The following is a 142,813-nucleotide window of genomic DNA, read 5'->3' as shown; positions in this document are numbered from 1 at the left end:
AACTGGGGAAGGGGTTAGGAAATTCACAGTAAACTGAAGGAAGGGTTTTATACCTCTTAGCCACTTTGTTTCGAAGCAGATGCACAAGACATGCAAAACCAGAAAAGCCCTGTCATGCCAACATTAACGCTTCAGCTTCCCTGCAAAAAAAATGAACTGTACCTCATGCAAACAGGCTGCTCTCCCTGGATTACCAAATTTGCTGTGCCACATCTCCAGCAGGCGTAAAGCATAAGTCAGTTTAGTTTGGTAGCTTTGCCAATTTACGCAACTTACTGACCAAACATGGTGGGGTGACCATTTTCATCAGGGAAAGGTTCTATAAAGCTGACCTTCATCTACTGCTATGAACAGGGGAAGGAAGCAAACAAAACCTTAAGAAAGGCAGTTTTGGACCCTTGGAGGACTGCAGAATATATCCATCCGCCATGATGGAACTATACTGTGAACTATACCTACCTAATTGGGATTTAAAATCTAAGAGTGAAATAAGGCTTTGATTTTCTTTTTTACCAATACAGTGATTTGTAATTTATTTAGCAGAGTCAAATAAAACACTAAGGGACATGGCATAAATCAAGATATGCTGCTGATTCTCTGCAAGGGACTTTGAACACACTGATTACATTACAGCATGCTTAAGAATTTGTCTTGAGATGTTTTGATAGATTATATTTTTTCCCTGCACTTGTCATAAGACTGAGATGCACCTCCCTGAGGACAGCACTTTGCTTTTCTTAGATTAACTCTGTTATCATTTCTGCTCTGTACTTTCTGAACTCCATGAAGAAATTCCCAATGGATTCAGTGGTTCAGCATTTGGGTCTGAGAGGCTAGTGCCGTGCTGCTTACAGATAGCACCTAAGGTCACTGTATGTGTATTTGCTTTGTGGACGTAACAGCACTTTGTGTTCAGCCAGCCTCTCCTCTTTTCCCTTCCCTCTACTGATTTCACCAGTTTTTCATGTCTGGAAGAGACCTTTGTAGCCATCCACACCAGCAGAGGGAAGCCATCGAAAGGAGTGAAAAGGGATGTTATGTATACCCTTCATGAGAAAATATTTGAAGGGTATTCAAGAAGAAATTGATTTTCCTTAGACAAAGATTTTAGGGGCAGGTTCTTAATTCCTGTGCCTGAGGCTGGGTAGAGTTGTGACACTGTGCCACAGGTTCCCCACGTGTCTGTGCATGAGGCAAAAGAAAGAGAAGATAGGAAATAGTGTGGTAGTAAGCAGTTTGATGAAGGAAAAACATAACTCATTTGTATACTACAGATTTCATTTACAGTAACAAGAGTGCAACTGAATCCCTAGGGAACAGTCTATCTGAGTTGTCGTTAATGCAGACGGAAATGGCACCATAAATTGTGTATGCAAATTGCATTTATGCTAGAATTTGGCTTTTATATCCCTTAAAATACATCAGTTAGCAGAGGCACAGCTAAAGGGACAATTCTTTAAGTTAAAGAACAAGGGCTTAATTACTTAATCTAAAAATATTTTCCCAATGTCTTCATTACATTCCTATCACCCCCAAGTAAAGCTCAATGGAAAAATTCCCAATAAATGTGAAATAGATGCAGAGAGCAATTTCTGTTGGCTCCAACAGATTACATTAGTGCATTTCAAATTGCTAAGCACACAAATTGTATGATTAGTTACAGTATTTGGAGTTGCAGATACTTTTGGATCAATTTCGAACTCTAGTATGTCTGAAGTAAAGAATTCTATTTTCTTTTATTTATTTAAGTGTAGAGATAGAACAAAGGGTTTTCTGTACGTTCTTATCTTAAATATAGGGGATTAGTGTCAACTTAATCATGAAAATCCTCCAGCTGCTCCAGTGGGACAAGCCTCTGTAATTAAGGGTAGCAGGTTCAGTCCCATAAATTTTTTGTTGGCAACTAATTTTTTCATTTTTCTAAAGCTGTTTCTTAGAAAAAAATAACAGATTGTGTGAGTCAGTCAGTTCTAAAACACTGTTTTTGCTTCCCAAACAGGGCACACTACTGGACCAAGCTTAAATAATGACAAGCTATATAAATTTGCTTACTCCACTGAAGTGTATGTTGATCGTGTGAAAGCATCACTGCAGAAAAGTGCAGGATACCGTCTTTCTTCTGGTGTGGATGTCAATCTGTTATGGAGAAACCCTGAGAATGATGATGACCAGTTGGTCAAAGTTACGGTAATGAATGCCATCAGACAACTTAAAGCATGCCCATTTATCTAACTGCAAATCTAATCTCGAAGAACTCATTATCAGAAGATGAGCTAAACATTTTATTCTTCTTATCACCTACAACCAGTTTCTTCGATAAGCTGATTCATATAGAATAAGACTCACAAGAAAATATCTAACATCATAAGCCAGAACTTCAGAATATCTCCTGTATTTTGAAGTGGCTTCATACAGCTTCTACAGTTTCAAACAACTGACGTGCAAGCACCTACTGAGGGACAATAGGTTATCTGAAATTCTCAGTTCTAGCTGAAAATCATGACATTTGCTAAATACAAACTGGGTTTGGTACTTAGTTTTATGGTGAATTTTTCTGCCACTAATTTGTCCAGTGGTGAGTGCTGGTTTCTTTTGAAAACATAGACATAGTAATCATGCAAGGTTAATGATCAGAACCAGAAATGAAAAATAAAAAAGATGTATTAGGTGATTTAGCTTACCCCAGGCCAATGCTAGACTGCTCTCTACACGTATTTTCTCTGCTTTTACTTTGCTAGATAAAAGATGTTCAAGTTGAAAATGCGAATGAACGTCCAGCTGCTAAAAACATCTTCAAAGGAAAAAACACAGAGCAGATCATTGGGAAAGAATATCTACAAGCTTTACAGAGGCCTATGGTTCTTGAGCTAGTCCGTGGAAAAGTAAGACCCTGTCTTTTAAAATTCAATCCCTAAGGAAATATGAGACAAATCTTTTCTTACAGGCTTGGAGAATTCACTATCCTTTCATTGTTCTTAATATGCCATAGTGTCTTATTGTTCTATGTAGAATGTTTACGGTTGGAAGGGACCTTAAAGCTCATCTAGTTCCAACCTGCCAGGGGCAGGGGCACCTCCCACTAGACCAGGTTGCTCAAAGCCCCCTCCAGCCTGGCCTTGAACACTTCCAAGAATGGGGCATTCACAAACTTCTCTGGGCAACCTGTTCCAGTATCTCACCACTCTCATAGCAAATGAAACACTATAGTTTAGAATAGACTGTAATTCACCCGTACAAGGGGCCCTTCCAGCCCAAGCCTCTTGTGCGTTGAGAACACCATACATTATGGAAGTAAACAGCCACAAATATGTGGGTATACATGTCGATATATGTACAGTTGCTATGTAAGATACGTGCTGTTGACTCCAGTGAGGCCAGGATTTTATCCAAGGTGTGAAGGCAGAAAAGGAGATACAGTTTGGGATGAGGGAGGTTATACTGAGTCTGTGAGGAACAGTTGTTAATCACTTTAAACCCTTATCAAATATAGCATGATAGCTTTTCCCACATCTCTGGCTTGATTATTTACTTCAGTGTCATCTGCAGTTTCAACAGTCCTGAGTTAATGAGCTTGATGCTAAAAGAATGATGACTTTTCATGTTGTTCCTCTACTGGGAAACTGTCTGCAAAATTCAGAAGAGAAGGGACACTGAGGAGGTGTGTTTCAGTGAGTGCCTGGGTTTTGCAGCCTGCCCTTTGTCAGCACTGAAGCACTGACCCACTGCCGGATTCCCCACATTCAGTTGCAGCTCACAGAGTCCCAGTTTCACTCAGAAGTAAATATATCTCTCCCTCTTTTTCCCTGTGGAGCTGCTGACTTGTCCCCTTGCACTTAGCCTCCTGCTCTGGCTAGGCAGTGGGAAGACTTGAGCCATGGCTGCTCCTGCCTCCTCTCTATGCTCCTTCCCCCTCCCATCGCTTCTTGTGTTAGGCCAACAGCCGTGCTTTCCCATCTGCAGCCCAAGCAATTCTCAGCAGGTGGGATGTGGGTAGAGGAGCAGAGAGAAAAGGAGGAAGGTTGAAGGTCACACTCCCTCTTCTCTTCTGCAGAGCAGAGTGAGGGCTGTGACATCCTATCCTGCAGGGTCTTTACCTCCTGCTGTAAATAGGCACTGAGCACATACCCTGGCCGCCAGCTCAGCCTACTGAATTGCAGCTGCTATCAGGCCTGCTCAGTAACTTTCAGACTCAACCTTGTCATCAGTTTTACACAACATAAAAAGAAACAGGACAGCACTGGCTCCCAACTGTACTCATCCCTAAATGAGAACAGAGGTATCAGAACACCACAGTCAAAATACATCTGCTCCTAATACACTGAGCAATTTGCACTAAGCTAAGACTGAGATCCAGTATTAAAAACTTGTGCTTTTTCTCTGGTAAAAGGATCTGTGCACTCCTTTTATGATTTCTCTATGGTATGATACTTTCATCCCTGGCATGGTGATTTCACTTTCCAGGATTGCCCTGAGATAACACACTGATTGTACTTACAGTTCTTGAAAAAAAAAAGAGCACTTTTAAAGCACCTTGAATACGAAGTGGAGGTGCAAAGTCTTCTTACCAGAGGAGAGGCTCAAGCACAACAGGTGACCCATGGAAGTACAAAGGTTGTGATGCATTTGACACGTAATTTAAGCCATTCTAACTGTAATTTACCTGTGATTCATTCTGGGTTTTTGTAATCTGTGACTAAAGTGCAATAGATATTACGCCCCTGTGAGGAGGGATTATCTGAAGAGTACGTAGAAAAAATTTGTCACTTGTGCAATTATGTGAAGTTTCCCATTTCCCTTCTTAATTATCTCTAATTAACAGGAGGAAAGATGCTCACTGTACTGAAACTGTACTTAGGTACAGCTGAAGCCCTAAAAATGTTTGTACTGTTATTGCCAGGCCTTGCAGCCCCTGGAGTTTGTTTAAATAAGGGCAATGGGTCCAAATTCAGCTTCCCAATCAGAAAAAAAACTAAAGGGACTTTTTCTAGAAAGGTTCCTCACTATTACTTTCTCATTTAACCAAATTTGTAATATACTTGGATCTTATTCCTACAGGTCAAAACCTTCTACTCATATGAAAATGAACCTGCTTTTACTCAAAACATTAAGAGAGGTCTGGCAAGCCTTTTCCAGCTGCAGCTGCACTCTGGTCCTGCCCATGAGGTATGGTGCTAAATCTGGCAAGATAACCATCATCAGAGAAAAAGGCAGAGCCCAATCTGCTCTGAAAGACAGACCTGTGGCTCCTGCTAACTTCAGAAGGCATGTGACAGAAATCAGCCATTTGATTGCATTTGAGGTTGGGGATGTAAAGACAGTCTTCTGAATATTTGGTGACACAAGTCAAGTTGCTGCACTTAACGTAAAGAATCGGTGAAAATCCATTTTCAATTCTTTTATCAATTTAGCAGAATTTGGTAATAAACCAACTTAAACTAGGTCACTATAGAAGAAATTTTACTGATGTTTAAAGTCAGTTGATTTCCTAAGCTTACTTCAGTGGATTAGGCCATTTTAAATCAGAGCATCCACACAAAGTTAAACAATGGTTTAGGCACATCCATTTAACCTGACTTACACTGTTAAGTTCCTACATCTGTCCAGATGAGCAAAGCTGGAAATTAACCCAAATTCATGAGTATAGTGCCAGCTGCCAGATGTTTCCTAAATTCTTTGTCTGAGCAAACGTTGTTACTTTTCTTCATAGCCATCTAATAAAAAGCACCCTGCCTATCCAAAGCAGGTAGTTAGAAACACTGATACCTTCAAAACTGATAAACTCAAACAGTGCAGCATCCCTGGTACAGGATTCCAACAGTGGAGAAAATTGTTCATCTTTAGAAGGTCCAAAAGGTAAATTCAAGAAATTGTTGTAATATGACTCTTTTTTCTCCAAGGTGGACATATCTGGGAAGTGCAATACTACTTACCATGTGCGGCAAGATCAAGTGACTAAAATAAAAGACCTTGCCTCCTGTGAAATAGAAAAACAAGGATTTACCAGCCACAACAGGGTATGATTTCTTTAACAAAATAAAATCTGTTCTGCCTATTTAAAATATATTTTAGTAGCTGTTACTCATTTTCTCAAGAGTTCTAGTTCAAATTCTACATGTGCATCTAGTAGTACTACTAGAACAAATTTCATAGGTAGTACCAATGGGGAGAACAGGGAATGGATTCTCCTCTCATGAATGGATTCAAGTGTTTTGTGTAAAACACCGTGGCTCAGCTGACATTAAGTACAGCACGCAAATTCAATAATTTGTTTGCTCTCATCTATAACATATTTTAGTTTCTATGCAGATATACGGCACTTTTGTCCTGACTGTACTCAAGTTTTAATTGTTATGAGGCTTCATTTTCTTTGGGGGAAAACACTAGGTACAGTCACAGTCATAGTGAAAAGAGTAATCTTTTTCCCAGCTGCTAAGTCACAGTATTTATTCTACACAATAAATGCCAGGCAAGATGCTGACTCCTGAATGGAGCCCACTCAGGTTTGTCTGGAAGGTCAAAGGCTTCCCTAATTCACAGGTGTAATGTAGATGTGCCACAGAGGTAACTGAAACCTTTCTATGGCCTTAATGGTCCTCCACTACTAGTAAATGCCTTTCTAACCAGTTACTACTGAATGCCAGCTGGACAGGTGCTGAAGGCACTGAGATTCTCTGCATCAGAAACTGACCTTCCTCAGCTCAGAGAAGTACAAAGGTAGCACATGCCCTGTTAATAAACTGCCTTAACACTATGACTGAATTCCTGATCTTCACATTTGCCACAAAGACTTCACCTTGTTTACAAACAGATCAAGCAAGGTGGCTGGCTTTGCTTGCCCCGTGTGAACATGACAATCTTATTTACAAGACATTTCCTTGGAAAAGCTTTTTATCTCATTTAAGATGTTCTTAGTTACAGCCTGCTCCACAGCTTGCTCCCCTTCTCCCTTCCCCCCGTCCCCTCCCAGCACATACTGAATTTGAAACACATAGTGCAGAAGTGAGCGGCTTCTTGTAGATGGAATTCTTGACAACCTGGTATATAGGCTTAGCTTGAGATGTTGTCAACCCACATGCACCTTCCTCATTCGGCTCTATTGAATTTCGAGTTTTGCCCTGATTTGAACTGTGAGCTGTTTTCCTATTCTGTTGTTTACTGATCAGCCCTTTTCCTGGTTTCTTTTCTCATTATTTTCAGATTTTAGATGTCAGTACAAAAGCCACATCTGCCACAATTTATGTGCTGGAAGACAGTTTCTTTAAATCCATTAAAGCAGAAGAAAATTACGCTTTGGTTCTGAATTCTCGACGAAAAACAGGTGCCAAAATAGTGTCAAAGTAAGTTGGGCAATTTGACTGTCACTGATAGTAGCAGGATGTCGTGGTTCTAGTCAGGTTATATATGCAGGTCTCATAGCGTCAAGATCTAAAACTGTAAACTCTCCAAGTAAAGATTTAGGCCTCTTTTGTATCCATATGATACCAGGTTCAACTTTGATTGAGGGCTATACCATACTGCAAATAAGAAATTAAATGAAAACATCTGGAATTGGCCAAAACATTTTAGGCAAGACATTACTTCTGCATGTGCTCTGTTTCTACAACCTCTCATTTCTTAAGAAATACTTCCAATGGATCTCTGTTTCTAGCATGTGAAAGTTCAGAAGTATAGAAAGCAAAATCTGCTGCATAAAAAGGAAACAACAGTGAAACCTAGATCTGTGTTAGGCTCCACACTCCAACACTCTGGAAGTTTGGAGATACTCATGCAAGATAAAAGATTCAGGTATCTTCTTAGTATTATGATATTAAAAAATATACATTCAGACTCCCACTTTCCAGATCTTCTTACGAACAAATACATGAAACATTTCAGAATGCATATGGCTGTTTATGAGGTGCTATAAATCCATGCTTATAAAGTCTGTTGTTTAGGTATTTTATGCCATATACCTCTAGCAGTAATTCTGCAGGTATCAGATACTTCTGCTACCTTAAAAAAGCCATAGACTTGCCACATTCTAACCACTTTAAGATAAAACTTTATTAAATCTATGTTGTATATTTCTGGCCTCTGGAGGTTTTTTTGTTTCCTCTTGCCATGATTTCTGCATTTCTTCTCTAACGGTTAAGTTCTAATGGTGTCTTCACTGTATGGATACACAGGCAGAGACTGGAACTGAAGGCAGTAGAAGCTGGTCCTGGACTGATTGCTGGGAAGCAAGTGGCGGGTGTTATCAAGACCTTGGACTCCAGTTATGTTACTGTGTCATTGGTAGCAGAGCCAGTCAAATCCAAATGCAAAAAGTGTCCTTCAGTAAGTAAATACAAGCTTGTTGGACGTCAAGTTGGTTGGCTGAGCAGAGCAAGTGTGAAGGAACTTTCTGTCCAAACAGCCCACTAGCAGAGGTCTAACAAAGCAACATAAAATACACCCCGAGTGGGGAGCACAGCAGTGATGCAGTAGTCCTCCACCACACAAGGGTGGTTTAAGGTCTACCTCTAAATGTACCAACTTTTTTGTTCTCTTTCAAACATTAAGTGCAGTATTTCTCAAGACCACTAGAAGATACATCACCCTTTTGCTTTATCTCATCTTTGCTGACTTTGAGTTAGCAGGAACTACTTTCCTCTGGCTAATGTAGTGGTAAATTACTTTTAACATAGTTGGCCAGTGTTTAGAAACAATTCTGTCATGGAGGAGCTGAACTGCTCCTAGAAATTAAAGGTAGTTAGGCATTCCTTAGGCAGGCTAATTATTTATTGGTAATATATCTAGTCTCTTCTTACTGCCCAACCCTGAAGAAAGTAATCTATTTAAAAGACTTTATAGGTGTTTTATAAATATAAAATAGGGCTTTAGTACTCTTGGCAAGTCCAATACTGATCTCATTTTTCCCCTGGAGAAAAAACAAACCAACCATAACTTGGGTTTTATATTTAGGACATCTAAAGACTACCAAGGGCTTGGTACTGTAAATGCATCATCTTTTGTTTTACTGATGCTATGCATCATAAATTAATATAAATTGCCACAGTGATTGTTAGCAAATAGTTTTAATGATATTGTGGAATGAATTTAGCAGTGGATGGGAACATCAACTTAAAGATTATTATTCTCTATCGGTTTTTGATAAGCAAGATAAGGCTTCTATTCAGCACACATAATTTTAATCCTCTGGAGATACTCCTTATGAGCACAAATACCTTACCATATTGGAACTTGCACTAGTTATTTGGAAGTAGCATTGCACCCTAATAATTTATGTTGTCTAATGCTTGTTGAGCTGTAGAGAAGATAAAAAACATGTGTTGGGGGAAATGAAATAGAAATGATGCTGCATGCGTGCTGGAACAGTTCTGAGCAGGGAACATCAAGGGGTCTTAAAAGAGCAGGGACAGGTGCTTTGACTCTGTCCATCGGGGTTTGTGCTGACCAATTTGTCACTTGGAACCGAGTTTGTCATAATAGTTATAATTTCCAGACCAAGATAACAAACATAGGGTATAATTCCAGAGCACTGCCTGGGGGCTGAGCTATACCATTATAAACCTAATGGAACGATGAGAATGAAGTCCTGCTTTCTCACTGTATTTTACAGTAGCTGCTATGAAAAGATGGCATCTATAAACAGAACACTGTATCCAAAGCAGCAACATAACATTTGGTACTTATATATCATAGTATACATTAATGCCATGCTGACATGGTATGCTCAAGAGTTTTATGTTTTCAAAACCCTTTTTAAATCATAAGAGGTCTTATCTCTATGAGTTTGAATTTAGTAAAATAACCATTACTGTTCCCACTTCACAGATGGCAGCATTAGCTTATGTGATGTTATGGTCAGCATTTACATTTAAATTTAGGCTTAGATTTCTGTGTTTAGACATCAGAAAGTGTGCTCTTTTCAGACAAGCTCATGGTTCTTACATTTTTTTATGCTCCTGGTTCCTACAAGAACGGATGCTTGCCCCAAAATAAGGTGGGTTTGTTCTGTCTTGTGCAGGCAGCCTTTGTAGGTTTGTAAAGCAGCTGTCAGGTACTGATATTCAAAACCAACTCCTGCTTATTTGAGGATCTCTTGGTTTGTCTTGAATTTTCCTAGAGTGTCCACAAAACCTCTGGTCTGACCCCTCTGTTCCTGACAGAGATTTTTGGCTGAGCTCAGCTGAGTTCCCCTGTGGAAGTGCATGCATCTGTCCCTGAATCCTTGGGGTATTCAATCCACACTGCCTGACATTCACATCAGCAGAATGAGACTCCTTGCAAAAGTCAGTTATGAATGCTGGTTTTCTAAGTCATGGTCACTGCAGGAGATGGCTGTTGCTCCTTGTGGCAGATGAATGGCTACAGCACCCCTCCCAAAGAGAAAGACTTGACCTTCACTCTCTTGCTTTAGATGGCTTCAACTCACATCTCCCACCTTGGTGTCTCTAGGGTACGGGCTAAGCTGACTAAGAGCAGCCCACACAGCTGGGCTCTGCACAGGAGGAAATACAGAATCAGTGAGGTTACAGATTTTTTGCTGGGCTATGGTGCAACTTCAACAGGGGGAATAGAAAGTGCCCCCCCCCCCATGTTTATCCAATTTCAGCTTATAATAGCCACACTGACCTTGGTGCTAAGTACTAATCACCAGTTGAGGTTAACAGACCCATCTGTGCCCCAGAACATGAGCTCCTCCCAGCTGGTCATTAATCCTCAGGAAATATCTTATGTCTCAATCATTGTTGCCTAATTATTGTTTGTTACAGTTGATGGAAGTTGCACTCTGTACTGCTGAATGATACTTCTATTTGTGGGCAGGTTCAAGTGCCATTGCCTAATACAAAACCCTTGAAGAGAGGAAGTATTTTAGTAAAGGTCAAATGGGTGTTAGTGTTATTTCCCGCTTGGGAAAACTGCAGTAAAAACTGCTGCAAAGAACAGCTGAGTTTTCACCACGGAATGTTCTTGATAATTTGAGATAACAGAGGCAAAGGCAAGTGAGAGAGGAAAGGTCAAAATACCTGCACTGGTTTCTTATAGGAGTGTGTCTGGAAGGACAGATATAGGTGCTTTGGTACCATGTTGGCTCCTTCAGGTCAAAAATGTGGTGCATGGAATAAATACAGCAGCAACATATGATGAGGCCAATACCTGTTCTAATGCCATCTTACCTATCATTTTGTAAAATAATCACAAAACTCTCCCCATCTTATGCAGGTTTATGAATGAAAAATGGGAAGTACTTATGGGACATTTACTCCTGTTCCATAGTAACCACTTAAAAATTACCATCGTCTAAGAAAATATGATTACTTGTGAATTGGGAATTGTGCATCTCCCAATCTAAAAAACATTCTGTAGGAGAAAATGGAAATGCAAGGCAAACACTGTATTCACCAGAAAACAGTAAATTTTCAAGAGAAGATAATTCACCTTATTGTAGTTGCAGTATAAATAATCAGGTTTTGTTCCAAAGTAGGTTGCATTTCAGGCAATGCATGTTATCAGGAAAATACTAAAGTGTTGGAAGAGTGAAAGCTATAGAAAGGTTTCAAAAATATTTGTGCTGAGATACCATAAATAATACTTAGCTAAAGGATGAGCAAGCTATTGAATTTCAGCTAATTTGAGCAATAGCTGGCCCACATATCTGCGTTTAGTAATTCTGATTTTGAGGACTGAAACCACAGTCTAAGAAACTTGACATAATGTGAATTATTTTGCAGCTTTCTGAACACTGGAAGAGCATCAGAGAACAAATGTATCCTGAAAAACTCTCCAAAGCTGAAGCAGCAAAAAGCTTTTTGTCCTTCATTCAGAACATCAGAAAAGCTACGAAAGAGGAGATACTGCAGGTTATTAGAAGTGAAAAGAAAGAACTTCTGTAAGTCATTATGAGCAAGCTTTCAAAAAGTTTAAGTTACTGAAAACTGCAGAAGGACAAATTGCATGCAAAGAGATTCAATTATACTGGTGATGTCCTAGCAACGCAAACCCAGTGTTCAGTATTGTCTACAGGAACAGGATTTTTTTCTTAAGCTGTGCTTGTTCCTGTGGTATATTAACAGGGTGCTGCAAATATCTACTGATACAATATTTCTGTCCGTAGATTGTATCTACAATACATGGCAAACACGCTTTGTTGTTTACCCAAAGGTTCTCATCCTGACTGCTTGTTCTGAAACACTCTATAACTTGGTCTTGACTTGCCCATTTGTTTCCTTCAAATGGAAATACAGCCAACCAGTTCATGCCTGGTTATTGTCCTAATATAAGAGTTTGGGTGTGAACAGCACATGCACCTAGGCTCGGGGGTTGGAAAGCATTTCCGAGTATCCCACCATACAGTCAGTATCTTTCAAACAAATTACAGCAGTTGTTAATAACAGAGATAAACCTCAGAGTAACTCAGATAGTGTAGAAGCCTGCTCTCTAATTGTCACTGTGTATGTAGAAATAAAACACTTTTTCCATTCACAACCTTGTTCTGTAAACTTTTAAGACACCCTGAATAGTTCTGGGGTTTTTAATACTTTCTTTGTCCCATATTTGCATACATTCAAATATTATTATCCATGGATATGAATAATTTCTGGAGTACATTTACCATTTTGAGGAGGAAGAATTCAGGGACACAGTTTTTTTTTCAACAAGAGTAAAAATTCTGTCTCTTACCTGCACTAAAGAGATCTTTCAAGCACATTAGCTTCTTTCTTTCTATACGAAGCAGTCTTTTCGGTATTGTCTAGCTCATTACAATGATATCTTCATTTCCACTTCTGTGTAGCCCACAGATAGTGGATGCCGTAACCTCAGCTCAGACCCCAGAATCGCTGGAAGCCATACTGGAGTTTCTTGACTTTAAGGATGAAAGCACTTCTCTCCTGCAGGAGCGATTCCTGTATGCTTGTGGATTTGCTTCTCACCCCACTGAAACGCTCCTGAAATCTTTAACTGTAAGTCAAAGCATAAAACAAATACAATGCAGTTAATACTCTTGAGCCTTATCTCTGTCAAAGGGGATAGGAAGAAGAAATGACTGTTCCTGTTTCCAGTTTTCCTTTCCTTATGCTTTCCAGAGTTACCTTCAAGTATGCCAGTAGCATAAAGCCTGGAAATAACAAAAATCCATAAGTCCAGACTGAAAGTCAATTTACTCTGTAAAATGTTATCAATATCTATTACTTGGAAAACAAACATGATTCTGACTGTTAGCAAAACTATTTGAGGATTGTTTGATTGTTGCCTTCTCAAAGTCTTGTAACCATTTAATACTCTTTATTTTTAAACACAGCTTCAAAATGAATCTATTCTAGATGCTGAATGTAACTCAAGAAGAAAATGGCAGTCAGTTATTATATGTAATGATAGAGCAGTGCTCTGCTTAGCCTGAGCCCAGGCCCTTGTGGTCGTCCCTGCCTTTGCATTGCACTGATGTTCACAGGAAGTGAGGGAGGGTATTCAGCCCACTACAGACTGTGTTTCATCCTATTCAGAGAGACTCACAGCATTGCTTTTGCATAACAGGCTAAGTTCAAGGAGGATATTGCAAATGAAGAAATAAGAGAAACTCTTGTCACTGTCATGGGAGCACTCATCAGGAAGCTGTGTGACAGAGAAGGCTGCAAGCTTCCAGTGAGTATCTGCTGTTCAAAGCTGGCCAAATTCTGCTCTGAAATGCATGTAAATGATCCCTGCTGATGTTACTGGGAGAGCATGAGAGACATGGGAAGCATATTCCCCCCTGATTTAAAATAAGACCATAAAATCCTGTTTGACAGATAAAGGGTTAGGGATTTGTTTATTTGTTTGATTTGAGGTTTGTTTTGATTTGGTTTTTTATAATGACATTGATTTTATCAGCTTTAGGCTTTATTCTGGTGTCTTCCCATTTCTCTCAGTTTGCCCTTGTTTGACAGAACTTTTCGTCACTGCCTACTCTGTCAGCAGAAGCAATACTTTTGCTTCTTTGTCCAAAAGCTTTGCATGTCCTCAGAGAAACACTGGTAAACTCAGGACCTCTTTGATATTTGCAGTCATCTAGTTTTTTTCAGCTCCGTGAAGAAGAAACATTGATTCAAGTACTCAGCTTTACCCCAAACATGCATAGAACAGCCAAGGAGGAAGGCTATAACCTTGACCATGGACTGAGTAGATACTGGTGATCAGACAAGGCACTGCTACCTGCTAGATCTGTGCTGTTTGGGATTGCAGCACACTGCTGGAAAGACATAGAGCACCTGAATGCATCTAAGGAGTCTGTTTTTCCTTCCCCTGTTAATTGCCAAGTGCACTTATGACATTATGTTATGAAGCACTAACGAACACTTTTGTTGATTTTTTTTGCGGGGACATGTTGTCCCCACAAGTAAGATCTGAGTCAGAGGAAGAGCAGGTAGCAAATGATAAACCTATAGATCAGGTGTCACTGTGGCTATAGCCACTTCGTTTATGCTGAAGGAAGCCATCCACATACAGTTTGCAAATTACTCTTTTGCTAACTGTGCAATGGTGCTTTGAACCTAAAACATGCTAGAACCCAGCCCTGCTCCTCCTACTTCTGCAAGGGAAAAAGATAGATAGTTTTATGATCACCATTTAAAGATGCTGTTGGTTTTCTTTAGGCTGTTGTGGAAGCCAAAAGGATGATTCTAAATAGACTGGAGAAGGCTAAGAAAGATGACAATGTGAGGATGTTCCTGCTGGCACTGAAGAATGCACTCCTTCCTGAAGCAATTCCACTGCTTCTGAAGTATGCCGAGTCAGAAGAAGGGCCCATCAGCAATCTTGCTGCCACTGCCTTGCAGAGATATGATCCTTCTTTTCTCACCAAAGAGGTAAGAAAATATACTGCCCAAGAAAAGAAGTGCAAGAGACTGGATTAAAGATAAAGCATAAATTAACAGAGTTCATTTGTCAGTCCCACTCTTTTCAAAGATGCCCCACATGTTTTACTTTTACCTCCAGGAAATTATTTCTTAGTTTAGCTCTAGTTCTAGCCAGAAAACTCTATATATTCCTGGTTGCCAAATCCCAGCTCCCAGTCTGACAGTACTATTAAGCCTTTGGCTCCAGAGCCACACACAGCCATTGAAGGTGGCAGGCAATTTGCAGGGATAACTGTTCTCCTTTCACAAGAGCACTGCCTTCTCTGTGATATACAGGAGACACTAGGAACATTTGGGCACCTGCATATCCAAGCAGAATGCATGAAGTAAGGAGGCTATATCTTACCTTGTAGCCTCCAAGAGTAAGGGAAGAAATAGCGGAACATGAGGACCTGCCTCTGTGGCATTACCCTGCATCCCATTCCATAGCTACTGCTGGCAGCTGTGACTGAGGTTGTCAGGGTGCTGCTATGAAGTGAACATGCTAGAGGCCGTTCTGTCAGTGGGGCTGCCTGGCTTTCCATGGACTTATCTGTACCAAAGATGTGTCACAACTTCTCAGGAACATGCGGCCACCAGAGGCACAATCTAGAAAATTAATATTGCAAGATTTGTCACTTTTTTAAACTACATTGTCCCTTAACAGTCAAAGAAATCTCTCTCTTGATCTTACCACTGCTACAGTATTTTGATATTAGCGCTTCTACTTCTTTACAGCCCTGCTGTGGAAATCATTGTGGAAGGCTGCTCTAGGACTGTGGCTGAGAAAACATAACAAATGCCCCACTTGCCCATGTGGTCACTGAACTACACGGCTCTTACATTCCAAAAGGACTATGAAAAAACAGGGTGCTGAAAAGATATTCTTAAGTATTAGCCTTAGCTATGGAGCTAGCTTAAGCTGATATTATAAATGAGATTCCAGTCTGTACTTTGCTCAGTTGTCTGTGTGAACACTGACTGAATAATCTGTTTCCTGACCAGGTGAAGGAAACAATGAACAGGATATACCACCAGAATCGCAGAGTCCACGAAAAGACAGTGAGAACCACTGCAGCTGCTATCATCTTAAACAGTAACCCGTCCTATATGGAAGTGAAAAACATCCTGCTCTCCCTTGGTGAACTGCCTCTGGAAATGAACAAGTACATGCTCTCCATGATCCAAGATATACTTCACTTCGAAATGCCTTCAAGGTACACTAAGTTCAGTATAAATAAATTCAGGTCATCCTTATTTATGTACAGAAACCCAGAGAACACACAGGTTCTCCTGAATTTCTACTGTAAAATTTAAGGAGAAGATAAAAGGATGCTTCATTCTCGTGTCACTTAAAAGTATTGATATTTCAGAATAAATATCTGCATTTCAATGACATTCATTGAATAGCTATTTGCATTTTCAGAGGTACAAATAAGAATTAGGCATCTAACTTGCATTATGGCAAGAGATGTCATCTGTTGGTCTTAATTCTTTCCGTGGAGCTCAGAAAATTCTAAACATCACAGCACAGGTGAAAATGGTCAAAATACCTCTTCTCAACACCATTGATTTTCAAGCAAGACCTTTGCTTGCCTTTCTATCTATGACTGCAGAGAGTAGCTCAATTGGAAAAGATACTCTGGGTTAGGGCAGATTTTTAGTGTGAAAATGTGAGGGTTTTGAAGACCTTCTTTCCTATTGGGAAATTCAGCCTCTCTCAAATTTGGAATTTCTACAGAACAGTAATACTTTGGTACTACAACATTTTTGTGTCTCTGTGCTTTCATTTGTTTGTTTGTTTTGGAAAACCACAGCAAAACAATTCGGCAAGTTCTGAAGGACATGCGTGCTCATAACTACGATCGCTTTGCCAAGATGGGCTCTTCCTCTGCCTACTCTGGCTATGTTACACGTATGTAACCACAAAACTGCCTTTTAGCCCTGCTCATATTCCCAAATACTTGATTAATCCACTAGTTTAGTCACAGGTACCTTCTTCCTTTTTTAATTAAGGTGGTCCAGATGTATCATCTACATACAGTCTTGACATCCTCTATTCAGGCTCCGGCATTTTAAGGAGAAGTAACATGAATATCCGAATTTTTGATAGAAATGCTGAACTTCATGCTATCCAGGTAACTGCCACACTGTATATGAAAACTCCACCAGTATGTGGGCCTCTTCTTACAGTTTCTAAATCAATTCAACTGATGCTTAAGTTTTCTGCACTTGGCAGAGAACAAGCCAGTAACAGGGGAAAAAGAAACTCGGAACAGCCGATAAGGCACATGTTCACATATACAAAAAGACAGGTGTTTTGTTCTGTATCATGTATCAAGTTCTGTCTCTGGTTAAAGCCTGTACTGTTAACCTGATATAATCAGTAAAAGCTTTGCGAGTTTGTTTGGGTATAACACAGAATAGAAATACAAGGAGTAAATCAAATGCATGAATCAGAGATTTAAATGAGGTTCCTCTATTTTGGACTTTTCTTAATGTTGGCTAGTATCTCCAATATTATAATGCTCCTAAATTTCTGCAGGACAAAAATTGTGCAGTGGAACATCTTTGGGTTTTCCTTCCAGCTGTCTGTGGGAAACAGTCTCACAGAAAAAGGAAAATCTGTTTGAAAGTAGGCTCCAGTTTGTGGTCTGCATTGTGGCCAAATAATTCTGCCTGCATCTAAGGGGAAGAAACATGCCATGAGATTATTCCTTTTTCAATTTTTCTAACTGCTTTACTTAGTTCCTTTAAGTCTTAGCCTCATACTGTTTAATCTACAACTACATAAAGTTGGGTCAGGCTCATAGACATTAAGAAAACATGTAGGGTTGTTAACAGCTTGGGTGAGGAAGAGTTTTTCAGTGATTCTGTATCACTATTGCTTCTTAGGTGGTGATTGAAGCTCAAGGTCTTGAGTCCATAATAGCTGCAACTCCTGATGAAGGCGAGGAAAACCTGGACTCCTATGCTGGCATGTCAGCCATTCTGTTCGATGTCCAACTCAGGCCAGTTACATTTTTCCAAGGGTATGGTGATCTAATGTCTAAAATGTTCTCAGCAACTGGAGATCTCATTAACGTGGTGAAAGGACTTATCCTCCTGATAGACTACTCACAGGTACTGATAACACACTGCTTGCTTCTTTTTCTGTCTCTTAAGCACGGATGCTCCCTCCCCCACACCATTGTTGCGGAACATCTTATTTTCTTTCTTTTTCATGCTAATATACCTGATCAATGTTACATGGGCTTCACTCACTATGAAAGCAATATAAAAGTCACAAGTATTAAAAACCAGAGTGAAATTACACGAAAAGTAATCTAGAGCAAAGGTGAGGACATGTATCATTTTAGAAAACAAAGTAACACTGAATAAAAGTGAATCCACCTGAGTTTCCTGTAGAAGACTCTTATTGCTACCACCTGTGGTAAATTAGTTTCTTGTAATACAGTATTGTCCCATAACCTAAAGTTTTCTCTTCACAAGTGGTCCAGAGACCTTACGCCCAATTAGGCGGTAACTCTCAGGTATGTAATGAATGAGTCACTGGTACTCAAACTTTCCCAAATAACTAACCCTCAAACAGCAATGCTTAAGAGGTCCTTAACCTTATTGCTAGGCAGAACAAGGAATTAAAATGAGGATTACGTAGCTTTTAGACAACTGTTATGCCAAATAGACTGTTAATATTATGCTTAAATACAGACTCATATATTAATATAATCAGCTGCATAATGTATTACTGAAGGACAAAAATCTAGACATCTCTCTGAAAGTGCAGGGCCAGCACTTGGTTTGATATTTTTCCTCTTCCCAAACAGGAATCCTCTTAGAACCTGTGGATTTAACCATGAGCAGCACTCAGCTCATGAAATATCTGCACTTGAACTTTACTTTTTACTTTTCCCCTTTAATTCTTGGCAAAAGAAAATGCCAAAAGCAGATGATGAGAAAATCCACTCTGATCAAATTTACACCGAAATACACCCTGCACATTGCAGCCTTCCCGTTCCTGAACCCAGCTCAGCCCCTCTATAACTATTAAAAGTCTAGAGGGCTTTCCATGTAGCCCTCTAGTCCTGTGTAGTCAGCACATATTGGCTGACTAAAGTTCATTCCAACAATGCTCTATGGTTCACACACAGATTATTGGCAAAAGCTTTATCATGACCTATTCAATAAACAGACTGCAGAGGTGAGAAAGATAATCATGTTCAGTCCTGAGCGTATGAGCATGGTGTTTACAGAACTAAGTATTTCCAACTGCTATGCATGCACTGAGCTCATTAGATACCCTGGCTGAATCAGCTGGCTGGGCACCCTGAAAGCTCTGCCAGCCAGCAGATTCTCCAGTCCTCATCTTTGGAGAACCCTGCAGAAGTCTGGGGCACACCAAGGCTCGGACTGCATCCCATTTTTAACAGCACCTGTGTGTAACATTTTTGGTCAGTCACTGACTCTCTGGAAGCCTGCGCAGCAGTGTGATGAGGTGGGATCCCACCTGCTTTCTCTCTTTGGTTGCCACTATCATACTTGTTGCCAAGCTCTTTGGGACTCAAGTAGTGGACACAACTGAAAGTGTGTGTTCACAACCAAAAAGGCACTTGTTCTTACCTCTACACCCCACAGAGGCAAAAAATATTTGAAGTGCTGTTGAACGTAGCTTCAGGATGAGCTGCATTTTGAACACAGCATATCTTCCTAAGAATGCTCTTACAGATAGGTTCCAGGTTGACAGCAACATCAACATGGTTTGGGCACTTCCACGTAACACAGTTAAGCTTCATTATAAGTGCCCTCACCTGTCAACCTACAGTTGAACTATGATTACAACTGTACCAGAAAACACTGACAGAATGGAAGTGTGAATGGTGTAACACTGGAACTGAGGAAAAACAGTGCAAGAGAGACATAATTAATCTAGCTTCTTGATAGTTAAATACTACCTCCACTTTCCCTGGCCAGTGTGGACATACCTTGCCCATAACATAAGGCCCTTCACAAATTCATAGTGTAGACAATCAAGCCAAACATGGTTTTACCTTCTTTCAAAGAAGAAAACCAGGCATACAAAACACAGCACCCATTCTGATACCAAAACTCAGTGTGCCACAGTTGGCTGCAGTGATTTCAGAACCGGCAAAACCCAACCGTAAGATACAAACAGCACATTTGAGATCAACCTTCAGAAGGATGGCTTGGAAGCCAAGACTGGAACTTCAAAATAGGGGAAGTGAATTGTCAGAAAAAACCCTGTGCAATATTCGTGTTGACATTTTTGCACTGGTGCAGCCTGATGTTGAGAAAAGTTATTTTTAAATACTACAAAAATTCTGCTTCCCTATAAGAATGTTCATATGAATCCTTTTGCACAGAAAGACCAAAACTGAGTAGTACTTAAAGTGCTGTCAAATCTATCAAATAACTTGCTCCCCGCCCCCCCCCCCCATCTTCTCACCCCAGTTATTAACTCTACAACTGCAGTAATCACAGTAGGCACATTTTGGAGAGGTGATTTCCAAGCTAATAATGACGTTTCTAAAGCTTAGGCTCCTGCCCACCATCTGTAACATCTTTTCTCACATAACTCCACAAGCTGAAGTCAGAATGTATTTTGCAGTTCTCACAGAGTTCTCTGAGGGCTAAGAATAACCATCCAGAAGTTAGAATTCCCCCTTTATCATTCCCTATATAAACAGCTCTCATAAAACTGTTTTTGAGACCCCTAAGGCACCTGCATTAAAGTTCAGTAGTGTTAATGTTTCTCCTAGGCAACACACCTGCTAGAAGCACAGAGAAATTAAATACTGTATTAATAGGTCAGAGAATCCGTTTGAAAGCCAGACCCCAGTGGAAGATAGCCAGTTCCCAAAGAAGTGTCTGTTTCAGCTATCTCTGCATTGCATTACAGTAGCACTGTCAGTGCAGTGCATAAAGAAACTTTTCTTATTGAAACATAACACATTTCAGTATTCAGTGACAAACTAATAATTCTGATCTTTCAGATCCCATTTTCCACTGCAAATGACATACAAAGCTTAAAATAGGAAGGGAAAGGAGAATACTGCTCCTGAGGAGGCTGGGTTGCTGTCATTTACACCTCCCATCAGCCTGGATTGAATCTGCACATGAGGCAAAGGACAGGACTGAATTCTAAATAAGGAAATAGATGAGCTGGTAAAACACAGGACAAGTGCTCCTTAGCTTCTCTTCTGGATTCAGTGACAAACCTGGCTTAATTTGTGGTAGCCTTTAAAGCCTTTAACTGTGCAGACACTGCAAACCAAGCCTACTCTAATATTTTTAGGTGCAATTTGACAATGCATCTAAAAATAGCTGCTCCCCTGGTTGTGTGTATGTGTCTCTGCCAGACTGTATACTGTTACCTCCTCGCTCATTAACAGTTACCCACCAATTCAGTTCCAATTAAAAGCAAAGTCAAAGTGAAACAAGCTTTAACTCCACACCTAAAGAGATTGACAAGTAAAGTATTCCTTGGCCTATTGCAGTCCGTACGAAAATTCCCTTTGACTTCAGAAAGGGTCAAGCAACTGAATGCCAGGTTGGTTGTGTGAAGGAGATTGTTCCAGAGATTTATTTACCCTAAAAAGTGAAGTAGCCATATACAGGCATCATAATTACCCAAGTCCTTGATTATGGCAGGAAAACTTTAATGCTCTGAATAAAAACCTCCCTAAATGTTGCTCCTTGCTTTAGGGATTAGAAACCCAGCCTGTCTCTGCTTACTTCTTAAATCTTGGGACAGCATTAGCTGAAACCACTGAGCTACTGACTACTTGAGAAGAGGAACTTTCAAAGTGCCTGGACACGAGAAAGGGGGAGAAAATTGGGTATTCATATGTCCTACAAATGCTTGCAAGATTACAGGTGCTGAGAATACCACAGGCACAGAAACCCAGGAGGAGGGAGGAAACCACCTGGGAGAGAGGAGGATATGCCCTGTCTGTGAGGGATATGATTAAAATAAACTTTTCCCAAATTAATGGTTCTTTTAAAACAGTGAATTAAGCCGCCAGTTCTTAAGGAAGCAGGACAACTGTATAAAGTGAGCTTGATTGCCAAGCTCAGTGAACCTTAAAATCTTGGCTGGGTATCAAAACTTAAAAGTAATGAGCTGCCATGACCCTGAGCTATATTATCACTTCCGAAACAGGCTCCACGTGATGAGTTTCCAGTCCAGCCATAGAACTTTCAGGAAGCCAGGAGTCCACTTGATCATTGGTTTAAAATGCATTAAAAGCAAATCCATAGTGGCAATTAAGGCACATTAGCTAATGGGTTTGACCACCCAGCCACTGCAGACATAATTCCTGCCATACAGTGGATTCAGAGCCACTACACACTGCATGACTGCTTGCAGCACTGTGCATCCTACTGCCAGTATGGGGCTGCCTTCAGGTGTACAGAAGTCACACTGCACTGCACCACTGCTGCAGTGAGTTTAATGACTTAGCTGAACTGCCAGCAGAGCCTCTGTGAGGCTTGTGTGGTAGCTCTTGGAAACAGAGGCCACGATACCCCTTGCAGTGATACTCATAGCAGAAATTACACCAGCTGGCATATAGTGGAGAGGGGAAGGGTGCAAGGCACCTTGCCTTAGCTTCATCTCAATTTCTAGGGAGTGATGTACATCAGAGATGTTTTGTCCACCCTTTCAGAAAAGCCCTCTATTCCTTTTTGTTCCTGCAAAATTATGAGTGCCATACTGGCAGTACAAAAGGGAATAAGGAAACCACTGAGGTCTGCAGTCAGTAATGGGGGTTACCTGTGCTTTCTGATGGCTCTAGGAGATCCAGCTGCAGTCTGGGCCGAGGGCCAGCGCGGAGTTCCTGGGTGGCCTGGCCATTGACATCTCAGGAGGGATGGAGTTCAGCCTGTGGTACAGGGAATCCAAAACCAACATCAAGAACCGGTGAGATACTCCCAACACGCACTATAGCTGTAGAGGCTTCTGAGCCCTGGTAGTCCAAATGAGAAGAATTTAAATATAAAAGACCTTGCATATGAGTTAAATAAGTTATGTGCATGGGAGAACATTTGTACTTCTTTCCCTTTCCGTCTGGGTAATACCGGTTCCCACTGGTCTCATCTGAATTTATATCTCTTTACCTGAAGAACAGGCTCCTTTCTTCAGTTTCCGTGCATGGATGGTAGGACTATTTGCAATTTAACTTACTCTTTCTTAATGTGTTTTGAATTAATTGCAATGCCTGAATCTATTTGCAGGGTAGCCATGTTTATAGCTGGTAACACCGAGGTGGACTCCTTCTTTGTGAAAACTGGCATGGAAACCACTTTTGAAGTAGAAACAACATTAGACTTCATCTCCACAGTGCAGTTTTCGCAGTACCCGTTTTTAGTCTGTATGCAGATGGACAGAGTCGATTCTCCATTCAGGTAAGAACTAAGAGCACACAATTTCTGAGGCTTCCTCCAGCCAGCTGCTGAACCAGAAACTTGTGGTGTTCACAGCCACAAGATATTAACAGAGGCCAAATATCGGCCTAGCACAGTCAGATGCAGTGTAGGCTGTTACAACCTCTCTCCCAATCCATTCTCCCCTGTCTCCAACCCCTGAGATTCAGAAAGTACCTTTCTGAGGATCACAACGTACCCCTCATGTATGATCAGTTCTGATAGTGACCTGAAACTCTGCCAGCAGTAGTTCTCTACTACGTTGTTCAGAGATGGAAGTACACAGCTATAAACTAGCTGAAGTGGAAAGTTTTCTTCATCGTCTGCTATTTACTGGCATCAACAAATATATCTGGTACGTTAAGTTCTTGCAACTGTCACGTTCTATCATATTTTATTAAGGCACCAATTTACTTGAAAGCTAAACAACTGCACAATAAGATAAAAAAGATGCTTTCCAGTAGCCAAAGAGTGGCAATTGTATTGCCATGTGAGAGAGTGGGTTTACTACTTCCTCCTAAACCCTATTTGCTAAGACCTCAAGGCAATAACATTTGTAGAGCCTGTGCCAGATTCCCATTCAGGCTTTTCTGATCCAAAAGGTAGTAAGCCTGAGATGCATTAAAGAACTCTAGCATGTCCAGAAATCCTAAGAAAACAGTATCTGCTTTTTTGCAGATACTACAGCACTTTCTGATCACACCTACACGTGGTGGAAGTGTAATCTGTATGTGAAGTGTTTATCTCTAGCATCATCTACATGGTACAGTTTTTGTATGTATTTGCTAATGCCAGACCAATCATTTTGTGTCCTCACAGGAGTTCTGTGACTAAGTATGAAAGTCTACCTTCGGGCAGACGGTACACTGCAAGGAGGGGGAAGGCAGAACCACTGGCAGGCAATGAATACCCTCTCCATCAAGAGAACTCCAACATGTGCAGGCAGGTCATTGGCGCCAAGTCTGATTCCTCCAGCAACTGGTTTTGAAATGAGCACCTGAGGTTTTGCTTTCCTGCAGCCGTGGCTCCCTCAGTGACTTCAGCTTGTACGTACCGTACTAACTTGGAGCTTGATCTTGCGCCACCGCAGTTAATGGGAATTTTGGATGGGAATTTCAACAGGCCAGAATCAAACTCTCAGTGCGTGCAGTCTGTTTACATGTTAACCTATATTTAAAACTTTTGTAAAAAAAGGATAGCTAAGGGAAGTAAAAACCAATTTGGTAGCATTCCATGCACTCCCTCAAGGGTGCTGCTAGTTCTTTAGCTTTACCTTTTTGTGCCAAAAGAGAAAATAATCCCTTGTTTTATTTTCTTGGGGAACACCAAAGTCCATGGTTTTGACATGCAGTAAGAACAATTATGATGTACAAAGAATGATTATTTATGAATATATTTTAAAGTATTTAGGTGGTTTAAGCCTTTGACCGACCCTCGTTCAAATATGGAAGTACAATTAACATCTAAATGGGACCAAAAATTCCTGCTTACTCAGTATTGCCTGTTTACAAAAAAGCAGGTTTTATTTTACATGATTTTAAAGGATTTCCCCCTTTTTTAAGCAGTCAGAGGTTGATTGTTATTATTATTTATCTTTTGGGGTTTTTTTTATTATCTGCTAGAGTTAAAAACAATTGACTAAAAATGTGGGGTAACACTTCCAGAAGTACTTATGGTTGCCTTAACTCTGCTATAATTTCTGTAGTTGCCACCAGAGGCAGAATTAAGCCAACACTGGCTGCTCTTCAAGGCTATCTCCTGAAGATTTGTGCCCCTGTGTGTAACCAAGGCAGGTGTATCTCAAAAATGAGCATTCACTAAGGCAATTCTGAACTATGATGAAAGAAAGGATCCTGAAGGAAATCCATTTTGAATGCACAGTCTAATGAAGCCTGTGCAGAGCCAGAACATTTTCTTCTAGCTAGGTTCTACTCGTATTTCACTGCAAAAAAGTTACCACTACTCATTCAATTCCCTTGATTAAAATGATTTGTACCTTTTTGCTCATTCAAGCAGTGTCTTCATAGGAACTGTGTAAAAAAGAAATATATTTTACATTTACAACAGCGCTGCAGATTAGGAAAGAATATACCTCATCCCTACTCAGCTGATCTCTGACATGATTCATTTTTATACGACAAGGTGGGTGACTGCTGGTCACATAAAAGTAAAATAAAAAGCCAGGAACAATTGTTTCACGAAATAAACAAAGCCAGGCAGGAAAAACTCATGGATTTCATGGAGAAAAAAAAAGGGGGGGGGGGGGGGGGGAAGTATGGCAAGAATTTAAAAGAAATCCAAATTATTTTGTGCTGTAAAAAACCAAGAGTGCAGAAATCCACAAAATCAGGCTATCAATGGGATGAAGCAGTGTGCTTGTTGTCTTTCCTGAAAATGCTGACACACTTCTAGTCAAAGCATAAATAAACCAGGTAAAAATACAGACTGAAAAAAAATGTTCTGTTTTCAGTCTCAGTTTTTGTCTGTTACCTTCTGGGTTGTGAAAGACACTCCTTGGGAAAGGAATGGTCCTTTTAGGGGCAAAACAACTATTTAAGTCACCATCACCTAGGAACCAATAACGTGAGTTGGACACCCACTTGTCCCAGGCTCCCTTTCTAGTCAAGAGACTGAAGTATCTCCAGAGGGTGATGTGGGCCCTGAGCAGGATGCACCAAGTCCAGAGGTGCCTGCCCCAATCCTCTGCCTAGAGGAAAGATAAGACAGAGATGGCCCTCTTCAGTGTTGCCACTAGAAATAAGCTAAGACCAAAGCGATACCAACACTGCTGGCAGTGACACCACCCTGTAACATAACACAGCCAGCACTGCCAGCAAGCCTGCTCCTCATCCTCAGCTTTAAATGCCCTCTTTCACTCCTCTCCCGAAGGTTTTACATGACACCCCATCCCTGGGCATTCCTCCTCCTCCTAACTCCTCCCTCAATGAGGGGTTGTTTCTCCTTCCTCCCTTCCGAACCTCTCCTCCTTCTCCCCAAACACAGTCCTTTCAGGAAGGCTCTCACAAAGCTGTCTCTTTCCCTCAATATCCATGCTCAGAGTCTGTAAGCTCTATTTTGTTGACACTATTTGGTCCCACCACTACTGTTTTAGAAACTGAAACTGAAGACAAGTTCTTACATTTGTTATTACTACTTGTTATTCATGTCACATCAAACAAAAATAAGAGCAGAGCTAAGTATTCACACACCTAGAAAGAGGCAGTCTCCTCCTGCAGTGATCTGACACCCTAAATATAGAGTGAGGACAATGCATGCCACAAAGAAATAGCTATCATCACTATTTCACTTGTAGAGAATTGAGATACCAACAGATGACAACCTCAACTCCGCATCCTCATTTGCCTCAGCAGTCTGCCAGGCTCATCCATGACTGCACAAGCCAAAGTCAGAGTAAAAAGTTTCTAGATAGCAGAATTTGTAGCTGTTTGACCTGTGTCTGATACTAGCAATCCTGCTGCAAGGCTTACCCTCTCCCAAATTTATCAAACCGAAGACCATTCTGAACATGTGCCTGTAAAACAGGGCCCTCTGGCACGTAAAAATAATGTAACATCCGTGCTCACATTTAAAAAAGCATAGCATAAAATACTGTCTGATTACAGAAGATAATCTGGCTGTGGCCAAGGATCTGACCAACAGCACCAGGTGTGCTTCTTCTTCAAGTGAAATGAACAGGTCTGTTTAACATCAATACATCAAGTCTCCCAGAGATACTGATCCGTGCCTTTGGCTTTGTTATTTACTCATCAAGCCCTGTCACAGCTTGTTGAGGAAACTCATGTGCCCATCTGTCCCTAAATGGGACAACCAGCCTGTGAGGGCAATTCTGGAGCTTCCACAGCTTTGACAACATCCCTCGTAACTAAATCAAACAGAGCCTCTGTTGATCCTTGAGAAGCAATACATGTCCTCATGGATACCCTCTGCTATCACAGCAATACACTTGCTTCTGAAGCCTAACAGCTGGACATAATGGGGATTCCAGAAGGGGTTAGTCCAACAGCTGGGTAATAGAAGGCCATGGCTTCCTTACATAGGCTCCATAGCTACGGAAACAACAAAACTGAAAATCTTCTAAAAATAAGGTGAAATTAATACATTGCTTAAGCCTGCATTTGAAGGGAAAACACACTTAGGGTTACAACCAGGGCAAACAGTATGAGTGTTTATCACATCAGTGGGGATTAATCACAAACACGTAGCATACATCTCTAGTAATGACAGTTATGCATACTTTTAAATAATCAGCAATGGTGGCAATTAAACAATAATTCATACGTGAAGTTTAGAGAAGCAGATGCTCAGTCCTTTCTAATTAGAAACCACAGAAAGAACAGTTCAACGGTATTCCAGCTATGTCCAAAAAGAAACCCAATTGCAAAAGAGATGTTTAAACTTTCCCCTTGGACTTTCAGAGAGTGCTAATTTTAAAAGAGTATTTTCCATATACTTTTCAAAAAAAGTATGGAGAGGGACCTTTTACAAGAGCACATAGTGACAGGACAAGGGGGAATGGCTTTAAACTGAAAGAGGGAAGACTTCAATTAGGTATCAGGAAGAAATTCTTCCCTGTGAGGGTGATGAGGCACTGGCACAGGTTGCACAGAGAAGCTGTGGCTGCCCCATCCCTGGCAGTGTTCAAGGCCAGGTTGGACAGGGCTTTGAGCAACCTGGTCTAGTGGAAGGTGTCCCTGCCCATGGCGGGGGGCTGGAGCTGGATGAGCTTTAAGGTCCCTTCCAACCTAAACCATTCTGTGATTCAAATAAATAAAAATAATTAGAATTCCAGGGTTCGGCTTCACACTTCACTCCTCCCTGGCTACCCATCGTGGAAGGAACTGCAGTCTTTTAAGTATTGATATGGTTTAGGAGTTACAAGCCCATGTGACGCACACTGCAACTGTACCTTAGACAACAGCGACAATCCAAGATGAGAGCAACTATAGAATAGGTGCTTTTACTGCTGGGCTTCTTAGGGAAAGGTTAGAGTTCACATTTCTCAGTGTGCTGATTTTGACCTCCCTTCTGTAGAGGTTTCAGCTTAGCATGTCCACCTACCGTGAGAAACCATAAGTGCTGTGAAGAGCTTGTTACAAAGGTTGAATAAAACCACGCTCCAGGAGCAATTCTTGGAGAAAAGGAGCAGCTCACAAATTTTCCTATTAACAACACCAAGTCCCTTTGCAATTTCAGACTTCTCTAGTTTGAACAAAGTGATCTTTGCTTTACACACCCGCTATTAATTGGGTTCTGGTTTGCTCGTCCTTTGATCTCCTAGTCACTCAGCTTGCTCCTGTTGAGCTAAGCCTGTGTGGCTGTGCTCTTCCCCAGTTCTTTTCCCTATTCTTCCTTTCAATATCTATGCTCATTCCACTCTTAAGTCTTTTGGGTCTACCAATTAATCCGTTTGTGTATCTGTATAGGAATCACTAACTTTACATTGGCACCGATGACACCTGCCCTAAATGCAATGCTAAGGTACAGATTTCAATGAATCCAGAAGGAGAGAGCATGTCACAAACACCAAACCACTGTTTTACCAGTAAACTAGTGCTTCCATCAAAGTAGGAAGACTGTGTTGCCATGTCTTGGAATGATACAGTAAATTCAACTGTGGATGTCTTCACATTGTACTACTTGCAGATAAATGAGGTAGGAATCTCTTTTCCTTTAGGCATCTACAGCATGTGATTAAAAGGAAGATCATTATAATGTGCCCGTTACATACTGAAAACTGAGAAGTGAAAGTGTTCTTCAAAAGTGCAGAACGAATCTTTTAGCATTCAGGTCCATTTTGTGATTTTCATGTGTTTGACTCTTGCTTTTTTAAACATTTGGATTTGACAACATCAGAAAGCTCCTCAATCTGTTAGGGTAGAAGGAAGAAACAAGAGCAGTAAAATGTTTTTCCTAGCAATAATTCAAGCAATATTGCTATCCACTAATAAAGTCATCCTATTTCTGATCACAACACAATATTAGACAATGAAAATAACATAGAGAATGAGCAATCGCTCTCTCTGAACACATTAGATAGAATCACAGAATAGTTAGGGTTAGAAAGGACCTCAAGATCATCTAGTTCCAACCCCCCAGCCATGGGCAGGGACACCTCACACTAAACCATCCCACCCAAGGCTTCATCCAACCTGGCCTTGAACACCGCCAGGGATGGAGCACTCACAAGCTCCCTGGGCAACCGATTCCAGTGCCTCACCACCCTAACAGGAAAGAATTTCCTCCATATATCCAATCTAAACTTCCCCTGTTTAAGTTTTAACCCGCTACCCCTTGTCCTGCCACTACAGTCCCTGATGAAGAGACCCTCCCCAGCATCCCTATAGGCCCCCTTCAGACACTGGAAGGCTGCTATGAGGTCTCCACGCAGCCTTCTCTTCTCCAGGCTGAACAGCCCCAACTTCCTCAGCCTGTCTTCATTTGGGAGGTGCTCCAGTCCCCTGATCATCCTCGTGACGAAGATCATCAGACATCAGACAAAGATGCAGTTACCCGAACCCATTTGCTAGCCAAAGTCCACTGAAAATGGGGAGCTCCTTTTTCATTTAGGCTATATCTGGGAAAAAAATAATCAAAGAGAGTCAAATGAAGCGATGCCTCCAACTTCCCTTTATCTTAAGAGGGCAGAATGAAGATGGAGATCAGGTCAGAAAGAGACTTACAACACTGGGACAAACACAGAGACTCCAAGTGCGGGGTTTTGGATCTTCTCTCCAGTGAAATCTTCTGTTACTGTTCACACGTTGAACCAGGTAACGCCTCTGTTACTCTGCACAACAGCGGAGGTAACTTCACAAACACACAAGCAATCATAGAACTGCAGGCTTACTTGGACTGTGTCTTTTACTGAAAAATACATTTTATTTTATCATAACCTTCAAAAAAACCCCAACATAATACAAATGCTAACTCATTCGGTTACAAACTTTGGTACTCAGCGGTTTTAGAGAGTCCTTCCCGCCTGGTCATGACGTGCTGAAGCGTTCCCGAGGTGCAATGCGCTGCTAGTGCAATTCTCAGAGCGACTCTGCTGTCCTTCCATCCCAGGCTCACGGCATCCTGCAGCGGGATCACTTCAGGCTTCAGCTACGCACTTGCCACAGCGGCATCTACGTTGAGAGCAGCTCAAAGAGTCCATTTGTCTCTTCTTTCGTTTATTCCCCCCCCCCCCGCCCCAGGCAACAATCATCAGCACAATGTGTACACAGCATTTTCCCCTTGGCCTTATAGCTCACCGCTCTCTCATCAGACATACCATCCACATCCTCTTAACAATCATTAGGCTTACTTCACACTTGCACTTTTAAATATCTTTACACTGATAGCCCACCCCCTTAAAAAAGGGAGGAAAAAGAGGAAAAAAAAGAAGAAAAAAAAACAGAAAAAGGAGAAAAAACACAAGCATTTTAAAAGTATGTGTTCTCAGGTAGCCATGAGTTAATGGTAGTTTCTAAGCACAAGGAATGACACTTTGGCCATCAACACTAGAGAGTAAAGGTAGCCTTGAATGCAGACAAAGGGGGAAAAACAAACCCACACAACCCATAAATACATTTTAAATCATTCACCAAGTGATTCACCAAGGATTAAATTTAACTGAGTAAAACCAACCCTGCTGCAAAAGACCAGAACAATATTCATGCATCACTCCAGTTCCGCTCAGACTCTTAGTTGGCATCCTGACATAGAACACATGGAAGTGGCTGGCCGGTGGCCACAGTCCCCAAACCCTGATAGCAGGGCTAGGATGGAACTTGAGTGGTGCACAGGATTTTTCTCTGCTTTGCACATGGGGTGAATTTCAGCTGTAACATGCTATGACTGCACCTTGAAACATATAATACTAGCAGCTTGTGAACCCTGATGGAGAGGGCTTGACTCTAATACAAGATATGTGGTTACACATCACCCCATCGGCTAAAGCAATTCACCATGTATACATGGAGGAGCACCATATTACTGGATATTTTCCGGCAACCTTTTGTGGCATTATCTGCTGGGCCCAGTTAGACTCAAGCCCAGAGCTCTGGTTTTATACACATAAAGTGAAGAACCCGGGACTCAGGTCTGCAAGGCACTCAGTGCTCTGGGCCAAGTTCAGCAAAGCATTGCATTGAATGGTGAAAAGAAAGATTGCGCTTCCACTGAAGTTCCCAGGAATCTGCTTAGATATTTGAAGCTGGAACAGCATGTGAAGGCTTTGCTGGACTGAGCCTGTGAAGCAAAGCTCCTTGCAAAACTGACCCCTTGATGCAAACATGGAGTCTCTTACTAATAGACAGTATTAAGCAGACACTGCTTGACATTAGGACTGACACATTCCACTGAAGAAATCGCCCCTGAGAAAATAAATAGCTGTTGGCACTGCCTCATTTCATTGCTTTTGTCTCCACAGGCACTTCAAAAAATCCCTGCAAAATTTACCCCCTTCAAATACACCTGAAATCCCGGGCACTTGGGTTTTGTGCATTTTTTTCCTTTCAAGTACACTGGGTGAAACTGTAAACCCTGAGTTTGTGTGTGCAAACCTATATCTTGTAAACTGCAATGTGAAACTTCACTCCGAGCACCGATATAGGAAAAGATAGGACAGAAACATTTTTAAACAGAGATGCTAGTGTTAGAATGTATGTACCATACACATGTATGTCACAGGGGATGATCTACTCTGGTACCTGCACTGTCCTGCAGTCCAAAGTACTGTTCTGTTTAATGCTGATGCTCTAGTAATGTCTATGGACTTATCAGTCAGGAAAATGGTGAAGCAGCATTCATTTTCTTTAAGAGACACTCAGCCCGAATCCCAGCAGGAGGTTACAGCTTGTAACTGTAGACCGTAACGCGAAGTGCACAGGGGTTAAGCTTACACACTCTATGCTCTAGCTGGGCATGCCAAGCTCTTTAGGAAGGGTTAGAACAATATTTTTCCATTAGATTTCCACAACGATGAAGATAAATGAGAGGATACATGTTAAATCACTCACTATCTGTATAGCTGCAGTGCATTTCATCCTGAAGGCAATTTCAATTTGTGCCTGTAAACAAATAAACTGCATTTGAAATACAACCTCACACGTACGGTTACAGACAGTTGCAGCTGAGTTTTCTGTGAGTTACTCAGGAAAATGAAAACCTGGGCTTTCTTTAAGAATGGAAAGCCTGGAAACTTCCTTAGCAGCAGGAAACCTTGAGAACAGGCACAGGAAAATCCTGCCTGTGGGCAAATGCTGAAGTACGGGCTTGCGGGCTTTGCATTTAGTTTCTAAATTTTGACCTTGCTACCTCAAGAAAACTTTATGCTAAAGAATTTAGGTTTGACCTTACGTTTATTGGCTTCCCAAAGTGCTTCCCTGAACTGAAAATCTGGGCAGGGAACACTCTACTGTACTTCAGTTTTACTGTCATGATAACAACAGTCTTTTGCTGAGATTAACTGGTTGCTGGCAACAAAAGAATCAGTTTAAGCAGAGTCTGACGTATGGACATAGACATCACTGCATTTTAGTCATCTTATTTTCTATTTTCTTGTTCAAAAGAGAAATATTTTCTTAGCAAATACAGATAGTGTGGATGTAGTCCTCAGATAAATCTGCTAAAGAAACAACTCCTTGGGGCTGTAACATGAACTCCCACAGGGGAATCACTAAGGTTATGTTTTCTGCAATGTTGCAATTTAAGGAAGAAGAGATTGCTGTCTTAAAGAAAAATAAATGCTGTCCTTTCCTTTGGAACCAGGATCTAAAAATAATACATTCCATTTCTGGCTTTCCAGTATTTAAATGCTGTCATAATTAAGGCAACTTGTGATGGTCAGCACAGTACAGAGGAGCAAACAGAAAACAAAAGCAATCAAATGTGTTTTCTGACGTTTACACAATCTGGTTTGAACCATGCCAAAATATAAACCCTAATGGATAACCTTAACACTACAGATCTCTCCAATTGCAATTCCAAGTGCAGAAGTTCAGAGTACAAACTAGACATCTGACCATAAATCATCACGAAACCTATGGGGAAGACCCTCATTTTCTGCAATGGCAGAGAGCTGAGGGCTTTTTTGTCTTATTTTTAAGAGTTGTGGGGCCACACTGGATGATCACAGCACTTCCAGGGACCTGAACAAAGCTGAGCATCTATCCACACAGAAACACTGCTGCATTTACACCCTGTGTTTTACAGACAGCTGTAGTGGCACTACTACTGCTAGGCACCAGCACAGAGGCAATGCCTGAAGCCTGCATATTGTCTTCCATATAAAAACAGCTTTGCAGAAAATAATGCAGTTAACTTAGTGTTGCTCACATAATGAAATATATGCATGCTCCCAAATCGGGGGGTATTTAGGAGAAAACAAGAAACTTACACGCTTGTTTTGTATGATGAAGCAGAAAAAAAAAAAAGAGAGAAAACTGTAGAAGCAGTTTTTAGGATGAATGTTTAGAGTTACCAAGTGTATTTTGGATTAAAGGAGTGTGATTCTTCTTCCTTACCCCTGTAAACAACAAAAACAGACAGAAAAGCATCATTAATAAAAAGTAGATTGTTAAGAGAGCAGCCACAACCATTTGAGCAATCTTTACTACCCTAGAGAAGTGCATGGTGTATCCTTCATTATCACACTACTTCTTGCTACTAATTTCCTAAGCTACTGCCAAGAATCAGACAATAGCACCCGACTTTTTAAACTGAGTCAGTGGTCAGGCAGCCTTAGTTTTTGAGCAGAACTAATCCCCGCAGCTCAAGGTGTGAAATGTATGGTACCTTATGACCCTGTAGTTCCCCATGGGCTGGTCCTGGGCAACCCCACACACATAGATGGAAAGAGCGCAAGTGATCCATCCAGAGTTTAAGCGATCCATACACTTAACTTGGAGACCTGAGCACTTTACTTCCTAACACAGAATCCGCTATGGTGTACATAAGTGAAAGTGAAACAACCCATAAACATGTACCCCAAGATTTGTGGAGTTAAGACTTAAACACTGGCTTGGACAAGAATCCAAAGAGTCATTTGGCACACCATTAACTTCTATTATTTAAGCATTATTAACTACTATTATTAGCTTCTATTATTAACTACTATTAACTTCCGTTATTTAAGCATTATTTAAATGTTTCCTAAGTAGCTGTAGGTTTTAACACAAGCTCATACTTATTTCCCTTTGTAGCTTCACAACATCAAATGCTGAAGCCCTTTAAGTTCTTGGAATACGCCAGTATTTCCCCTTAAAATTGAACAGATGCTTTACTAAACTCCCAGCAAAGGCCTCAGCATAAGTAAATCCTACATACTGCATATTTCATTGTAAGTTGACTTTTCAACTTAGGAGTGTGGACTACACATTCTGCTGAGTAGGGCACAACTAAAACAGAGTTTAAAAATATTGATGTATGAGACTTTTAAAGAATCATTTGTATATGCTATCCGTACTGAATTAGTTTTTAAAGGCAGGCATAGATTGTCAGATGGCAGGTAGGAAGGAACACAACTAATATCTGCATACTTCGGTGAAAGAACTGCTCACATTTGACTTAGCCTGTCATGTACATAAATACTCCATGTATTCCTGTAGCACTAGCTACTAAGAAGGAGAAAAATAACTGCTACTGCTGAACCCAGGACAAACTATAAGGTAGCTTCAGTTTGGGCACATGTTTGAACAGAACAAGAAAAAATACCCTTCTAATATTGGCAGTACAAATTACTACAGTTACTTCCTATTTTGCTACAGGTTATTTTCTCATTTATTTAATTATCATAAAGCAGAAACTCCCCGAAGTGTAAAGTGAGAATAGATACAAAAGTTAAAACACATTTTCAGTCATTCTGGCTGGGAATGAGCTCCCTCCAGGCGGACGTCTCACTACAGGTTGGTGCTGCCTAGGTTTGGATGCAAGCAGGTTGGCAAGATACTAGAACTGAAAATCAGCATCAGGTTTTTTCCCATATGAAGGAAGAGGTGCAGCAGAGAACTATGTTGCTAACAGCTTACCAACTACTGTTGGTAAGCAAAGAGGAGGGAGAAAAGCGACCTCATATCTCTCAGAAACATGCACATATTCTCTAATATTTGTTGTACATACAAAATTTAAGAATTATTCAGAAATAGTATCTTGGATTTTGCCAGAGTCCAAATTGATAGGATCTATTCTATCCCATTGATTACACAGAAAAGAGCATCAGACACAGAAAGAAGTGGTGGAAGAGCAGCAGATGTGCAGAGGATTCAGTGCCAACAGCACCACGGTCATCCTATTGCCACCAAAGCTCAAGTCAGCTCTAACACACTGCTCTCCAAGAGGTGACAGTGACCAAGCTGAAGCAGTCCTTGACACCGTGACACTGTCATCGACATGGTGATACTGTTTGTCAATGAACATGTGAAAAAAAATTAAAGAAAGGATGAAGATACCATGTGCAGTGCAGGAAAGAATACAGGCATGGAGAGGAAAAGCATTCATTCAGCTTATTTTGGCTACTAAAATAGAAGGGACCTGAAAGGACAGCATTTTATTCAAACCCCGTGTTCATGTGATGAAACCTGCCTGGCTTAAAAACCATTTTAGGATCTGCACAGCATTGCTGCAACCAGAAAAAAAAGCAACACCCCGATCTGATGTGAAAGCAATTGGATTGAAAAAATCATTAGCAGTTCACCCTCTAATTCATATGAAATTACACTCCTGTTCTTGTTAGCAAAAGAACACCACCCCAAGCAAACAAATGTGTTTAATTAGGAAGAGAAAGACAAAAGAGATGCAAGAAAATAAGGGAGTGGGGAGTAGATTAAGAGAGAAGAGGAAAAAAATCATCCACAGGAACATGAGCTATGTAGATGAATGAAAATGCTAGGTAGGTACACGGACAGAACAGCATATTGTGACAAAGGCTATGGATGTGATTCCCCTCTGGCATATATCATATACCTTTTCCACTGAGAGCTGTAACCAAAGTCTGATAACAAGCTAAAAGCGTCTTGCAGCATGCAATTAAAACAATTTGTTTTACTGCCTTTCAGAGCAGACTGAGAAAAAAAACCCACAACCACACCACATCCATCACACACCACCAGGATACCTACCTCAACAGGTCTGAGGTTGCTGCGAAGGGGATACCCCTGTCTGTACCACACAACATGCCTCTTGGCATCACTAATGGTAAAAGATGAAAGCCTTCTAACTGCTGAATGACCTGCTGTAATGAGTGTGCAAGAATGTGCATCACCAGTCTCTTGGGGCAGATTTCACACCTGTGTTGCAATGGCAGAGCTCCAATATAACACAAGAATGCAGAGCATTGATGCAGCTACTGACCACCCCAATGAGAAAGAGCGATTCACAGAGAGCATCACCCACCTCAGTGGTATGCCAGGCGCTGTGGGCAAGACATTGTGGGATAATCCCCTGGGAAAGGAGGGGCAAATCACACCCTGAAATATGATGTGTTTCACTTTTAATTAGTGAGATGAGAAGAACTAAAGCTTTTCATTTAAATAGCTGCTATAAAATAGAAACACTTGCACCATACAGCACATTTTTTCAAAGGCAGCAAGTCCCTAAACTGAAATCTAGTAACTTCCCTGCGCTGGCAGTCTGAATTCAGCATACAGACCAGATGGAAAAAATCAAATACCTCCTGCCATTTTATTTAGCTACTCTACCAAGATTTTACTGACAAGATCAACTTGAGTAGCACAGCAGAACTCAGCTTCAATTGCCACCTTGCCTGTCCTGAGTGACACCATAAGGGCCAATGAAAGCAACCAAGACAGAAAAACGTCACTTTCAAAATAAAGTATCTCCAAGCAGAGGTGTATAAATCATTTCAGCAAGGTTTCATTCAACAAATAATTTACTATGCAATAGTAGATGATGCAAACTGAAAGAACTACAGAAGCAAAAAAAAAAAAATGTAACTGAAACACTGGAAGAAATAATTTACCCTTAAGCATGCAACTGAGAAAAACTGAGTGCAAACTGGTGACTAACCCAAACCTCCGACTGTCACTGCTGTTGTGTCTTGATATACACCAAGAACAAACTCCATGAGTCTTCGGTAAGCCACAAAAGACTTTGGGAGCTCTGCCCAGTACCACACTCAATAAAGATGAGCAGTGTGTTTTAAAGCAAGAGGCTATAAGAAATCTGGAGAGGGAATTTTTAAGGGGCATTCAGTGATAGGACAAGGAAGAATGGCTTTAAACTGAAAAAGGAGAGATTCAGGTTAGATATTAGGAAGAAGTTCTTTACTGTGAGGGTGGTGAGGCACTAGAACAGGCTGCCCAGAGAACCTGGTCTAGTGGAAGGTGTACCTGCCAATGGCAGAGGGTTGGACCTGGATGACCTTAAAAGGTTCTTTCCAACCCAAATCAGTCTGTGATTCTATCATTCTATCACTCAGGCTAAAGGAGCAGTGACACCTGAAGGCACTTTCTTAGTATTTCATGTATTTGAAAAAGAAATATTGATATTTTGAAAAGAAATATAGTTATTTTGTGCAAGACATCACACACTTGGTTTCGACATGTGCCGTACTCCCAGTCCCACACCCTATCCCTTGCTCCAGACCAGGCAGTCAATGCCCCACACGCACATCCCCCAGTCTGGAGGCTGGCCCTGTGTTACAGACCTGGGTTTCCAACCCTGGTAACCAGACACTGGCAGTGCTGCATCAGGCCAAGCTTGGAGCAGCTGTATGGAATCCTGATTTGCAGTGCTGGCAGCTGTAGGTGCCCCTGTCCCCAACAGCAGCCCCACAGCACCAGGAGAGCACACCAGGGTCCACCCCACGTACCCCGCTCCCTCATCCCACTAACGAGAAGGATGCAAAATAAGGATTTGGCTCCATCAGACCCATCTCTCACTCTTCCCAAGGACAGGGAGAAACAGAGGCTCAGGACAGAGATGGGTGTTTGCCTCTCCATGGGAAGAAGAGAGGAGTGAGAAAGGGGATGCACTGCCAAGGTGGAGGGGCTGTTTCATGGCTTGAAAGTGGGTCCAGAGGCGGTACCCAACCGCACTCCCCTGCCCAGGAGCAACGGGATGCCACTAAGTTGGGGACCTCAGCCATGAGGCTTCACAAACACAGGCTTCTACTGAAACTGCCTCCAGTATCCTTCTCCAAGGGATGCCCAACTGCACTGACAGGCATGTGCAACCTTTGTGTTTCTATCCTGTGGCTGTATTTTAGTCCTGGTGAGGGCTCCCCTGTGGACCTCAGGCACGTTACTTACACCCCGGGACGAGAAGCTGCGGCACAGCTCCCATTTGGCAGTTAACCTTGTCAACCATCACTGGCACGGCTAATGGCCTGCCCCCACTCACCCGCGCTCTTCACCGGTGCTCCACCACAAAGCGCATGGTGGTGCCGTCGAAGGAGGGCGGTGCGACGATCCGTGGGCCGGTGGCTGGTGCTGTGATGCTGATGACCGGCTTCGCCTCGGCTGCCCCGCGCCGTGGCGGCGGCGGGCCCTTGCCGGTAGCCACGTAGTAGGGGCTCTCGGTGAAAGCGGCCTCTGCCGCTGCCGGGCTGCCGGACTCGGCCGGGGCGCTGGCATCGCTGCCCGAGTGGGAAAGTGGGCGCTGCAGGGCACCGGCAGGCAGCACGGCGGCGGGCAGGAGGCCGGGGTACAGCATGTACGTGGCGCCGTAGGCCCCAGCGTTGAGTGCCAGGGGCGAGAGGGGCAGAGGGACGGGGGCAACGGCCGGCTGCTGGGGCACCGGCACCTCCACGTACTGCCCTGTCTCGGGGTCGAAGAGGCGCCGCTTGAGGGGCTGCTGCACCGGCGTGTCCACCAGGTAGTACTGCCCGGTGCTCACGTCCAGCAGCATCTTGCGCTGCGTCTGCGGGAAAGGCTCTGCCGCCGTGGCCGCGGTGGGCATGGAGGGCGAGAAGCAGAGCAACGGCGGCGGTGCGGCACCGGGTAGGGTGGCGAAGGGCAGCGGCGGGCGGTAGAGGGCGGCGGCCGGACCCTCTGCGGGAGGCGGCGGGGCGGCGGCGGCGGAGCGCTCCTCAGCGGACGGGGGTCCGGGCGGGGGTCCGGGGCTGCCCGAGCGCTTGGCAGTGCCGAAGGGCTGCAGACTGCATAGCGCGGCCGCCGTGGCTGCCGCTGACACCGGGCTGGGGCGGATGCCGCCGTTCGCCCCAGACACCGGCACGGCAGGAGGGGGGGACCCGGGCTCGGCGGCCGCCTTCAGCGGCAGGGCCAGGTAGTTCCCGCAGTCCGGACCGCGCTCTGCATCGCCGCCGCCCGCAGGAAGGCGGGGGGAGCGCGCTGCCGCCTGGCCCCGCAGGCCGCCCTCGGAGGGGGGCTTGCTCGGAGCGGGGGCTCCGGTTCCTCCGGCTCCTCCGGCTCCGCGGAGGGTGAGGAGGGCACGGGGGACGCCGGGGGGCTCAGCGCGGGGGGCCGGCGGGCCGCGCTGCCGCTGCCGGGCCAGGCTCTCGAAGGCGGCCGCCTTGGCCGAGACCTTGTCGGCGTTGGTGTTGAAGGGGCGGCGGGGCAGCCGCTCGCTGACGGGCCCCTGACCCAGCGGCTCCTCCGGCTTATCCGCCGCCGGCGGTGGAGGAGGAGCGGAGGCGGCGGCGGCTGGAGGGGTGGGCCGGGGCCCGGCGTCCCGCTCCTGGCTGGCGATGAGGGAGAGGACGTGGCTGTCGGTAATGGGCAGAGGGTCGCTCTTGCGCTTCCACTCGCGTTTGTTGAAGCTGTAGAGCTCCTCCATGCTCCGCACCGCCGCCGTCAGCTTCTCCAGCGCGTTTTGTACCGGCGCCGCCTTGCTCTCCTCCCGCGGGTCCTCCTCCGGCCCCCGGCCCCTCTCGGTGGGCGGCTGCGGCGGCTGGTGCCGCCAAGGCGCGGCGGATTTGGAGACGATCTTCAGCACGGCCGGCTGCCGGGGGTCGCTCTTGTTGGGGGCGATGGTGGCCACCGGCAGCCTCCCCGAGGTGCGGTGCACGAGGACGGTGCCCTCCGGGGGGCAGGCCGGCGCCCTTCCCGTCGCCTTGGGCCCCGCCTCGGTGGGCTTGGTGCCGGCGTGGCTGACCGCCTGGCAGGTGATGACCACGGGGGAGAGGGACCTGGGGACGCCGGCGATGACCAGCTGCTGCCGGGGCTTCTGCTCCGGGCCGCCCTGGTCTGAGGCGACGCTGCCCTTGTCGCTGCTGTTATCCCCTGAGTCGTAGTTGTAGGAGCTTTTGATGAGCTTCCGCACGTCCCGCACCTGGTGGAGGGGCCCCTGGGCTCTATTCTTGCCGTCCCGCACATCGCGCACCGTGAACTGAGGCACCTTGTCTGAGCCGTCGCCGGGCTTGGGCAGCCTGAGCTGCTGGCTCCGGCCCTCCTCCGGCGGCCGGCCCGCAATCCGCGGCGTTAGCAGCTGGGCGATGCTGAAGCCGGCGTCCCGGGGCTGCTGCAGGCTGCCCAGGCTGATCTTGATCTCGGGAGCTCTGGGCTTGGCGGCGGGGGGCGAGGAGGCGGGGGCAGCGGAGCACTTGGTCGCCTGCTTGCCGGGCTGCTTTTCCCGTGGGGTGTGCTGGATGGCGGGGACGAACAGGCGGGACATCTTGGTGGACTTGCCGGCGGAGATCTCGCCCAGGTCGGCCAGCCAGTCGTGCCTGGAGGAGAGCTTCAGCTTGCCGACGGGCGCCCTCTCCTCTTTCTTTTCCGCCTCCCGCTCCTTCCAGGACCTGAATGCGCTGTTCTGGCTGCGGAGGAAGGTGGCCTTGATGGCCTCGGAGGCGCTGCGCTTCACCTCACACAGCTCCTCCGTCAGCGCCCGGTCCAGGCTGCGGTTCCCCTCCCGGGGCGTCGACGCCTTGGAGGCCGGTGACCGTCCGCCGCCGCCCTCGCCCGTCTCCTCCGCCGTCGCGGCGGTGCAGTCCGAGCCGCCCTCCGAGTGCCGGGAGCTCTGCCGCTGCACACCGCCCTCCCGCTGCCGCTCCCGCCCGCCACCGGCGGGCTCCGGCTCCCGTCCGGCGCCCGGCCCGGTGTAGGAGGTGTCGGTGATCTCGCCCCGCTCCATCTTGAACTCGTGCTCCAGCTGCATCTTCTTGGAGATGACGTTTTTGAGGAGGCTGGAAGCGAACTTGGACTTCTTGATGGGTCCCCCCACGCTGCACTCCGCCGCCGGTGGCTCCCCGCCGCCCACCTCTGGGGTCGGCCCGGCCTCGGAGCCATGGCCGAGGTCCAGCAGGGTCACCACCCGGGAGCCTGCCCGCAGCCGCCGCGGTGACTCGACGTGGGCGATCTCCCCATCGAGCTTGCTGACCACGAACTCGAGGGCTTTGGTCTGTGAACGGCCGGAGCGCAGGAGGCTGGGCTCGGCTCTCTGCCCCAGGCTGCCGCACTTGAGGTCCAGGTAGGTGGACCAGCGGTTGATGCCCAGGGCATTGTCGGGAAGAGAGGCAGAGGAGGCGCGGGAGCTGGGGCGCAGGGTGTCGAAGTAGGGATAAGCCAGGCTGCGGAAAGCCCTGGCCGTCAGGTTTCGCACTTCTTTGTCGGCATCGTCCAGCTCGCTGACGGCGCTGGAGGCGCCGCTGGAGTGCTCCCCGGCCCGGCCGGCCCCGCACCGCGGCAGCAGCCGCGCCGGTACCGCAATGAATTTTTTCGCCGGGTCCCGGGCCGCGTCCTGTTTTAAACTCGCATCGCGATCAGGAGCCGTGGGGACACGGAGGCTCATGTCGCCTTCATGCTTGGCAGCGTAAACAGTGTTTTGCTTTCCGCGCACGTTGCTAGACTCATTTATAGCCCGGGAAGCGGCTTTGATTGATAGGAGAAGCTGGGCGGCCGGGCTCCCGCCGGGGCGGCCGGACTGCTTGGACCGGCTTTCCCCCGGGCTGGCGCGCTTATCCCCGCCGGGGGTGTCGTGTTCGGAGGTAAGGCTGACGATCTCGGTGCTGCTGGTGTTGTCGATGCTGTCCGTCTGGTTGTTGGGCTCGCTGGTGGTCGTGCTGAGGTAGCAGCTATTCTCCTCCTCCTCCGTCGCCGTGTCCCCCGGGGTCTCGTCGCTCCCGAAAGAGGCGTAGTCCACGAAGGAGTAGATCACGTTATTGTCCTCGAAGTCCCAGCGGGCGGCCAGCCCCGCGTCGAAGTCCATGTCGTGGTCCACCTCGCTCAGCTGGATCTCCTGCGTGCTGATATAGTGCGCCTCGTCGCGGCTGCCGCCGCTGCAGCCAGGGGGGATGCTAGGGGGGGCACCGGGGCGGACCGCCTTGCTCCCCGCGTCCTCCTCCTCGCTTTCGTAGCCGAAGGAGGACGAGGAGGTTTTGCCCTCTGTCGAAACTGGTTCGCCCATTGCGCGAAAGTCGCCCGCCTTGGGCACCGGAGAAGGGCAGGAGGACGAGGAGGATTCCGGGCAGCCTCCCGCCTCCGGCGGCCCGCAGCTCCCTGCCTCCCCTCCTGAGGCTGGGTCAGCGCCACAGCCCTCCGCCGTCGCGCCCGGGGAAGGCGGGTGGTTGTGCCCGCGCCCCGAGGATGCTGTCCCCGCGGCCCCCGCCTGCGACCCGCCGCTCTCCGAACCGCCAGCATCCCCTGTCCCGCCGGCTCCGCGTTCCGGTGCGCCGCCGGCCGTGGCCAGGGCGGGGATCTGCCCGCTCTCCTCCGGCCCCCGCGGCGAGCCGCGGATCTCTACATACGCCGCCGCCTCCTCCTTCTCTTCCTCGGTGGCCGCCTTCGGGCTCGGGCCCGGTCCCGCCGCCGAGCCCTCGGGGCCCGCTCGGGGGCCAGCGGGCGACCGGCCGGGCGCGTCCATGCCGGAGCCGTCGGGGCGCGGCAGTGGCCCGAGGGGCGGGCAGGCACGTGCCGGGGGGCGGCGGGCCGCCCGCCCCCTGCCCTGCCCTGCCCACCCCCCGCTCCCGTCCTCTACCGGGCCCGGCTGGGCATCACCGCCGGGTGGCGGAGGGGCCGGGCCGGTCTCGGGCCCCCCTCGCACCCGCGGGACAGCGCAGGCCCGCTTGGCCACCGGGAGGAGGAGGAGGCCTGTCGCCCTGTGGGATCTCGGGACCGGCCCGGGCCGCGCCGGGTTTTTCCGAGATGAGCGCCGCTTGGCCCGTCCCGGTCGCGGACTGTCCGTAGAGCCGGCGTCACTGAACGTCCTGCTTTAAACGTCTGTGTTTGCCGGAATGAATGCGCCCGGGACACCCCTTGGAGGGGAGAGCCGCCCTGCCTGCAGAGATGCTGCTGGCCGTCTCCTGGAAGAGGCAGCTCCCAGGGCACTAGGCTTGCCTACACCAAATGCACCCTCTTCCCACACACAGCAGTCAATAACAACTTTTCCTTCAAACTACCTCCTGCACCTCGTGTCCCAGCTCGCAAGAGGTGTGTTGCAGGGGGGCACCCCGTGGATGCCGCGCTCCAGAGTCCCCGGCTAGGGGATCTAAGATGCCTTTTCCCCGGAAACGCCAGTTTAGATATAACCAGCACCTAAGACCTATTAACAGGAATTTCTATGGCACGCCTGACCTTTGGTGGCTGAGGGCTTTACTGATGGGTGCCAAAGATGACATGCCAAAAATCGCTCCAGAGCCATGGAAGGAAAAGGCAAACTGCTAAACACCGAAGAGGAGAAATGGATAAAAGTGAGCAGCATTGTGGAGCAGCCCTCAGCTGTACAGTGCAGATTACAGCCTAAAGTTACAACTTAAAAAACAAATAAGCACCTGCATGCTTGGGTGAGCAAGCCAGGGCTTGGGCTTTTAACATCAGACATTAGGCAGGGTAGAGCTGTGGGAACCCCCAGACCAAGTACCAGGATCTGTGTCCTTACAGCTGCATGCACTGTCATGAGTGGCATAGCGTGCAGCTCTGCTAGGGATGCTGCAGGGATGCAGGGTCCAAGAGGTGGAGCAGGCACTATCCCAGACCTCTCCGCAGTGTCTTCCACATTAAAACAAGGGCTTCTCAGTGCCCCCAGCTCCTCATGCCACCCCATAGACAGGCTACTTTGCTGCCACCCCTCTTCGTGGGGTTGCAGTGTTCCTGCTGCCTCCAGGAAAAACTGCCTCCCTCCTTTACTGGGCCCAAGTGGTGGGCTGTGAGGGTCCTGCACAAATGGCGGGTTTTGTGTCTTGTTTCAGTAAGGGTCTTTGCTGCCTGGCAGAGAACAAGTGAAGTGGCTTGAGCTCTTAGTACCCTACACAGACACATGGTAGTTTCTTAGGCTGCAGACTGACAGCATGGGAACTATTGCTGAAGCACCAGGTGATATTTTAACAGAAAGACTCAGAGGGTTTGGAGTGAGTCGGGTCATGTGTGGTGAAGCTCTCCCCATGCCACAGGGATAACTGGTTCCCATCCCTGCTGAGGCTCTCCTGCCGCCAGTGTGTTTTTAATCAGAAGCTGGGCACCAGCTCTCAGGAGTGCTAGGCTTACCCAGCCTTAATCTTTCCTCAGCCCAGGTTCACATAATTTCAGTTTCCCTTGTACACACAACAACTGCGTGGTCCTCCACAGAGCTGTGGTAAACGACACCAACATTCCCTAAGCACAACTTCACCAGCTTTGTGTCCCCTCCACACACATTTTAGACTTTCTCCTATGTCCCAGGCAGCCATAATGAAAACATGACTTAACTAGAGAGAGTATTTTAGCATCTTGGTTTTAACTGGCAGTGGGACAGGAGCAGATCCTCAAATACAGTCCTTTCCAAACGCTTGGGATGCAGAGGGATACTAGGTTTTAAACCCCGATCATTCATTGCACTTGGGTGCATGCCCTGCCTCCTGCTCTGCCTCTCTTCTGCTGGATACCTCCTCTCAAACAAGATTGCCACCCCACATTCTCACTGCCCTCACCCTCTGATCCCCCAAACCAGGGTCTTGGGTGTTATTCTCTCCCACCTTACTCTCTTTTCTAGTACTAGGTTTTCCTGCATCAAAAATACACAATAAATCAGATCTTTGCTCCCAAACCCTGTTGTTGTGGGGTTTTTTTTTTTGAAGTTATAGTGGTTTTTCATATATGCCTGCTGAGATTCTCACCAAAATGAGCATCAAAACTTGACTCTTTATTTATCTATTTACACAGTCAAGTTTCCAGCTATGATCCAGAGATGTTTTTACTGCTATTTTCCTTTGGTGATATTTTGAACTGAATCTACTCAGTCTTACAACACCAGGTGATGACTCTCACAACTGAGGCTGAGAGTATAATGGAGCACTCATACATGTATGTTTACAACTTATCTGTGTCTCCACCATATGGAATTTACGCCCTTGATGACAAAAATACATACATAAAAACCACACCTGTTCTTCTCCACTTTCAGTTATAGCTAGCCCTGGAAGCCTGCGTGCCATAGCCACTTGGATTGGTGGATCTCTCATGGCACTAAGAGGTTGATACAGTGTACAGAGCTACCCAAATCCTAATGCCCTTTGAAAAAAGTGAATCTGTAACATCCAGATTAAGTGCCCTAATTGCTGTATGTGTGTTAGAGGAAGGGGAAAAAAAAAAAAGAGAAAGATCACCTCCTCTTTTTTAATCAGAAATGTCTGCACTGATGTGGTGCCAGCCCCCCAGAGATGTTTTGCTGTGAGTCTGGCCTTGAGCAAAGTGTAAAATTCCATGGGTGTTTAGGCTTAATTCCTTCTCCTCAGCCTTTCCTCTCAGCTACCTTAGTGTCAGCTTTTGTAGAGCCTGTTTTTGAGGTGCCTATTAATCGCCATTCATTGTATCCAAACCTTGGGTACATGGATTGAACACAGGGACCACACTCCCAGGACTGCTCCCCTATAGGGCTGCCTTACAAAAGATCAAAGTTATTCAACAGCTTTGCAAAGCTGGGGATAGGTATTTTTGTTTGTTTGCAAGTGTTTCTGTATCTCTTACTTGCCAGAGAAGCCCTACAGCAAGCAAAAGTAAAGCACTAGACCCATTTGCTCCCAGTACATGGGGAAACCGTGGCTCCATCACACCTTCTTACAAACAGCAATTTCTTGCTCTGCACTGGCAAGACATTGCCATTGATTAATAATCAGATCAATTTTTTTTTACTTAATAATACTGGATATCAGTAAATAATGTCATCCTTATGATCCTAGCAATACCCAATTGAGGTGTTCATTAATGCCAATGAGTCTTGCGTGTTTTCCACCTCAAAAACTCTCTCACTAAAGATACCAGTGTCTAAGATATCTGCATCCAAATCTGTCTTGAAGTGTTACTGAAGCTGTCCTGACAACCCACAGAAGATCTCTACAGGTGATGCCTCTCATAATGTAACAGGTGCTCTACTTTTGAGCTCTTACTGTTAAAAATAACCACACATACTGTTTAGCTGCATTCTGCCCTTTGTTAATATACGGTTAGATTAGACAGGTAAAGATGATGGGCTGAATTACCTATGCACCTTAAAATACATCACTCTTGGAACAGCAGGGAGGTGGGATTTAAAAGGGATTTGAGAAGAGGCATTTAAAAGGAGAATAAGGACATTAAGAATGTTAGAGAGACTGTAACTATACTCTGCATAGGAGACCATGCAGAAGAAGGCATAGGGTTTTTTCCTTTAACTGGCACAGGGACAGAAAAGTGAACAGCTGGTGAAGGAATAGCAGGAGGGGAAGCATTTAGCTGAGCTTTCACTGACTGGGGAAAGGGAAAATATTAATCTGTTTAACATAAAGAAACTTTAATACTGTGTTACACAGTTCTTACATCATTGAGTCACATTTTTTAAAAAACTGGAGTAGGAATAAGAATCCCAAAGAAGTTAATAAAATCAGGCCAATACAGAAGGAAGATCAAAACAGTATTTGCAGAGAGAAGACAGACACAGCTCCAGTAACTCAGACGGCCTGCTGGAAATGCAGGTTATGCTTCTTGCATGGGAAGAAATGATGGCTTTTGCAAAAAATACGGAAACAGCGGAAGGATTCTGCTGCATCTGTGCACACAGCAAAAGGCTTTGTTTCGCTGCAGGTTCAGAGAGATGAAGAATGATACAGTTACAGCAGCACCCTTGTTTGCCTTCAGGACTAGTACCCGAAAAGGAGGGAGCAAAAACCTCTTTGGGAAAAGGAGAAGGGGACTTGTGGTTTAACAATGAACAGTGAAGCCTAGCACACATTATAAATCTCTGACTGTTACCAGATATATTGAAATGAAATACAATACCCACACATATGTGTTGGTATGAAAGCTTTCTAACAAACCCAAGTGGAAATAAAATTAGATATTTTTTTGTAGTTTGCACTAAAATGTTATCTCATCTGGGCCTGGGTGACAGAGTGCTAAGTAAAATCCAACACCTGGATTTAAGGGTTGATCCCTTCTTGTACAAAGACTACACCAGCTAAGAGAATCTTTCCTTTTCCACCCTGAGCCTGTTGGAGAGATTGAGGGGCTCAGTCACTCAAATTGAAACCATATGTGGTTCTTTCTTGGCAAACCTCTGCCTTTTAGAAAAAGTCAGACCTTTCAAAGGAAAGAAACTCTGGAGCTGGGTGGATTTCAAGACCCTAACCTGAGTGCTTGAGCTTGAGGATTCAAAGGCCTTGGCAAGGCCTTCCAAATGGGAGGCCACTTTTCCTTCTAGGATGAGATAGGATTGTGTTCTGGATGTTGCCTTATGCTCTGCAGTGAGCTTCCATATAACTGAGTCCCTGTGAGAACTGGTGCCTGAAGTGCTTGTTAAACAGCAAAACCCCCTCTGTGTGGTGCTCTCTGGCCCTGGCTATGAGCAGCTCCCAGTGGATGCCTTACAAGGTCTGCAGAAGATGCATATATTTTTAAAACAGATCCTCCCCTTACTACCCACCCTTCTCTTCCAGAAGAAATCCCCAAAATCTCATGCCAAAACAAACAGGCAGGAACATAATCCCAGAATAAGCTTAGATTTCATTGGTACTTTTCAGTTGCACTGCAAATACAGTCTAAATATCAGTTCATGTATTTATATGGGGAGTCTGCCACTTGGATGAAATAAATACTTGCTGAATTTTGCATATGTCAGGTTAAACAGTGTCTAAAATGTCACTGATACAAGAGAATATTCTGGTGGCTGTTACACATAGACAGCAATAACACATGCAAACTCTGGGAACCTACTGAATAAGAGTATTTATAAACACTTTATTGACTTCATGAACATCCTAACAGGTGCCTGTCCAACCTGTCCAGACAAATTTCTGCTTGCAGAGACTTCAGACCATTTCCCCTTGATTATCCACATACCATCAGAAAGATGATCCTCAGGTCTATCTGACTCATCTTTGCTGTAAAGCCACTATTTCTGCCACAGGTGGAAGAAGAGATGATTCCCACTCTCTGCTGCAGCTTTTTGCATAACTAAGGGTGACCGGTGTGTTTCCTTCTCTCTCCATCTTTTCACTAGGCCTAACAACGCTAATTCACTTAAACCCCACTACCCGTGGGTCATACCTGTGAGCTCTCTCATCACTGCTCTTTGGACTTCAATTTGTACATTTGTATGTGCATTGCAAAGAAGTGGCCACAAGATGCAACGTGGAGCTTCACCTCTGATGAGAAGAGGGGAGGGATGACTTTGTGTCCTGCTCACACAGCCCTGAGTATCATCTGCTATTTTCATCCTCCAGTTACTATTGAAAATACTGAACAAACACAACTGTGTTGACCCCCATAAACTCACTACTAATACAAATGATGCAGTATTTCTAACTGACTGTCAAGCATGATCCAAGCTCAGTCATGACCTATATAATTTCTCAGCTCATAATTTCACCTGCACAGCACTTCCCTAGCTGGTGAAAGAACAGTATTGCACCATACCAAAGCCAAAGGCCATTTCTGCTCTCCCTGCAAAGCCCATTGCTCTATTTTAAAAGGAAGTTAGAAGGACTCATCTAGAACAAGCCCTGTCAAACTCATGTTAGCTGTTATTAATCTGCTTGCTGTCTTTCAAGGGCCAACAGATTGCATGCTTATGCCAGTATTTCTCCAGGAACTGAAATGTCACTGACTGCTCTCAGCTTTGCTGCTCCTTCCCCCATGTCTCCGAGGTCTCTGTTTCACAGGACCACCTCTCTCAGGTCACTGGGTCTGCTCAAGTCTGCCATCACGGGCCTGCCTTTGGAAATGAACTTTCTGCTGTGACCCTATTCTTTGTACAGTATTATCAGGTAACCTGAGAACTACACATGTATCTGATTATTTTAACTGTGGAAATGATTGCCACAAAACCCGAAACCATGACCTTTCCTTGAGGTGTTATCAGCCAAGCTGGTGGGGGGACAAGAGAGCTGATTTATGACCTTTCATTAAAATTACCAAAAACTGATTATTTACAGAGGTAGACTTGAGCTGAAAGATTCATGCTCAAAACCTGTCTTCTTCATAGTTCATGGTGTTTGTGTTTCGACATTGGAAAACAAGGAATGATCTCTCAAAGCAATGTGAATGTAACAGGATTATATTTGATTATGTTTTTATTATATTTTAAATCACATCATATTATTTATAGCTAATATTTCATTCTCTCTCATTCTCATAGCTTACTAGTTTATTATTCGTATTGCTAGATTTTACTAAATCTACTTTTATTACTTTCATCTTTTTTTTTTTTTAATCTATTTTTAACTGGCCAGAGAGCATCACATGAAAATATAAAGTGGTACCAATCACTGTTTTTCACTTACTTTAGAATTAGGACAGGGAACAGCCAGGCTGGATTTTACATTGGATCATACTATCCCTTTATGCAATCAGCAGCTTTGCAGAGGGGTTCTGAATTCTGGCAACAATTTGTTGACATAGAAGAGCTCCAACAGATGAATGTGTGCCCAAGCAGTAAATTGCAAATCTGGTACCGTGAGACTGCAACATGCAATTGCCATGCTTTGGAGAGCAGCCAGAGTCGGACTGGGATTAATTTGCTTGCAGTGTTCAATAAATAATGTTGGGAGGGCCATGTGAAAAGCGATCCTTCTTCGTTATGCACACCTCCCTGCCACGGGGGTCTATCTTTGGTTACCGAGCTGAAGTTCGTGTAGCAAGCGTCTTTGGGGTATTTCTCACCGGGCTTACAGTAAAAGCCAGCTAAAGCGCCTCCCACCACCTGGCAGTGAAAAGGAGGATCAAGCAGCCCTCGGAGCGAAGCCTCTCTTGGGATGGAGTTTCTATATATAGGGGAGCTCAATAAACACCATTATGAACCACATGCTATCTGCCTGCCTGGAATTAAGGTCACATACATACTTCTGTATATGTTTCTCCGCTGGCTTGCTTAGCTTACAAATTAAAGAACCACAGGTGAGAAGCTTGCTGTGTAATGAGGAGTTATAAATCCAACCAGCTCCCATCTGACAAACCCCTTCAGTCAATACACGAGGCAACTGCGGGGGAAAGTAAGAATGAGATTTTTAAGCCCAGGTGTAAAATCTATCGTAAAGGTCAGGTTTATAAGGAGAGCATCCCAAAACGCTAATGACATGACAGTTTTATGAGGCTGGAAAATGATAGCTTGGCTGAAGCTGAGTAATACTAGAGCAAGGGATTTACTTAAATTGGACTACTTTTTTTTTAATTTTGTCCTTGATCCCACCAGATCTCACTGAGATGAGAAATCCTTGCTTGTGTAAGTAGCCCCTCACACTCAGCTGAACAACTGAGGTAAGGAAAGGCTATTTATGTAATGGAGGCATTACTATGTAATCTTATCTTCCAAAAGTTTCACGTAGTTTTCTGCAGTATATAGTTGAAAGGTGTACACATTTTAATGTCTATACTTTGCAAAAAAATATAGAAAACATCAAATATATCAATTATCATAGCCTCAGAAACAGAAATAGTAACAGTGGTTACACAAACTTCAACAGTTTTAACTTAGTGTTTCTCTGTTGTAGTACAGGTAGACAACCTGTCCAGAAGATCTTACAGTCAAATACACAGTTTTAACAGAGGTGCACACAAGCATAGCCTGCACAACCTTAGCTGTGCGCCCTGAGAACAGGCAGTTGTATATCTCACCAGAGCAAAAGTACTTTTTCATTTGCAATGTAAGAATCTCATCTTAATACTTCAAAAAGCAGTGCCAACGCCCAGTCTGACTGGTTTTTTACTTTGTCCTAATGCTTGTGCAATTAGTTAATTCACCCTCTAGAAGACTGTAAGTCCCTGGACACATCCTTCATCAACTAAGCAGTCCCTGTGCTGAAGCATAATGCAATTTTCATTGAACTGCAATTTCCAGCTCTGGCCTCAAAACATACAATATCTATCTATAGCTATGTTAGGTTTTTGCTTATATAGTTCCACATTTCCCACCATTCTTTTAATCAGCAGTGACTTAGGAAAAACAGGATTATTTTAAACGTAAAAACTGCCTATTCTCTTTTCTCCAAGCAGTCCAAGGTTCTCTGACTAGGTCTATTATTTCCCTTTGGCACAGTATTTTGAAAACATGGGTGTGTTTCAGCACCTGAGAGCATGAGGTTTTGTAGGGCTTTCTGCACTGAGCACACAGGCCTGATCCTATGAGGCGCTGAGTGCTCCCCAGGAAGCGATGAGCTCTCTGAAATCCCTGCGATTCAGATCCCTGAGCCAGGCAGACACTGACCGCATCTTCCCCGACACCCTCCTGTGAGACCTCCCATCTCCAGCATACACCAACCTTGTCCTCCAGTGTTGCCTTCATGGAGGTTCTCAATTAGTAAGTTGCACATCCCCATAGTGAGGTAGGGTGAATCTGGGGCAACTACCATCTGCTGTGGAGACCCCTCTGCCAAAATGCTGATGTATTTCATAGAATCACAGAATGGTTTGGGTTGGAAAGGATGTTAAAGCTCATCTAGTTCCAACATCCTGCCATGGGCAGGGACACCTTCCACTAGACCAGGCTGCTCAAAACCCCGTCCAACCTGGCCTTGCACACTGCCAGGGATGGGGCAGCCACAGCTTCTCTGGGCAACCTGTCTCACCACCTTCATAGTGAAGAATTTCTTCCCAATATCTAACCTAAATATTCCCTCTTTCAGTTTAAAGCCACTCCCTCTTCTCCTATGACTACATGCCCTTGTAAAAAGTATTTGTAGTCTTTCTGACCAGAGCACATTCACACGTAGCTCCTCAGCAAAGAGGTCTGGTGTCGAAACCCACTGGGGTGACAGGCTCCCTGTACAGCCCAGCAGGATGGCACAGGGTGTTTCCCTCCTCTCAGCCCCAGAGCCCCTGACAAATCAACCACATGGGGCAATGCTCTTCCTCCAAACAAGCCTATTCTGCTCAGTGGCTTTTGCAGTTGTCAAGCAGTTTCCTATCCCTCCACTTGCACTGGAACACTGTAGCTGGAAATCATGCAGCTGAGCATGGATTATCTTCTGCTTTGGGCAAGTCTTCAAGGTTGAGAGAAATGAGAAGGAAAGACATCCCCTCCTGTCTATGAATGGTTTCCAGGCCTCCATGTGAATCAGGATTGAGAAAATGAAGCAACCCCCACCTCTGTTTCAGAAAACTTAAACACTAACAATACTTTCTTCCCCTCTTTTTCCAAGTTAAACTATTTGCTAAATTCAACTTGAATTAACAAATAGGTCTGAATTGTACAGTAAATAAGTGACCAGCTGGGAATTCTGTTCGACCACACTCAATTGTTTGCTTTCCTGTACTATTAGTACAAGCCTGGCTGACAAAAGGTTGCTAGGCAGTGACACAAGTAACAACTGTATTAGTTTGTGGCTGCAGAGTAGCGCATAGGACAGAGATTCTTGAGCTAACTTTAAGTTGGCTAGCTGGGATGCTGGCCATCTGTTCATCTGCAGAAGCAGGGAGGTTCAGTTGGGATATCTCACCTTTAGGTATCCTTGTGTGAGCATTTTTATCTCATCACCATGTCACAGTCCCCTCTGCAACAGTAAAGACCCTCAAGGGCAAACCCTGAGAACGTGCTCCCTGTCAGAGAGATTTTGGTTTAGCATTTGTGATACGAAAGTGATTAAAAATAATTTAAAAAATAGAGCTTAGAGTTTTTTCACAAAAGTTGTTTCTCACCTTCTGCTTTATGCTTTAGAAGAGTGTAAAACTGGAACTTTATCTGGGCTTTATCTCTTTACAATTACTTTATGTAATTGTTTCCTAACCCTGCCAGAACTAGGCAGAGATGGGAGAAAAATGCTTCTAGAATAAGACTCTTTCCCAAATCTTAAAGAACAGAAAACGAAACCAAACCCAACAGGAACCTCTCCAACCCCCTAAATCCAAATAATCTGATGCACAACAAACAAGCAACATGTCCTAATTTTTAAGGCTGAAAAGACTCCAGACTCCTTCTCTTCAGCGCCTTTCTGGCCAAATGTTGAGGCTCACTACTTTGTAATTCATCCCACTTTGACACAGGAACTTGGTTGAGCTGCTCAGACTAGGAGTGCAGGCTCCTTGCATAGCCAGCAAAGGGAGAATTCAACCCACCCAAAGTCCCAGCTGCTCTGTCATTAGCCTACAGTAATTAGCTTCTCATTTCAGATGAGTTGCTTTGGTGCATAAAGGCATGTAGCACAAACTTCCCTATCTAGCCATAGCTTAACTGCCTTGCTTCCCATTTATGAGGAAAAGCAAATGGGGTTTCCAGAGGGACTGGTGCCCTGCCTCTTTCTTAGGAAGTCAGAGAGGTCTCTGAGAGATGTACTAGAATGGGTTTCAGTATAAAGATCTGCCAGATGGGTAGCTCCATATGAACTGGGATCAGTGGTCTTGCTGAGCCTGTGTGAAATGAAAGCAAATGAAAATCAGCTTGTGCTTTGGGCTGTTTTTGTGTATGGTATCAAACCATTCAAGTGAGTTTGTATGGAAAAAGAGTAGTCACATATGAGCTTAGTGCCTGACACCTCAAACAGCAGTGCAATGATATATTTAGCTTGAATGAACTCATGAGCCCTCATTCAAATGCATTCAACTAGTGCATGTTCATCTCCCTGCTGGAAAAAGATGAGTCCACAAAGGTCTTATTCTGGTACACCAGCAGTCCAAGCCATTTGACTTTCCATGCAGTAAGTCGTATGAAATAAATATAAAGCAGGCAGAGAACACAGAGTAACAAGTTTCTACCACTGGATGATAAAAGGAAGCACAGGATGATCTTTTTGGACAAATCAACCTTCATACCTCCTCTTGGTAATATGTGAAGGCAATATGAGGGTGGGCACTTAACTGGGCTGAAGTCAAGCACCACTTGACAATAAAGCCCAAGTTAACACACATCCTGTTTGGGCTACACAGTTGTTTTCAATGATCAGATACAGCAAAAAGCAGCTGCAGGGGTATGATGGCAACCAGAGAATTGCTGTCCAGCAATGGAGAGAGTATAGCCCACAGACTGAGCGAACAGATCAGTGCCAGTCTCTAATGTATGTGACCAGGCTCTCAAGTTACACTGTTTAGTCCACTGCCTACCAGGAGCGATAGAACTACTCACGTATGTTTAGGGGAAAGGCACGATTTATCAGATCCTAACCCAGAGGTTCATGTTCTCTCTCTTTACCTAGAAGAGATGGTCATCCAAGGTTACGGGAGAAGTGGCTGAGAGATCAGCATGCAAAAACTTTGATGGCAGCTGCCTTTGTCTGTTAGGCAGGCTTTTCCACCCCAGAGCAGATGGCTTTGAAGCGGGCACAAAAGCCAAATGGACAAGATATAGATACACGTACAAAGGCTTTCTCACCCCCATATGCATTAATGCCATCTGAAGACAAGTCACATTGGGCTTTCACAGACAGGTCTCCGGGTACAAGCATGGAGGAAGTTCATTACATTCTCATTTTTAACAAACTAGTTTGGTTCCCAAGCTTTGTTACTCAGGAAATGATTTGGTAGCTGAAAATTCAATATTCTCACAGTAAGCTGCTGCAAGAGATGAAGACATGTTTGTCCTCTATTACATGCTGCACAGCTTTTATTTTCAGATATCATGTTTATTAATTTAAGTACTAGAAGTAGTAAACAGTAAGAACATATTAAAAATGCACCTGTGTTAAAAGAGCATCTCAAAAAGGAAGACAATGAAAACTCAAGAAATAACTATTTCTTTTGTGATTATCAGAGGATAATATAGTATACAACTTAAGTAAAATACTATGGCTTTGTTTTAGGGGGACCCCTCTCCATTAGCAATAAGGTAAGTCAGCAAACCTATTAATATTCCTGATAATGCTTTACAAAGTTTTGTGCAATTGTATAACCTTGCAGCTCTTCCTGTGCAGAGCCTTTCACCGGTTATAAATATCAATACCCCCTAAGAGAATAAGGCTATCATTTCCTGACTGATCAGACGGCCTAACAGAATTTGGATTATCTAATCTTCTTTAATGTAAAGTGTTTTTCAGTATTTTATGGCTGTAACAGCTGGTCAGTGAGGCAGAACCAAAATGCAGACTTGTTAATAAAAATTAACATTTAAAATAACACTTGGTTGTGTAGATAGACGTAAAAGAGAGAGAAGGCAATGTCCTGATAACAAAAAGTTTGACTGATACTTTTATTTGCAAAACTAGATAAATAAAACTAGGTCCTGGGCTCATATTTGGGCACTTCTCATTGATCGGGTGCTTCCAACATCAGCACAAGGCAAACCTTCTCCCATATTGACCAGAGGAGCAGCTGGCCTGTTGGCTTCACAGCATATCTCCAGATTTACACCAGCAAGAAATCTAAAGCTCACTCCACCTGCTGAACAACCTGCAGTGCTGCTCCAGCATTTTCACCAGACACAAGATGGAGATTTCCTCCCAGCTGGACATTATCTGACCTCCCTGAAGCAGAAGAGGGTTCAAAGTTTCTAAACAGAAGAGCACAGCAACATATCAGGGTAGATTTGTATCAATGAGGCAGCATTTTAACAGCTTTATTCAGCCTAATTTTCTGTACAGAACACTATAGTAATTATCCCAATCATCCGCTGTCAGCTGGACAGGACTCACATACGTCTCAGTAGAAGATAGGAAGGTGAAATGAGACATCCAAAATTTTTTGCCTTAGGAACCTGGTATCTTCCACTGATACTTTATTTATCTTTTTGGTAACATTAATGCTGACATAAGCATTAAGATGAGGATGCAATAGTTGCACTGGCTATTTATAGAGGCACTCTATAAAGATCAACAGATGCTTTCAGAACAGCCATGTATGATCGTTACTTGCAAAAATTTCCATTAGAGAAGATGACACGTTAGAAAAACCTTCCGTATTAATGGAAACTCAAAAATAAAAGCCCTGAATTGTTGAGGTTTTCTAGAGGACCCCACAGTCATTAGGCTACTTGCTCTTCTAGTCTAAGTGTTGCAGGCTGCTTTCACCTTTGATCAATAACTATCTAAAACATGGAAATGTGGAAAAAGCAAGCCAAAGGTTGTGATGCTGTCAGTAATTCACAGCAACACCTCAGAGAAGGTGTTGACTAGATTAAAAGTTAATAATATTGCCAATCCAAACATTTAAAATTCAAAATTCACCAGATTTTAAAAAACAGTATAGAGAGCTGTACTGGTCTGGAGTTTCCATTGGTAACTCTCAAATTCTACAATTAAATCACAGGTAAGTTTGCAATATAGGCTGACACTGAGAAATAACCCACATACTAAAACACAACACTGATTCTACTGCTGTCATGGCAAAGTTAAAATGCACCTGTGGGGTTTAGCTAAAATGCACAGTAGTAACTACAAAGTATCCCTTTCAAAATAAAGCACATTTTGGTGCGAGTCTGTCTGCAAAGTACTCCCAAGGCAAGATTCAGCTAAGTCAGTATAAAAGCATAATTATTGGTTTTACCTTTGAAGTTGGGTTTATTTTACCCAGTCCTGTTTCATGCCTGTACAGGTGCTAAATACACCTGCCCTATTTTCAGGGTGAACTGTCTGAGCAGTAAGTTATTTCAGAGTGCTTTAAACTGCAGGAGAAGTATATGCACCATGTTTGCATAAAAGCATATTTAGTGCAGAGTGAGCAGGCATCAGGCATCTATAGGGTCAAAGCTTTCTCATAGTGACTGGGAACAGTGGGTGAAAATTAACATCATTATCACTGCTAATGAAGGATGAAAAAGCTCAAGCTAGCCATGTGGTAGAGCCATCAGGAAGGATGTCAAAAATTGGCTAATATAATCTAGTAAGTGTGAAGTTGATGTGACCTTTCTATATGGAAAGCGAGCTCTCCATAGAGAGCACACTCTCGGAGCTGCCAGATGGGAAGAAATATCTGGTACAACACCTTTCCTGCTCTCAGTTTAGCATGTGGAGCAGAGCCTGTGCTTTCACTAATCTCTCATTACATCTGACAAGCAGCATGGATAACCATCAGGGAGAATATTCTGACCTTCATTAGACATTCACAGAGCCCTGAGCTAGAAGCAGCTAACTTTACCAGCATCCTGATAAAATTCACCTCCTGCACTTGGAGGCAGCCTAGAACAGGATACCTGATTTCAGACTTTCAAGATTTAGCTCAAAACACTTCCTAAGACCCAGATCGCAAGTGGAATCTGAGAAGACTTCTACTGCCAAACTATAGGCACCCAATTAAAGTCCTGGCTCCAAATAGCTCTGAGGGTTTTTTTTGTGATGGGCAAAATGCACACTTGGCACTTTGCAGAACACCAGACAGGATTTTGTCTTCCTTTTTGTCCACACCTATTACAGGTTATTAACCTGAATGGCAGCACATCAAACTCATGTAATGCCTCTGCACATGAGGTGAGCAATTGGCAAGTTAGCAGATCTCCAAAATTAAGCTTAGGTGTTTTAAGCAGAACAGGTGCTCTGATGTAGTTGTCCTTGCCCATACTGTGCTACCTGCCAAAGGCTCTGTTCAGGACAAGGTCCCCAGCTGGGCTAGGTGCTGTAAAATCAGAGTCCATACCTCAGAGAAGAGCTCCAGCAAAAGCTTTGAGGGGCTGAAAGAAACGCAGTAAGGAGAAAAAATGATGAGAGAAAACGTGGCACGCATCCTGCTAGACTGCAGGCATCAAACAGGCAGCTTTGAGGACATTAAATTTTAAATTTGGCTTGAATCTATCTGACCCAGTTTCTCCCTGTGTAATTTTCAATTAAGCCTATAAGAAAAAAGAAACACAGTTTTATTTAAACAACTTGAAGAAAATAAGCCTTTTCTGCTGGCAGCAGACTGCAATAGTGTATGTTATGTTCAAGCAAAATACATTTTCTGAGATTCTGAAGCTTTATGCACATTTCCATGATCAAGAAATTAATCCAGAAAACTCCATCTGCAACTATAAACAGCAGCAGGACCTGTTTACGGTAGCAGGGGAGTTGTCTGTGCACCCCCAGCAGTGGGACAATAAGCACAACTACCCCTCGCTCTGCATGTGGATAAAGACTGTGAGTGTGGCAGGTCTTATTCAGTCACCTGAACATGGCCAGGCTGTGCCCAGGTCCTTTGCGTGGTCTGCTTGTGCAGTGGCACAGAGGAGGGACAGATGAAATGTTCCTAGCTAGGAGGTCCCAGTGTGGCTTCAGTAGCCTTCATCAACCAGCCACTATTCTTCGGCTGTGCTGGTTCTTTGCTCAGTTGCTTTAAAACTTTCCATATGGTACAAAGAGACAGAAGGCACCATTTTCCACTAAGGAATTAGAAGTGACATCCACCCAAAAGGCTGGGTACTTTTGCCTACAATGAAGCAAAGTCAGGCTCCCTTTGCTTTTGCTAGGTAAGAATAGCAACTTGCTTTACTTGAACTTTTTCAAAGTGGTCTGACAGCCCCATGGGAACTCCCAGAGAAATTCAGGTTGCTGCAGATCTCTCCAGCACCTTCTTTTCTCCCAGCCCTAGCTTATGGCTTAAGTTCTGTTCAGGTGTTTGCCTTTTACAGGCAATTTCTTGCAATACTGCATGCTGTAAACACATTTTAAATGAGCTAATGCTTAACTGCAGAGTTTTAGCAGTTCTCTGAGACAGGGCCAGTGTCTGCAGGGACCTTGCAGAGCCCCTTGCTAAATTGCAACAAGGGAGATATGCTTGGGGGCACCTAAGGGGCAGATTGGCACCTGTGGAACAGAAGAGACATCTGTTGTGCCCATATTTCAGCAGCACTAATCCATGTCAGGAAGAGCAGGTTTGAAGCCCTCGGTGTTTAAGTCAATCATACTGAAATGCCGTGCACAAGAGGATCAGCGGCGGTAGACATCTAATCGAGGTCTAGATGGGTCACATTCATTCAAGGCAGAAGTGAGCTAAACCCTTGCCAGCCATGCCCTGCTGCTGTGGGTGGCAAAGGGGAAGAGAGAGGAGTTGCAGCTGTCTTGTCTCAGCAGAGGAGCACAGGGTGCACACACAGCTCTCGAGGCTGTGCTCCAGCTTTGAGCACATTTGAGAGGCTCCAGCTTTGGACATAGGAACAGTGTGCATAATGAGAGGTACGCAAGGACACCCAGAATGTGCCCAGTCTGTGCAAGGCAGTGCAGGATGAGACCCCCCCTCCATCCTTACAGATACCTATGCCTGCCTCACCACCTTGCTGTACAACAGCACAGACCCCAGAGGCAGGGACTGTACTGGACTGTAACCACATGCATCTCAGCTGAGGAAGCTACCTCCAGCACAGTGCTTCAGTGCAGTACCTATATTGCTTCTGACTCCAGAGCTAGCTTATCTGGTGTTAATTTCAGTATCTCAACACCCTGCTCCCTTGCACAGCTGTTCTTCACTCCTAGAAAACCCTGAATTTACTGCCAATGCAAACAGCCACAGACAGGCACACAAAGATGTGTTTATGCAGCTTTTCTCCCTACAGCCTAGAAAACCATGGCACATCATGACTTGCCTTCTGCCACCCTTCCTGAAGAATTCATAACACCAATATATTTCTTAACATGCCCCTAGTTGTTCAACAGGCCAGCCTAGCTGAGCAAACACTGCTATCACTTCTAGTGCTTACTCTACAGTGTTCTTCATATCCAAGGGCATTCAGAAGTATCAAGTTTCTGCAGCTCTGAGGTAGGGCAATTTATGAGCCTTATAGCTCTATGATTGTAAATAATTTTTGAATATGGTGAAATGCATGCAGAAAGATTTAAAGATCGGGTTATGGCTGCAAAGCCACTGGCAGATTGGGGAATAATATAACACATACAAGTCCTCTGAAAGTAACAGGACAGACCAGCTTTCACCATGTTTTTGATCAGAAAAACTTGTGCGTCTGCGAACAGAAATATCTTTTCACTGCTCTTTCAGATCTTGGATGTGATCATGTTTCATTCACTTCCTTTACAGACCACAGGGTGGCAAAGATCGCTTGGTGCTTGGCTTGTGCACAGCAAGATGACAAGCTGGAAACCTGGGTCCTCAGCACAGAGATGGGTAGAGCCACGTGGAGCACCCACTGCCCTTGAGTGAACAGAAACCGCAGCCACAGCAGCATGCACTCCATCGCTTGGATATGCAGATTATATTCCCTTCCCATGGGAGGGATGTAGGGTGAGGAACAAAACCAAGATTCAGATGCTCCAGCAGAAGATGGGCTTCCAGGTGGAGTCCATAAAAGGCCAGGTCTTCGTGCATTCCAGGTCTCCAGAGCCTAACATGGACTGATGGCACTTCAGGGCCCTGCTGATGATTCACACTGCAAATAAACCTCAGAAGGCAGCAGGTGCCGGCACTCATCAGAGGACGAAGCACAATTGTTTTCTAGTGAACAGAGTAATTTGAAAAGTATTTGTGCCATCTTGCCAAAAACACAGACTGTGCCACGTTTATTTTTAGATGCAGATATCCCTCTGGGAAGAAACCACAACTGGTTATGTCACACATAAATCAGAGCTACCTGCTGATACCATCACAGAACTTACTACAGTGCTTTTTTAAATGGCTAGCTACCCAAATCAAAGGCTTTTAATTTACATCTCAAACTACCTATTTTCTCAGGAAGCAAAGTACTCATTGATATACAGGTGTTGGGCAGGCAAGAGAGAATATGGGTGAGCAGGGCTACAGCCCTTTCCTCCTCAGCACATTTCTATTCCACACTTTTGGCTCTCCTGGCAGTAATTTATGCTCCCTGCTAAAGCATTATTCTTATAATTTAATTTAATTTAATGTAATTTAATTTAATTTTATTTTATTTTTAACATTTCCTTTGCTGGGTTAATAGCACTGTGCAGAAGGGAAAGGGATTGATGTGCTGGCCTCAGGGCTATCAAAGCATGTAACACAGGGGCTGTATCAGGGATTTAGGTGCGTGGATATTTGATCCTGCTGCAGCAGTTCTGAGCAGTTGCACAGCAAACAGGTAGGCAAGCTCTCATTAACCTCTGTAGGGGATTAATCACTGGAGGGCCACAAAGGTCTGCACTGGACTTGTCCGAATTACAGCCGGTTGTTGCTCAGGTTTTGTGCAATCTGCTTGCAGCTTTCAGCATGCTGAGCCCTCTTCTGCTCCAGCCACCAGGCTCTGACTCCTCTCTGCACTAATGTCTGCATTTAACCACTCCTGGATCCCACACAGCCCTGCCACTCTACACAAAAAGGCAACATGCTCCTTCAGGTATCAGCATCCTCATCAGATTAATAGGATTCATGATGGACAATGGAGTACAAATCATAAAAAACCCCAAACATTTCCTATATCAGTGACAAAGCTTGCACTAGACAGCAAACACACGAGTCTTAGAAGAGGATGTTTGAATATACGCGTACACAAATAGAGAAGGGTTATGTTGAAAGAAAGCAGTTTCTGCAAGACTTCCTTCACTTGTTCTTGTGTTAAATGTGGCGGATAGCAGTGGTTATCAGTGGTCTCACATTTCCTTTAAAAGGCAGTTTAACCCCCAGTTCTTTCCAAAAATAATCATATTCTTCATGGTGCAAGGTTCTGCAATTACACTTTCACTACTCCCACAAAAAAATAGCATTTTTCCGCATCCTCTGGACTATTTGGAAAATGGGGCTTGCAAATCCAGTGTGAACAAGCACTGTTTAACTCATTAAGGCAGTATGTACTTGAATGCATAACTAATTTTGGATACATAACAAATTTAAAATATGCAAACCTGTGCATATCAGTGGATAACATTAGGGATTCAAAGTTCTGGTTTAACTCAAATGTTACTGGGGATTAAGAGTTAAGAGCTCTGATGTAATTTTGTCTTCTCATTCCTACCAGTTTTTGTCATCATAATCCTTGTTTTTTATAGTACATAATGAGATAATTACAATGCCATTACTGCACTGGCAAAACCTGGTTTGAAAAACTCATATAAAGGCACTTAATAGCTGCATAGATGGTAGGCAACATCCTTATGGATGGAAGTTGGACTAGATAATCTCCAGAGACCCCTTCCAACTTTAATTTCCCTACAAATTTTAACATGTACACTTACATGCCAACACTTAATATTACTCTTCTGTATACCAGTTCATTCAAACAGAAGTACCCTGAGAGGGCAGACAGGCCTCAGAGGCTGACATTCCTCTGCTAGATATCTCCTGTGCCTTGCCAGACCAAGCTCTGAGGAAAGGCCATATGCTGCTCTCTAAATACCACACGAGCCACATCCTTGGGGAGCTCAGCAGTGGTGGCATCTGGGAAGGATGGACGCACAGACCTGGCAGCTATTGGATTGAAATGACCTACAGAGAGAGATGGTTCCTGCAAACACCGAGCCTTGCTTTCTCCTTGCAGGGCAAGTGCCTCGGCTGATGTGCTGTTGTGCATCATCACACTCAACCAGCTGACATTCTCCATCATGAGTGGATGCTTGGAGTAGCAAGTGCCAAGCAGGGTGTCACCAGCTTGCTTTACACCTCTTGTGCTCACCCTCCACCTCCCTGACACCACAGCTGTCAGTGGCCTCCACACCATGCTTCTGACAGAGCCTGAGTACCTCTGGATCCCTCACATTTCTGAAATCCTTTACCCTTTTTCTCCAGCCCATAAAACAACAGAGATAAGCCATTCTGCTTTGGCTATTGAGAAGAGGTAAAAATGTTACCTCCTTTTTTAAAAAGTAAGAGATTTATTCTATTGTAAAACTGCGACTGAGCTGAAGTCTGTCTGATCCCAGCTCTTCCTGTTCTTTCTCTCCAAACACATGCCCCTTTGGGCAGCATGACTCCAGAGAGCTTCAGGAGGAAAAACTGGGCTCTCTCTGTAGATGTCAACCTGTGCAACCTTTACTGTGGAACAAGAGAAAAAGAGAGGCTCCTGTGAGCCCCGCCAAGCGGCTGGAAGCAATGTGGAGAATCCCGCACTGGCACCCGCTCACTGCTCTTTCCTGGACACCCTTTTGAAATGCCTGTCAGGTAGTTTCTCCTAAGAAAATTTATGTGCAAGAGCAAGAGAGTAATGCATTTCCCCCTCCTCAGCAAAGCCGGTGCTTGCACTGGTTTTGATGAATGACTTACGATGGCTGGACTGGAAAGGTACACTTTATCGTGCCTTCAGAGAGAAGGTAGGGACACAGCCTGGTGCAAACAGGGCAGTTCAACCTTCACTGGAAAGGCAAACCAGAAGTCTCTGGCTAATTCCCAAGACACAGAGGTAACCCTCTGAACCTCTCACTCTTTCCACTCACTTCCCACAGCCCAAAGCAAGACAGCTCAGAGGTCTGGATGCAAAGTCAAGAACAGCATCAGACATGTTACATATGTTTGGTTTGCAGTATGCATCCTTTATTTTCTCTGCCTGCTCACAAGAGGCCAGAATGAGGCAAGGATGCTGTGATATGACAACTGCACAATGAGCACAACTGCTAGCTGAAATCCTGTGTTTCTCTCTTCATTAAAACATACAACAAAAAAACCCTAGACTAGGTGATGAGAAAAACTGGGCCACTATAGCTGTCAAAGCCCTGCCAAGAAGGACATTCCCTTTTTCCATTCCTCTGTCTTCAGGGATCATATGCTAAAACCAGCTGCAGAAATTTAAATCTGGTCTTTAAATTTAGGTGACAAGCCATCTATATGGCTCATCTGGACAGCTGCAAAGCTATTCCAAGTAGAAGCGAGGGGAGTTCAGAGCAATTGCTTAGTACATGAGCCTTTATGTAGCACCTCAATGAGTTTCAGGACTCTTTCATACCCTTCACAGAAATTACAAACTGTTATTGCTACCTCTACTTTCTGTCCATTCCATTTAGACTTATTTTATTCCATATAACGACATTAAAATGATATTCAGGATTACTCACAAAATCTGTATATTTGTGCATACAGTATTTGCCTTTTTGATTAATGCCCCCCCAAAGGAACTCAGAGAACAGAAATGAAAATACCATTCTCCAGCTTGCCCCCACAGATGCTTCAGGGCAAAACCAAATGGATGATTTACTCCTGCAGTTTTGCATTTGGCTTCATAATAGAAGAACCAGCAGAAATTTTAGCTTTTTCAACAAATAATCAGCTTTACTAAAAAAAGCCTCTGTTCCTTTCTCAAACTCAGCTAAATTAAGAGAACCAACCAACCAACTCAGTGATGTTGGAGGAGAAAGTGTCAGACTTTTAGTTGATAAAAGAAGAATCAATCTCCTGAATTCTCGTATTTAACAGCTCTGATGTCAAAACTTTTCTCCAGAATAAAACTGGTGTTTTATTCACCTCCCTTGGGGACACTTCTGGAGATGTAAAGCAGAACTGTGTTATTCCTTCTCCTCTTAACTCTGTTATATGTCTTACACATTTTCCTATGTAGAGACTCCTAAAGTAGCACCCCTCCCCCCCCCAAAAAAAAACCAAAACCAACAAACCAAACTATTTTGAAAAAGCTATTCCAAGTACCATACATATATCATAATAGAAAAAGATGCTGGGTTGTTTGGTTTTATTTCTGGAAAGTAAAACAAATTGACAACCTCAGCACACGTGCAATGTCCACCTTACTTGCTTAAACTTTCCTGTGCTTCCAATCTCTCCATACCCTGAACCTGCCAAGTGTGAAAAACAGTGGCCATGCAGCCAAAAGCAAGGTGCCCTCTGCTTATCACCCTGCCCTGCCGATCACCCCTCCAGCAGCCTGTGACGTCCCTCCTGGGTGGACTGCGACTGGTTTCCTTGCTCAACCCCAGGCACGCACTTGCAAGAACAGAGGAAGATGAAGCAGGAGTGCCTCAAGTCTGCATTCTGCACCACCTAGAGGAGAGCCAGTTTTAGCCCCAAAACTAAATAGCTGTGTTAGCATCCCTGTGCTCTCCTGCAATGCAAAGATGCTATAGGAGGAGCAAGCGTCACAGTCTGTGTCTACCATGGCATGGCTCAGCTCAAAATGATGCTGTAACTAAGTTCAGTAATGGAAGAAGTCATGGTGTCAGAACGCAGCCCCAAACCCTCCCTTCCACCACAGAAACCCATTGCTAAATGTATTTGTACCATACTCGGACCTCTCAATGACAAGACTGATATATAGCTGTCTAGCAGTATTTATACCACAGCGACCACTGCAGTATCTGAGGAGCGCAGTATAAATACAGACCAAGCGATGGCCAGGGAAGCCTAAAGAGCGGGCGAGGAGGGCGAGTGGCCAAAGCAGCTGAGGGACGTGCTGATTCAGTGCATCTCTCAGCTGTCCTCAGCAGCGGGTTGCCACTGAGTGGAGGTTGAGAAGGTTAAAAGAACTGATTTTCCTTTTTTATCCCCCCTTTAACAGCCTGTTTCTCATGCTTTGCTTGAGGCTGTGAGGTTCTTCATTTGCGTATCTGACCACAGCACTTTGAGTTATTACATAAAGTATAATAAACACTATGTATTCTAAAGTGACTGGTTGGCTCATGCCTGCCATCCTGCAGCACTCAGCAGATGAGGTTCAAATTATCATCCCTGCCTTCCAGATGAGGAAATCAATGCAAAGGGAAACTGCTTTGCCCCAGCAGACTTGTGGCTGTGCCGGAAGCAGAGGAGAGGTTCATGTTCTCACTCCAAAATCCAGCCACGAGGCTTTTAAGACAGCAGCTTGAAATAAATTCTTGTTTAAATGTGAGGGAAATTGAAATGGTTGCTTAGGAAAAACTCTTGGATTTTCATCTCTCTCAGTCACGTTTAGTTTCCTCCCAATACACATTAAAGGCGAGTATGTTCAGCTGGTTGAAAAGGACCTTTCAGTGGTGATATCAGTGAGAATTTGAAATAAAAGCTTTGCATCTTGAATTCTTTCTTCTCCATAAATATAATTCTCTATTCCCAAATGAACCTGTTAAATTAAATATAAGCAGGGAAGAGACCCTGATACAAACAGGGCATTTGCAACAGGGTTTAGCAAGCATGTAGCTGGCTTTAGGGGAGCTTCTTTCCATCTGGTCTAGCAGTACTTGAGTACCCCCCTCCTTGCTAGAGAAGGGCACTTTATTCTGTTTTGTTCCACTCAGGATAATGTATGTTTTATGAAGAAATGTGACAGCCACAGCAGCTTACCTACTTGCTGCAGTTTATTTTCTGATCCCATCACCCTGCAGGGAGCTGGACTTCTCAGCAGCACCCAGCATGCTGATTAAATACCCAGCAACTACCTTCAGAGCCCCTTGCACAGCTGGAAAGGCTGCAGTGAATGGTTCTCCAGGATAAGATTGGATTTGGAAGGGTAAGATCAGATTTTGGAGCCTCTTTTTGCCTACAGCAGTGGAAATGGTGGAGTGCATGCGAATGCACTTACAGTGAAAAGCTTATCTAAGGCTTATGGAATTACTACCATTTGACTAACTTGGGCTATTTCCCCCCTTACAACAGAAATATTCAGCTTGGGTATTGATGGAAATCATTATCATTACTATTCATCTCTTCTCACATCCACTCATTCAGAAGGGCAGGTAGACACAGCTTCTTGTGAAGAGCATTTTTCAAGCTGCACCTCCTGACTTGATTTACTTAACAGCCTGGCTAAGGATCCTCTCTCCCTGTTAATTTGGCACTCCAAGCTCTTTAGCAGAAGATCACCAAGGCAGACAAAATCAAGCCCAGCTTTATTTGAGGTCCTTCCTTCTCAGTGTACAAACAGTGTGAGAGCTTCAGAGAAGACTTTTCTGACAGATATCTTCTTAGTCCACTTCTGCAAGTAAGGTGCCACACCACCAGCTTGCTTTGACTTGGTTTGATGACAATGTGTGCTCTGTAATATTCTGCAAGTATTGGACATCTTTACAAAATATCTCAGTACTAGTCATCTTCTCCTCATTTTGCAGCAGGCTTCAAAGGCAATTTTCACAGCAAGTTTGCTATGGATGCTACTGTAATAAGAAAAATCTGTTTATAAGCCTGGCAACACAAGGGCTCCCTGAAGCTACAGGTTTTGATCATGAAAGATCTGATGCAGCTTTTATTTTCCTTCCAGTTTTTCTTATGTATGCTCCTGTATATATCAGTCTGAAGGACCTGACCTGTAACAGAAACGTGCCAACTCTTCCAGGGTAAGATTTTCGCTTTCCTCCCCTGCTGCTGTTACTCACTAGTGGCATATGTGTTTGTGTTTGGACATCCCTGAGACAGCCCGCTTCAATGTACTGTATTTCTACAAATCTCTAATGTTAAAGAAAAATGGAGCTTTAGAGAAGAACTGCTCAAATGTGAGCAGAATCTACCACTTATAATCTTAATGAGCAGCTTTCACCTTGAACCCCAAACCAGCAAAAGCTTGTTTTCCAAAGTGCTCACAGGCACTGCTGCTGCCTAGGTTATTTCTTGCAACCGTGATAGCAGACAAAGAATCAAAGTGACATTTTCCTTCTTGGCATCAACTAAACTGCCCCCACCTCCACCCTGCATCTGACTCCACAGGTTTTTTTCTGGAGATGCTGAGTGTGATCCCTATTTGTACGCTGGTGAGACATCTACAAGGTATGCTGGAAGTGCAGCTCTCCCTTGATGAACATGATTATGAACATGCATCTGTTATTAAAGTGGACTTATATAATTTGCAAAATATGCCATGGATTAAATGCTGTCCTGTTTCTTGGGGCTATACTTTTTGTTACATTCAGATTGAATTGCTATGAATTCTGTCTGCAGCTTTGCCAGACAGACTCTGATATGACATGTAACCAATTCAGAAGTCAAAATAATTCTCACTACCTGAAGCAGATAAATATTTTGCTCTATTCTGAGATCTCTACATCAATTCTGTAACTTTTATTCAGAGTGTTTTTTAATGTACTTTTTATTTACAGAGCTTCATTTCTGTATTAAAACAACGAATTTCAGCAGCATTTCCCAAACAACTGAGCTTGACTTTAGCAGTTTAAATATAGTTTTAATCTTATGAATACTTTTCACTGCATACAATTTCCTTCCCTGAACCCAGTGATTTGCAGACTTTCATTAGTGATGCAGAGAAAAGGTTCACTTACAAAACCATCAGGGTTCTTGCTCTCCGTTGTGGTACAGGTTGCCTCACCTCATCAAACCGCACAGCCTATCCAGATTTCTGACTATATATCTCCAATATTTGGTGTGAATTTGCATGCAGTTTTGAACCATGCCACAAGCATGAAAGCTCACAGATCTCTGTCTGACACTGGCACACCCTGTGAAACCTTCAGATGGCATGTTTCTGGGTCTATCATGTAAACCAGAAACATTTATTTGGCAAAGTGCTACAGACCCCAACTGCTCTGGAGTGAGCTTCTTCACTTCTGCTTATGTTAGTTGCTTATATTAGAGTGTGACTTGTATCTAGCTTTCATGACTGTGAGGATAATTCCCATAGGGAGAATTCCTACAGAAATACAGCAGGGAAGTCTTCTGCTTAGTACATAACACTCTTGTGCTTTTTGTAGTAACTTCCACATGTGCAATATATAACTTTTAAACCAGTTAGTAAAATGCTCTCTGTAGGTATGGCATATTTACTTTGGCCAGCAGTGGCTGAAGTGACAATCTATGGTTTTTTAAGGCTGCCAAGATCTGGGTTATTACAGACAAGAAATGTAGTTTAAATAACTAAAACTTCCTGGAAATAAGTGAAGATTTTTGCCTTTATGCAGGATTACATTTTTCAATAGATTAAAGACCATGGGGTTTTGTTTTTATTCCACCTCTGGAAAACAGACTCCTGGACTGTTATCTGCTTTTAAAGGAAGGAAGAAGTTAATTAAATTTTAATGTTCATAAAAATAATGATGTTGAGAGCTACCACCTCATGAACTTCTTGTTTCAAAGTTAGGATTTCCTGGGAGCCCACACAACCCACCGCCCCTCCAACCCATACCACGCACTAAATATAAGGATTGCAGAAATGGCAAAAAATAAAGGTGGCCAACAAGAAGTCCCAAATTCCAATTCCAGGTATTACATCTTAGAGTCTGTCAGGACAGAGAAAGAAGACTCCTTGGCTGAATACATGTGCAGATTGAATTTCTGACTTCAAAGAGAAAATTCTTAACTTCTTGGAACCAAATCAGGCCATAACAACAATACAACTCTCATGTTTCTAAGAGTCTCCTCCATTTTCTTTACAGTATCAGGTCTCTGTTTCAAATCTCAATTTTCTTCACTCTTTCTCTTCAGCCAGAAAACCCCTGCCTGTTTTTTTTCTCAGGTCACACACAAATTCTCTCTTTGTTCAAATACAGCTTATATTTCAGCCATCTATATTGTGGGATACAACTGTCTTTTAATTAGTTTTGCCTTTCTGCAGTGAAATTAGATCGGTGGCTATACTTGGAGCACATCCACAGTGTTGACAAGGTCTGAGTTATACCAACTTTGCAACAGATAAACATGAGTGAACCCTGCTCTGCTGTAAGGTAAAGAACGTAATCAAAGATGATAACCACTACTCTGCAATACACCACACAATATTCCCTCCTAATTGTCTTCAGTTTAGCCAAGGGACTGCAAAGTGAAACCACTACATGAAAGCTGTGCTCCGTTCAAAACAGAGACAGTCCCCTATGCCAAAGTCATGCCGGCAAGGACATGTCAAAACCAAAGTCCCTGACCCCTCGCTACCTTACTTGTTTATGTCAATCAGTTTGGAGATTTTTAACATTTGAGTTATGTTTATCTGAACTGGTTTTCAGGGTCTAATTATAACACGTGAAGCAGGGTGAGATTGCTGCTATGAAAGTCGCAATATAAATAAGAGGACTTGACGGGCTGACTGATATGCTGGCACAGACCAGACATGTATGTCATGTGGAAGCCCAGTGCAGCTGTTGTAGTCCATGGTACAATAAATAGCTATGGGGAAGCGGCGCAGTCAGGCGGGATTTTTTAATACCACTTACTGTGCTACTTGGCCAAATGCACTCGCCCTGCAAAAAACTGGGCAATAGCTGCTGTTTAAACACAGGAAAGCAATGGTCCTGGCAGAACAAGACTCTTTGAAGGCTCTGCAGGAGAACAGGCATGGTTGCCTGCCTCTCCTGCCCCATCCTGCTTTTCACACAGTCCTCCAGAGATGACCCAAGCACAACTTTCCACTCAGCAAAACCAACAGGGCACATGTTCTTGACTCTTTGAGCTGGGAGAGTGTGCCGTGTACAGTAATGTGTGCAACCTCTCCTTTCGCTGCAGGAGGGATCCACTGCAACCGCCAGTAATAAGCATGCAGGGATCATGCCTGGCAGGACTTGCATGTCTCAGGTAAGACTAGGCTTCTGAAAAGGATCTCTATTTATAACATGAACCCCAATAGGTGGCTGGTCTTGGGTGTTAATGTGACAAAGTATTGGTTTTTAGAGTCGCTGAAGTGCCTCGACACAGAATGGAAGATGAAACCGCTGCTGGCTTGCAGATGGTCATTCATGCCATGTGCTGGTAAGAGAAGAAGCCATCAATACCAGGCATTCGTAGAACACTGGACACCAATTAAACTGCTTGGTGTCCATGAAATATTAATTATAAAGCACCTGTACCCTTTCTAAGGTTAGGTTCTTGTCCATTTTAGAAAAAAAATGTCCTGCCACAGGGCATATGTATCTTTAAATTAGCAACTGTTAACGAACTGGGCTTTTGACAAGGCTCTGGAAAATGCCTGGCATCTATAACTCCAGCAAGATGCCTTCTGGGTTACTATTACACAGATGTGAGCAGTGTATTAACCCACATTTTTCCAGCAGGGAAAAGACACTACAACTGCAATCATTGTCCTCAGAAAATAATTTATGTCTCCTTTTTGATGCAGATTCTCAGTATCCTGTTTATGCAGCAGCAGTGCCATAAAATGCAAAATGATGCAACACCCAAATATTTTCAGGGCTACTGATGTAAGCTAATTTTATTTGGGTAATTTTTTTCCCTAGCTCCTTTCTACTCAGCTCTCAGTGTTACTCATGAAGTTTGCCCCTATATCCAATAAATAGTTGCACAAAGTGACAGGGCTATCAAGTTTGACAGTACACAGATACATTTCATATGTTATTGGAACACAGACTTTGAAGGTGCAAAAAGCCAAAGTGGCAAATTTCAAAGTGAAAAAAGAAAAGAAAGAACTTATGTGAGCTGTAATAAGATCACAAAAGAAACTGAGTTTCGAAAACAGTGAGTAAAATTATTTTCAGCTTTTTTTTTCCTAACCTCCTTTCTAATTTAAACCATTTCATTCTGCATTTTAATACCTAAGCCTAAAAGCATATGCTGTTTCTCCATCATTTTTTTTTGCCTATCATTAGACACCAGCATTTGTATTCAGTTATGCTATGGAGGCACTAGCAGTCTTTAGTTTAAGCACATCAGACAGGTACCGTGTGACCTGGACCCAGACTGTGGTCAGGTGGGAGCTGTAACTCATTACAGATGTGGATCTGGGACCCTGGGCTCTGCTGCAGGACAGTGCTATGGGATAACTTCACAACCAAGCAGGAAAGGAGCAGGAATTCCTTGTGGGACTCCAGGTGTATGGATGTTCAGGCCTTCATCCCTCATACTCCCTAGCCCAGGTCACTACAGCACAGATCGAGATTCAGGGGAGTCCAGAGAGGCTCCTGCTCTCTATATCTTTAATTACTGGGTAGTCACAGTGCACAGCCTTGCCAGCCAGACATGATGCCTCTTGGACAGAGACCTGATCGCCAGTAGGTCACTTGGCTCAAGGCACTGCATGGCCTACAGGAAGAGCTGCCTGGCTCCATCCACAGCCCTCAGTCTGGCCTTTGGCAACAAGATCCACTGTCCTCCACCTCCCTAGGTGTGCTGCCGCTAGCAGCCACTAAAACTTACATTTTCTCATTTAAAGATAATTCCCAGATGTTTATTTCTTGAGATTATGTTGGGGTTTAGCTGGACAGAAAAAGCTTTGCAACACACACAATCTAGTTAGAGAGAATGACATTGCTCTAAGGTGGAAAGTTTTAAAGAGACTTTTGGCTGTATCTGAAGAGACCTGAAAAGCATGATGAAGGCTTCAGGCACACATATTAACCAGTGGATTGAGAACGTTCCTAGAAAGCTTTCCTTGTAGAACTGAAACTGGGAACACATAGTCTTCACATCATTATCCACATTATTAAATATGTGAAAACCAAACCACGTGCAACAACACAGCTGTTCTAACTAAAGGCATTTAATCTCCCACTATCATCTCAAAATATACATGCTCCAGCTCTTGGTTTTGTACACAGCAAGCAAGGACTAGAGGGAAATTCCTGTACTGATTTCCATGTCTCTGCTTATGTTCACAAATTAGGAATAAAACTACTTACCCCTAGAAGGGTAGCTAAAATTCCTAGAGCTGAACAAATAAAGGGGATAACCTGTTATGTAGTTAGAAATGCTAACTATAGTTGGTCCCAAAAGTCACATCTTTAAGAGTATGGGCAATGCTAGATTTTTAGATAAGGGTAGAGTATAAGAGACTTAAAAAGCTGAATTATTAAGTAATATCTCTGGCATGCCATATGGAGTCATATTCACACGTGACATGATTGCGCCCATCTTACTTAGCAGGAAACTTCAAAGGCTTGGGAGGATGTACCTGTTGCATCTCTTGCTGTACCAAGGTGGAGATATGGTCCTAATCCAAGCTCGGGGAATGAGCCTTCACAGCAACACAGCTACCATCATATTTAGGTACAGAAGCACTGCCCAACCCAAACTGTAGGAAAAAATGGGGGAGAAGCATCCTTCCTTTTGCCCAACTTGTCTTCAAGCCCCTTTTCCCTAAGAACCTGAGTAATTTCACATCCATTTTTTCACCTCTGCTCTGTGTTTCCTACCTGAACAGATTGCAGACAACATAGGGTTAGTTGCCATGTTTTGAAAATGTGTTGACCATGGGAACTGGGAACACAATAAATAAACATGCCTCAGGCACCTCAAAATCCACACAGAAAACTTATCACTATGCTGATATCCAGAATGGCAAGTGTTTCCAACAAAATAAAATGTTTTCAATAAACACTCCAAGGCAATCTGTGACACATTCAGAAGGGAAGAATCAGGTTAATTGCAGAAGATTACATTAGCATGTTTATCATGTGTGAACACAGTGGAAGGATTTCTGTAGTTGCTTTAGTGGGCTTCACAGTATCCCATGGGATCATACCTGACTGTCATAAGGATCAAACGCCTGGACCCTGCAAAATTGTCAGATGCAGTTATCTTAAATGGAGCAAATTAACTGGCAACTCTGTGTTGTACAGGAAACCTGTGCTCTGCAGATGACCATTCTGCTCTAGGGGACACTGACCTCTCCTGCTGACCGCAGAGTGAAGCTGTAGGAGCTGCCAAGGGCTCTGCATCACAGCGTGCCTCCTGCTCAGTGTGGTGACAAACCCCATCCTGCAGCTCCAAACCCACAACGAGCTACAGCTTCATCTCAACCTGGCCCTCATCCTGATAGCGTTAACAATGGCTTTGTGATGTTTCTATTCCTTTCCACTTAATTTGGAAGAAATCACTCCCTTTAGGTTTTGTTTGGATGTTTAGCACCTATCTATAATCTGTTTAGATTGTTAGAAGGTGTGGTAAAGCAGTAAAAGGAAAGAAATCAAAGTTTCAATTGTTTCTTGCCAAGTTCTGTCAAGTACCTGGAGTTATTTAATTACACTTCTGCAGCTAGCATCTCTTTACAAGCTTTATTAGTTGCATGGCTAACAAATTCTCCTTTATTACATTAATATAACTTGAAACTCAAGTACAAAATTACACCTATCTTAAAAACCAAAACAGAACAAAACTTTTGAATAGTTACAAGCAATTGCTCTGTAAAAACCTGAAAACCTGGAAGAACCATTATGATCCTGGGACCTGACCACTTACAAGACACATGTGATATAACCTCATCTAGCGATGCCTCAGTTTCTGGCCAACACAAACACATCACTGTCTCCGTACAAGACAGCACCTGGTAGTCTGGAAGACCTGGCAGCTGCATTTATTTCACTTTAAAGTCTGCTGGTAGTTATGGCATTCTGTAATAACCTAGTGTGACACAGGAGATAAGGGATATTTTATGTATGTATTGATTGTTATTGGCCTTCCCCTTCTCATTTTGATGGCCAGAATTTTTCTTCTGCTTATTCATAACCTGAATTTAAAACAATAGGGGTTTTGGTGGTTGGTTTGCTGTTGTGGTTTGGTTTTTTTCCATGAGATGGGGCAGTTATTCAAGCAAGACTTCTAGACTTTTTTTTTTTTTTTTTAAGCAAATTACATTTTGCTTTATGATAACTGACAGATGAGAGGAGATGAGAACTGAACAAAACTATCCACTCATTTTCAAAAAGGCGCCTTATTCTGCTGTTCCTTCGACGGTGCTTTATGCTCGACAGCGCTCCAGGCTGAGCGGCAAGCACTAGAACACTGCTGCTCTCTACAGGTCTCCGCTGCACGGTACTCAAACCAGACACGAAACCCAAGTCCGGCGAAAGAATCGGGAAAGGGAAACCCTGACGCTAATGTTGGCTTTTGGGAAATGCAACCGGCCAGTCTGAGCCTTTCCGTCCTGCAGCTCACGTGTGTAAAAAGCCCCAAATCAAGCTGCCTTCATAAAAGGGAAGGATGCTCCGTGCTGCACGAGAGTACAATTTCTGCTTTTATTTTTTTCCTGCAAATGAAGAGGAAACGCTGCACCCTCAGGTGCAGAGTAAGAGGAACCATCTGCTCCCCGATGGGAACCCTCTCCCACTGGTGCACGAAACACGATGAGGCACAGGAGGGCTGGAAACCACCTTTGACTCTGCAGTGCTGAACTTCAAAGAAAATTTGTGATGCAATTATAATTCACTAAAATTTGGCCGTGGCTCTTCATTGCCTGGAATTTTCTTTGTTTTTCTTCCTCTGCTTTTTCCTCTGTAACCCACAAATTTTGATGACTCCTTTTCTGCCTCTTTCACTAGCACAGACAAACACTGCTGAAAACAAACAGAGCAGCTCTCATAACAGGAGGACAATAGTAAATAAACCTATCCAGCCAACACAAGCAAACCATGAAGACATCGAAAGCACCTCTTTAACCAAAGGCTGCGGATTTCAGGATCAGGTTACCAGAGACGGAATCAGATCACAAGCTTTCAATAGAGGAAAAGGCAAACTCGGAGGGGTAAAAAACAAAACAAAACAAACCCCAAACCCAAACCCGACAAAATCTCCAAATGACCAAACCCAGCTTATTTGTGAAATCTTTTATCTACAACTGAATATTGCTGCTGAGATGAACAGCCAGGTAGAGGAGCAAAGCACCTTGCAGCCAGGGAAAGCACAGTTAGAAGCTCAAACAGCAGGACACTGTGATCTGACATATGGAAACTCTGTGAAGGTTTTTCTATCCGTGAGGCTAGAAAAGCTCATCAAAAACTGATTCCCCAGGACCCAGGCTTTTAGCAAGCATGTTCCTAATGACTTAGCTCCACATGCAGCATGACACTCATATGACTGCTTGTGAGAGAGTACATAACTGTTCCAGCTTCTTTAAATATCAGCTTTTCTGGAGACAACTTATTTTTGGTACTGGATACCTGATGAAAACTTCAATATATGTGACTAGAAAATAGCATTCTGCTATTTATTTCTATTTTTTCACTGCCCCAGCAGCAGTACCGCACTCTTGGGGGCTGTGCTCAGGGGGCAAGTGACAAACACCTCAGGACTCTCTGTGGATTGGGTGTGGGTACAGGATTTAACACCTCACACTTACAGAATAAATAGGTTTCACCTTAATCCAGAAATCTCCACAGATTTCCTCACTGAGGACTTCAGCGATACGGAAGAGATAAGGAGCATCCACCGCAATAGAAAAGTGAATGTACCTAAAAGATTTCCAAATATGAACTTCTGGGCTGTACAGCTTAAACTGATCAGAAGTATGGATTATTCTGGAAACAAGGTATTTCCAGGACGGGAGAGAGCAGGTGCCACTGGCTACGCCCAGGGCTCTGGCTGCCCCTCCTGAGGGTGCAGGCGGCGGCGCCGCAGAAGCCCCGTAAAGCCTCGGGAAGAGCCGCTTCAGGTACCGGCCGGACACTCCTCGGCGAGGCGGGCCGGGCCCCGCCCGGGGAGGTACCGGCCGGCCGCCCCGCCCGTGCACTTCCTCAGCGGCCCGCGAAGGCGGAGAGCCGCGGCGGGACGATGACCCAGAGCCGGGAGCCGCGTCCCGCCGCGCCGTTAGACGAGGAGCTGGAGGCGCTGGGGTAAGCGGCGGTAGGGGCGGGACAGCGCGGAGGGGGTCCCTGCGCGAAATGGCGGCCCCCGCCCAACCCCGGGGGCGGCGGAGGGGCGCGGGGGTCCCTGCGTGAAATGGCGGCCGCCCGGCGGGCACTGCCAGGGTGGCACTTACAGCTTCTTGACTTCGGTAGTGAAGTGAGGAGTAGGATAAACTGGGGTTTGTTTTAACGAGCACGTCGAGCCGCGCCGTGCATGGTGTGCAGCCTGTCGAGAAGCCCAACGCCTCGTCCCTTTGGTGGGCTTGAGAGGCCGGCAGGCTCTGCGACATTGAAAGTCTGTCAAGAAGAGCGCAAGGTCGTGGCATGTCTCTTACCTGTGTCTGAAGGAAGCACCAAGCCCAGAGCTCATCCTCAGAGCTGCCGGTCCTCCCCCAGCTGCAGACCTGCTCCATCCCTTCGTCCATCTCTTCACAGCTTGGTTTGGAGGGCTGCCATGGCAGCCGCCGTGCCGGCTCCCCTTGCTGGGCGGGGGGAGGCAGCAGGCTGCCCCAGGGCACCTCGGCTGGGGAGTGAGAGCGGTGCAACGGTCCACAGCCGTTACGAGGATGTCACCCTCACTCGCAAACGAAACCCAAGGAGAAAAAAGAAAGGCTCATGGTTGCGACAGACCTCCTTCCCTGTCCGATGCGACTCGCCCATGTTGCCTGCCAGTTAGTTTTGCTTTTACAGGAGGAAGGCTTGGGTTGCGTTTTCGCCAGCAGCATTGCTGTGGGTGAGAAGAAACGCAGGCTGGAGGAGCAGCATGGCTGGTACAGGGAGGGAAGGATCAATGGCAGCGAAGTGGAGGCAAGGCAGAGGGAAGGCCAGTGAAGACAAAGCAGAAAGGCTCTGGTGTCACCTCTGCGTTCAGAAAGAATAGATGAAAAAAGTAAAGGTTTTTTGCTTCCTGAGTACTTATGGATGAGAACCAACTCGTCATTTATTTCTGTGATTAATTGACTAAGTGAAGAAATCGGAGCGCAACAAAGATACTTGGAATTACTATCTCCACACTGTTAAAGTTTTCCCATATTTAGAAGAACCTGTTAATGAAATGCCTGTTACTGAAGCATCTAACAAATATGAAATGAAGTCACTTTGCAGTGGGACCCAGAACAGTCATTATACACACTTCCTTTACATCTCTTAAGATTATGCTCATCGTAACATAGTATCTATAGGGGAAAGAAAAAAGCAAAAAGAGTTGCGGCTCATGTGGGAAGTGTGATTCTCAGTTGCCAGACTTTTATTAATTTCCACTATATGGCCTGAGTTGACTTATGTCAGTAACCTGTGCCTATAAACAGGCTTGCTGGTTGGCAAGGAGTTTGTCCTCATAGGTGATCTTGTACGACTGCAGCCTGATGTGGTGTCTGTGTGGTACCAGTGAGAAGAAAAAGCTACAAATACGCATTTTTTTTTAAAGTTGTAGCTTCTTTATTTCCACTTTGGTGGAAAACCTAAACTTTTCACCCTACCGCATAATCCTAAGGGTCTCTTTGAGGGCAGCGTGTTGAGTTAAATGCACTAAAGATAAATAAGCAATGCCAAGCAAAGATTCTCTTCATATCATTAAACAAAGCCCTTTTTTTTCAGCTAACACTAAAGCCACTTTCCCCCCCCTTCAAAGAGGAAAAAGAAGGCCTCACACCCTAAACATGCTGGTAGAATAGTCTTAAAGATCTCTTAAGGTAAATACTTTTTAAGCTGTGAGAAGTAGGTATGTCGCTGTCCAATCATAACATTAAATTCTCAGCCACCACAAGGGTTTTCACCCTAAACTTAGTCACCAGGGCTATCATATAGTTGAGTTCCCCTTGCACTTGGCAGAGTATCTAGCACAACTGAGACACAGTTCTGTTGAGGAATATCCATCATTGCCATAGTAAAGGCCATCAGAGACAAGGGTCATTCCAATGAAGAGCAACTTTGACAATCACGTCCCTTTGGGGGTGGGATTTGAATCAGGTTATTTTAGGGCTTCTGCTTTACTGTGCAAAAATCAAAGAAGTTGGAGAAGGTTTGAAGAAGTGTGGAAAGGGAAGGACTTGACTTTTAAGAGAAAGGTGGTTGGGTAATGGGATATCCTCATAGTTTACCAGGTCATCTGGTCATCAAAATGGAAAGTTGACAGCAATATAGATGGGTGTACAGCATAAATCCTGTCTGTCTCACTGCTAGGTTTGGAGGACCTGGTGCCTGCTCGACTGTTGTAGATTAGTGCTCCTGAAATTACACTGAGAATACTGGAGTGCATGAGAGCAAAGCAGGAGGGGCGGGGGGTTTCAATATATACAAACCTCATCTTTATTTTACCCCTGTTCTAGATATATTCCATCTGTCACAAAAAATAAAGATCAATAAATGAGAATTAGCGATCCCTGTTACCATCAGGGACAGTCACAGTCACTGAAAGATCTAGGTATACCTACACCTGTTTATGAGATTGATTTAGTTTCTCCAAAGCCTCAGTATTTGTAAAGATGGACTTCCTGATCTTTTACATCAGAACAAAAGAAAGCAGAAGTGATGTGTTTGGCTTTTATTGAATTTATTTTTTTTACTATTTTGTGCAGTCTGAGGGAAGGTGATTGCTTGTATTTATTCAGAGAGTTCAGGAGGTCAAACAACCAAGAGTTCTAAGCGAGAATTCAGATTACTGTCAGGTTCATTGCCAAGATGTTTATAGGTGGAACTAAATGCCTAATGAAACAGAAGAAGAGCAAAATCAGAACATGTTAAAAACATGTTAGCTCCTTCATTAACTTAAATCTGCCAAAATACTTAAAAGAGGGCACTGAAATTTATCAAAAGAGCCATAAGCATCTTGGCTTAAAGGAAAAGGAAACAGGTATTATGATTCTTCTTTGAAGGTCTCTTTGGCTGTTCTTGGAGTCCACCCTTTTTCCAGTTGCATTTATTGCTGTTACTGCTTAAAGGACAGCCTGCACATGCAGTGTGAAACTCCTGTGGCTGATCACGTATGGTGTGAGTTTGGGGAATTCCACATTGCGGTTCGTGTTACTTGCACAAGAGATGAGAATGTGGAATATCTTGTTATCTGAGTAATTACAGGCTGGTCTCATAACACAGCTTCTGTCCCAGCATAATAGCATAGCTTGGTGACACTTTGTCTTTTGGAGGTGACAGGAATGGGGCAAGAGGAAACAAGTTTCTGGAGACTTTTTCCTCTTGCAGTCTGAGCATTCTTTGTCATCCCGTGCAGCACAGCTTTTATGTTCCTCCAGCTTGAGGTTTGACAGTACCATGACAGATGGTATTTGTAAGACTGAATGCTTAGTTTTAGTAACAAAAGATAAATTGGGCCACAGACTTAGATCAGATGGTGATAAAATTGGGGAATTGAGGAACTTGTATAATTGGGACAGGGCAAACAGTTGTAAGATTTTTTTCCCTTAATCTGTATTTCTAGTGTGAACAGGGCAAAATTACAACGGCTAAAATGTAAGCGAAAGAAATGGGTGAAAATCAGAACAAAGGCAGTTGAGAGAAGGGGAAAAAGAAAATGGAAGTGAAAAGCAGAAGCCGAACTAGTGAAAGCCTGCAGTTAGATGAGATGAAATTTAGCCCTGGATGCACTGATACTATTTCCTCCTATTTCTATTTTTAAATTATTTTTTCTACAAAACAGCACCTTTGCATTCCAACAAAGTACTTTACATAGTTGTGTGATTAAGTATTTCAGTGTGACACATTGAAGGAATGTCTAAATAAGTACCCCTTTTGGTTGTATGCCACCTAGAACTTCTGTCTTACCATTCTTGCCCTTTTGTAGGTTCTCTAGAGCTCTGTCAATTCATGCACTATTAAAAACATTGCTAAAACTTCACTTTTACTGATGTAAAAGAGTCCTTTTTTTGTGAATTTGAGAAGGTGGGTAATGCTTCTAGGGTTTCATATTAGGAAAAAAGTTAAAATAAAAGCAAACAAAACCCCCAAACTTGACAGATATGATCTGGAAATTGCTGAAATCCAGCATGCAGAGAACTAGAAGCTAGTAAGGCTATTTTGTAGAGTAATTTTTGGAGTGCAGGCAAATGAAAAGCACTGTGTCCAGCCAAAGGAGAACTCTGTGCTTTCCTGCTCACTCCGTCAAGTAGTACAGTATTCTACATGCTTCACCTAAGAATGGGAATACGTCTTTGAGGCTAGTATATAGTTTCAAGGTATAAGGAAATTCAACTTATGGTAGGAAATATATTTTTAATAAGAATAAAAAAGTACAGAACCTGGCAACATCTGCCATGACTAAAAAAGCAGCCCAGGATAAATAAATGTTCTGAATAATACTGAAGTCCTACTGAGAGCACATCTGGACTGTCTCCCTGCCAGTGTTGATCTCTGTTCCCTTTCAGAGGTGGCCAAGAGAGAATTCGTTATGCTGTGTTTCTGCTTTACTCCTGCAGCTCAGGCAGCCAAGGTGCTTTCCATGGGGACAGTCACCCACCGAGGAGCACAGGAAGTATTTGACCTTCTGTGGTAAGGGAGGGAGCTTCTGGGAAGGAATCAGACACAGCTGACTACTGAGAATCTCCTTCCCGCTTCAGCAAAGGGACTTTGAATTGCTGGGCTCTACAAAAGCAAAACAAACATCCACAAAGTTTCTAACTCTATCTAAGCTATAACTATCTGAGAACATAATCTGATAAGGATATGAAAATAAGTGTGACCTCTATCTACTGCATTTATCTAACAGCTGGGTGTACCTCAGAGTTACTACACCAGACATAAAACCAAATGGCAGTCAGAACTAGCTGTTCTCTCTTCTAGCACTAGCTACCTTTCATTTTTATGAGGAGGAAAAGTGAGTATTTCTGGTGGGTGATACACAGTTTGCACATAAAGCTGGCTGAGAAGAGAATTATCCGAGTCACTCAACATTCATCCTTAGGTTAACCATGGATGAGTGTTTGTATTCCTTGTGTATTCCAGTATTGTTGAAAAGTTAATCCACCTGAGCCAGCGACAGGTTTATTCACCAGCCCCTATTTACACAGACAGAAATGTTTTGCAAAATATCTGTATAGTTTCTTTGTGTAAGGGCTGTCTGATCTGCAGGCAATGAAGTTTCATTAACATTTTTCTTTGAAACGTCTTGGGTTGTAAAGAGCAAGTGAACATTTTGAGGATGTTCTTACCTGAAGAGGGAGTTTCCCACCCCAAACATTGCTGTAACATACTCCTGATCATCACCACTGTCTACTGAGTAGGTCACTGCATTAACTACACAGAGATCTTAGTGCAGGAAGAGATTTTAACACAAGTATGTGCATTGTGTCGTACTGATGATTAGCATCAGCAGTGGTACAGCCAGCCGGTACAGACATGGCTTGCACTGTGGCAACCACTAGCTTATCCTACCTGGGAACCCCACTGCTGACCAGGTGGGCAGACTCTCAGGGCAAGGCTGTGTGCTCTGATGAATTTGGTTCCCTGGGGCACTGCATGTCTCATTTCTATCCCTTTTCTCTTAACAGCAATGTCAGTAAAGCCCTTCTTGCACTATCACCAATGCAATCTGATGTAAAGGATAGGCTGATTTCTGAAATTGCTTTGTGTTCCAAAGAGAAGCAAAAGTAATCTCACTAGGGCTGAGTGCTCATAGTGCTTTCAAGTGCATCTTAAGACATGCTTTCATGGGCCCAGCAGACTCTTCCAATCCAAAGTGCAGGAAGACTAGCATGGTACTTCAACAGCACGCCCTGGCAACTCAAACAAGCTTACACATATGGGGTAAAGAGATTTAATGTAACTTAGGACAAAGTTAAGGTAACATGAATGAATAAATGACAGCAATTATAAACTCTGAAACTGAGATCACTGGTCAAATTGATGACAAGGAACCCAAAAAAAGGGGAGCATGCAGGATTTTTCTTAGGAGAAATAAAGTAATTGGAAAAGAAAAAAATCCCAGAAGTATGTATGCATTTGTGACAAGAAGGCATGGAAGGCCATGGGCACCCAGCAGAAGTGGCTCTGAAGCAAGCAGGGACTTTCCTCTGTTTTTCTACCTGTGTTACTTCAGAGAGATTAGAATAAGGAACCCCAAGCAATTTTCACAGTCCTGGATTATTTTTATAGTGAATACAAGGCTCTATAAGTTGGGTCATGTAGAGATGGCTTTTGGAAGGACCTTCAGAAACAACCCAATATGCGAGATATGCATCATGGTTCAAAATTAAAGAGTTAAGACAGTTTAGCTTTTTGAAGGACTTGCTTGGGGCTTCAAACACTGATGAGTGTTTATAAAGCCTTTAGATCTGCTTAATTTCTTGTTTTAAGAAAGCACAAAGGTAGATACAGTATTATATTTTCTGTCAACAGTTTCGTCATTCTCCAGGTTCTCAGAAGCACAAAAACCTAAGCTAAAGGAGACCAGCCTTTAGGTGAATGATCCCATGTTGGTTTTCCTGCAGATTTCAAAGAACTTCCTGAAGGAAGTTTCTCTGAACAAGACAAATAGAAGGATCCCCCCCTCTGACAAGTACTTAAATTTAACTGAAGTGTATCTAGTAGTGTCTAACCACAGGGCTGTTTAGATTTCTTTTTAGTCTTACTTACTTGTATCTGTGTCATCAGGCAGGTTTGGTTGGGAGAGCAGCCTGTTTGCATAGGTATGTATTTGTTTAACCTCCTGCTGGTCTGGATGTAAATGCTGAATTTTCCACAGCATTTTTAAATCTTACCTGTGTTCATGCAAATTTTGAGTGGCCATTTTCAGGGGAAAAAAAAGAAAAAGCTATGCATAACGCAGTCATTTTGGCACTAAAATCTGTATTTGTCTCACATCCAGTTCTACTTGTTAAGCTGATCAGGAAGAATGCTGTAACATTTGAGGGTTTTTTGTCTGAGGCAGCGTATTTAGGCAAGAAGACTAATGCAACCTTGTCAGCAAATGTTTGAAACTGCACTTTAAAACAACATTATTTTCCCAGTTAAGTGGGTGGGATTTTGTTGATGGCTTTTGATTGGTTTAATATTTTTTTCATAGTGGTAAAATTTCATTACTCACTGACATTTTATGTGTAATGAGAGAGTAGATTTAAACACAGCATTTTTTTTAAACATAAGTGACTTCTGTTTTAAAATCTTAGTAGAAGGCTTTTTGGACATAAGGTAACAGTACACTTACAAGCAACCTCAAACTGAATACAACTCCTTTACGAGCATGACCACTTACAGATTTTCTCTGTGCATGTTTCTTCTGTACATAAGTGAGAGAAATAGTCTTGTAAAATTCCACCCAAAACACAGTGTTGTCCTCTCAGCTAAGCACACATGCTGATACGATCCTCATCACATCAGAATGGATCTGACCTTTAGCAGTTATTTACTTGGGCAGTTAATCCCAAAGCAGATTTTGGCTAGCAGGTGTTTCAGAGGATGACACTTTGATGTTTAAATATTCATAATTTGATTCTACTATATAGAAGGTCCATGGGCCACGTTCTAGAGCCAAAGCATCCATACCCTGCCTGTATTGAGTTTCACATGGATCTTGTCTTCTTCAGGTTTAACAATCTAGAGGCTGTCATAAAGCAATTTATCAACCAGCTGGCCTTTCAAAGAGGCAGCTGTCTAAATCAGAGTTAAAAACTTAGCGCAAGGTGCCAAATTTAGTGGCAACTTACAATGAACAGGTAAAGGAGAAAAAGTGTACAGTTACACCTTGTTTCAGGCTAAAGACTGCCATGATACAAATGTCGGAAAGTGCTGTGATCACACTTCTGCTTTCAGTCAAGCTGTATTTCTCTGGCTGAAATAGTAATAGAGTTTGACCCTAATACTCTGGGCACACACAGTTTAAAAGGAAGGGAAAGGAGACTGGTCACTGCTCTGCATACAGACAAGGAGAAAGACTTGCACCCTGCAGAGCTGTGCCCTGGGTGCGGTCTCCCCTCCTCTTTCTGCGTCAGAGGTTCTGGTGTGTGCATATAACTGCACAAATATCTTCACACAACATGTCTTATGGGATAGCACTCCAGCCTCTTATATCTGTGGCTCTTTTTTGTGTTTGGTCTCAGGGTCATGTCTAACAAGATCCTTTTCTATTGAAAGGAATCAAGTGTTTCTGTTATGAACCATTCTGGGTGCAAAGAAAGCCATAAACAACATTTCATGATCTTTGCAGGATTTTTTTCTGTGATTTCCTTGTGGAATTTTTCATATAAAAAACCTAATGAGGTTAGTTTTAACTGATGGTAAATGAGGCAGCTGTTTAGATCTACTTTTCCTGCATAGCTCAGACCACATATGGCTGAGCGGCAACAATGGTAAGATTTCCTAAATTTTCCCTCAAATTCTGTTAGTTATTTTCCCTTCCTCTGTTTGTTCTTCCAAAAAGCTTATCCTTCAAATGAAATCTTAAGCTTGGGCACATGTGGTTAATCACCGATCTTAGCAGTGCAGATGAACTGAGTTGCGGGAAATAGAAAGTTTGGGAGGAGTTAAGTGTTGCCTGTTTGCCCCAGAAGGGGAAGTGTACCAAAGCGTGTAGATATGTCAGGAAGTACAGGTTCTGAAAATAGACAAAGAGTCTTGTATACCCCCCACATTGCTTTCACCTTACCAGCATAGACCTGGCTAGTTTGTTGCTCACTAAAGGAGAATTTGCAAGGGTTTTTAGATCATTACAAACAGCAAAGTGTCAGGTTTTTGTATGCAACTTTGTAGTTAACAAAAGGTATTTCTCTCAGTGTGGTTAAAGGGGCACAGGTCTGTGTAACCTGCGTGTGCTTGGGAGAAGGGTGGTAACTCAGAACTGTAGCAGTGATAGCTGCAGTCCTTCCTCTTTAACTCAGCTCTGTAATGCAGCAGAAGCTGTCAGTTAAGAGCAGAGCAAATGATGCTTTAACCCCTTGTGTCTTCCCAGGTGGTATCATGATAATCTGACCCGACACGCAGCAGAAGCGCTGCTGCTTTCCAACGGGCAGGATGGAAGCTATCTCTTGAGGAAGAGTAATGAAAGGGAAGATTTGTACTCCCTCTCTGTAAGGTAGTGTATGGACCCAAGTGACCTCATCTTGTGCCTCACAGCTAGCAGTTTTAAAATCTGCACTTACTCCCATGTTTGTTTGCTTGTCTCATGCATTGAGGTGACCTGCAGAGTATTTTCCCAGGGCTCAAACTATTTTAATGCATCTTCCTAATGGTGTAATCCTGCTGAATGACATTTTGTTAGAAAAAAAAAAACCAATGCTGGATTGGATTGGAAAACGGCACTTATTTTTACAAACTGTGAATTAATCTTACTGACAAAAAACATAATTCAGTGGATTTGCTGTAGATACTCAGTCTTCATGATAAAAACATATATGGCAGTTACAGGAGTTAAAGAAACAGCGGATGGGAGTAGAAAAGTTTTATGATGAGAACAGTAGCAAATGTACCAGTTAATGAGTGCTAAATTAGCCAGCTTTAAAAAGGAACTGGTAAATAGAGTAAGTACAACTCATTACAACATTGTATTTCTTGTGAAATTAAATGAAAATATGAAAACCCTGCCATTGCAGTGGAGTCACAGCAGCTATTTGCTGTTGTGGGGCCTCTGCGCATGGCTTGCATGCATTGTGTCTCAGCTGACTGTAGCGCAACATGCAGGAGGTCAACAGAGGAATGTTCTACAGTATCACGAGTACTGTTCAAAGATAAATATTTGTTTAAATACCTCTTTGAAATTATCCTGTGGAAGTGGCAACAGAAAAGATGCTGTAAACCCCTTTCTTCACTATGTTTTCAATATATTTGCTCCATACGATTTCTCCTGAGAGAAATTTTTCCCTGGACTATTTTGGATGCTAATAACATTAACAGAAATAACTTTTTCACAGGAGAGATACTTGCAGTAAGTGCTTTATTGTCTCCTGAAGTCAAAATAAGTGCCTATCCAGGAAGTGAGACCTTGCAGACTTCTCTAAATATCATCAGCTTTCATAAACAAGTACTGTTACTTTCTGCACAAAGGACCCTGGTTCATATTTGACAGTGCCAACTGTAGAGGAACTGTTTGTCTCAGTACAGAGACAAAATAGACAAATAGCCATCTAAAGTTATTAAATCGCTGTTTGGGGGCAGAAAGGAGGCAGCTGATTTTTGAGAGAGAAACAGGAGAGTTTCAGTGAGGTTGGGATGCTACCTGTAAAGTAAGACACACACCAAGTAATATACATACACCATAAAGACTAAAGTCCAGTAAGGGAACAGACGGCTGGAAACCTCGTTTGTGAGTCTTTTTACTGATTGTTGCCAGAGTTAATTTAACTTCCTTTGCCTTTCTAGGCTTTCATCATCTCACATCTGTAAAACGACAATTAGATTTTTCTTAATAAATCTGAGTCTCAGCTGTGTGGAGTATTAGTGAGAGACAGTAATGGTGGTAGCATTGCTGCTAGGACAGTGATTGTCAGCCTGTGATCTGGGCCAGATTTCCTGTAGTGGAAGCTGCTATTTCAGGGTTGCACATGCCAAATGCCTTCAGCATTTATGCATTGACAAATTTCCTTTTTTTTATTTTAGGGGAAAAGATTCTGTCAAACACTTCCTTGTTGAATATACAGGAACTTCGTTCAAATTTGGATTTAATGAATTTTCTAGCTTGAAGGAATTAGTCATGCATTTTGCAAATCAGCCTTTAATTGGAAGCGAAACAGGTAAGGAGAGCATATGTTCGCGTGAACACATTTGTAGTCATGCTTTGTACAGATCTAAATAAAAGGAGTTTCCAGTGTCTTCAAATGTCTTTCAGGGAGCTTCCAATGTCTTCAGTGTCTGTCAAATGAATCTACTGCTGAAGTTTTCCTCTTCAGAGTTTATGACTCTGTTAACCACAGGTATTTTAGATGTTCATCTTCAAAAACTCTTTCAAGTACTCTGAAGACAAACTACATGTAACCTTATGGGGTTTTTGATAACCAGGGACGTGAGCTTGATTTCTCAGAGCGAGAAGCAGCATTTCAGAATCTGCATGCACTGGGAGCAACAGAACCTTCTCGAAAAGGGAAAAACTAAAGCAGGGTGTTTAGTGAGGAAATAAAAGTTCATCTATGAAGTCGAAATCCCGGAAAAAGAACAAATGGAAAAGGGATTTGAATTTTTTACCCATTACTCCACTGTTCTTCATCCAGAGAAGAAGTCTACAGTGATGTGTGCCTCTTTCCTTTAGGGAATGTGGCCTGTATTACCTCTCCCTTTCTGTCTACTGTGGATCAGCCTGTAGTGTTGTTTCTTGTTTTTAAGAAAAAGAGGGAGAAAAGCAGAGGTTTCTTTAGCAGCCAACATGCCATCTGAATTAAGTTGAAAGGTAAATCTTGATTCCCACAAGTGCGTTGAACACTACCAGACCAGAATTCACATAGAAGCAGATGCTTATTGTAATGATGCCAGTTTTAGGTTTAGCTTCAAATGCGGGAGTTGAAAAAGGGTCAGTACAAGTTAGTTCCAAAAGCTTCAGTACCCTGTGTAGAAGGTGTATGTAAGTATCTCATAGAGTAGGACTAATTATATAGACAAGACACAAGTTAAGTGATAGTTGGCAAGTGCAATAACTGTAACAGGTCACACACTGCACTAAGGGCAGCATTCCTGTAACTCAAGCATTAAATTCAAGGATTGCTTTGCCTTTTTTTCCTTTTTTCCTGCAAGAAAAATGCACTCAATATAGCATTTGTATCTTTCAAAGCATTCTCTTTTGAAACTGATTTTAAGAGTGGTTCAAACACAAAGTTCCCACTTGTATCTTTTGTGCCAGTGAGCACAAAGACATGCAGCATACAGGCCTAACCCTGTAAAGGTTTCAGACTACATATAAAACTTGTATTTCCCCATTCCTTCACTGCATGTGTTACAGACTTCAGTGATCAAGGCATTGGTGTTGTGTGACCTCTATGGGCAGGATCAACATTGCTGAATGATGGGCTGACTCATTGCCTCAAAGATCTCTAATCAGATTCTGCTGGCTCTGTGAAACCTCTTTAATTTGGATGTGCTACAGAATGAGAAAAGTAATTTGAACATCACATCAAGAAACCTTCCACCTTACCTTACCATGGGTAGCAGTAGAGAGGAAGAGAGACCCTAGCACTCAGGCAATGTTCCTTCAAACAGAGGTGTCCAAGGTCTCATAGGTGGTAGCCAATTTATACTAAAATGGGGGTAGAGGCTCATCAGAGCCCACTCTAAGCCAAGCGTCAGTGTGGCAGAATGGCTGACTCAGCACAGGGTCACACAGAAGGTTGGCAGAAGGGCCAGCAATAGGGCCTTGCTGTTCAGTGAAAGGCAGTAAGCAACGTGTAGCTCAGGTATTATAGAAAGTAGTTGGACCAGTTTTTCTTCTTCCTTGTTGTACTTACAAACAATTTTCTATAAAAACACTGTGAGAGCAGGAATGAAAGAGTAAAGCAGGATAGTATTTTTCATCTCCTCCTTGCTTACGGACAGGATTTTGTAAGGCGAAGACCCACGAGATAGAATACATAATGGTTTCCACTATCTCTGGTTTAAGTTTGTCTCACTGGAGCTAGTTTTGCCTCTGAAGAGGCACACCAGACTCTCACTGATCAGTACTTGAACACACAGGCCTGCACCCTGCAAACTAACCCGTGGAGCACAGTGATTCTTCTGTACTGGAACACCTGCAGGTTTGTGCTTTGAGCCAAACAAACCTTGTCTTACCACAGCTTCATTTGTCATTCCAAATTGCTACATGGACTCAGGTCTTATTTTCTGCAGTGTAACGTATCCACTTCCTTGTGAACTACAGATAAGTAAAAGGAAATTGTGTTCTGTGAGATGGCTTACTGAACAGGCAGGCTTTTAAAGCAACATACTGTCATATTTCTGGATTTCCGTCTTTATTCAAAGTGATGAGGTTAATGTAGTATTTTTACTTGTTTGCTTTGTCAGTTTTCACCTAAATTATTTTGAAAGCGTATAAAAAACGCTTTATTATTAAAAAGAATTAAAATAAATTAAACATTTAAATAATTATAAAACCCTGATACTATTAAAAAATAATAAAGTCATTACCCAGACAAAAAATATAAAGTCAGTTGAAGCTAAAATTTCTAAGAATGGGACTCATTTGAAGTCTTCCTTAGAAATAGATACCACAAACAAACATGCAAGAAGAATCTTGCTACAGTGCAACTTTTACTACTCCTTTTATACAGCTACCAGCTGATGCTGTTCAAGTATCTTTTGTGGAGAAAAAACAGAGAACTTACTAGAAAACAAATATTGTATAAAATGTTAAATCAGTCCTCCTGGTTCTGCAGCAGGGCTCTTTTATCCATGGTATAGAGATGATGGTACTCCGATTCTGTGCAACAGCTTAAGAGTAGTTTCTGTAGACTGGTAGTAGGTGTATTCTCAATTTGATTTTAAATAATAAAGCGATGCTTTTTGTAAGGCCAGAGAGAATGAAACTGATTTTGACTTTTCACTTCCTACAAGTTGAATATACCACATTTGCATAGACCACCTGTGCCCGTGAGCAGATTTCAGTTGATTACTTCAAATAGAGTTTTCCCCACTTCTGTTTGTAGCCCTTCCCATTGCAAAATATACTTTATTTCATTTTTAGATTACTCAATCACTTGTGGATTTCAAGTCCAAGTTCTTACCAATTCTAGCATCCTTCCTCTTTAAGAGCTGACAGTATCAGCATAAGATGCAGATGGAGCAGCACTTGGTATGCTTTGACATTAAAGAGTGAGATTATATGGTGTAGCAGTTACTTTTGTAAGGAGACTCTTCACTATTGCAGATAGTTTAATAGATTCACTATTGAGAATGCAGCTTTTTACAGAGAATGTGCAGTAAACATGACCTTATTTGGGAACAAAGAATGGCTGTAATAAAAAAGTTACTATCTAAAACAGTTAACAGTGATGCTAATGTGGGCTTATTGTTAGGAGGTCTCTATCCAAAGCTCTGACAGATGAAGCAATTTATGCAGCAAGCAGTGGGTTGTTGGCAAAACCAGGGTAACTGTGATGGCCTCCATCCTGCCTACCCACCCAGCCAGCCTCCTGTGCAGTAAGGGAATTTAATGTGTCAAGTGATTCCCTGCAAGAAGTAGTAAGTTTAAAGGTTTTAAAAAGGTACCATATATTTACAGTTTTCACAGTTGCATGTAAAGAGGCATGTTAACATCTGTAGTCACATCCTCGTGAATGCAGTGGAAGTGCAGGTCATGTGTGGATCAGCATTTCAGCTGTAACTGTGAAACTGTGTTTCAGTTTGTTCTATGTTACCTACTTGCTCGCTGACTGAAAAGAAGGCTCAAGCAGTACAGGAGACGCCTGCCTTTGAGGGTTGTCTGACAGTCCTGTGCTGTTGCCATCTTAATTTTTCGCTACTTTATCATGCACTGCAGAAGGGGTTTCATTAACTGCTGCTTAGGAGAAGTGAAGAGGTTTTTCAGTCCTGTTTTCAGAGATGTAAGGATAAATAGACTCCCACTGTACAGGGAGGAGGGAATGGATTTAGGCATGGTCCAGGTGTCCAAGGTGTCGAGACTCTGGGCCACACAAGAGAGCCAAGGAAGTGAGACGGGGCAAGTGAATCCAGGAAATGCCCCTCTGTGCTTTGGATGGGTGGATTATCATAAAAAATACCCCCTCACAAAGTGTAAATCATTCAGATGATGCATGTTGGAAATATTTGTCTGGTTTTACCAGTATGGGAGAGTAATTTATAGCATCTGATTGTTTTCTCGAATCGGTGTGGCCTGAGTCTGTTCCTGTTACAGGAGGTGTCACATAAATCTTAGGGAAGTTATTAGTTCTTATGCATTTTTTAATGTGGGAAAAGATAAAGTTAACCATTCCTCAAACAGGGAGCTACTGCCAGTTATTTTCTAAGACTGTCTTGCCAGATGTCTCCTGCTCTTTTTCTCTCCAGGAACCTTAATTGTGTTGAAGCATCCCTACCCACGGGAAGTAGAAGAACCGTCCATTTATGAGTCTGTCCGAGTTCACACAGCCATGCAGACAGGAAGGACAGAAAGCGACCTTGTTCCAAATGCTCCTTCAGTAAGTTGTGTTCAGTGAGAGGGGTGCTTCTCCTGGCCCGAGTTTCATATGGTTTCTGGAGTGAGCTATGGAATAAGGCTGGTAGTTCATCCCTTTATGGGCTTGTAGATACAGGATGTTTATGTTGACCAAAACAAACACAGACAAGCTAAGTACAGTCCCCTGACAGCTAAAGTCTTTTAGAACTGTCACTGAGATTTTCAGTGCTGTCATAGGGAAAACACTGTCTGCAGTTGACCTAGGTAAGTCTGACTATCCATTCATTCTCCTGTTACCTTCCTTTTAGAATGCCATCTTAGCAATAACTAACTTTATCAGGAATTAAAAACAAAACCAACCCAACCCACACCACACAAAGCAAACACACCATGTCTCGCATCTTTCTGACAACACTCATCAGGCTGTATGCAACAATACACACGCCAGTTTGCACAGTAAGCCCTTGAGTTGCTCAACATCCTTTACAGAGTGGGAAGTTTCTTTCTTTCCCCTCTCAGGTGAGAAGATTATACCAAATAGCAGACTCAAGTAATAAAAGTTACAGGATTTACCACATTCTGTCTCACTTGGTGAATATGAGGATTAGAGGACAGGAAACAGTCCTGACAGACATAAACTAATTACTACATATTATTTTTGCAGGCTTCTTTGTTTCTTGGAATTGTTTTGTCCAGTTAGCAATATACAGCCTCCTTCTTAACCAGGAGGAAGAAAAGAGCATCTCTGACTTTTCAAGTCAATTAAAAAGGAACCTTTTGAAAAAAGCATTCAGAGTTGTGCAAGACAGGCAGGGACACATGTGGAAAAGGAAACCCCAAACTGGAGCTCAATACAACCAAGTTAATCAGATTATCTATATGTGGATAGGTACATTACTCAAAAGGGGTATTTTTTGGCATCTTCACGCTTGGATTTTATTATTTTAGAATCACCTTGTCCTAAAGCAGGAAGACAGTCTGTATTCTGACGCAGACTTAAACCCAGAAAACAGGGGTTTGACGGAAAAGCCTCCACCTTTTCAGTCCTAGTAGTTCTGAGCACAGTAAAAAGCTACGTCGTGTTAAAAGCTATGCCTTACTGGTGTGAGGAACAAAAGAGCATCTTCATATCTACTTGTGCCACCAAATGCTGACATCTGTGACTCACTTGGACAGTAATTAGAGACTTCAAGTTCCTAGTACCTCATATCTAAGTGGGAGAAGTGGTTTCCAGAACAATATTGCTCACAGCAGAGAGGAAAGTATTTTAGTTGCTTACTATATTTTTTGAGAAAAAGGGGAAGAGTTACGTTAATACAGGTCAGTGAAGTTAATGAAAGAACCACTTCTGACGCATCTCACAACCAACTGTTCATGGCCGAGTTCTGCTTTAACCTCCGAAGAAACTTGACTTCCACATGCAGCCAATAAAAAGGCAGTATTTTTCAAAGAGCCAAGCAGTAACTAGGTTGGCAAGAATTTGTTTTCTAGAGGCGTGCAGTCTCACAACTAGGTCTCTACACAGAGTTTTGGTATCTGAGAAGTCATAAGGTCCCAGCGTCACTCATGGTATCAGAGAAACGGCTCAAAAAATAAGTTTTCAATAACATATTGAATGTATCAGGTTTTTCCTCTCAAGCATATGAAATGGCTGGCTGAGAGAACGCCTAAGTAAAACACATCAGGAGTGATTTTTGTGGATAATTCCACTGTCAGCTAAACCCCAGGTGCTTCTGGTTACAAGACTTACTGAGGCAACCATCTAACTTTACCAAGTAAACTGTAACTGCATCTATTTTGCAGTGTTTGGTTGAGAAGATGCAGTCCAGAAGCTTGCTGAAGGAGGCATGGTCTGAGAGAATGCCTTTAAAGCTATCACAGGCCCATGTTTAACCTAGCTGTGGATCCAGCCCTGTGACGGGAGGACAGGAGTGAGGACAGGGCAAGCGGCCATGGGAGGTTTCCCCAGTGACAGGCTGCTTTTCCACGTTCCGGACATGGGCAGAGAGATGAATGTGGGAAATGAAAAGAGAGCGTAGTCTCTAACTCCAGTCCCTTCCTTGTTCCTTCACAGCTTGGTACAAAAGAAGGATATTTGATAAAACAAGGCAAAATAGTCAAGGTAAGGAAAAATTGTCTTACTCCTTGTTTCCACTCTGCAATCACCCACAGAACCTGGAGACAATGTGGAGCTGAAATAGCTCCACGTGCATTCCCGTGCAGAGAGCAACAACAAAGCACAACTGTAAACCAGAGCAAGTCAAAGCTTTAAAGCTTTTTCTTTCCTAAGATGCATTACACTCAGTTCTCACAAGACAGTTACCATCCATCCCTTCTTGATCTTTCAGAATTGGAAGACAAGGTGGTTTACACTGCATAGGAATGAACTTAAGTATTTCAAAGACCAGACAGTAAGTAGCAAATGCCATTTCTACTCTTTAAACCTCTCTAGAGGCAGCTGCAGCCTCCTCCTATCTCTGCCTTCTCTCATCTGTATCAAAGCTTCCCTTACTGTCAGAGGGATCAGACCTCTCAAATTAACTTAGACATCTTGCTGATGACTTCAACAAACAAAAGCAAGTTTTACAGCTGGAAAACGTTTCCTGTGCTCTGTAGTCTTACCTAGTAGATAGAGCTGTTATTTACAGTGCATTTTTGGTTGCTTTGTTCAGTGGATTTTAAGCTACCAGCCCAACATGGTTTTTATCAGTAGCTTTGACACGAAACCTAGCAGACGGTGCTATTAAAATATTTCTGCAAATATTAGAGTATACCTTGCACTCCTTGCTTTCATCCTTCTATTTCGAGTATACATAGAAAGCCACTGATGTAAAAACATCCTCCTTTCTAGCACTCTGACCTGGATTAACCTGCTGCAGCTGGGAAAAGTAGCTGCATTTGCTGTTCCATTCCATTTTTAAACTGAATAAAAATAAGAGATATCACTTAGAGTTTCTCCACCCTTACAATATCTCCTTCATGAACACAGCCTCTGCACCTCTGCCAAGCCCTGCTTAAAGCACCTCACAGATTTTAACACAAGAGCAGACACAACTCCTGCTCACCAAACATTACCATTTATGAGCAGTTATATGTTTACAAGGCCTTCCATCAGTTTTCATTTCAGTTCAAGCCAACTTCAGTTAAGTTTCCAAGATGACATTTCAAAGTGCAGCACTCCAAATACTTGAGTAGCCTTTGTGACTTACCAGGCAAGAAGGTATCTTTGTCAGGAACACAGCCTCCTCCCAGGCAGCAGCTCCCATGTCTCCTGGCACTGCCATTGTTGCTATGGGGTTGCAGATACCTCCAGGTGAGCAACTTGCTGCTGGCACCGGGAAGGCATTTGTTAGCACACCTTAGCAAAAGGGGCTTACTTCTAGTATAGGGTATAACAGCCACTGAGCCAGAGGAAAGCACAAAGAAAGGGAGAAAGCAACAGAGACCTCCACACACCTGATGAAGGGCCATGGGGAGAGTTAAGGGTGTTTGGGTAGAGGGCAACCTGTTCTACTACTTCAGCTGCCTCCTCCAAGGTGCTCAGGACTTGGGGACATGGTTTATTAGTGGACCTGGCAGTGCTAGATTAACAGTTGGACTTTATAGCCTTGAAGGTTGTTTCCAACCTAGGTGATTCTATAACAGTGTAAGGCCAAACAAAATAAGGAAGAACTCTCACACCTTGGGAGCATGAAATCCTTAAGGGAAATGGTTTATAGTTAGACACAGTCTACATACCTGTACCTGAGCACTCCTAGGTCAGTACTAAAAAACCTCAACATACACACAGTGGTCATACAGCCAAACCCCTCACCTCTACTGCAAGCACCACCTTAGCTTTACTTCTGTATTTCTCCCTGCCCAGCTTCAACCTTTTAAAGCATTTAGGAGTAAATGAAATCTCAAACAGCTGGCTAGGCCTGGTAAGATGGGTAACCATCCCCTTGTCTCTGTAAACTGTAGCTGGGAGTGATACCAGATTTGCTGCTGTGTCAGTTATGTTATAATGCATCAACCGAACCTTAAGCAGTCTGCATTTAGCTGACACTTTCCTGCAGTAGTGACTTCTGTTATTTGTGTAGATCTGAACACTGTCCTGTTTTTTTATATTGAGCTCAATTTCTATCATGTTAATACTGATGTTATGCTTGTTAGTTTGGGTTGTGCTATTCCTATGCCTGGAAAGATCTAGTGTGCTTGTAAAGGTCATGATGTACTGAAGACGAACCAAGCTAGCCTTATTGTTTGTTTCCACACATTCCCATTCTAAAATCGTTCTGTTTTCAAGGCCACAGAACCAATTCGGGCACTTGACTTAACTGAATGCTCAGCTGTGCAATTTGACTATTCCCAGGAAAGAGTCAATTGTTTCTGGTAAGTTGCTGTACTCCTTCCACTTTAATGGAAAGGTCAGAATAGCCAGGGAAGTTTGAAATGTGACAGCTGGGTGCTTCTGAAAGCTCCCTGTCCCATTATGACCCGGCTCTTTCTCTCACTCAAGAGTCTGTTTCTGTCAGCCAGCCTGTCGGTCCTGCATGGCTTTGCCACATTACCACTGGAAAAAAGTTTCTTTTTCTTGGCATGGAGGAAGGGCCTGTGTGTGGTGGGCATTTCATTTCCCAATTCTGAAAGCATGTATAATCATCACATAGACCCATGGAACTTAGGTAGGGGCCAGTTCCCAGTTCAGACATTGCTACCAGTCACACCGTAACTACCTCTATGCTCAAACGGGGGGATTTTTGTCCTTACGGGCCTGGGGCAACATCTCCCCCAGCTGTAAAGGACTGTACACAGTTCTTGGCTAACGTCCCTCCTGGTGACTGCATGGGAGCACAGCCTCCCCACCCTGGTCTGTCTAAACTGCTGGTGCAGGCAGGCAGGGGGCAGTTTTAGGAAGAACTTAACCAGTTCTTCTAGCAATTTAACAAACGGCCTATAATTGTTTACTTACAGTTTAGTGTTCCCGCTAAGGACATACTACCTGTGTGCGAAAACCGGAATAGAAGCTGACGAGTGGATTAAAATACTGCGATGGAAACTGGTAAGGTGATGTGCAGCTTTAGGTTGCAGTACCCCTCAGGCAGCAGTACCCTTGGTACTGCCATGATAAACCCCCCAGTATGGTAGCATCCAAGCACTGCAGCCCTCAGTATCTGCAAGAAGGGAGTACTTGTTCTGGTTTCCAGGCCAACTAGGCTGGGATATGTAGTTTTCGCATAATGTATATGCCTCCAAACCCACTTAGCTATTTTGGGATGCACTCTTAACACACGTACTCATTAGGAAGAAGAAATTACTTCCATCTTTAAGGATGTCATTGTATATATGGTAAACAGTATGGAACATCAGCACAGACTGCGTGTGTTGGGTCATGAAAGGAGCAATGAGAAGACACCGGAAAGGCTTTGAAAGCATCACTTCCTTAAGAATATCAGCATTTGGGTTGGTCATACTCACGTACATCCACATGCATGCAGGCAAACAGTAACAGATCATCTTTCTGTTCTAGTCACAGATTCGGAAGCAACTGGAGCAGCGTAACACCACCCTCAGCTCCTAGCTGCACCTCTCCTGCTTCCCTCCATCAGCAGGAACTGCCTCCTGGCCAAGGAAGGGCATTGCTTACAAGAGGACGGTTTCATATCTCCCTGACTCATGGTGAGCACACATGTGTCTGTGTACTCACACGGGGACACTTGCATCCAGCTCTGTGCAGAGAAGACTCATACAGCTGAGTGCTCTCAGGCCATTGAGCCATGTGTGGAGACAGCGGCAAAATCAGTGCGTTGGTTTGATGTGTATGGTGCGTGCCTGTTAACACTCTTAAACAGCTCTTAGCTAATCACAGAGGTAGTCACTGTTGAAAACTTCTGTGGTTATTCAGGGCACTCTTGGTAATTTGTTGCAAGCACCGTCACAACTTTCCATTAGCAGTACATTCTGTAACCTTGAGCCAGTTACTTAAAACCAGTCCTTTCTGGAAACATTAATTACTTCTTTTGCATGATCTGTTTAGGCTCTAAACCAAAAGAAAAATGACAGAGGTAATTACAGTGTTGTAAATAGTATCTGTATTACAATCCAGAGAATATTTCAAGGTGATGGATGAGTAAACACTTAGTTCTGGTCAAATCTCTTTTTGTATGAGTTACATTTGTACCCCAGTGATGGCTACAAGGGACCATTTGTTTCAAACAGCATCATCTACAAGCAACAGTGAGCAGCAGCACCCAAACACACTTGACAAACTGGGGTTACGAGGAACAGGTACACTTAAAACAGCTGCTGTGGGACCCTAAAGATGGTGACAGGGCTCTGCAGAAGGCTTTGCCTGTGGCATCTGCCAGCGCTGTGAGTAGCATCATGAGTTGGGCCTCCAACAGGCCCCCCTTGGGAATGGGCTGGATTTTATGTTTTCCTCACGCAGAGAACTCAAAATGAGGTTCTTTGCAGAACTACAGTTCTGCACTTAGTTCAGAACTGCAACTTAGTTCAGAACTAAGCACTGCTTTATATTAAACAAAAAGCACCACATCTACGAAAAATAGGAATTTAAAAGAATCCATCTTCTGTAATAAACTGATGTAAATTCCTATTTACATTTTGGAAGACTCATATGCATTTAATAGTGTTGTGGCTGGGTAGAGTCAGGAAGTGGAAGCCCCATACTTTGGTGCTGTAGTCAAAATAGCTGTTACATTGTGGAAGCAAAGTTTGACACGCCGAGGGTCCCAACAGCAGCTGACCTCAGAGCTGACCCAGAAGCAAGATGAGAACCCATGGGCAATCCTGCTCCCCCTGGAGGGCTGGGGATGGAGGGGCCCATGTATCTGTGCGATAGTCAAGTTTCTGCTGAAACAGCACATGCAGCCCTCTCCTATCCGTGCAAATGCTGTGGCACAGGGCTTGGTATTGCTCACACAGCAGGTCAGTGTTCAACAGATGCCTCGACTGTGAGAAGACTGAAGAGGAGGGGAAAAACGGACTGGCAGAAGAAAGAAAATACTGATTTGGAGATAGAAATAGCATTTTATTTCAACTTAGAAATGAAAAATATTTGTGAATATTTTTATACAGACTGTTTTCTGAATAAAATATCATTATAAAACTACCAAAGGTCTTCTGTATTCATGCACTGTGGTGTTAAAGCTGTGTCCTCCTTTCCCTCTTCAAGAAGCAGTCTAACAAACAGGCATCTCCTGTTCAGTTAAACAGCTTGGATGAGTTGGTGCAAGAAAGAGGCAGCGTGAGGGGAAGAGAGGGACAATATTCTCTAACAGCATCACTGTTCTGTGACAACAGCTTGGAAATGAAGCCTGAAGTATATCCACAAAGCAGCCTTCCCCTTTTCACACCAAAAGGCTGTGTTACAAAGTACTGAATATCCTTCAGCACATGGTGTCATGAACTGAAGCCAGTAGCAGAAATGGGGTTGGCAGGCCTAGGAAACAGTCACCAGCAGATGAGCTGAAGAGGAGCTAACAGCAAGAGGAGGCCTTAGGTGGAATGCAAATGCTTTTTGCCAGAAATACGCATGGACACCCTGGGGCTCAGTTTCCAGCTGGTTCTGTGAGGACCAGCGACAGAAAGCTCCCACCAGGAGCTCAGTTTAAATGGAAAAAGGTTGACCAACAACTCTTAATTTCCGAGAGAGCTTTGAGCCAAGGATTTCCAGCCCTCACTTCCAGCACAGCTGCTCTCCCCATCCTGCCTGATGCTGAAGGGGGCAAGGTGTGAACAAGGGGCAGGGACACCCCCTTTCCCAGCCTGAGGCAGACACCTGCCAAGAGCTCACACTTAGTGCTTGGTTTCAGTGCTACAAGTCTACACGCAGCTGTCACAAAGGGGGACACAGGAGGGAATAAGGGGGAGGACTGACCCCAGTGACAGGATATCTGCATTGGCATGGGACTCTTTATCCTTATCACCCAGCCAAGAGACATGCTGGTTAGTTTTCATGTTCTAAACTCCTGGGGTTTGTACGTTTACAAACAGTGACAGAAAAGCCAATGTGCTGTGAATGTGCGACAGAAGACTGGACCAGGCTCTGTCATTTAAAAATACTGTATTTATTTATATGTATTTACTTAGGAAAACCTAAGGGTAAATGAGCCGAGAGAGTCACCAGTGATGAACCCACACAGAGACTATGAGACAAGAGATCTTCACAACTCTATTACACAAAAACCCCATGAAGAAAAATGAGACACTGTTCAGGTGCTTTTATCTGGGCATCAGGAAAACCCCTGAGGCAACAGCTTTCACAGAAATAGCTTTCTTCTCAGTGGAAGCAGGATGCAGCTAGCATCCAGATTAGTAGCATTCCCTTGCCAAAAGTATCACCCCTGTGAGAAAGCTGAGATATTTACTGATTGTACCGACACATCACGGCTAGTAAACTTGCTCTCACAGTAACTCCTTCAACCACAACTCTGATAACACTGTACAACCAACCTGCCTTCCAACACGTAGTAGGACACACCCCAATACCTGCCTGGTTTCCTGTAAAGCAAGAGATCTGTGGGTCTGGGGGTTGCTCATGCGAGCCAGTGGCATCACGCCAGTCTGGCAGAGCTAAACTCCATGGGAGCTATTTTGGTGGTCTCTTCAGTACTGCACGATACAAGAAGCATGGCCTAAAGTAACATCCACCTACAACACACTAGTAGATCATTTCAGATTCAGTACTATGTACAATTTACTCTTACTTAGTATACTAAGGAGCTGTGGTATTTCTTCTGAGGCGTGTTATTTGACTGAGGATTATTGAATCTGTCCACTGGGCTGCAGAGGGATGCTGCACTCTGGCTATACCATCAGGTTACGAAACTTCAACAACCTGCCTCAGTTCTTCAAACAGGGGCGCGAGCTCCTTCTCTAGACTTAGAATCAGCCCTGGAAAGAGAGGAGAGACCCAACAAACATCCCATCAAACCACATAACTGAGAAGCCACTCTGCAAACCTCGCCACTCCCTCCCCTCCCAAGTCACAGGCAGCGTGCTCCAAAACACAAAGCCTTTCACTTGGGCTGCTCACTCCACAGGAACAACAGGGGCACACCCCGTGCAGCACAGCTCTCCTGTCCTGCTGCTGGCCTCCGCTGTTGCCTCCCTGCTTTCCACAGCTGCCAAAGCCCAAGCAGCTGCACAAGGATTCAGTCCCTTTGGCTCACACTCATTAGCCAATGCCCTCATGAGCAAGGCTCGGAGGACTCCCCACCCCACACAACTGAGGGGATGAAGTTACACGTGTTACTTCAGAACCCAACTTGGAAGAGACTGAACAACTGGCTTGTACAGTACAAGCACTACTGGTGCAGTGAGCATGCTCACACAGCAAGGCTAAAGCTAACCACAGGAGAACTTGTGCTTCTAAAAGAAGAACTTCAATAAGTCACTTAAAAAGCTATGCATTTTTACTCACATCTTTCACAGAATGGTTTGGGTTGCAAGGGACCTTAAAGCTCATCTAGCTCCAAACCCTGCCATGGCCAGGGATGCCTTCCACTAGACCAGGTTGCTCAAAGCCCCGTCCAGCCTGGCCTTGAACACTGCCAGGGATGGAGCAGCCACAGTTTCTCTGGGCAAGCTGCTCCAGTGCCTCACCACCCCCATAGTGAAGAATGTCTTCCTTGTATCTAATCTAAATCTCCCCTTTACAATAATGCTGACAAAATTCATAGCAGGAGCAAAGTTAATGCACATCGAAGTAAATTCAGATGATTTGGTTTTAATTATTTAAACATCTGGGCCTTAAAATACCACCAAATTTAAAATACACATGAAGACATACCGGTATTGGCACTGCTGCTAGCAATGAAGCTTACTACCAAAGGTAAGCGGTTGAACTGCACCACCTGGAAGGAGAGAGAACAGTATTCAGTCAGCAGCTAAGCATGTTGGATGTCAGAGCTCTGACACTGCTATCTGAAACAAGCAGCCTCCTCAGTTGAAAACACCAACAGAACTTACACCATGGTACCAGCAGCTCAAAGCCTGGCATTTCCCTCCTTCCCATGCTCTACAGTGTTATCCACCATACTCTCCACAGGCAGCATGAAAGCAGGGAGGGTTTATTGGTTTAAAATACTGTTCTGTGTACAGCAGTATCTCTACTTCCATTAACAGGGAACTGGAACCTTGAGCACGTAAAGCCAGTCACATCAAGAGCATCAAAGGAATGCACTCAATGTGTGTAAACTAACTCATTCGCCCATTCATTTTCCAAACAGGCCCAGCTAAACAGCTGGCCAGTTTACTGCAGTCATAATAAACAGCTCTGAAGACCACTAGGACCTGAGAAGGAGCAGAAACTTGGCAGGTGATGGATTTCAGGACACAAATAACCAGCTCGTAAAAAAATGAGAGTGGCATTTCCAAGCTTTCTTATCTCTAAATCACCCTGGCAACAACTGAAGCAGACTGCCATGTGCTTATTAGTTTAGGTGTCACTAATTATAAATAAATACTGTTTGTGAAAGAGAATGTAAACCCTTCACAACAGACTGAAGGCCACATGAGCAGCACCTGCTCCAAATTCCTGATCCCCACTCAGGCCTCAGGAAACTTCACCATTTTCAACCAGTACATCTCACTTTTGAGAAATACAGGAGAAGCCTAACAAATGGTGTGACAGTTTAGGCTCTGGCATTTAAGCAGTGTGAGAAATAACATGCAAGTACTTAAAGAGCAGCGAAGTCGAAGTCTGGCAGCATTTAAACAACCTCCTCTCCCTTGCTAGTGTAGAATCATAGAATGGGTTGGAAAGGACCTCAAGACCACCCAGTTCCAACCCCCTGCCATGTGCAGGGACACCTTCCACTAGACCAGGGTGTTCAAGGCGCTGTTCAGCCTGGCCTTGAAAACGTAATGCAGGAGCAGCCTGGGGCACCGAGAACAAACCACACTGAGGTGACTCACCTGGTACGTATTGTAATAGCAGATGATACTTTTATTTTTAGACAGTCCCAGTTTACTGCCCTGATCTGTGGCAAGGGCAAAGGTGGACAGAAAGCCTGGTCGCAGTGCATGTTCTGGAGCATTATCATTGGCAACTGGAACAAAACAAGACAATTCTTATCACTACAAGGTACGTCTGACTGCATCTCAAGGAGTTAGCTGGCTCAGTCCTCCACCAGAAGTACATCTGATATTGGGGAACATGTAACACATCTCATGTGCTTCCACAATGAGTAGAGGACAATCTTCATCACTTAATATTCAGTACACCGCCAGTGCTCTCTACACCAGCATCCTTTCTAGCACACCTGAGGAACAGGCTTTTCCTTGAACACATGCAGCCTGTGCTGATGTCACTTTGGTTGTGTCCCCCCTGCTGTGTGTGCTCATTCCAGCCCTTGAGCTGAGAGGATCTGTGCGGCCTGCAATCACTGAGGCCACAAACAAGGGACCAACTTAAAGAGGTACATAATCAACTCCTGAACTGGAAGCCCAATTTAATTCTTTGATTCGGATACTCAGGTATTGGGCACCAGGGCAGGTTCTGATGTGCTGCTCCACCCCCTGCCGTTCAGTCACGGCATCGGCTGCAGGGCGCAGGGGGAAGGTGGAGTTACCTTTGATAACAGGCACTCCGTCTCTGTCCGAGACTACAATCGCATGAAGTCCTTCAACGCTGCAAATAAATGAAGAGACACCATCTTAAAAGCAGAGTAGTTAGCAGTAAAGATCTTGTTTTCCCTGAACAGACACGCAAGGACTGGGAAATACGGGAAAGCCTGACACCTTCACTAATACAGTGTTTCATGGGAGGGGGCTTGTTCCGTACAGTGCAGGTGGGCTCTTGGAGCACTAAAACAACAAATAGGAACCTAAACGACTAAAAATGCCATGGGACTCCCAGCAACAGGGCACGTCCCCAGAGGCCCGGTACAACTGACCGAGTTCCCCAAGTCAAGCAGGAGCCTTTTGGTGGTGCTCTCCCCCAGCCGGCACCAATGTCACCCTGCCTCAGCCCTGCGGCTGTGGCAGACCTGTTTAACGCTGCCAGTAACCGCTAATTACGGAGAAGGGAGCTGTCAAGGATGAGGCAACCGAGTCACGAGGAATGGCTTTTCCAGCACGGCTCGGCCGGGCGGGCCGAACACACCCACCGCTTCCCAAAGAGCGGGTGGATGGAAGGCGAAGCTCCCTTCAGCCCACCTCACCTGCGGGGCCCAGCGCGCCCCCCAGAGCGGCTGCCCCCCGCCGCAGCCCGGCCCGGCGCGGTGCGGATGCTCGCCTCTCTGAGCCAGAAGCGACCCCGCCGCCCGCCCGCCCGCGCTCCGCGGGGCCCGCCGCGCCCCCCGCAGTTACCTCGGCAGCTTCTTGTACAGGAACCTCTTCAGGTCCTGCGGGCAGAGACGGGACCGCGCGTTACTTGTGCCCGCTCCGCGCCAGGGCCCGCCGCCTCCCGCCGCCCGCTGCCCAGCCCCACCGGAGCTGCACTTACGTCGGCCATGGCTGGGGCGCTGCCGCCACCTCCGCGGGCCTGCGAGGCGAGACAAGAGGGCGCCGGTCACCCACCCCGAGGGAGGGGAGCGACGCGCTCCCAACGTGAGGCCCGGCCGCCTCCCCCCGCCCCGCTGCCTTGGTAGAAGCCGCCCCCGCCCGCACAGAGAAGGGAGCGCAGCTGGGCCGAGGCCACTGCCACGGCTCCGGGGGGGGTGGGCGCTGCGCTGCGCTCCCCGCAACACCTGTGCGCACGGCCGGCGCTGCTGCCCCACCACCGCCCTGCCCCGCCGCTTCCCCCTTAAGCCGCCGTCATATGACGGCGCGTCAGCCCTCGCGAACCCGGAAGTGCTTCTTGCCGGCTCCGCAGCTCCTGCGCAGGCGCAGCGGGTCAGTGGAGCCGTTGTGGCTGTGGTGGCCGGGGTGCGCGGTGGTGTTGGATGTAGTCCGTCGAGCCGGCGGCTGCAGGCTGGTAACGTAGCAGCTGAAGTGGAGACATAAACCAGGCTCAGCCGGCACGAGTACGGGGAGGCCCGGCAGACGGTCTGTATCACGCTCCCACCAGCCCGCCAAGGCAAGCGCCCTGTGCTTACCGTGGTGGAAGCAGCCACCGGGTGGCTGGAAACACGCCGTGCCCCACGGCACTGCCCGGAACACTGTCCTGGGCCTTGAGAAACAGATTGTGTGGTGACACGGCACCGCAGGGAGAGCTGAGTCAGACAATGGGGCTCATTTCCGGAATAGCCTTATAGACACTTGGGCCAAAGAGCATGGCATTGAGTGGGTATATCACATCCCCTACCATGCACCAGCCTCTGGGAAAATCGAATGGTACAATGGGCTGTTAAAAACCACCCTGAGAGCAATGGGTGGGGGAACTTTCAAGCATTGGGATACACACTTACCAAAGGGCACCTGGTTGGTTAACACTAGAGGATGGGTCAATAGAGCTGGCCCAGCCCAGTCAGAACTTTTACATATTGTAGAGGGGGACAAAGTTCCTGTGGTGCACATGAAGAATTTGCTGGGGAAGACCGTCTGGGTTATTCCTGCTTCAGGTAAAGGCAAACCCACTCGTGGGATTGCTTTTGCTCAGGGACCCGGATATACTTGGTGGGTAATGTGGGAAGATGGGGAAGTCCAATGTATATACCTCAAAGTATAATTCTGGGTGAAAATAGTCCATGAATTAAACTCTGTGATGCCGATTGCTATGTAACACTATATTAACACTTCTATGGTGGCTGTATACCCATCACTGCACTGTCTCCACCACTTCAGATTCAAGGATCTGAACCTGACTTCCTTTGGATTGCGCTGTCAAGGGTATTACGGTAAAAATCATACAGATTAATCAGGACTGGCTTCAGCATGCAACACCACCTCTCCTGCCCTGGAAGGGTTTTAAAACAAATGGACTAAATGAACTTAATGGTCATTTTACAGGGATGGTCCACAGACGAGGAAAATGATACCTGTTTGTGTGTGTATCAAAAGACAGGAAAGGTGATGGTGTATTCGAAAGTGTGGGAACTGGGCATGATGTAAATGGTATAGAATAAGGGGTGTATACTATCCTGGTTTTGGCTGGGATAGGGTTAATTTTCTACCTAGCATCTGGCGTAGTGCTGTGCTCCGACTTCAGTCTGAGAACAATGCTAACACACCAATGTTTTAGTTGTTGCCAAGTAGTGCTTACTTTTTATCAAGGACTTTTCATTTTGCCAACCTCTACCAGTGAGGAGGGGCACAGGAAGCCAGGAGGGAGCACAGCCAGGACCCAACCTGGCCAAAGGGACATTCCACACTATACCACATCATGCTGGGTACAGAAACTGGGGGGGAGTTGGCTGGGAGACACAGGCCGGGCATCAGTCAGCTGGTGGTGAGCAACTGTATTGTACATCGATTGCCTGTTTTGGGGTTTATTCCTCTTTTTGTTGTCTTCATTACAGTTATATTCTTATAATCATGTTTTGTTTTATTTCAGTCATTAAACTGTTATTTGAACCCAGAGGTTTTCCCTTTTTTCCTGTTCTCCCCATCCCACCTGTGTGTGTGTGTGTGTGTGTGTGTGTGCGCGTGCGCGCCAGCAAGTGCCTGTGTGATACTTAAGTTGCTGTCTGGGGTTAAACCACAACAAATGGTGTATTTCTTTCCTATATTTATTACATTTGTAGTATTTGCTCTTGATCACATGCCAAAAATGGCACAGAATTTGACATCTGTTACATGGTATCCTTTCTCCAGGTTTACAAAGGAGCATGGGGAAAGCAGTGCCCAGAGATGAGCAGCACCTGCAAGGTCACATTGAGTTGTTAGTAGATAGGGGATACATCACTGGGGCTTACAACTGCCATGAATCACGATGACCAAAGCCCCTCTGGTGAAACTGACTGTGCTCTGTTAACCTGATAGAGATAACTGGGAAGCCAGGACTTTTAGCAGTTACAGCTTCAGGAATTTGTGTAGTAACTGCTTTTTTTAAAACCAAAATGTTTGCTTTCACTATTACGTTTTCCGTCTGCTCTATTTGACCGATTACAGGAAGAAAGAGTAACAACTGTTTAGCGGATGAATGGAATTTATAGAACAAACAACCTTAGAAAACATATTCTTGCCCTCTCATTTTAATCCTTTTACAGCATTCATTACAAAATTACATTAAAAATGTACATAATTTAAAGTTGTCTCTACTGCCTATTTAAATGCATCTGTTACATTTTAGTGCTATAATGTTCTACTTTTCTTGCAAACTTGTAAAAGAATCAAGACTTTAAAAAATGGTAAAAAAAAAAAAAAGTAAAATTAAATCAAATTTAATCTTGTTTTACCTGAACAGTTAGAGAACTTGTCGGGAAATGTTCATCAGATGTGAAAACTGAACACACTTGTGACTCAGGATGCTCCATAAACAACACAGACTGATCGCTATAATCTCCCTTTCTCATTAGGGTATGTCAGAGTCATGTCAAAAGTCTTCACTTTCTGCAGGACCTTCCTGCTTGCCCTTGTAGAGGAGAAATCAAAAACCCATGCATGTGCTATCTTTAATTCTAGATTAAATATACAGGTAATGTGTAAGTAGAGTAAGGAGTTACTTCTTGGTAGCTAGAAAAGTTCAGGGATTTTTAGTCAGGCCGTTCAAAACCAGTTTTGTTTTTCCCCTTTCTTTATGATACCTTAGTTTAATGAGAACTTCATCTTCTGAAGAAAGGTCAAATGAAAATACCCAAGTACTCCACTCTCTTCAGTTGGCATCTTGCTCATAAGAAAATCCATTCTGAAATTTCCAGCAGATTCCTCCTTTTTCCTTTTCTAAAGAAAAAAACCTTCAGACTCGAGAAAACGGTAACAATCATGAGGACAGAAACACCTACGTGGAATATTGAAAGAACATTTGCAGGCCACGTTTAGAGCAGGTTAAATGTTATGCTATGGGAAATAACAGCATCCTTCTACAAGTCATTGCATATTTCAAAGCGTGCCACCATTCAATCTTTTAAATACTAAGTAACTTCCCTGAAAATGGCAATTGCAGTAGACAATCCAGTGAGATGTAGCCACCCAGGTCTTGCTTTTAAACTACTGGGACACCTGCGCTGCCACAGCCACTGCATCAGTCTGCTTTGCTGAGGTACCTACTGACAGCAATTTAACCAGCCTAACACCGCCCAATATTTGTCCATTTACCTGCTTCTCAGCTGCAGCAGGAGCAGGGCAGACATAACCCACCCAATTACTCCATAATGCTAACAGCATCTCTCCACTCTGACTTCGCTGTTCTGATATTTGATGTGTGTGTGGCATCTGCACTAAAAGATCACTCTGCAAGCTCACACTCATTTGTGAATGGGAAGGCCCGAGTACCTATTAAGCCTTTGGAACAATTTTCTTCTATTAAGAAGACACAGGAGTACCAGTACGTACTTTGATAGTTTGTTTTCATTAGTATAATTACAATACATTCTGGACAGTTACAAAATCTGGGGAATCACATTTTCTTCATAAATTTCTATTGCAGACTTCAAACACATGGGTGCTTTTCCATTACTTCTGTATGGTTTTCCTACGATCTTAGTGAGGATGTCCAGTACAGCAACCGTTTTATTTTCCCCTTTGTTTAAGCAGCTCTTAGTTCTGCTTTGTACCTTAGGCTTTCATGTCTACCCTGAATGCTGGTTTAGCTGCTTACTTAAAAGCCTGCAGCTAGTCCCTCTCATTTTACACCAACATTTCCAGTGGGACAGCTTAGAAAAGGTATACATGCAAAATGATTTCTGGGTCACTTAGAGCAATAGTATTTAGTGTACCTCTAAAGTCAAGTCCTGCTCTGGATCAGGGGAAATTCCAATGAAGTCAGTCAAGTATTTAAACTTTCAGTTCAGAAGGAGAACTTGGCTCCACATAAACTGATAGCATTGCTCAAACATAGCAGTCTTCTCAGACAAAAAATACTGCCCCTACTAAGAGCCACCTGGCATTCTCAAATACAAGAAAGATTCTCCTGCACAGCCCTGTTAACATGTAAAAACATCAGCTACTGAACCTAAAAGCAGTTTCAACGTGCTTTTGATAAACTGCAAGTACATTGTACTTAGCTGCTTCAAAACACCTCTTTGCATCAGCAGGTGTGGCTACATATGGTTTCCACGTACAGACCAAATGGTATGTTTGCTCACGTCTAGGAAGTCTGTCCAGCAACATTCTGGTCCAGAAAAATGCATACTCTGCCTCCTCCACCCCGGGACAAGCGATATGGCTCTGACCATAGGAGCCTACTGCAAGCTAGCAAAGCATTTAAATAGTTGGCAGAAGTGTTGAAAGGCACATAGCTTGTCCTTAGCAATGTTTCCCTGTTCTACTTGCGGTACCCATTGAGGAATGAGTGTTGGGACCTAGCTTGAAATAAACAAAGAGTAAGAAAATGGAAGCCTGCCAGGAAAAAAAAAAAAAAAAAGAAGTAGGTTGCCTTTTCTTTTCCTAGTATTTTTTTTAGCTTTAAGATTTTACTATTGCATGTTTTCCTCTACCTTTCCAGTGAAAATTCAGGAAGCTATGGATGCATGTTAACCATATGCATGGATTTACTACTACTGGAATACCAAATGGCAGAGCTGCTGTAAACTGCTGCAAGTACTAAAAGCAATGCTTATAATGGCCTGTACAGCGTTTGCAAATATTTACTTGGAAAAGAGATTAGTGTAGTTCTTAGGTTTCTCAGCATTGCTTAGAAACGCTAAAAAACTACAACAGCTAACTGCTACTCTACACCAGATCAATGGACCCCAACAGATATTTAGGAATATATGCCATTATATTTAAAAATACCAAGTTCCTCTAAGCTGTAAACCTAGAAGATTTTACATAGAGTTAGAGATAAAATATTAAAAATTCTTGTTTCAACTCCACACACTTGACATCTGAATAGGAGTGATGTAATCATACTATTTATTCCATCAGTGAGACAAAATGTTGTATGGAACTAAACTTCTGAGATTTTTAAATAGAAAGTCATTTAACTCGTATATACACAAAGTGTTCTTTCCACAGATATTTACATGGCAAATATGTTAAGAGGAGAACCACTATGACTAAGTCTCTACAAGTATAGCATCCTTTCTGAGCTATTCTCTCTGCTGAAAGAATTCACAGAAGCTTGGAAGTTAAATCTAGACAATTAAAGTTACCTATATTTCACAGTAGGTAAAGAAGCCATTAAATGATATTTCAGCATAAGGTTTCTGGAAACAGCTACACAGTAGAGTTTTACATCCACCCCTCTTTTCCAGCATTCATGGTGAAACTAATCTCTTCTCAATTTACAAGAGACAGAACGGCATACGTAAAGATGGATGTGGATAAGTGTAGTTCATCCTCCTCTATAGAGGCTGGTCAGCCGTTCTAGTTCTTTGCAGTTGTCCATGGACATGGAGTCTGCTTTCCTTCGGAGACGGTCATCTCGATACACTTTTGCTGCATAAAGTAAGTCTGTTTCTTTGAGGAAAAAAGAGAAAAGTTTTTTTCAGGTTAAAACCTGAACACTTTGCACACAATGCATTCCTTCTCAAAGCTGTGTAAAACAGTTTGCGTTTAATCCCTGCCCTTTTCTCCTTCTGTCTATTCTGACTACACCACCCCAACAGCACTGCTACAGCTTCCCTTTGCTGGGCCTTCACAAGCATTTCATCTTCTTGAGTAGAGAAAGTGGTAACAGCTTTCTAGCACCTGCGCATTTCATACAGCAGTATCTGATTAAAAACACAACATAAAAAATCCCCTACTACTTCTTCAGAACTCATAAAACAATACAAATACAGGCCACACTCGGTGATCTTGCATATTATTGGCAGCTCTGGTGTCTTGTCTGTGTCCAAAAATCCATTCTCAATATTAAGCCCATTACTTCAGCTGATGCTGCTTCAGACTGCCAGTGTTCAGAGGTACTAATAAAAGAACTCTCTGTATTATACTGGTGTTCAACAGCTTGACATTGTTAAGCATTTTAATTGTATAAAATCTTTCTCATCCCTTCAACTCACAAGGGATTAGCAAGGCTTTCTTAAATGTCAATCAATGCTGGAAAGATTTTAGCTGTCAAGGAGATCCAACACACAACAGCTATTTTAAAGTCGTAAACCCACAAAATCAGCTGTTTCTATAAATAGGGAAAATCTATTAGGAGCCTTTTACCCAAAATCAATTTGGGTAGTTTTCACAACCTGATAAATTGCAAGCAACAACATAATAATAGCAAACAATAATAGCAAACAACATGGCAATCACCACCTTCAGGTAATTTTTCTTCTTTATACTACGGTCAGATGCTTCTGTAGTCATCACATTTTCCTCTGTAAATATGTATATTATACAAAAGCGTGGGCCTCTCTGCATTGTCCAGGGCTGTTAATGCTTAAAAATGTAAGCATGTTAAGAATAAAGGCTGAAAGATGGGAAAGGTATTCTTTCTCTTTTTTCCCTCCCCAGGGGGAAACTGTACATCAACTAAACCTTTTCAAAGATACTCAGACAGTAAATACATTACAGGAGACACAAATGTAACATGCCAGTAAATCTAAGTGTAATGACTAGGTCAGTGAAAGCAAACTATCCTTCCAGATCCACACGCTGCTGTAAAAATGTACAAATCATACGTCCTCTTTTTATTTTTTGTGCTGGATTATATCTTTGTTTGTTTGTTAATAACCACGTCTCATTAACTCTTTTATTATACGACTACCAATGATTCATCTAGCAACCACCTGGAGATGAAAAACTAGGTATTCGTTTCATGAAAAGTGAACATATTCAAACATTTCAAGATGACCAAAGGACAATCTAGTTGGAAAAATACAAGTTTTGGTATTTGCTTATGAATTATACCTAAAAGCTCTCTGATGATTTCCTGTGTTTGAAAAACCTGGAAAAAATTATTCTCACCAAATCTAGTAGTCTGGGAAATAATCCAAAGGGTTTCCCCCAAAGCACAGGTGTTTCTCTTGCATACATGTGACCCATCAGCACAGTTTTGTGCCCAGCAGGTCTTTCCTGGGCACAATTTGTAAAACTGTAGAGATTTACTTATGCATAAGCAGTATGTACTCATGGGCAAGGAGCGTAAAATCTCCAGGAAGCATTGGGCCTGTTATGCAAAAGAATGCATGTAGTCATGTTCATGTGACTAGCTGGGATGCCAGGTTGTCTTTTACAACTGGGAGAAACTGAGGGGCCATCTCAGCTGAAAGGTGTGGCATGACTGGACTGCAGAGAGTAAAGTTGTGCAGGAACACGTGATTTCACTCACAGAAGAGCATTCTGTTTGATTCTGGTCATTTTACTGACAATTCATGAATGAGTTTAACCAGTAAGTTATTACTGAGGCTTACTGCCTGAAAAGTTGAAACCATCTGGTTTTAACATTGACGTAATTTTAGCAGCACTGTTCTCATAGATCATGAAAAGCTCACAAAATGAGCACAGATAATAGAATAACAGGTTAAAACTGATGATGAAATCAATGCTATTCAATGCTATTCAGAATTCTTATGCTTTAACACTGAATTCTAGGCTTCTAAAAGAAAATACCTCCTTGTATAATATTAGATTAGAAAACTAGATGGTAAACTCTAAAAAAAAACCAAAAACCAAACCAAAACCCAACCATTTTAAGATCTGATATAGCCAAGGTACCAAGTCCAGGGGGAAAAATTATTCAGCACTGGCAAAACATTAACCACTGATTTGCAGCTTATGAAGTTTAACAGGCTGCACTGTGTGTCCTCGGTCACCGTGAAAAGCAGTGTTTGTATGAACTGTGGTTCCTCCTCCAGAAACATTTATGTAGGTGTTTCCTGACCTTAGAGCAATTTCTTTCTCATTATCAATTCACTGTAGTCTTTAATCTTCTGAGAAACGGTCACTGATAATAGAGTAGCAGGTTAAAATTGATGATGATTTGCAGATGGTTGTTAGGTCACTGAGTAAAGCACAAAAATTAGATGACACTGAGGACCCTTTTAGAAGTGAGAAACAGTAGGGAACTTTATGCTTGCTTTCTCATTAAAACATTTTAATAATACAAGCACTTCATTCTTGCCTGAGGCAATAATTTCTTACAGTAATGCATGATTTCATGAAAATACACATATTGCCAAACTTACTTTGTTGCCTCTCCTTCCAACAGTTATTACGAATATTGGACACATAATCCTCTTCCACACTCTTTTCCACTTTCTGTAATGACTCTCCTTTGTATTCATTTTTAAAGTCCTTGTTGACATAATAAATGACATGCAAGTTTTCTGTCTGCATTTTTATGGTCTGCCCTGTACTTCTGCAAAAAAAGGAGGGATTGGGGAGAGAGAGACTCGATACTTATTACGCCACAAGTAACACTTTATAAAAAATACTGCTATTATAGAAGAGCATGAAGAAGAGCATGTTACTGAATTTGTGATTTCAAGACAAGTAAAGAAATGAAAGGCTGCATAATTTGCCAGAGAATAAAAATTACTACATTTACCTGAACATTAAGGTTCTGCTGCCTAAACCCTTGATGTTGAAAAAGCCACATTAGTAAGACTCTTGTTTCTTGTTTAATGGAAGGCTCTCTAAAACGCTTCTAAGTGGGAGAGGCTGATTACAATATCCTCCCTCTGTTTTAAGTTAATGTAATTGAGCATTACTTACGATCTTGGGTGTAAGGCGTAAGGAGGGTTAGATACCATCAACTGGCTCAACAAGGAGACAAGGATCAGTACAATAATAGGCATCAGCTGAATGAACATAGAGAAACCTCCCTAAGGAACAAAAGAGATTCAGGTATTTCATAAAACAGCATCAAGTAAACAGATTTGAGAAGATTTAATGCTAAGCGTGACTTTCTGCTTTAAACATTAAAAACTGCTAGGAAAACTACAACTGCAAACACTGTATTGTTATCTTAACTTTCTGATGCATACACAATATTCACAGAGTGCTCAAGCTGCAAGAATTCATGGGTTAGCTTGTAGCCACAGTTACCACCTGAATAGTGTGATTCAGTTACAATCTATGCAATGATTTGGCCTCATCTATACAGTTGTATGTAACTATATAGGACTATATATAATTCGTATAGATGAATAACAAGCCTTAAGGTTCAATTCGCACCTCAGCCCAAATACATGTTTAAATGTAGTCAAGGATTAGTGACCAGAACTAGTGGCACACTTAGGCTAATACCACCAGTCACTAGAAAGATAGTGACATACAACAACAGATTTACAAAACCAGGTTATTATCTCCTCAAATTTGCATGGCTATTTACACTAAGTAGTACAACCTGCCAAAGTTTTAAAATAGATAACTGGCAAGCACAAATTCTCTTCTACAATACAGAGCTCCTGTGCAATCACATAACTGAAAGTGAGTACCAGCAAATTTTACAATCCATAGTTTAAAGTCAATGGTGCTTAAACATACATCACCCCTCTCTTCCTCCCTCTCATGTCCACTCTGACGGTGCTGATTAGGATGACTGTAGCCAGCACGACCATTAGAAAATGAATGTACACTACCTAAGGGAAGAAATATCCATATTTAAATCATGTAAAAAACCCCAAAACTATTTAGAGGTCAATACAGAAGCATCAACATAAAACACTTAGCACTGCTGCACAATGACACATAAAATAGCTTTGAGATATCTTACAACTTCAAAGTGATTTTTCTACTGATTTTCATGTACTGCAGAATCACCATAGTAACCCCAAAGAACCGAACTTGCATTTTGGGGATTTAGCAACACTTAAGGGAAAAACAAACTGTGATGCAGATTAAAGAATTGAGCTTGTAGGCAGGCTGGAGTAATTTTACTGTTTTACAGTATCACAAACTCTCTGCCATTCCGGGGAGTACCACTGTATCCCAGGGATTATACTGATATATACAAATACCTGTCGGAAAGGCCCCTCCAAAAAACATGTTGAATAGATCCTCTGGGGTAATATCTGCCTCACAGCCCCTATGGAAGTTGAATCTGCCGTTGCTAGGGTGATTGCATGTTTGCTCTTCGCTGCCTGTAAGGTCATACTGCTTTCGCTTTTCTGGATTACTCAGCACAGCATATGCGTTTCCAATTTCTGAAACAAGGAATAAAAGACAACTCCCATAAATGAAAGGTAAGAGCTATTCCAGCATGAAAATTGCAATTTCAAAGTCAGGAATAGGCAGAGAATGATGTCCTTTACTGTATGTTACAAATCAACTATAGTAGAACAAGGTCCAGAAACATCTCTACTTTTCTTAGCACAGCTTCCAGAGTTTCCCACCAACGCCATTCAAAGCCTTTTATCCTGTTGAACTAGGCAGAAGGCAGGAGAGCTTTGTTTCTTTTTCTAGGGAAACACCTACACTTGTGGAAATGTTCTCGCTCACTGCAATTACTAAAAAAGCATCCTGCATTACAATGAGAGCTTTAAAGCTGGGTAATTGCAAAGTTCAGTTTGCTCTAGCAGCCTAGCTTAAAAACATCATGGACTCAGTAGGTTTTCTTTGGTTTCCTTTGGTAAGTGGTGACTTTTTTGAATGCATCAACTTTATTATCTACAAGAGTATTAATGTATTTTTCTGTGCTCTTCTTAAGATATTTTATGGATTACATTAATAGCACAACATTTTGCATGATGTAACACGCATGCACAGCAGGAACATGTGTGCTCCTAAGGTTGCCCCTACGACCTCAATGTTTGCAGCGCCTGGCCTGGATGCTTGTCCCCATTTATGCTACATTATCATAAATGGGCAACTTCAACTTTGACAGGAGAAAAGGAAAAACTGAGTTAGGTGATCATGGACAGAATCAGTGTGAAAAACCACAAGCTCTGCTGACTTTACAAGCTTTAACCCTAGATGCTGTGCGCAGACATACAGCTCTTGCAGACTGAATGAAAATCTCTGTTGGCACTCAATGAACAATCTTCACTCAGTCGTATCTTCATTAAGCCTTTCTGCTTTCCTGTCTCCTCACTCTTCCAGGGTGCTCCAACAAAAGGCTTCTTTTGCAGCCAGCCAACACAAGGCACAGGGATTGGTTTTCAGTGTTGAGAAGCCATCAGTCATCAAAATTTCGTGAGAGGTGCAACGCTACAACCTCAACACGTGCAAATAAGAACTATGACTTTGCATATTTACTGTTTTCAACATTATCCAATTGGGAAAAAAAAAAAAGAAAGTTAATGAATCTTAATGATGTGCCTTTTAAGATGCCCTTAGAAATAATCATTAGTAATTCCTTTAAATGGAGGAGAAAACCCAAAGAAATTAAGCTTGGTAATGTACACTGAGAGCATGATATACACTACTGACACCAAATATTGCTGCAAGGTTCCTCTTGTATCCTCTATTCAGCACAAGGATAAAATTGGTAGTAAAAATCTATATTTTCCCAAGAGTTAAGAATTTAGGGAGACATAAATCAGGTGACTGCAGCTAAAGAGAAGACAGCATACTGTCACAGTATGGTCAGCATTTTGACTATTTGTTATTTGGTTTTAATTATTTAATGATAATTCACAAACAGATTTGATTCAAAGATAATTTTCTTTAAATAAAAGACTTCAAAAAAAAAAAAAAAAACCAAAAAAACCCTAACTGCTCAAAAGGTCCAAAAGAAAGATTTTTACTGAAGTTGGTAAAAGAGATTCCAAGAGATTAAAAGTGAATCCAAGAGATTAAAAGTCATTATATTTGCACAAACTTCTTAATCTGAAATACAATCTCAGGGAGACCGCTCAGTACAAGAGAAGAGCTGTACTATGTAGCTCAAGATCTAAGTACCTTGCCTAACATCAAACTCTGTTCTCTAATGTGGCCTTTCCTTAAAATAATGCGTTATTATCAAATAATAGCTATTATTGTGAAACTCCTTTTCTCAGCTGGATGTTAGAAACTCATCAGACACCTTTAAAGGCAAACTAAACAATACATTTACTCAGCCATACAAAAAAGATTACAATCATTTCAAAGCAAGAAAAATGCTACCTTTTATTAAGTTATTTTTAGTCAACAAGATTCCCCTACAAAATGTTCTGTTCATTTACTCATCTAGTTAAGAACCAGAAAATGAAATTAAGCTGAAGACATCAAACTTGTAGAAAGGGCTAATGTTAAACAAAAGATTAAATAATAAGAAACTGATTTCTAACAAAAGGCTATTTAAAATGCTGTTAACAAATATTTTACTCGTAGGGCTGGAGTCAATTTTATAAGAATAATACTTTTTATTTTAGATAAAGCCATCATGTAGCTGCATTAAAATAATCATTAACCATCAACCTTCCTGCTATATTCTATTCAATTGTCATCTGGAATTGTTAGTATATTATTGTAATTACCTCTTCAATTACTTCTGTGTCAGAAGTCTTACTCAGCAGGACATTTTTTTTTCTTTTTTTTCCCTTCCCAAATTTAAATCTGATTCATTTTTTCAAATGCCTGCATGTAAACCTCGCACAGGAAAAAAATAAAATAGATGTACCACAATCATATCGTTTGTTTATGCATGATCATTTCTCACACATTCACATGTTTCTTCATCTATGTCTGAGATGAAGCTGTACTTTTCCTTAAAAAGCTTTTCTTCAGCAATTTCCCTTGTGCAGGACTAAGATCAGGTCAAGTCAGACTAAATTTTACCTGAAATAGTCAAAGGCAACTGTTAATAAGGCCATGTTTGAACCCAAGTGTTTCTGTGTGCAAAAAGTAGTAAAACTACATACAAACAAGGAGTTCTAAGGAAAAGGTAATAGTGTGGCATGTGAATCAGTAAAAACTGCATTTTGCTGTCAGATATTGCTTTGTTTTTTTCAGGCTCAAGTAAAGATTTAAGACAGTAAGGTTCGATTGACTACATTAAGTTAACAACAGTAAAAAAGTGCAAGGGGTTTCACAGACCAAGTATTCACCCCTTGTACCTGATAATTAATCTTCTGAAACAGAACCCTACTGCAAAAGCCCACATTATTTATCTATACTTCTAGGCATATGTTAGGACAATAAAGATCAAGTATGGTCTTGGATAAAAATGTCAGTTTAATATTAGGTACAGAACACCACACTGACAATTTTGTAAAGACAAGAGACCAATGCAGATGAATTTCCGTTCATCTGACACAGTTTAATCACAAAAGAAATCTGAAGTGAAAAAGAGGTTTTACTTTTAAAAGCCTCTGTTGCTCCAGGTGCATCGTTTTTGTCTGGGTGGAATTTCAAAGCAAGTTTTCTATAAGCCTTCTTTAGGTCTTCTTCACCCGCATCCTTTGACACCCCAAGGACTTCGTAATAGTTTTTACATTTCTTTATACTGCAAAAGAAAATGAAGTAAAACATTGTAAACAAAAAGATGTAAAAGTACTGTGTTAGGACACAGATGTAAATGAGATAATCCATTACACTGATGCAATACATTACACGTTTCACTTTCAGTATATAATCTATTTAAAAATCCACGCCAGAAACAAAGAATGGCATTTTTCATAATAAACTCAACACTGAGCACAACAAATGATCGTACTCAAAATTACTATGTACATTTATTTTACTACTTCTACTGCAGAGCTACTGGAGTTGTAAGAAATTGTTCCAGTTTGCAATTACTGTAGCACATCCTCATCCCCAATTTATTTGAATATTGATGTTAATAATGCATAAAATGAAGATTCCAAATTTATTCACAGAGCTAGTGGGTAGGAAGGCCTGTTATGACTGTCAAGTGCAAATGCTCTCTGGTATGCATGATTTAAAACAAAACAAACAGTACCTCCCTTTCTCCAAATAAAAGTCAAGTCGTAACACCATCTGAGCATTCACTTTTCAGGGAAATAAGGCATATGAGAATACCTCTGCTGCTGGGAATGCACCTGGATCTTAACAAGCTTTCTGTAAGTATTTATGTTAAGTTCACAACAACAATAACAGCTTCAGCAACTGCAAATTCATCTCATCTCATATGTTCAATGCAGCTTTAAACACTGAAATATTCTTCTTGTAGGCCATCTCACCCAGACAGGAAAAGCAAAACCTGGAAATGATGTCATCATTTTGTAGGCTTTACAATACCCAGAAGAGAGAAAGAGCAGTTACAGAGTGCAGGGAGAACATTAATTCTGTGTGGGCAGGAAGAACTGACCAAATCAATAAATACACCTTAAAACCTAAGTTACTCTGATAAGGATTCAGAAAATAAGGCCAAATCACAAACTTGCATTGCAGAAATGAGGTGCATTGACATTTGGTGCATACCAAAAGAGAAGGCTTATCCGAGCAAGAAATATAAATTACATCCATAAATACTTTAAAAGCTTTGTGTGAGTCTCTTCATAAGGCTGTAACTGTGTCCACATTCTCTTAAATACACGGATTTCTACATAAATATGGGTTTAGTGTTGCAAAGACTATACACAGGGCAGCCAAGCAGAAAAAGGGGGAAGTAAGCCTCCGGCATTTTCATGAAAGAAGAATGGGTACCCTGTAATTAAGGGAATGCTAGCATCAGAAGTACAACTACACCGTCGTGTGTGGTCCTTCATAGTTCACAGATTGATCAAATCAAGTTTCATGTGAGGGACCTCTTTTCCTGTGCTCAAATAATACAAACTTTTGTGGAAGTCTTGGTGTAATGCTCATAAGAGCACTGCACTGAATGCATGCAGGCAGCTGTCAACACAAATATCCAGTCACATAAATACAGTTCATTACATTGAACTAACATTTAATAATTTCAGGAAGCTGATAAAGCTAAATAAAAAGAACACATCATCAACAAAGAATGGAAAGAAAATATATTAAATTATACTATGAGTACTAGAAACTTTTGTTTGTTCAATTGTTCATCCATTCACAAGAAGAAAAAACTTTGGTACTGTACAGATCCCTTCATCCTTAGCCTCAAGACCTAGATTACTTATGAACCGTAGCAAGAAAAGACATTTTTATTTTAAGTGTAACACTATAAAATAAAGCTTTTATTTCACGAAATTGTTATCTCAGCATCCCATCTAAGTTCTTCTCTTCAGTAATTTAGTATCTGAATTACCTTTGGTGGACCAGACTCTTCAGAACTTTGGGTGATATAAAATTAGGCGGTGAGTCATCAATGTTTAGCAAAGTTACTTTATTAGCAGTAAAACTGCAGCGAACATTTGTTCAAGTGTATTAAGCACCATGCATTCTCAACAACTTTTTCCCCCAACAGTGTAAGGCCATTTTTTCATGGAAGTAACACACCACCCCCATCCCCTCCCCCAATCCAACCTTGAAAGCATACTTCTTTGCAGAACCTATATGCATTTATTTCACAACTCTAGGCTACAGAGAGGAGAAAAATGGAAAAAAAAGAAGAGAAACATCCAAGAAATGCCAGCCTGTTTTCCAGCCCTCAAAAACTCACTGCAGCTTTCTCCCATTCACAAGCACTGAAAATCCCACAGTGGGAAACCCATACTGGAAAAGCAGGAATGATCAGAATATGTTCAGGTCAGTGTGTGAGCAGCTTCCAACACCACAGTCTACCTAGAGCCAGTGTATCAAACCAGAGCTACTCCTTGATGAGAAAGCGCAGGGAGAAACCTGCCTTGTGGGTCAGATGGCACTTGCCCCTCAAAGGGATGAAAGCTATCACCCTCCATGCAACAGCTATCCTGAACCTGCTTCACAGATGAGCTATTTTTCACTGAGAAACAAGCATTCAGTCAAGGTGTAACACATCTCGATTGTCTCTTAGCAAGTCTTTGCTGGTGATTGCTTTGTTAAACAAGACAATCTACAAATACATGAGCATGGCCATTCCAAAGTTCACAATTTTGTATGAAGCTACAATTCAATATTTCAAGCACACCTTATATCAAATTACCCTCATACCCTGACCTGTCACCCTAGGCTAAATGGCCACGCTCAAACAAACTTTTGTGAAAGCCACCCCTGACTTTTATTCTATCTTGTGTGCTCCTGTCAGGATGTGCACGCTCACAGCAACACTGCCTGCAGCAGACCTGTAACCGATCCTCCAGATCATTTACACTGCCCTCCTTTCTATTGCACAGGACCAACACTGAGATACTTAACCCCTGTTCACTGTTTAGCCTGTTGTCATCTTCAGATCTCAACCAAGTGAGTGCTCGCTCTAACGATCCTCAGCTGCACACATAAGCTGCAAGTACTTTGCTGGATAGCCTGAGACTTCATGACAAATCATGTGGAATACGCATGTATGTGTGGTAATTTTGCAGAGTTTAGCAGGACTTTGGATTGGGCAGATCAAGCTTTAAACCTGAAATACATTAAATGATTGTACAAATATACAGGGGGAAAAAACCCCTACCTAAGCCTGGAATTCTCAGCAGTGACCCTGTGCTATGAATCCCTTGCTACACTCTGCTATTAGACAAGAGTTTTATAACCTTTGCTTTGCCATTTCAAGGCAAAAGGCATCTGCAAGTAGCTAGTACCTAGTTAATGCAAAGTTTCCTACAGGGAGGGAGTCAGTGACTTCTGCCAGGAGGTCCCTTACTGAGTGTAATTCAGGGCAATCATTACAGGGTAATGGCTCGCTTTTTCAGACAAGTCCATGTGAGTTCTGCACCAAAACTTGTATGGCAGCAGCTCTGCACTAGGGATGATGGGACAATCAAAGACATTTAGAAGGTGCTTTCCAATTAAAGTTACCAGTGTTTGTGATGTGCTCCTGAGAGGCAAAACTAACACACCACAAACTCAACTTGGTCAGTCTGTTTACAGCAGGACAACTGCATGGGATCACCAGAGCAAACCAGGTCTTACGCGTGCTGTGTAGTCATCACACTTCTCAAACACTGTTGGAGCACACAGCCCACCCCATCAGAGCCTGACATGCCACATACCTCCTCCACCTTAAAGAGATGAGGATCATGGGCTTCTCACAGAGACTCTCCAAGACTTAAGTCCTCTTCCTCCTAACTGCCACTATCCTGATGATAAATTTCTCTCTGGCTGCTGGAAGCTGTTGGAACCTACGGCCAACCTGACTCTTGTTCCTCAGCAGAAGCAGGCCTTTTTGGACATATTCCACAACCCTTGCCTCCAGTAAACTCCAGACATCTGACAATCATCACACTGCCAGAATTCCTCACCTGGAGCACTGAACACTCCTGTGGAGGTCTGTCACAGAAGGACAGATGGACAGAAGGAACCATCCCCTTCACACTTGTCTTCTGTTGCAGGCTACACAACATTGGCCAGCAGAGGCTGGAAAAGATGAAAACCAGTGGAGGCTTTGGAAAAGTCTGACTATCAATGTTACTTATGGCTTTAACTGCATCTGAACCCCCTGTCCTGCAGCACTCTCAGCATGAACAACTAACTTTCTGAAAGCTGCATTTCAAATTGCTGCTTGCTTGCTTGGTTTTGCTGTACTTAAGGCGCTATAGCCCCTAGTGCTGATTTTCTTGCACATGCACATTTCTCCATGCTAATGTTTATTTTTAAACTTGCAATTTATCTATCACTTGCTTACTGACTGCCCCTTTTGTACTGAACTGGGTTTTTTTTTTTTTTTTTTGTTATTTCTGGCTTATTTGCTGTTTTCACTGTTAATTTGTTTGAGGTTTTGTTTTTTTGTGAATTGTTTTTCTTGTTTTTCATTCCTGCTTGGATCACTTCTGCATCTGAATTACTATCAAATTATTTCTTTTGTTTGGCTAATTTCTGTCCTTGCTGAATTTTAGTCCCCTGCCAGCACCTTGGCACTGCCCTTCTGGTTAACAGATTTGCTGGCTGATTTAGGAGGGCAGGTTGCTGGATGTTCCTGTAATAATACCTGGCTTTTACAAAATAGACTTCTCAAACACCATGAGGGCAAGTGATGGCTAACATTCATCCACAATCTGCTGACAGGGGAGTCTCACTGTGACTTGCAAAGCTCCACTATCCCAACTTGTGGCTGACAAGCCACCTGCAGTAGAACTGGTCAGCCAGTTTCAGACCATAGCAAGAGCCAGTTCTGCGTGACGCTGGGTTCCTCTTCATGCTCTGACGGCTGAAGGCACAGGAAGCCCTCCAGGAACTGAAATGCCTGCTCTCACCTGCAGAAATTCTGTGGCTACCACCACCGGTTCTCCTGTGACTACAAAATGATGTGATCTTACTGCTGTGCTTCTTGTTTCACTTGTTCAAATCTACAATTCAGATTAGGTCAGCACTGACAGCTTCTATCAGATTAAGAAAACCTACCGGAGATGCTTGCATTTCTGTATCAAATACCTGCAGTGATCCGTGATCACTAAGTCTTAGTATGACAGGTATTTTGAAGGGCCTTCCAAAGCTTCTGTCTATAAGCACAAGGATGGACAAAAAGACAAATACTTCAACCACTATTTCCAAAAGCTTGCAATGGGAGCCACAATTTCTCCCAATGGTAACCTGAACTGAGCAGCACAATGAGCAGCAATGTGAATGTTAGTAACAAAGGACTGAGCAAGAGGAAGCTACACTGACTTCTGATCCCAGACGAGCAGAAAACCACAGTAAAATGCAGCCCAATTTCTACACGGGTCAAGTTTCCAGTAATGCCAGAGAGCCTGATGCAAATGACATCTTGCAGCTGAATTGAGAATGTGCCAGTCACAGTTTGGATGATGTAAGTGTGGTCTGCAAAAAGTGTTCTAGATTGGGAAGTGGAGGTCACAGTCTTATCAAGGAACTCAAGCTGGTACCAACATCTCTTTAGTTTCTGGAATGAATGCACCAGAAGCTTCAGGTCTCTGTTTTACTGACAGATTCAACACCACATGAGGGTGCTTGTCTTAGTACCTTGCTCTTGAATGTACCTGGTCAGTTTGTTTCTCCTGTGTGCATTACATGAAATACTTGAGGCTGAGCTTCTATCAGCACACATTTCTCCACATTTTGTTTTAGCTTTTATTTTACCTATAAAACGCATAGATTGAAGGCAGGAGCTTTCTGACGAAGTCCACCGTATCTTCTGTGCCACTTGTCCATGACAGGCTCTATGACTGTGATTTCTACCTTGACTTTCTCAACCACTCAGATGGCTATTTCAACAATTCACAGCAGTGCTACAGCATAATTAGAGGCACACCCCGATTTCTTTTTTTGGTTTTGGGTGTTTTTTCTCCCAATTTTAGCAAATGTTTTGCTGAATTCACAGCAGTCTCAGCAGAAGGCCTGGAAAAAGTCAAGTCACATAAATTCCTTCCACTCTGATCCATGAAAGGTATAGAAGCAATTTTTTCTTGTTTACTCCATAAATTCAAATCAAGATGGTGATTATGCTCAACCACTACTGGATGACATTTAATCCTCCTTTACAAGGTTCCTATAGAACTCATGACTCTTATTAGTCTGGTTTGGTTCTAGCTCAAAGATCCAAAACAAAAATATTCATTCTGAGAGGCAGGCACTGGCAGGGCAGGAAAAGCAGTATTCCACCACAGTTTTCACAAGACAGCAATCCAGCTTCATCATACTACTAATGGCAATTATCTTTTAGATGTCAAAAACGTAATATAGAACATATGATACAGATTATTTACTAAAAAGGAGACATCAGACACCATATGAATTTTAAGATCATTTAAAGGCAGTCTGTATAAAGTGTATGACCTATATATGTGTCTGAATTTATTTTTAGTCATGTAGGAGACAACAGATAATACACACTTCACAGCATAAAAAGAAATGTGAAAGGTTAACACACAGCAGGCAAATGATCCTTTTTTTACTGTCATGCTAGTCCACAAAAAGGGTCTGCACATGTAGTGTGAGTAGGCAGATATGAACGGAATTTGTCTGAAAGTAATGAAGAAATCTGATAACTGTAATTCTGATCAGCACTTCATTTGTTTTAAGTGAACTAGAAGAAAAAGCTAGTTTTCTTTCTTATACAAATGTCTCATTTCTTTATCTCAGCAAAAGATGCCAATAACCTACATCAAATAGTGAAGGAATTGCTTTAAAGCAAAGGGCTCAGAATACAAAGTAAATTCTCCCTTTTCTGTTGTGCACACGATGCACTCAAGTTTATATTGCTCAGACAGCTTTCAATTGCCTAGTGACTCCTGGGGCACTAACTCTAAAAAAGACATAAGTCTCCTGTGGGTCCTAACATATTTCTGCTAGTCTTCTGTCAGTATCTCTGATACGCAGGTCGCCTAAAGTGTTAACGCAACTTGATCCAGCCCTCACTGACAAGATAAACATCTTTAAGAAAAAAAAAATGTACGTGCTACAGATGGTATTTTCAAAGCATTTCAATTCAGAAGTAACAAAGTGGTCTGGGGTATCTCATGCTTCAAGTTATCACACTGAGACAGCGAACACCGTTTCCACAAAAAACAGAGCATCACCCAGCACTTATGCAATCAGTGGAAAGATATTGCATCTTATGCTTTTTCCAGTTGAGCAACTTGTTTGCAAGCTCATGTAATGCTCCACAGAAGTGTTACAGTAGCTTGCTAGTGATCAGCATCCCCTGTGTATGTGCAAAAAATAAAACCAGCACAGAGATGCTTGGTTGTTCTCATACCTGCTCACATTACTAGAGTAACCCTGATGAAAGTTAATGCAGTTACATCAGTTACTGCTCTAAGCATGTCTTCGCTATGCTTAAACCTATTGTCACAAGCAGATTCAAGATAGCTGGACAATTCCTGGAACAATAATCAGTGATCCAAGTGAGAGAGAGCTTAGAGTCTGCCCCCTTGTCCAACTGCTCACTAAAGCTGATACAGAAAAAGCATTGGAAATGGTATGTGTAGTTAAATCAGGAATGCTTTCTCTGTCTATATTCCATTATTAACACAGAACCAGAACTCATAGAGGGAAGGATACTTGAGGATAATGACCACCTTTCGGATCATAGGCATACAAAAGTGTTTGACAAAGCCAAACACATAGCAAAATACAGAATTTATTTAAAAATTAAGATTTCCTACTTTGCTATCTAGAAATTTCATACAGGAAAAAAAAATAAAAAAATCAAGCATGAAATACTATTTAAAACCAACTCTCTTCACACACATTTCTTTACCTAATTCAAAGGTGCCCTCGTTTCAGCTGGGGTAGAATTATTTTTCTTCCTAGTAGCTGGTGCAGTGCTGTGTTTTTTGGATTTAGTCTGAGAACAATGCTGGTAACACACCAAGTTGTTGCCAAGTAGTGCTTACCCTGATCAAGGACATTTCAGTTGCTCATGCTCTGCCAGTGAGGAGGCATACAAGAAGCTGTGAGGGAACACAGCCTGACCTGAACTAACCAAAGGGTTATTCCATACCACAGCACATCATGCCCAGTATATAAAACAGGGGTGATTCGGCCAGGAGTGACAGGCCTGGCATCAGTCAGCTGGTGGTGAGCGACTGTGCTGTGCATCAGTTGTTTTCGAGTTTTCATTCTTCTCTTTTTGTTGCCTTCCTCTTCATTACAATTATTACAATAGTATTATTATTACATTTTATTTCAATTATTAAACTGCTCTTATCTCAAAGGTTTACCTTTTTTCCCCCCTTGGTTCTCCCTCCCTGTCCCACCTGGGGGGGCAGGGGGATGAGTGAGTGGCTGCGTGCTACTTAGTTGCTGGCAGGGGTTAAGCCACAACAAAACATCTGAAAACCATTCCACAGTGATATGGCAGAAGCATATGGTGGTGACAAGCTCTGCTCTCTGAAGAACACCCTCCCCAGAGAGGCATGTTTCATTTAATTGCAGAAGTCTGGGGCCTGACTAAAACAATAACATATACAGCCTGTCATGTTTCCAACTAGGAAGCTCATTCTCACTGTGGTTAAAACATAAGCTTTCCCTCAGCTATCATCACTACATGTGCTATATTTTTCCATTAAGTTTTAGCCCACTGAATCTAATCCTGTTCTCCTTGGCAAGGCACACACATTTGTTAATTCTTAACCATAAATTTTCCAAGTGGTGGGTTGATGTCACTCACTGACAGCATGACAAACTTCCAACAAGAACTGGAGACTTGCTCGGTTGATCACTGCACATCTAACCCAAAGTTCAGTCTTCTCTCCAAAGGTTTATAAACTGCTATTAGGTATATAGCACCATTCAAGGATAGTAGCATCATTCAAGCTAAGGTAAAGATTTTGGTTTAACAGCTGATTTTTAAGTTGGATGTAAAATACACATAAACATGAGTGGTTATGTAAACTATTACAATTGCTCAGCTGAAATACCTGGGAAGATTTTAAACCCCCAAATTTAATATTCACAAAGCAGCTTGTTGAAATAGGTATTAAGAACCAATGTTGCATCAAGATTATCCTTAATGTGCAACTTCCGCAAATGCCCTTAACTCTGGTTCTGATCTCAGCAAACTGGATTAATTTTATCTGGTATCTAGTGAATGCCTTCAAGGAAGCAATACCCAGCACCATGAAAGCATACCAGGGAGAAAAGCTGGCTCGACAACATCATTTTACTCAAGAAAAAGTAGGCAACATGCTTTCTGTTACAACAAAGAAACAAAACAAACAAAAAAAAGAACTTGGAGAAAGTCTGATGTCAAAGCAGACTGCAGCTCAGATGGGCATGTCACAGGTGAGTGAATCCTTCCAGGAATACAGCCTTTCTTGTAGCACCTTTCTGAGACTGTGTTACATGTCTTAATTTGATCTAAGCCTCATTTCACAGATGACTTCTTTCTGGGTATTTTGTCTCACATGCATGTGTGCACACATACATACACACACTTTACATTCAATTTAACAGCTAATCTTTGAAGGTGGCCAAAAACTACATGCTTATTCGGGTTTTACTTTACATGTGTCATGAAGGACAATAACATTAAGCAAGCAGAGACAATGGTAAATGAAAAGCTCTAGTAAGTAATAACACCAAGGGTATAGTCATGCCAGAGATACTGCTTTCTGACTGCCCGAACGCAGAGCTGCTGTATCAACAAAGAAAAGCTACTTTTTTTTTCCCACTGTTAGCACAGCTGAACACATTACTGAACTTCAGGAAAAGACTCCAAGATGGTATCAACTGCAACATACATTTCACATGCATACAAAAAACCACACACAAATTTCCATTTTGCACAACAGTTCAACCAATCTATGCAAATTAGGAGATAAGGACCTTTGGATCTCCCTTCTTTGAGCTCTCTTGAAAATATCTAGACTAGGCTTACATGAAAATACGAACGGGTTTTGATGTGTGCAATTTTAGAGTGGCTGTATACATATTTCTTTAGCAGAAATCAGAGCACATATCAACCCATGTTTTTCTCACTCCTACAGCCAACGAGTGTGTAACGATAACATGACTTAAGAGTTATTCACCTCAGGACATTTCTATTAATCTTTCTTTCTTTTTGCATATCCTCCTTTCCTGATGTCACCCAATCTTAATACTATCATGCTACATGAAGTCCAGACAGAGTTTATATAACGCAACTTAAGACTACGGGCTTCAGTGGTTCTCAGGTTGTTGCACATCCAGAATTAATTAATTTTAACACTCACCTAAGACCAACTTGTACAGAAAACAAACATTAAAAGTGAGCATGTATATTGAGCATAAAAATATTCAAGAACAGAAACACTGTCCTGCAATTTTCATCACTTCTCCCATTTACTATTAGATCAACTTACTGTTTTGAGTATTATCTTTATATAAAGTAACCTTGGTGGTTTAAAAGGAAGAGTAGCATCTTTCTCACAGAAAGTGACAATGTCTCATACTGTGTTTAACTGCGGCACAACTCTCCTCTTCCTTTTAGCCACAGTTCAGTACAAGTAACCCCTCTCAGCTAACATTGATTTTTTTATTGCTTTAGATGCTAGAGCTGAAAGTGTAAGTACATAATACACAGAATGAAAAAGCAGTGATGCATTTAAGCAAGGCCATACCTGTATACTCCTTCCATTTGGTCTGCAGTGTAGCTTTTTCCACTTTCACCTGCAGCAGATGCATTGCTCTCCTTCGTGTTATTGGGCTTACTCTGATCATTGCTACTGGCTGGTTTTTGGCAGTAAGCGCCTCCCCCAGCAGTACTTCCATTCTTCGTAATAGCTTCCAACAAAACTATAAAACAACAGTATATCATAGTATCATTATAGGCATTAGAGATTAAGTTAGAGCTCTCAAGTATCTTAAATGGGAGCACCACAATTATAAAAGACTAGCTGCTGCTACAACCTACTTTCTTATTGATCATCACTTTGTACCACAAACCTTTCTGAAGCCAGCCTAGCAACATCTTTTTGTGCAAAACTATGAAAAAATGTTTCAAAATTAGTGACTGGAATCCCCTCCAGCTCTGCCAAGGTAATTTAATACTGTAAAGGATTTGTCCAGGTCCTTCATTTCTAGATGGGTTTTAGAGGTACCAAACCCATGCTTTGGGGTTAAAATACCAGAATACCTGAATAAGCAACTGAAGAATATTATTCCTCAATAAATAGGAACTAATCTAACACTCTAAAGAACCTGCAAATTATTCCACACAGATACCAAGCCCATCTCCAGCATATTTCAGTTGCTACATACATACGTATTTGTAACATAAGCCTTTAGTGGCCACAAACTGATGCTCTATATCCCTTCCAGGCACTACCAACTGAAATTCTAGCTACTCTTAAAGTGCCACAGGTAAGTCAGCACCAGCCAGCTACACCCAGCTCCAAGACCTGAATCTTGAAAATCAGCATGCTATTGCTAGATCCTCTTTGAAATCCTCTTTCCTCCCATGTTCCAACAAGTCTCAAGTTTAGCAATTTAATAAATCATCATACACTAAGTCTTCTTTTTTCTTCTGGATATAAGTGTGTATCTTGGAAGTATCTGTCTTATCAATAAATCAGAAACAGTACCATTCTAACCTAAGGAACTGGACACAAAGCATGATGTAGATCAAAGACTATTAAACAGTCTATCTTTCCTGAAAAGAGATTCCTTCAGAGCAAGATGGCAAACTACATAGTCCAAGTTTGTTTCATAAACTGTGAGTTACTACCTGCAGAAAAATATGCTCTAATAAAATTTCCCCCCAAAAAGTCCCACTCACTGTGAAAGCATGTTATAGTTTTATTGTTATAAAAATATTTCCTTTTAGAAACTAGTGAGACGAACCCTGAAGGATTTTCTCCTAAAACTAATCTTAAAATGTCTCCTTCGACTAGCAAGGTCTCTCTTGAAGCAGCAGAAAACTGGGATCCTACACATCATAGCTTGTATCTCTCAGAAGCACAGGAAAGAGAAGAAAGCAGAGCTTTGTTTAAAAGGAAAACCACCACTTCCCCGAGATGGTCTCTTTAAAACTCTTTCATTATTTGCTTTTACTTATTAATTCACTTATTACCCGCTGGCCACAGCAGCCTGATGTACTGCAGCTGAATAGCTACACCTGGACTAAACAAGGAGTCAGTTGACTTGAGTGTCGGCCCTGCACTCATGCCTGCCTCTGCAAGACTCATCAGTTGATCAGATCCAGATCAGGCTTTTTACTGCAGAAATAAAGGAACAACTAACATTTAGATGCCGAGTTGTATACTGAGGGGATGTTTTCACTGCAAATGAAGTGAGGTTCTTGAAAACAGGAAAGCTGTAGTGGCATTATGGATTGTAACTGAAGCAGTTATCCAAATATCTGCAATAGTTTATTCTAATATCATCTGTTACAGCATTTAAGGTTCTGCAGTAAATGAAAGAAGAACTCCAACAAGGTGACTGTGTCTGCAGACTAAGAAGTAATCAAGAAGAGAGATTTGCACAGACAGTGCCCTGAGAATGAAGCATTTTCTGTCTGAATGTCTTTTTTTTTTTTCTATCCTGTGATATTTGGTATTTAATAACAGTATCACGTGGGATCATATTGAACATGTGACCCTGACTTACCCTCTAGCAAAACTGTCAAGTAAGTGTTATTTCAAATCCTGCCTTTATATTGGCTTTGCTTTAGAAATTCCCCATCCCTACAGGAATGCTCATACCAAATCAGTAAGAGATAATGGTAGAAATGCAGGTATAGACAATGGTTTGCATTTTTAACACCCAGAGTCTCTTCACAGCATGTTTAGCTGGTCTTTTCATTAATTGGTTTAGCTGCACTATACTTTCAACATCACTGCTTCCTAATCACCTCAGACCTCTCATCCTCATAATGGAGCTGCATTGCTGAGAGGACAATGCAGCATGCTTGCAAAAAATAGTAAACAAAATTCAAAACCTTGAGTGTTAACTTCTTAAAATAGCAGGACATAGCATATACAAACATGCTATTGTTCTACACTGAAAAAGAAAACCGTACAAAGGGTCTGGGGCCATTGTTTTCTTCAAATAAAAGATACAGTTCAGATATTCACAAACAATTTTTTGACTCTTCCATGAACTGCTGGTGGTAAAACCGCTGCTGGAATTGCAGGCCTAACAGTGCGTTAAAGAAAACTTTCACTGTGCATTTAGGTATTTAAAACTAGGACATACAAGGAACCAAAGACTTACATTGTTAGCAGGTAAGACAATGAATCTTATCTCCAGTGTGTCTGAAGGCTCTCTTATGTGTACTGTTACCTGCTGCTGAATGAAAGATCCTTGCACTGCATTTGATTCCATTACGCACTGAACATGACCCCCACTTTGACTAATGGAAGAACCGTTTAATTCAGAATTCATACTAATGCAACAGCCTGAAAAACTAAGCTCACATACTCCTAAAGAGTTTGGGCTTTAAAGGCAGCATCAGAAATAGTCCAAGAAAATTTTTAGCAGCACTGAAAAATAAAGTTGTCCTTAATATAATTTTCTGCCTTCAACTCCAAACAGAATGGCACCTAAGCTTAGAAAGATCTTCTCCTTTATTATCTTTAAATCAACTCTTACATTTTTTTCCCAGTCAAGCAACTAGTTTCCACTCGGCTGCAAGATGGATCATTAGCAAAACCCATAATCAAGCAATGTTTTGAACTGTAAAACAATTTTCTAGCAAAGTGACATCAAAGTGACCACTGCTACTATGAAGTCATTAGCTAAGTATCATTAAATAAGCATTGACCTTACATTACACTATTAAAGCCTTAAAATAGCACTGCTGCAGTCAGCGTATTTCAGACAGAAGCTTTGTTTAACTAAACTACACTGATAACTAGTGCTGAATGCACTCTAAATGCAAATGTCACCAAAACCAAACCACACATGGTATTGTTTTAGAGACAACAGTTAAAACCTACTCTCTGTCCTTTTATAACCTGCCATAACATCAGGAGGAAAAAGCATCAGTAAAAGGTTCAGTGCTTCCATTCTCTCTGCTTTTATCACTGATGGAACATCAGTTGTGAAAGGCTGGTCAACTGTTCTCCAAGTGATATTAAAAGGTACAACCTATGATGAATCTGTGACTTCAGTGAGAAATTGGTATGAACTACCTTCTAATACATACCCCAGAGAGAAAGTAAGCAGGTGCAGTGACAACTGGGGCTGCACCATACTGTCCTATCACCATACAAACCCAAAACATTATGACTGTAAATTAAGAATCTGTGTTAGAACCAAAACCTTAATTGTTTCCTTCTCTCTGGTATATGCTATGACACATTTTTAATTATCTGAATCATGAAACATTGTTTCCTTTCCCCACTGCTTAATTTATCTAAAACCCAACACTGATATAACAAAACAGTAATTTCATTTGCTCTTAGTCAGTGTAAAATGCCAGTTCTAATTTATCGCACACCTTCCAATGCCGAAAAGAGGATAGTCTGTATCCTTGCAGCTTACTGCACTTTTAACAGGGCTATTTAAGTGACTTGAGAACTTGGGGGTGGGCAGTCAATGAGTTGGTGCTGTTCTGGGAGGAAATGGGATGAGTTGAAAAGAGCTATCAACCTCCACAGCTAGAAAATTGAAGCACAAGTTTACAGTCCCCTAATTTCTAAGTACCTAGTTCATATCAGGCCTAGGGCCTGATTTTTTTTTTTTTTCAGTGGTATTAGGGCATCTGCAATTCTCATCAGCTTCAGATGGAGCTTTAACTGCCCATCAGTTCCACAAACCAGGCCCTTGTTTCAAGCTGAATATCTGAAAAATGAAGCACAAACAATTAGCCATCACTAATGGAAACTGAGTGAAGTGACTTAACATCAGAGAAATACTGTGAAGCATCTAGTTTCAGTACACAGTTCCCCAGATTAACCACAAGGCCATCTTCTTCTCACCAGAGGTATACCTCATTTATGACACACTTTGCTAATTTCCACAGTGAATAAAACAAGTGTCTTACAGACAATAGCCTAATTAGCCATCTATTTCTTGCACTGAATACTTTACAACAGTGGTTATGTAGAAGCAGTCCCACTTAAAAGGAGAAAAAAACCAACAAACCAACAAACCCAAACACTCAAAATATAAATCAGTTCAAGATTTTCTTCTTTTTCCTGAAACCTACTGTAGCTCTTATCTTGGAGGTATAAAATGGTAATAAGCTACTTGAAGCAAACAAAGCTATTAGCTGCCTTCAGTGGAAGAAGCTGGATTGAATGCCTCAGCCTTCCCGCCTCCTGCTTCCAAAAAGCTGAAACTATTTTCATGCATATCATCTTCTCAAGCACCAGAAATTCAGGGGAATGTAGGAAACTTCTGCTTGGTTTTCTTTCAGAGAGGTATGTAATGTGGCAAGAACATAAACAGTACTATGATCTTGATCTAAAGGAATGGTTACCTTCTTCCACATGATTTACCAGCAACATCCATCCTGTCTTGCAGGAGAGAAAAAAATAAAGACACCCCAAAAATCTATACTATAAAAAACAAAAGCACTGATGAGACTTTTGTTTATCGTCTGCATAAAAGAAATAGTTGGGAGATAAAGGAGGTCAGAAAACATCCACTGAATCTGCTCACCTGACTTAAAGGCTTTACTACAGAATAAAATACAGCAAAGAACGCTTCCAGCCAGAACTTCACCCCAAAGACATGTTCCAAAAATGGTAAATGCTGAGGCTTTTAAGTCATTACAGATCAATGAGTCTTTCCTGTTCCTTCCATGGCATAGACAATGAGAACCAGAGGAACGCAACAAGTCGCTGCTGCATTCAAAGCATTTTCAAGCTGACTTCTGACACTATGTGACAGAAAATCTCCAAGACAAGCGACAGCTTTGTATACACTGAAATCCTGCTACTGTTCCTTTTAAAAAATAATTCCTAAAAACTTTTTGCAAGGCAGATAATTAATTGTCAAGTTTCAGCACAGAAGCGCCTGAAGAGCCAATGAAGTCATAGGGGGAGCCACCTATCCCATTTTCTCTAGGAAAGTTGAATGTGTGCACAATTCCTACGTAGCTACTTCACAACAAGAAAGAGAAACGGAACCAGAAGTAAATGAGAGGATGAAGACATGCCCAGTCTGGAGCTGCAGTTCTCACTGCAAGCCGTTAGCTAGGGGTAATTCACAGTGACAGAAGAGAAGCCAGCATAGCCTGTCTCGTACCGGGGCCTGAGCTGTCCTGCTGTTCATCGGGTTTAAGCAGAGTCTACATGGCTATGCTAATACTGATGGCCAAAGGGAGAGGGGAATGCGTGCGAGAGCTTGGGCAGGCCCAGAACGAGCCCTTTTGGCGAGGAGGGAGCTGGCCCCAGCCGTCCCCGTCCCCCCCCCCCCCCCCCCAGCCTGACGCCACAGCCGTGCACTGGCGGTGAACATCCACCTGCCCTGAGCGCTCCTCCGGGGCACGTTAAGCACCGCTTTAGCCTTTTTCCCCACCCCTGACCCCCCAGTCCGGGCTGCTCTGGGGGCTGCGCCGGCTACGCACAGAGGACGCGCGTGAGGGGTCCCCTCGCCTCAGCGCCTCAGCGCCTCAGCCTTAGGCGGCCGCCGCGCAGGCTAACCGCTCCCTGGGGTGAGGAGACCTCCTCCATCCGCCTCCCCCCCGCCGTCCCTGCGGCTCCCCCTCCTCCCCATGGAACAGGGCAGCGGGAGAGGGGAGGAGGGGCGGCCGCGGAAACAGGGCCGAGCTTCACCTCGGGCCGTCTCAGTCGGGTACAGCTTCTGGGCCTTGCCGAGGAAGCGGAGAGCGCGGTCACGGTTGCCGGCCTCCAGCGCCTCCCGCGCGATCTCGATGCACTTCTCGGCCTCGTCCCGGTTCCCCTCCATGGGCTTTTCCTTTCGCCGCCTCCGCCCGCCGCAGCGCAGAGAGAAGGGGCCTGAAGCCAGAGCGGAGCCGGGCGGAGCCGAGAAAAGAGAGGAGCGGAAGGGCAGGAGCGCGGGCAGGGAGGCCCCTCACTCCGCAAGGCTCATCCCGCCGCGCCACTCCGCGCCGGCGGTACCCGCAGCCCCAGCGCGGCGCTCGGCCCCGGCAGCCAGCCCGGCCCGCCGCCTGCTTCCGGGACGCCGCCGCGCATGCGCCGCCTCGCTGGCCCGGGGGCGCCCCGCCCGTCCCACCGGCAGTCCCGGGGCCTGGCAGCAGCCCCGGGGACGATCTACGCTGCAGCCAGCCGCAGGCTCATCCCTGTCGAGAGCTCTGCTGCCCATCCACACGTCTGCGGGGCCCCACCGCCGCCCGGGCGCAGCCTGCGGGAGCCGTCTAGGATGGAAAAGTACCGGGCGGGTGGCCGTGGAATACCGCTGCACTGCGGCCTACGGAGCACCGCACCGCCGGCCCCGATGCAGCCCTTGTGGAGCCCGCGAGTTGTAGTTCTTTAATTAGCTGTGCTTGAAGGTGCCGGCTAGCACCTTGTAACGGCTGCCTATCGTTAGCGACATCAATCACACCCAGTCCAGGGCTGCGCTGCTGCAATGAAAGCACTCGAGTGCTGCTCCAGTGAAGCAGCACAGCTCCAGGGGACAAATGCAGCTAATATGTCTAACCAAGACCTGCAATCTAGGTCAACACCTTCCAGCTACAGTCCTGCAGCACAGACTATTACTTGAAAGGGGTTAGGGTAGCAATATAGCCTGTTTAGCATCCTTATTTTAAGTATTTTACTGCTGGAAGAGCAGTTGTGGAAAGCAGAGAGCTTGCTGCCCTCAGGAACTGTTCTCTACAGCACCTCTCACCCCACAAAAAAAGATGGTTTTCCCCACTGCAGTTACAGGCAGACCCTCTCTGTGAGAAGTGAATTTACAGAGAGCTAGAGAACCTACAGATGGGACCAGCCCCCCTTTATTCTACTGCTATGACAGGTGCTACTGTATAGCAGAAACCATAACTTCAACACACCATCCTTAAACTCTAGCCCCATAGTTTAAACCCTCACCACTGTAATATGCTCCAAACAGCAACCATGTGCTTTCCAGTTCAGACTGTAGTAGAGGTAAAGATGACCTGTGGGAAATGCCACACCAGGACAGAGCTATTTGGCTGCTACCTTGGGAGCAGGTTTTGGACTCTGCCTCCAAGTTTACACGAGCCAGGAAAGGCTGCTGTAGTACAGCCTTTCCTTTCATGCATGTCTCTTGATGGTTTTCTACAAGAAAGTGAGGTAAGTCCAGCTCTACCATAAGGAAAATCAGCTGAAGTTGGGGATTTCCACCACCCATCCAGCTTACCTTCTTCCCCCTCCATGACAAAGCCCTTCACTCTATGAAGGCTGGCATCAAGTAAAACTGATCTTAAAGTAGTGTCAACCTGACATCTGCTCTACTAGAGGCACCTGTCACTCTGCACAGCAGGCTCAGCTGGCAAGAGTGTAACTTGACAGGATGAAACCTGTGTGCCTTCAACTGGATGGTATTTCCCAAGTGCAGCATTCCAGGACTCTTTCCACACCCAAAGTACAGATGGCAGGACCACCAGAGTTGCACAGTCTTCAAACAACTCAGAGCTGTGTAGTCGAGACCAACTATTTTTCAGTTAGTAGACAAGAGACAATCAGTCTTGACATAACATTTATTGAATATTTCCACTCTAGTGGATGAAAAGTCTGTACAAAACCAAACATTTCCTTTACTTAAACCAATCTATAACCAGTCAGCTCAATCAGAACTCACTACAAATACAATAGCTTCTTTGAAGCCATGGTAACACTTAAATACGGTTAAGACTTCAATGCAGAAATTTGGTTTGTTAGAGAGCTCAAGGGAGCTTCAGTTTTCAAAGTTACAAAAAGGCAAAATTGTGTTTCACAGATACAGTCCACTGGAATCACCAACACTGGACAATTAAGTACTTAAGAGAGTCCTGAGATAACAAGGAATCCTGGTATCCTTTAGACAGTTTTCTGTTGTCCTTTCTTTCCAATGAGAGACTTATGGATATGTGGTATTACACCTAAGAAACAGCAACAATTGAGACAATGTTATTTCTCAGTTTTCCTAAACTTTGCTCTTCAAAGCAAGCAACAGCATTAACCAACCTCTAGATTGATAAGAGGTCTTGCCACCCAACCCATCACAAACAGCAAGAGATCTACATACCACCACCAGCAATTGTTGCCTTAATGAGAGAATCCAGTTCCTCATCTCCTCTAATCGCAAGCTGCAAGTGGCGGGGAGTGATACGTTTTACCTTCAAGTCTTTGGATGCATTTCCTGCCAGCTCCAGAACCTGAGGACAAGACATCTTTAAACTGAGTTACACAAACCAAAGTGAGACCAACTGCATGGCCTTTGCTGTTTTACTCTCTGTGCCAAGTACACTAGCACCACCACCAAGATGGCAAACAATGCCTCTTTTGAAAGGGTTCCTCCTTTGGAGCTCTGCATTTTAGTTTTCCAAGAACAGAGTAAGTTTTATAGCAGATACAATGTGCTATACTGGCACAATTTATAAAACAGTTCACCCTTCCATCTTTCCTTTCAAGTCAGTGACTTGAGCTGCAAGAAATGCAGCACAAGGTTTAAGTGCATCCACTTAGAACTGGCTCAAAGCAAGGACTTCACAGCCCAGTCCAAACTGGCAAAAACACAGCAGTCTGACCATTATGCCATTTTGGAGTTGACCAACTTGCTTGCATCCCCTGCAGGAGCCTTACCTCAGCTGTCAAGTACTCCAGGATTGCAGCACTATACACAGCAGCTGTGGCTCCTACACGTCCATGACTGGTAGTCCTAGACTTCAGATGTCTATGGATGCGGCCAACAGGGAACTGCAAAATAACAGAAGTATGAACAGGCTATGACAAAGGAGACAGAAAAACACATGCTGGGCAACAGAACCCCAATGGCAGAAGTACAAGCTATATTTCAACACTTGAGAATCCAGCTTAGGACATGCTATCCCAAGTTTACATCACAATCCTAACCACTAACAGTAACAGCCACAAAGGAATTTCTTCCCTCCTGCACAGATCTGTAAAAGGTCCAAAAATAAGCCAAGCCAGACATCAAACTCAAGCATTAAACAGATCCTCACCCTATTACGGACAACCAAGAGACAGCAGACTGTAGAAGTCTCACAAGGTACAACCAACCAAGACATGGAAGGCTGACCTGACTTTCCCTAATGCATGCCCCAATCCCTGCTCACCTGCAGTCCAGCCCGCTGAGAACGGGACACTGCCTTGGTCTTGGTCTTTCCAGAGTCCTTCCCAGCTTTACCACCAGCCTGGCAACGAGAAGAGGCCTGTAAAAACGGCTGCGCCAACCCCACTACCCCCACTTCCCCCGGAGGAACCATACCTCAACGCACCACGGCAGCGCCTTACCGCGCATGCGCGCCCCTCCTCCTTCTCCCTCCCACTCCGCCCTCCTCTACCGCGGGGAGGCAGGCACGCGCGCCACCAAGGCGCGTGCGCGCCGCCCGCTACACCTAGCGGCACAGACGGCTCCCGAGGCGCATGCGCAGCCGCCACTCCCTCTCCCCGGCGCCACCAGCGCGCGTGAGACCCCCTCCCCCCCCACTTTTGCCTCCCCCCCTCCCTGCCGCGCTCCCCTCCCCCGCGCGCACTCCCACCTCACACCAAAGGGCGCAACGGACCTTGATCCCTGTCCCTACTTCTGCACCCCCCACACACACTAGCGCGGCCCGCTCGGGTGGCCCCGCGGCTCCTCACCATCGCGAACCGGAGGGCAGCGCCGCGCAGGGGCTGATGGAAGACGAGAGCGTCCCGCACTGACGGAGCCCGAGCGACAACAGCGACCTACCCCGAACCGCCGCGATTCAAACTGCGCCCGCTCCCGCCTTCCCCCGGCGCTTTATAACCGCCGAGCGTCCCTGCATCCGGGTACCGCAGCCTCGCCCCTAGCCAATCGCTGCGAGCAGGGGCGGGCCGCTGTCCCCAGCGACAACCAATGGCGAGGCGGGGTGGTGCCAGTCTGCTGTTGCGGGGTGCGCCAAAGGCCCTGCCTGTATTTAAAGGGACAGGCGTCTCGGGAGGCGAGGGGGTTTGATTTCGGGGGGAGTGGGGGGGCGTGCGCGGCAGACTGTCGAGGTTCGCTTCTCAGCGCTTCCCCCCATTCCGGCCGCCCTTCGCCGTTATTTCGGGGAGACGGAGGCGCAGACCCTGCAGGTGCCGACCCAGGACGCTCTCCCGCTGCGGCGGTGCTGCCCGGGTTGGCGTGGGGCGCTCCCGCGGAGAAGCCGGCCGCCCGCGATCGGGGTGTTAGGGGGGGAGCTTTCGAGAGTGCGGGGCGGAGGAGTCCCTTCACGAGTCTCCCTCAGCGGGTCTTGCCCTCTGAGAGCTGGAGTCTGATGGAAATGAAATAAAACGGAATAAAAACGGTGCGTACCTGGAGGGGACTGGCAGCCGAAGCAGCCGCCCGAGGGGCCGCGGCCCTGCCCGCAGGCCGCAGTGCTGGCCCTCAGCCAGCCGCTCCTGCCGGGCCACCACTCGCCTCCCCCGAACTGAGGCGTGAGGGCCCGGCCCTACCGGCCTCGCCACGCCCAGGAAGGAGAGAGAACCGGCTGTCTGCTGGGATCAGCGGTGGGAGGGGTGGCCGGCTGCAGGCATCGAGCGACCCGAGGCGTTTGTGAGGGGTTGTTTACTGCCGGGTGCCATTCGTTGTGCCTAGCCTTGCTCTGTCTACCCCGCTGCTCGGCTTGATGTAGGTTCACTTTTAACTTTATTGGGGAAGGTTGAAGCCTTCCCCAGTAAAGTTAATTGACTTAGTGCACAAAGCATCTCAGAAGCAGCCTCAAGGAGATTACATCCCAGTCTCGGGATGAGGAGCTATATAACACTGCATTAGCGGAGACACGAGGCTGTCCAGTGCCAGCTGACTGAGGATGAAGTCGCATTTACTCTTCATGATGCTGGGGGTGGGGAAGTGCCGGCGTGGCCAACAGCTCCACACGGCTGCACTGGGTTTTATTTTTGCCTCCGTCTTATGCAAGAGACATACGATTAGCAAGGGCAGCCCTGCCTCAGACCCATTTGTCTCACTGGATAGTTAACACGCTATGGGTAAAATCTGTTCATCGCGAAGTTGGTTCCAACTGTAACATTTAATTAATGCAGGGCAGATGTCCTCAGCTTGGGCACTTCAAATCCCTGCCCGTATTTCCCTGAAATGAAGCCCCACATGCCATTTTCAATACAGCATCATTATTTCTACTTAAGAATAAAGCAGCCTAGATATTTAACCTCAGTTGACCCACCTCCTTCACCACCAAAAAAGTAGCAATTCATTGTACTCCTCCAGAACTTCATAGATCTCTGTTGTCTGTGAGATACCGTGTTCATCTGTGAGCCTGCAGTATGCTCAGGGAGAAACTCTGGCCCTTCAATTGCTGAATACCTCTTTAGAGGTAAAACTAAATCTGTCATGCAATTTACCAATCTAATCACAAAACTACCACTTAGTAGGTTTTCATATATGTATTTCTCTGATATCAAAGGGTCCTAAGCATGATGAGTACTCTTACAGACAGACACTTAGCGGGAGATAGAGCTGAGGGCATAAAGTTTTCATGAGGATACTCTCCTTACCATAACTTTCCCGCTTTCTTCAGGTCTGCAACAAGCAAAATAGAGTGCCAAGATAGGAGGGTATGTGCTGATCCCTAGAGTTCCCCTTCAAGGTCTTTCCAGTTGTTCACTGAAATAGTAAGGATTTAAAACGTTGTGTCTCTTCTGCTCCTAAACCTGACCCAAAATACCTGGTGTCCTGCTTACAAAGGACCTTTTGCTCCAGCCTCCAGGAAGCCTGAGGCCACGTCATCAATGCCTTCAACACTAGAGCTTCAGTTTGGGCATTTTGCCCTAGCTGCTACTGCTTCAGGGAGACCTACTTCCAGACACACACAGAGTGAGGCAGGACCGAACTGAGAGCAGACACTCCTACATGCAGGAATCTGGTGGTTTGTTTTTATGTAACTGTCTAGTGCCTCTGTCTATTTGAAGCATTAGTTGTTTGTGCTTTCCTTCAGTGAGCAAAAATGTAAGAGAGTTTGGATTTAGTTTTTTACAGTTTAAAAGTAAATCTCAAGATTTTACAGAAGTTAAGATTTCATTCATCTTGCCATTTAAAAAAATATTTCTGTCCAAAATGCTTACAGCAAGGATCCATTTCGGGTTTTTTCCTACAGGGAAGAGAAGCCAAACTGCAGGTTACAGGCCCTATGGGGACAGCATTTGAGATGTAGGAGGAGAAAACCTGGTTTTTTTTTCTCCCTGATTTCTGTCCACAGAAGGGCTAGGAAGCAGAACCGAAAGGCCTCGTATCAGGTGGAGAGAATCCCTGCCACAGAAGTTCCCTGCTTCCCACACAAGCTTCCCCAACGGCTTGCTTTGGCTGCATGCTTTCAGCTACTCATGGCTCCTTACAGCTGGGAGGTTAGGCAAGGCAGCCTAACACCGAAGGTTAAGCTAACGTAAGGATGTATATTTACCAAACAGATCATGTCAGGTAGGGTACATGAAACATATCATCCTATGCTAGCTAACAAGCTTCTAACAAGCACAACCTGCCCCCGATATTTAAGGAGAGAAATTAAAACTAACTTAGGAACACCAGGAGCAACCCCAAAGCAACTTCAGACCCAGTTGTAAGCACAAATAACCTCAATCCCACAAAGGGAGTACTTACCACTGCCATCACCCTAATGAAACCAGTGCCCCAAACCTACCCCCAAGTGTCTTACCCAGTTTTTATAATGTAACCACCTCAGGGGAGAGAAGAAAGACACACATCAAGGGGCTCAGAGCAGAGTAATTGGCTTTTATTGGTCCAGTTAACGTTCATACGTCCCTTTAAGAAAGTGGAAAACTCCTCTAAAAGGAAAGGTTATGGGGAACCTGGTGAGGAAAGAGTCATGCACTGTGTTTAGAAAAGGAATTGCTGATACTTGGGCTTGTGTAATAGTGTTCATGCCCTGTTGTCTCAGTGCTGAGGTGTGCTGGGGCATCTTTTTATTATCTCTGAAAGCCAAAGGGCGAAGAGCTTTGCATATTTTACCCAGCTTTTGTGCCACTGCGTTATTAGTATGAAGTTTTTCTTATGCACCTCATTACAAGATATATTGGTACTAAACCATTGTCTGTGTTACATATTCTGTGACTGACCTCCTCTTGCTGTAGAACATTGCACACAATCCAACAGACACGCTGCTGATACAGTGCCCTGGACAGCAGGCGCTTCACACCTACCCTGTGAAGCTGGATGGCTGTGCTGGTGGTACGCAGGCCAGTTCTGAGTGCTGTGTCTTGCTGTAGCAGGATTTGTGCAGGTCCTCACTGAGAGGCAGTCAGCTCTGCAGCAGGAGCTACTCGGTAAAGATTACCTCCCCTTTGGAGCAGAGAGTTGTAGCTGAGGACATTTGATCACCTAGCTATGTTCTCAGGGCATGTTTTTCAACATATGTTAGAAGCATTGGGGTATAGTGCTGCTTTCCTTTCTACTCTGTCTACTACTTAATACAATTTCCGTGGAGACTAACACTCATTTTCACTTGCCTCCAAAATATAGACAGATTCTGTGAGGCAGGGACCATTTCTCACCCCTCACTGTTAGGTTCTGAACACAGTATTATTTGGTCTCTCACAAGGTTTTAGTTTCTGCAGAAGCGGTGGTGATCATCTTCCATTAGTAGACTAATGGATGAATCGTTTCCAGAAAGCTCTTTGTATCACATCCCTCAGGGAACTTTGCAGT

The 142,813-nt window shown here is 43.5% G+C and overlaps 6 protein-coding genes across 10 annotated transcripts in view; 2 read left to right on the top strand and 4 right to left on the bottom strand.

Annotated features, from left to right (window-relative positions):
- Positions 1-25,312, top strand: part of MTTP (microsomal triglyceride transfer protein) — a 28,237-nt gene extending 2,925 nt beyond the window's left edge. The window contains exons 2-18 of the mRNA XM_065691447.1: positions 2,000-2,187; positions 2,739-2,882; positions 5,056-5,163; positions 5,898-6,014; positions 7,198-7,337; positions 8,166-8,316; positions 11,718-11,875; positions 12,779-12,947; positions 13,519-13,626; positions 14,616-14,828; positions 15,864-16,075; positions 16,676-16,773; positions 16,875-16,996; positions 17,754-17,981; positions 22,673-22,797; positions 23,112-23,282; positions 24,120-25,312. Coding sequence (XP_065547519.1) covers positions 2,000-2,187; positions 2,739-2,882; positions 5,056-5,163; positions 5,898-6,014; positions 7,198-7,337; positions 8,166-8,316; positions 11,718-11,875; positions 12,779-12,947; positions 13,519-13,626; positions 14,616-14,828; positions 15,864-16,075; positions 16,676-16,773; positions 16,875-16,996; positions 17,754-17,981; positions 22,673-22,797; positions 23,112-23,282; positions 24,120-24,288 — 2,621 coding nt within the window. The 3' untranslated portion in view covers positions 24,289-25,312. The remainder of the gene's footprint in view (positions 1-1,999; positions 2,188-2,738; positions 2,883-5,055; positions 5,164-5,897; positions 6,015-7,197; positions 7,338-8,165; positions 8,317-11,717; positions 11,876-12,778; positions 12,948-13,518; positions 13,627-14,615; positions 14,829-15,863; positions 16,076-16,675; positions 16,774-16,874; positions 16,997-17,753; positions 17,982-22,672; positions 22,798-23,111; positions 23,283-24,119) is intronic.
- A 4,866-nt stretch (positions 25,313-30,178) lies between these two features.
- Positions 30,179-43,082, bottom strand: C1H4orf54 (chromosome 1 C4orf54 homolog). Its single transcript, XM_065664415.1, has 2 exons — positions 38,664-43,082; positions 30,179-33,831 (listed from the first exon to the last, which is right to left on the bottom strand). Exon 1 carries the CDS (start codon positions 43,080-43,082, stop codon positions 38,673-38,675), a length of 4,410 nt encoding a protein of 1,469 aa, XP_065520487.1. The 3' UTR covers positions 30,179-33,831; positions 38,664-38,672.
- Positions 43,083-76,617: 33,535 nt separating this feature from the next.
- Positions 76,618-98,959, top strand: DAPP1 (dual adaptor of phosphotyrosine and 3-phosphoinositides 1). 4 transcript variants are annotated; one of them, XR_010615307.1, is made up of 11 exons: positions 76,619-76,797; positions 85,703-85,825; positions 87,346-87,479; positions 87,555-87,659; positions 91,732-91,862; positions 93,915-93,962; positions 94,189-94,251; positions 96,129-96,214; positions 96,797-96,884; positions 97,353-97,501; positions 98,042-98,959. XR_010615307.1 is itself a non-coding variant. In XM_065691410.1 (10 exons), exons 1-10 carry the CDS (start codon positions 76,736-76,738, stop codon positions 97,401-97,403), a joined length of 891 nt encoding a protein of 296 aa, XP_065547482.1. In that variant the 5' UTR covers positions 76,619-76,735; the 3' UTR covers positions 97,404-98,959. The 4 variants fall into 4 exon arrangements, 3 of the variants coding, with proteins under 3 accessions (XP_065547491.1, XP_065547482.1, XP_065547500.1); XM_065691410.1 differs by having other exon boundaries at positions 97,353-98,959; XM_065691419.1 differs by lacking the exon at positions 93,915-93,962 and having other exon boundaries at positions 76,618-76,797; positions 97,353-98,959.
- A 932-nt stretch (positions 98,960-99,891) lies between these two features.
- LAMTOR3 (late endosomal/lysosomal adaptor, MAPK and MTOR activator 3) lies at positions 99,892-104,382 on the bottom strand. Its single transcript, XM_065691438.1, has 6 exons — positions 104,295-104,382; positions 104,159-104,193; positions 103,420-103,478; positions 102,764-102,897; positions 101,637-101,700; positions 99,892-100,738 (listed from the first exon to the last, which is right to left on the bottom strand). Exons 1-6 carry the CDS (start codon positions 104,301-104,303, stop codon positions 100,665-100,667), a joined length of 375 nt encoding a protein of 124 aa, XP_065547510.1. The 5' UTR covers positions 104,304-104,382; the 3' UTR covers positions 99,892-100,664.
- A 2,477-nt stretch (positions 104,383-106,859) lies between these two features.
- Positions 106,860-135,170, bottom strand: DNAJB14 (DnaJ heat shock protein family (Hsp40) member B14). Of its 2 annotated transcripts, none has more exons than XM_065691390.1 (8): positions 134,803-135,170; positions 128,698-128,872; positions 117,991-118,136; positions 114,730-114,915; positions 114,257-114,351; positions 113,483-113,592; positions 112,954-113,126; positions 106,860-110,290 (listed from the first exon to the last, which is right to left on the bottom strand). In XM_065691390.1, exons 1-8 carry the CDS (start codon positions 134,933-134,935, stop codon positions 110,166-110,168), a joined length of 1,143 nt encoding a protein of 380 aa, XP_065547462.1. In that variant the 5' UTR covers positions 134,936-135,170; the 3' UTR covers positions 106,860-110,165. The 2 variants fall into 2 exon arrangements, with proteins under 2 accessions (XP_065547462.1, XP_065547471.1); XM_065691399.1 differs by lacking the exon at positions 106,860-110,290 and adding an exon at positions 110,298-111,205.
- A 1,486-nt stretch (positions 135,171-136,656) lies between these two features.
- Positions 136,657-138,910, bottom strand: LOC136020352 (histone H2A.Z). Its single transcript, XM_065691379.1, has 5 exons — positions 138,775-138,910; positions 138,249-138,326; positions 137,755-137,868; positions 137,198-137,327; positions 136,657-137,051 (listed from the first exon to the last, which is right to left on the bottom strand). The coding sequence occupies exons 1-5, from the start codon at positions 138,775-138,777 to the stop codon at positions 136,990-136,992; spliced, it is 387 nt and encodes a 128-aa protein (XP_065547451.1). The 5' UTR covers positions 138,778-138,910; the 3' UTR covers positions 136,657-136,989.
- Positions 138,911-142,813: the final 3,903 nt, after the last annotated feature.

This window comes from Lathamus discolor, chromosome 1, assembly GCF_037157495.1.
Source record: "Lathamus discolor isolate bLatDis1 chromosome 1, bLatDis1.hap1, whole genome shotgun sequence".
NCBI lineage: Eukaryota > Metazoa > Chordata > Aves > Psittaciformes > Psittacidae > Lathamus > Lathamus discolor.
This window is presented reverse-complemented; position numbering and strand designations above follow the sequence as displayed.

Excerpts from the sequence above, each read along its gene's own strand:
- DAPP1 (XM_065691410.1), top strand. The coding sequence starts at position 76,736 with ATGACCCAGAGCCGGGAGCCGCGTCCCGCCGCGCCGTTAGACGAGGAG. Across the intron at positions 93,963-94,188 it reads AACAAGGCAAAATAGTCAAG|AATTGGAAGACAAGGTGGTT; the intron begins GTAAGGAAAAAT and ends TTGATCTTTCAG. Across the intron at positions 94,252-96,128 it reads AGTATTTCAAAGACCAGACA|GCCACAGAACCAATTCGGGC; the intron begins GTAAGTAGCAAA and ends TCTGTTTTCAAG.
- C1H4orf54 (XM_065664415.1), bottom strand. The coding sequence starts at position 43,082 with ATGGACGCGCCCGGCCGGTCGCCCGCTGGCCCCCGAGCGGGCCCCGAG.
- LOC136020352 (XM_065691379.1), bottom strand. Across the intron at positions 137,869-138,248 it reads CTCAGCGGGCTGGACTGCAG|TTCCCTGTTGGCCGCATCCA; the intron begins GTGAGCAGGGAT and ends GTTATTTTGCAG. Across the intron at positions 137,052-137,197 it reads GGCAACAATTGCTGGTGGTG|GTGTAATACCACATATCCAT; the intron begins GTATGTAGATCT and ends GCTGTTTCTTAG.
- LAMTOR3 (XM_065691438.1), bottom strand. Across the intron at positions 101,701-102,763 it reads GCTATTACAATACGTACCAG|GTGGTGCAGTTCAACCGCTT; the intron begins GTGAGTCACCTC and ends CTCTCCTTCCAG. Across the intron at positions 100,739-101,636 it reads TAGCAGCAGTGCCAATACCG|GGCTGATTCTAAGTCTAGAG; the intron begins GTATGTCTTCAT and ends CTCTCTTTCCAG.
- DNAJB14 (XM_065691390.1), bottom strand. The coding sequence starts at position 134,935 with ATGGAGGGGAACCGGGACGAGGCCGAGAAGTGCATCGAGATCGCGCGG. Across the intron at positions 128,873-134,802 it reads CCCGACTGAGACGGCCCGAG|TTTTGTTGGAAGCTATTACG; the intron begins GTGAAGCTCGGC and ends GTTGTTTTATAG. Across the intron at positions 113,593-114,256 it reads GGGAGGAAGAGAGGGGTGAT|GGAGGTTTCTCTATGTTCAT; the intron begins GTATGTTTAAGC and ends TTTGTTCCTTAG.